The 141,223-nt window shown below is 37.7% G+C and overlaps 13 protein-coding genes and 1 long non-coding RNA gene across 28 annotated transcripts; 8 read left to right on the top strand and 6 right to left on the bottom strand.

Annotated features, from left to right (window-relative positions):
• Positions 1-493: 493 nt before the first annotated feature.
• On the bottom strand, positions 494-3,818 carry ARA12 (Subtilase family protein). Its single transcript, XM_089154722.1, has one exon. It carries the CDS (start codon positions 3,223-3,225, stop codon positions 889-891), a length of 2,337 nt encoding a protein of 778 aa, XP_089010848.1. The 5' UTR covers positions 3,226-3,818; the 3' UTR covers positions 494-888.
• Positions 3,819-12,534: 8,716 nt separating this feature from the next.
• Positions 12,535-19,878, bottom strand: CGLD27 (DUF1230 family protein (DUF1230)). Its single transcript, XM_089154723.1, has 7 exons — positions 19,532-19,878; positions 18,242-18,394; positions 16,409-16,486; positions 15,475-15,570; positions 14,245-14,280; positions 13,058-13,239; positions 12,535-12,972 (listed from the first exon to the last, which is right to left on the bottom strand). Exons 1-7 carry the CDS (start codon positions 19,757-19,759, stop codon positions 12,810-12,812), a joined length of 936 nt encoding a protein of 311 aa, XP_089010849.1. The 5' UTR covers positions 19,760-19,878; the 3' UTR covers positions 12,535-12,809.
• A 2,558-nt stretch (positions 19,879-22,436) lies between these two features.
• Positions 22,437-32,215, top strand: LOC149014635 (putative prolyl 4-hydroxylase 9). 3 transcript variants are annotated; one of them, XM_089154980.1, is made up of 9 exons: positions 22,437-23,182; positions 23,276-23,395; positions 24,928-25,085; positions 25,328-25,430; positions 26,923-27,018; positions 27,952-28,017; positions 28,166-28,282; positions 31,368-31,469; positions 31,637-32,215. In XM_089154980.1, the coding sequence occupies exons 1-8, from the start codon at positions 23,063-23,065 to the stop codon at positions 31,452-31,454; spliced, it is 867 nt and encodes a 288-aa protein (XP_089011106.1). In that variant the 5' UTR covers positions 22,437-23,062; the 3' UTR covers positions 31,455-31,469; positions 31,637-32,215. The 3 variants fall into 3 exon arrangements, with proteins under 3 accessions (XP_089011106.1, XP_089011105.1, XP_089011104.1); XM_089154979.1 differs by having other exon boundaries at positions 22,438-23,182; positions 31,629-32,215; XM_089154978.1 differs by having other exon boundaries at positions 22,438-23,182; positions 31,623-32,215.
• A 1,141-nt stretch (positions 32,216-33,356) lies between these two features.
• LOC149014634 (uncharacterized) lies at positions 33,357-38,955 on the bottom strand. Its single transcript, XM_089154977.1, has 6 exons — positions 38,831-38,955; positions 36,730-38,731; positions 36,133-36,238; positions 35,950-36,035; positions 35,786-35,852; positions 33,357-34,216 (listed from the first exon to the last, which is right to left on the bottom strand). The coding sequence occupies exons 2-6, from the start codon at positions 38,697-38,699 to the stop codon at positions 34,205-34,207; spliced, it is 2,241 nt and encodes a 746-aa protein (XP_089011103.1). The 5' UTR covers positions 38,700-38,731; positions 38,831-38,955; the 3' UTR covers positions 33,357-34,204.
• A 5,947-nt stretch (positions 38,956-44,902) lies between these two features.
• LOC149014633 (myosin-2 heavy chain-like protein) lies at positions 44,903-50,478 on the top strand. Of its 3 annotated transcripts, none has more exons than XM_089156865.1 (5): positions 44,903-45,281; positions 47,659-47,817; positions 47,931-48,103; positions 48,289-50,006; positions 50,122-50,478. In XM_089156865.1, exons 1-5 carry the CDS (start codon positions 45,165-45,167, stop codon positions 50,136-50,138), a joined length of 2,184 nt encoding a protein of 727 aa, XP_089012991.1. In that variant the 5' UTR covers positions 44,903-45,164; the 3' UTR covers positions 50,139-50,478. The 3 variants fall into 3 exon arrangements, with proteins under 3 accessions (XP_089012991.1, XP_089012992.1, XP_089012990.1); XM_089156866.1 differs by having other exon boundaries at positions 44,904-45,281; positions 48,289-50,015; XM_089156864.1 differs by having other exon boundaries at positions 44,904-45,281; positions 48,289-50,002; positions 50,122-50,477.
• Positions 50,479-54,036: 3,558 nt separating this feature from the next.
• LOC149014632 (uncharacterized protein At2g23090-like) lies at positions 54,037-57,947 on the top strand. The gene is made up of 3 exons (XM_089156430.1): positions 54,037-54,286; positions 54,415-54,455; positions 57,582-57,947. Exons 1-3 carry the CDS (start codon positions 54,214-54,216, stop codon positions 57,699-57,701), a joined length of 234 nt encoding a protein of 77 aa, XP_089012556.1. The 5' UTR covers positions 54,037-54,213; the 3' UTR covers positions 57,702-57,947.
• Positions 57,948-60,541: 2,594 nt separating this feature from the next.
• On the top strand, positions 60,542-64,788 carry LOC149014631 (leucine-rich repeat protein 2-like). Its single transcript, XM_089156429.1, has 7 exons — positions 60,542-60,793; positions 60,893-61,025; positions 61,142-61,213; positions 61,339-61,482; positions 61,622-61,693; positions 61,787-61,858; positions 64,467-64,788. The coding sequence occupies exons 1-7, from the start codon at positions 60,712-60,714 to the stop codon at positions 64,534-64,536; spliced, it is 645 nt and encodes a 214-aa protein (XP_089012555.1). The 5' UTR covers positions 60,542-60,711; the 3' UTR covers positions 64,537-64,788.
• A 122-nt stretch (positions 64,789-64,910) lies between these two features.
• On the bottom strand, positions 64,911-76,420 carry LOC149014630 (casein kinase II subunit alpha-2-like). Its single transcript, XM_089156427.1, has 10 exons — positions 75,902-76,420; positions 73,995-74,124; positions 73,207-73,401; positions 72,053-72,210; positions 71,285-71,375; positions 71,134-71,199; positions 69,441-69,523; positions 67,180-67,243; positions 67,024-67,092; positions 64,911-65,914 (listed from the first exon to the last, which is right to left on the bottom strand). Exons 1-10 carry the CDS (start codon positions 76,246-76,248, stop codon positions 65,855-65,857), a joined length of 1,263 nt encoding a protein of 420 aa, XP_089012553.1. The 5' UTR covers positions 76,249-76,420; the 3' UTR covers positions 64,911-65,854.
• Positions 76,421-76,849: 429 nt separating this feature from the next.
• Positions 76,850-97,780, bottom strand: TAF4 (TBP-associated factor 4). Of its 8 annotated transcripts, XM_089154678.1 has the most exons (16): positions 97,622-97,780; positions 97,029-97,058; positions 96,778-96,892; positions 96,558-96,663; positions 91,091-91,644; positions 90,894-90,989; positions 89,578-90,639; positions 86,057-86,187; positions 85,840-85,927; positions 85,576-85,711; positions 85,421-85,476; positions 85,292-85,348; positions 85,048-85,191; positions 80,082-80,147; positions 79,432-79,693; positions 76,850-78,882 (listed from the first exon to the last, which is right to left on the bottom strand). In XM_089154678.1, exons 3-16 carry the CDS (start codon positions 96,814-96,816, stop codon positions 78,704-78,706), a joined length of 2,976 nt encoding a protein of 991 aa, XP_089010804.1. In that variant the 5' UTR covers positions 96,817-96,892; positions 97,029-97,058; positions 97,622-97,780; the 3' UTR covers positions 76,850-78,703. The 8 variants fall into 8 exon arrangements, with proteins under 8 accessions (XP_089010804.1, XP_089010805.1, XP_089010799.1 ...); XM_089154679.1 differs by having other exon boundaries at positions 89,578-90,492; positions 90,523-90,639; positions 96,778-97,780; XM_089154673.1 differs by having other exon boundaries at positions 96,994-97,780.
• A 4,508-nt stretch (positions 97,781-102,288) lies between these two features.
• LOC149014628 (uncharacterized) lies at positions 102,289-109,671 on the top strand. The gene is made up of 4 exons (XM_089156440.1): positions 102,289-102,673; positions 106,144-106,372; positions 108,365-108,489; positions 108,857-109,671. Exons 1-4 carry the CDS (start codon positions 102,344-102,346, stop codon positions 108,938-108,940), a joined length of 768 nt encoding a protein of 255 aa, XP_089012566.1. The 5' UTR covers positions 102,289-102,343; the 3' UTR covers positions 108,941-109,671.
• Positions 109,672-110,573: 902 nt separating this feature from the next.
• LOC149014627 (BTB/POZ domain-containing protein SR1IP1-like) lies at positions 110,574-114,222 on the top strand. Its single transcript, XM_089156462.1, is given in 6 exon segments — positions 110,574-111,079; positions 111,215-111,284; positions 111,512-112,126; positions 112,202-112,585; positions 112,587-112,739; positions 113,191-114,222. Coding segments are annotated over 6 exon segments (1,785 nt in total). The 5' UTR covers positions 110,574-111,026; the 3' UTR covers positions 113,701-114,222.
• An 81-nt stretch (positions 114,223-114,303) lies between these two features.
• Positions 114,304-118,422, bottom strand: LOC149014626 (glycosyltransferase-like protein). Of its 4 annotated transcripts, none has more exons than XM_089156990.1 (4): positions 116,938-118,422; positions 116,518-116,662; positions 115,251-115,483; positions 114,304-115,164 (listed from the first exon to the last, which is right to left on the bottom strand). In XM_089156990.1, exons 3-4 carry the CDS (start codon positions 115,329-115,331, stop codon positions 114,604-114,606), a joined length of 642 nt encoding a protein of 213 aa, XP_089013116.1. In that variant the 5' UTR covers positions 115,332-115,483; positions 116,518-116,662; positions 116,938-118,422; the 3' UTR covers positions 114,304-114,603. The 4 variants fall into 4 exon arrangements, with proteins under 4 accessions (XP_089013116.1, XP_089013115.1, XP_089013117.1 ...); XM_089156989.1 differs by having other exon boundaries at positions 116,943-118,422; XM_089156991.1 differs by having other exon boundaries at positions 117,157-118,422.
• A 7,557-nt stretch (positions 118,423-125,979) lies between these two features.
• LOC149014625 (peroxidase 51-like) lies at positions 125,980-127,752 on the top strand. Its single transcript, XM_089156943.1, has 4 exons — positions 125,980-126,216; positions 126,305-126,505; positions 126,598-126,763; positions 127,073-127,752. Exons 1-4 carry the CDS (start codon positions 125,998-126,000, stop codon positions 127,480-127,482), a joined length of 996 nt encoding a protein of 331 aa, XP_089013069.1. The 5' UTR covers positions 125,980-125,997; the 3' UTR covers positions 127,483-127,752.
• Positions 127,753-130,641: 2,889 nt separating this feature from the next.
• LOC149014624 (uncharacterized) lies at positions 130,642-133,466 on the top strand. The gene is made up of 3 exons (XR_016173626.1): positions 130,642-130,858; positions 131,078-131,224; positions 133,037-133,466. It is a non-coding gene; the product is annotated as an uncharacterized LOC149014624 (long non-coding RNA).
• The last annotated feature ends 7,757 nt before the right edge of the window (positions 133,467-141,223 follow it).

The following is a 141,223-nucleotide window of genomic DNA, read 5'->3' as shown; positions in this document are numbered from 1 at the left end:
ATATTCCCCCCGATTGAAGTGGCGAGACGCCGGGCGGACCCAAGGGGGCGGTGGGAGGACGCGTTGCGTGGGCCAACTCAATCCTTCCGCCCTGTGGTCCGGCGCCGGCGCGCGCCGCCGCCGCCGTTTCTTTGGTTCTGGCTCGGTCCGGTGCGCGCTCGCGGTTCGGTTCGGTCCGTTGCCCCTTACTTCTAGTTACCCTAAACTCCTAAAGCAAATCATTCATTTGCATTACCAGAGCATAGAAAGACCTCTACCAAAGATTATGTGGCAACAGTTTAAAAAAAACCACTCTAGTTGTATGATCCAAAAACAGCCCAAAACTTGCCTAAATTTACAATGTTCCAGATCCTTAAAACCATGACTATCAATCAATTTCTGAAATTTAAGTTTTGACGCTTTGGTTTAATCTTGATGGAAGGGCAAGAAAAGCCAAAGCATCTAGAGTCAAAGTTCAAGTAGCAGGGAGCAAAAATTGACCAATCTGTCTTTGACAAGGCGATCCTAACTAAAGACTCTGCTGCTCTGTTCACCTCTTTAGGAACAAAAACACAAAGAACTGTGAAATCTACATGGGAGGACAGCAACTGTCGAATGTCCACCACTGAAAGAACCTCATTAAACTTCTTAAATTCAATTCCATAATTTACATTTTAAATGCCCCCTATTAATAAAGGCATTCGTTGCATCATCAATCCACTTAAAGCTCTAAACTTTTTTCTGGCTTTTCTTGTTTCCTTCTTCTAAGAGAACAAACATCAAACACTTAACAGGCCTTCCTTGTTGGCCGCATAACATATCCAAGCAGAGAAATAAATTAACAACAGGAATTTCAACCCTTTACTAATGGGAATTCACAAACGAGCTGAGAGAGTTCTCAGGTGTTGATCACGTCCAACTGAACGCGATAGGGCTTCCGACGATGTGCTTTCCGTCGGACCACTCGAGACGACCAAAGGTGTTCGTCCCTGAAGGCATAGAAGTTGCAGTGAACGTCACTGTGTACGCCTTCTTCTCATTTGCTGCACCGAAAACTATAGATTCAGGCTGCACCGATATCTTCACCGACTTCGTCTGGGAAGACAACGACACCTTGTATGTTCCAGGGCTGCCGACGTTCGTCAGCGTTCGTGTGTGCTTAATGACGGTGGTTGCACTGGCGGCGCTGCTACCGCCGCCGCCGTCAATGGCCGTCGGAAAAACGACGCTGAAAGAAGGGTAGTTGAGATCAGTGACGCTGTATTTCTTGCTCGAATCGCACGTGAAGTTTCGTTTCGCCACCAGCGAAATCTGTGAGTCGGTGTAGTTTAAAGCGCAGAGAAAACCAATGTAATCCTCGGCGGTGATGTCGTACACGAGACCCGGATCAAGGGCTGAAACAGGATCCACGTGTCCTGCTCCGTAATCGAACGGCGTTGCTGCACTTCCGGTAGCGAGATCTTCGATCTTTGTGCCGGTTTTGTAGCTAGAGTAAGCTGTCGTCATCAAAGCGGATCGGACCGCTGCGGGGCTCCAACCGGGTTTCGCCGCCATGAGTAATGCTGCCAAACCACTCACGTGTGGGCAAGACATCGATGTACCTGATATGATATTAAACTCCACGCGTCTCTTGTCGCCAGCTAAGCCTGTGGGTCCCACCGCACCCGTCCATCCCGCTAAGATGTTGACACCTGGAGCGATGACATCTGGTTTGAGTATCTCCGCCGTGACCGCGTTGGGTCCCCTCGAACTGAACGCTGCAACCACCGGTGACGGCTGAACCCCTACTTTTGTGCCAGCGAAAACAATCGCGGCCGTCGGATTAGCATCTGAGAAGAGATACTGCTTTATCGAATCGCCGGCCTTCTCACCCACAGTTGTCGCCGGCAAAAGATGCGCGTCGGCAACCAGTTCTTCTCCGTTCACAGCCGTGTTCGCCAGAATCATCCCTGCGCCGCCGGCTTGTTTTACGACGGCACCCTTTTGAACTCTAGCATTGACACCTCGATCGCAAAGAACAATCTTTCCGGCGACTTTGGACGGAATCAAAGAGCCACTCATGCATAAATTTCCATTGGAAGCGTTGGTGGCGTTGCCGGCGTAAATGAGCGGCAGCTGCGAATTGGGTAATGGGTTTCCACTGTAGAGTGAAACGCCGGAGTAGTTTTTACCGTTACCAAGTGTAACAGACGCAGGAAAATCACGGTCTAAAGTGCCGGCGCCGACGGTGGTTATCCAAGGAGCGACGTTGGACAAGCTATAAGGAGAAGGGCCAGAGTTTCCTGCAGAGCAAGACACAAGAATTCCTTTCTCCATAGCAGAGAAAGCTCCCATGGCTATACTGTCTCTGAAGTAATCAGAAATCCCACCACCCAGAGACATGGAGATCACATTCACTCCATCTTCCACTGCTCTATCCAAACCTGCTATGATATCTGTACTGAAACAACCACCAATCCAGCAAACCTTGTAAACAGAAACTCTGGCATGAGAAGCCATGCCCCTTGCAGCTCCTTCAGCATAACCGAAGAGGCTCGCACCTTCGACGACTGAGCCAGCGGCGGTGGTAGAGGTATGTGTGCCGTGGCCGTCGTCATCTCTCGGTGATTTCGATTCACTGCTCTCATCAATTGGACCCAGAGTGGCTTCATACCCTTTGGAGAAAAATCTTGCTCCGATCAATTTCCGGTTACAGCTAGAGGCGCTGAAGTTCTTACCCACCTCGCACTGCCCTTTCCAACTACTGGGTACAGGGCCGAGACCCTTATCGTCGAAGCTCTGGCTTTCAGGCCAGACACCTGTGTCAAGAACTCCGACAACGATTTCACTTGCAGAGGCAGATTCCGGCATTAACCCCTGGTTTTTATCGAGACCCAGAAACAGGGGAGTCCGAGTTGTGTGAAGTTCGTATCTCACCTGCGGTAAGACGGCGAGGGTTCCTTCTCTGCTTTCAAGTGATTTCGCCTCTTGTTCTGTAAGCCGAGCAGAGAAGCCATGGATGACGTTGTTGTATGTGTAGAGCATCTCTGCTTTCTCCGACACCGATTTCAGATTCGAATCGTACCATTCTGTGTGCTCATCGAAGCTCGCCGGCATTTTGGACTTCGCCATGTGGATGATGTAGGTCTTCTTCTCCACCTCCAACCCTCGTTTCTTCTCAAGCCTTGCACCCACAGCGACATTGCAGAGACCCAATACAAGAAAAATGAACTTCAGATTACAAAACCCAAACACCTTCTTCTCCATCTTCGAATTCCCTGAGATTGATTGAAAGACCAGAGAAGGAAACAAAGAAAAAGCAAATGCGAGCTTTATTAAATAAATAAACCGATAATAGACAGGGAATCAAAGTGAGGAACAGGGTTCCTTGAATGATTGCTTTCAAACAAAAAAGGAAAGACAAGTTGAAGGAGAGAGAGTGGCTTTGGTCACGTGTGTTCAACTTTTTTTTCAACTCAGAGTCTAGGCATTGAGATTCTCTGAACCTGTGAGTTTCTGAGTCTCTGTGCCAAGACTTTGAGCTTTGCACACAGCTTTCATCATCTACTTTAACTTATATAATAGCAGAGCAAGAAGAGTGGTGGATGGGGGGCCTAGGCGGCGCACAATCGTAGCAACCCTCTTTTTGGGTGTGGCCGGTGATGGTAATGGGTGGCCTTGGCAAGGGACAGGCATCAACCACAAAACTCCAAGCCAAGATGGTGGGTTTCAAAGAATCAAGATTGTGAAGGTAACTCCATGAACACTATATTTATGCTTCAACTGATTCTCTTTAAAGTACTGTTAGTCTGTAACTAGCTTTAATCATAGTTAGTAAATTTAGCAAATGGAAAAGAAAGTTCACGGTGCAAGTGTAGAGAGAGATTCATATGTATATCGTCACATCCAACTACTTAATGCTTTCATACATGAAATTGATCACCCAACCTTCATTATTGGTGACAAGTTGTTTTAGCATCAATCTCTCTTCTTCTACAAAAAATTTCTCAAAAATGTCTTTTCAAATTAATTAATTCTAGTTTTTTCACTTCAAACATGATTCTTGACAACAAAAGAAGGACTCGTTCTTCCATTCTTGAAAGACCTTTTTATCCATCTTCCTTACCCTAACACTATTTGATTAGGGAAGTTGAAAAAGCTTGGTTGGTAAGAATATGATGTTTAGGTTCTTACCCTCCAACCACCTCTTTCACTCTTTTTTTTTCCTACGAGTCTTTTTCTTTATTATTGCTGTGTTGAATACTTGAATGACACCAAATGATAGATTGTTATTGATAATTTATGTCTAATTTTTAGTAAAAATATTGATTGCAAACCTTTTAAAGGCTAATTAAATATCGCTCTTTAATTTATTGATTGGTTGTTGTAATAAGAGATTCAGTATAAGCAATCAATCGTTTAAGCAGCTTTGAAAGGAAATATGGTTGTCATCGAGAGAGAAGAGAAGGTCTGAAGAAAAAGGTTTTAAGAGATTGCCCATTCATATATGTTTGCACATTGTTTTTCTTAAAGTTGAGATTTCTTGAGAGAGAGCTTTGTTAATTTGTCAATGCCTTTGGAACACTGAGTTTTTATCTTAGATTATAAGGACCGATTTGAGAAGACGGTTGTTTCCCAGACAACCAATGTTGGATTTACCTTTCTTGAAGTGAAGTGTAGTTGTAACCGCAACTTAAGTTGGTAGAGAAAAACATATGAGAAAGAAAGCAACCAAGTGCAATTTTGTATTAGAAGTTAGGTCCATCAATTTGGACTCCAGAAAGGATGAAAACATGCAGGACCACCTATGTCTTGTAGGAATTACGATCTTCTCTCTCCGTCACTTAAAAGAGCAATTTGATTTTAGATTGTACACATATTATGAATCTAACCATGTAGGTTGAAAGATTTCCTCTTTACATGGGCGCAGGATTAACACTCAAAACTTTTTCACCATACTGAATCAACCAAAATGAACACCAACTGAATCAATCTCTAGTTCTTGAAACCCATATGATCATCATGAAATGTTTCATAATGAAAATATCAATCCAAAAGACTGTGAACTTTGCTACATCATTAACCCATGAAATAAATTGTAACTTTGAGAAGAATAGTAAGTAGAAATGATAAATTATAAAGAATATGCAGTAAGTAGGGCCATTAATTTGAATGAAGTTGACATGAATATCATGTTCACTTTGAAATCTTTCATCACTGTCATCATCAGATCATCTTCTTTAGAGATTAGGGCTGGCCCCAAGGTTGTTGGGCTAGTTGCAATCATTCAATTATGTGGAATTCTCTGAAGTGCCAAACAGATAAGCATTTTCATGTTTCACTCATTTGCTGTCATTTACTGTCAAAAAACCTATGATTTGGATCTAGGTTAAAAAGGCACTTCTGATGGTTACCAAAAAACAAGAAAAAACTAGAAGCAGTTATTTATAACTAAGAATGAATTAGATTTCAGCCTTCTCAATAATGTTGTTCATGTAATATATTGATATTGATTTGTCGTATATTTAATTGCATTGGAAAAGAACTTTTTGACTAATTTTACCTAAATCCATGCATATGGTTAGACATTTTTGCTCATAATAATATAATCAAACATGCATGAAAAATTTCATCTCCCACATAGAAGGGAATCTTTCAGAGTCACCCATCATTTTGTTGGTAAAACAAAGAAGGGGATTAATCACTTACAATAAAAGGGTAGGGTTTATCATTTGTAGGTTCAAACATTATAATTACATGATTGCATGTAGATATTTTAATTAAATGTTGCAAAACTTTCTTAAACATTTCTTGTAAATGAAGGCCCTTTTGATAACCCAAAGAAAAAACAGATTTTGGTGGTTTTTGCTTCAAGAAGCATAAAATTTGGTTGAAAACCAGTTGATAAAATTGTTTCATTTCACATGATTTTTGTAATATGGATTGAAATTTATGAAAATTTTTGCTTCGACAAATAATTTCGACGCATCTGTTTCTCGAAGCAAAATTGATTGTAGCTTATGTTTAAGTGAGACAGATTTAATTGGAGTATTTATGAAATTTGGCACTCTAAACGTAATAATGTTGAATTTCATGAATTTTATTACGGTTTTCAAATTTTGTACTTTCATAAAAAAAAAAAACAAGTTTTATCAAATGCTTAAAAAAATATTTTTACTTTTAAAAACATCAGAAATGTTTTTGGTGTTTTTCAAAGCAAAAACACTTATCAAACGGATCTGAAGTCATTTGTTTTGGTTATATAGAATGACCTTATTACCCTCCATGAAGTTATTCTATTGAATTAAATTACACTGTACAATTACCCAAAAAATAAATAAATTACACTGTACATTTTTATTTTTTTTTTGTCAAAATGAGGAGATCTTGAGTAAATTTCAGGTAAGCTATGGGCTTTTTTGACTATTAAAGTTCTAGAATCACCTTGATTTTGGGTGAAAGAGGACTTAGAATGTGTATAATTGGATTCTCTCTAACTAACCACAAAAATCCAATAACCCCATCGGGCCCACCCACATGTGGGCTTTTTGTTGGTGGGTGTGTGTGGAAAAACCTGAGGATATCGGTTTTTGCAGCTGACGAACTTGCTAAAACAGCGGCTATCTCACAAGACCGTTTCTTGTATCACTTCTTCTCCCTTTCTTATTTTGGATTTTGCTTTTTGACTCTCTAAAGTGTAAGATCTCGCGGGGATTTCAGTTACATATATAAAGTTTTTCTTTTCTACTCAAAAAAAAAAAAGTGTGGAAAAACCGAGAAAACTAACAAAACCCATTTTTCCTTATCGGGTTGGAGTAGGAACCAATCCACACCATAGTTGTATTGAAACCTTTCACCCTAAATCTTAAAATCTTTACCTGTTTGAAGAGTTTGACTTCAGTGCTGCGTAATAATGGTGGAACATTACACTGTAACAGTCTAAATCGAGATCTTAATCGAGATTTTGAGTTTCACTATCTGTTTCCAAAAGTATGAAAATACATTTTCTGAAAATGAACTGTCAAAATCTCGATCTCGACCATTCACTATACTAGCGAAGCAATTCCCCTGGTTGAGAGTCAAAAGTCGAAAACCCAAGAAACCGCCAAGTGTACACTATGACGTCACAAGCCATCACCCAAAAACTTATCCAAACGCAGTCACGCTTGAGTTTGTGCGTGTTATCCAAAGTCACCATTTCCCAAATTATTCGTTGATTGGTTGGTCGGAAAATGTGGAAGTGCGCGAAAAGGGACAGACAACAACAGTCTTCCATTATGCTATTTTATTTTTCTTCTGTTTTTTTCTCACCTGCCAAAGGAAAACTATACTTTTCCACCTCCATTTTCCTAACCAACTTGTAGCCAAGAATGGACAAGAAAACAATAAATTAGAAAAATTCACGCGGTGTGGAATGAGGACAAATTATCATTAAAATCTTGAAACCCTAACCTATAGATAAGTACAAAATTAATCATGTTGGGTCCCACAAATAAGATTCTTGATGAAATTTAACTTAAGATTCATGTAGATCCTACACGTTCACCTCTACATGGATCTAAATTTCCTTCCAACTGTAACCAACCAGATGTATAATAGAATTCATATCATTTTACTATGTAATATCTGTCATTGAAGACCAAAAGATTCTTGGGCATGTGAGGGAAAGTGAAATCTATGGACCACATTTGGTTGGGCTTCATTTTTTTTTTTATATACTCGTTTCCTTACAGCCAAACAAAAACACTTAGGTGGTGATATTCAATTATTGATAAGTTGGATTCATTTTTATGCATTTGATGGCCAACCCAAGTAGGTTTAGTATTCAAGCTTCCAACAAAGATGACCAATGAAACAATGATTGATGGGTTTGATTCGATAATCTAGATAAGAACCATGTTCTCTCTTGAATGGTAACTTGAATTATTAGTTTGCCAACTAGTGCATCAGTTAATATATAGTTCTTTGCAGTATAAAGAATAGTACTAATTGCAAACTATAAATCTTTTGCTATCATGAAAGAGGTACGTGTTCACTTTACGTTTATGTACCATACAACAGGAGTAGGGTTCACTTCTAATTCTAGCAGGAGTGGGCTCCATTCCTATTGTACAGTGCAGAAGTATGAAGGAAGCGCATACTTCTATCTTAGATGTATAAAAAATCTAGACTCCCAAGTGTTTTTTTTAGTTGCATGCATTGAATAAGTGTTCACATCTCTCTACAGCTGTTCTAGCTGTGCTAGATTATTTTCTTTCAATTTTAGTAAGAGGGTTTGAGGTTCTTTGGTTCTTTTAACAACTTGGGTTTCAATAATTAAGAAGCAAAAGCAAAGAAAGACAAGACTTGCCTTGCATGGCCATTCATCCAGTAGGTTGATGGGTTCATTTGTGACAGATAACTAACTTGGAGCTTTCAGAAGGTAGGCCTACAGCAATCTCTTTCAAAGTATCAATAATCCATTGTTAGAGAACTTCTATTGACACAATTGATGTTTGTTTTTCTTTAGCTTTCAGTCTCAGTTCTATATCGACTACATAACATTCAGAGCTCCTTTTCCAGTTCAAAGAAAAAACGAGTAGCAGCAACATGGGAATGATGTTCACACCATCTTCGATGGCTTTATCTATGCTAGCCGTGATATCTGAATCAAAACATCCTCCCAGCTAGTAAACTTGTTAGGATTAGAGCGATCAATCACACACGATTGAATAGAAAACAAGAAAGAAGGAGACACGGATTAAATCACTTCAATGTGAGGCTACGATCAGCATTAAGTTTTTCAATATATTCTTTTTGAAAACAACTACATACAATGTTTTGTTACAAAAGATTATATATAAGACTTAGAAACCCTAAGTCACATCTATTCATGGGCCTAGGACAGAACTGTAAAGAAACTCCGAGGCCCACAAAAACATAGGGCAGTGCCCCTACATCCTTGTTTGGGGCAGCCTCTTGAGTCCTTGCCCGCTCACTGCAGAGTGGGACCCCATGTCTGTCGGCAAAACAATGAGAAGCACAAACCAAACTCAACAAAACCTTACGAAGTTTTGAAAGGTTATAAAATCTTAAGTAGTGCGTTTGTTACATGATTCCACATATTTTAAATCTGATCTGGCAAAAAAAAATCCAATATTCAAAATTGATTGAAAACATTTATTTATTTAAATTTTTTTTTTTTTTAACATCCCTAAAATCGGATTCATTAATGATCTTTGTAGTGTTGTGGTGTGTTAAAGCCAATGTGTTTCATTCAATTATAGCAAGACACTGCAATAAATAAGTTGTGTTTGTATGTATTTTTGAGGAGAAAAGTGATGTCATAGATAAAAGATCTCTAGAGTAGATGGGGGGAAAAAATCCTTGTTGTATACAATAATGCACATAGATGCTGTGTCTGTATGTATTTTTTAGGAGAAAAGTGATGTCATAGATAAAGGATCTCTAAAATAGATAGGGAAAAAATCCTTGTTAGTACACATACAATGCACATAGATGCTAAACAATGGGATGAAATTTAAAGTATGATTTCAAATTTAAAAAGTCTAAAATAGACTTGTAATTTTTTTTGCTTTTTCAGCCTATTGTTTGGCATCTATGTGCACTACTCTGCACAGCAAATAATATTTTTTCAAATAGATGAGACATATTTATCTTTCCTTTTAAGTACACAAGTGGATTGGTTGAGTTTTTGAGTTTCAAACTTCCAACAAGAAAAATATATAAACAAAATGTTATAATTTTATAATTTAGTTTTGGAGGAAAATAAACAAATTCATACAAGACGAATGTAGTAAGTGAAACCAAATTGAAGATGAATTGAAATTGAATAAAAGAAAAGTTGGTTTGGTATGGATAGGTAATTTCATATCATATCTACGTGGGTTCTGATTCACAATACACTATTCGCTCTTTTTTTTTTTTTTTTTTTTTTAAAAGAAAGCAGTACAAAAAGACTAATTTATAACCAATGGGGGTTGGTCCAAGTGGAAAGCAGCTTGGTCCGCTTAAGCAAGGTTCCAATATCGAAACCTTGTGGATGAAAAAAAATCCCCCCTGGGAGACTCACCCACCACAGCTAGATGTGCGATCCGGGTCGAACACCGGATTAGTCAGGGCAAAGCCTTGAAAACCGGGGTTGGCAACCAAAAAAAAAGAAGACTAATTCATGTAAGAGATACAAAACTATAATGGTTGATATCCCTCCACCCAATATCTGAAACAATGCTTGGAGCATTCTTTGCCATATTGGTCATCCAATTTTGGAAAATTCTTCCGATTGGAATGGATGAATCTAGGCATATGTTTTTTCAGTTGCTTAAATAAGTGTAGGTCCTTTGTCAAGGCTTAAGTAGGATACACTACTTACTTTATACCAACCAATTAATACACAACCATAAATGAAGAAGAATACAAGAAAAACACATGAGAAATTTAATGTGGTTCGGTAAAATCATGCCTACGTCCAATATAGAAAAAGAAGTTTCACTATTTTAGAAAATTTTAAACCATTCTCATATCTATAAAGTATTACTCTTTGCTTGTTTTTTTGTTTTCTAGGTTATCCCACAGATACTACTTATAAAGAACATAAAATCTTAATTCCAATATAATTACAATTTTAATCAAGTATCATTAATTAACCCAAACCCTATTTCAATTAAAAATACAACCAAAACTATAATTACATGGACTCACAGAGTACAACACACCCAAATCCAACAATCTCCACCTTGGCTTAGACTAACCAATTAATACCGATATTTATGCATCAATTGATTTTCTTTAAACATTTATCAGAAGAAAAAAAAATTGATTTTATGTTTGAATAACAATTTTAACATGCGATCACATTTTTCATGTTATATGAAATGCTTTGAATAATCATTTTCTTTTTTGGGTGGGTGCGGTCGGGGTCATTGAGTGGGAGTTCGGATCATCTCCCCTAATGGAAAGTACTATGTGCTCCCTGTGCTCCCCGACAACTATTGACCAATTATAAGGGGCTTCATAGGATTAGGGTAATGATTTTTTTCTTCTAAATATTTATTATTTTTTATTTGTGGGCCCCACATAGTTTGTAGTTATAAAGCCGTCGGGGGAGGTGTTCCCGAGGAGATGATCCACACTCTAAGGTCTTAGAGGAATGGAATGATTGGGTTGGATCGTGGGTTCTATTAGCCCATGTAAAGGTAAATTGAGCTGGATCGAGATCAGCTCGTATGGACCAGTATTAGCCCAAAACTCAACCCACAATTAGTATTCAATTATTTGGGCTGGACCTTAAAGGCCCACTTCTGACATCTGTGTTTGGTTCACGATATGCTATGGCATTTCTTAAACTGTTTGAAATACACGTGGCAGATTTTTACGAGTTTTGTTTTCCACTTCGTTTGTGGCGGGAACGGAGAAGACAGATTCAAAATATTTACTTTTTGAAGTAAGAATGGCTTCTCGTGCTCAAGAAACCAGATCTGTTGGATTCTTTCAATTTCCCTGCAAATTCATAGCAGTCATCATAGATCGTTCTCTGCTTCCTGGTGAATTGTAGCAGACGATGATGGTTAAGTAGTATAGGCTCTCCTCGGAATCAAGGAAAAACATCAAGTATTCAAGTCCTCATTAGCTCCGACGATGAGCCAACGGCCAGATTTGTCAATTTTTGCGGCTCCCGAGGTATAGTTCTTATAGTTGCAGAAATCTTTTGTTTGGAAATATAGTTTCGTGAAATGGAGCTTTAATTTTAGATCGACTTTTTACCAATTTATTGCATGGTTGACGTATGAAGTGAGAAACATCCAGAGGATTTATGGAAACTGTTCCTATTAGGGAAATTCCAACAGCTCTGAAGATAAGCAAGGAGGTAAGGGCTGTGGGAACCCTTGTTTATTCTAATGAGAAAATTAAGAAAATTTTTCTTGTCCTTCACCTGCTGTGATGGTCGAATGGCGATTAATGGTGAGTCAGGGTGTCAATCCGAGGCTTGAGTCGCTTGACTGATTTAACACAAACAGCATATGCCAATTAGAACCCCGAATCCGACTGACTGATTAGTAATTTGGTTTCAGTGATCGACTATACAATCTCTCTCGTTACGGTCTTGGACCAGATAGTTTAAGGGCCTCATAGAGTTGACAGGTTGATACCCTTCACAATGAACAAAGAGGAAATGATGTCTACCACTGCTATCTAAACTTCCTAACTTACTGTTCCCGTTCTTTAGCTTAACGTATTCTTACAGTATGACTTGCCTTTCTTTTTCTCTTCCTTCCTGTTGCATTTATGGAAGCATCATCAACCATTATGCCTTTTCCATTTCTCTCCCCCCCCCCCCCCTACACTAAAATTGTTTCTGATAATGAATCCCCTAAACCTGAAGTCAGGACGCTTCAATTTCTAAGTTTACACTACTGTAATAACTCCAGTTACTTCTCTCTCACGTTTGTAACAGACTGAGAACATCTTCAAATTATTTTCCATTCTCTCCTTTATATTCCAGTTTTCAAATCAATGATGCTGCAACCTGTCCTGGAACTACAGGGAGAAGTGAAGGATGTGAGTTATCTTGATCAATCATACACTTTTTAGTAATGGGGGGGGGGGGGGGGAGCAATTAATTTTCTGGAAATATTATCCAATTGAAACAACGAGCCTTTATCGTTACATTGTTTCCTCTGTATAAGCGCTGTGCTTATGATTCTCAATCCATACATGGTTGCTCGACAGTAAAGATACTGATACTTGGAATCTTCATTTTTCTGAATCTAATGCATTGATTTCTCTTCTGGAGTGCAACATAAAGTGCAGTTGCCTCTCCAACAGTGAGGATGAGAAAGGCCTATTGGGAATTAGTTTACTAGGTCTTCCCATTTGCAATACTGTCCTCCAGCTAATGCACGGTAAAACCTGTCCCTGCAGTAAACTGGTCTTCCATCAGCAGCTTCGGCAGCTGCTGCAGCTAAATCATCATCACCTTTCACTTCCACCGGCAATCTTAGCAACTCATCCTTTCTACATTTTTGAAAATTTCAGGAAATAAAACAAGCAATTGATGAAGAGGTTGTTTCAAATATGGGCAAACAGAAGATGGCAGTACCTTATATTGGACTTGGTACTGGTTGTTGAAGTTTCAAAAGTTGACTGGTTTTCTTTTGCTGCAAAAGTGCTTCGAAAGAAATCTTCAACTGGTGTGGCAAAGATGAGTAGCAATGCAGCTGTAACAAGCAGTGCTCCTGTGCCAACTAAAGTTTGCTTCAGCAGCTTGATTACTGGCTTGACCTGGATGCATAAATTGTTATAACGGCTTCACTCTTATAAGCAAGATTACTGATTGGAGCTATTGGTTCTGTTTAATATCTTTTATGGGATTCTAAGGTGGAGAAAAATGCTTAAAGGGAAGTAATGGAAAGGTGTTGCTACACCACTTGAAAACAGATGGTACTTGATTGCTAAGTTTACACTCAGCTGAAAAAAGGAAGAAATATCCTAGTTTTCAGTCAAAGAGGGTTTAGATGGTGAAGGATGGGAAAGTATAAGAAGGGCAACAGAGAGTTGCATTGACAGTTCAAAATGATCTATAGATTCTTGGTGATTATATTGGTCGCAGGCAGATGCAACCAGTGCATGCCTAATTCATTAGTGTGATGAGGTTAGAGGAAGATTTCTGTTCAAGAACCCTAAAATGGCAGAGTTTTTGGAGGTAGGGCTGATGCAGGTGGTCATGCATAATTCATAAGTGTGGTGAGGGTGATGGGAAATTCTGTTCAAGAATGATCATTGCCAGGGTTTGGGGTGACCTAAAGCTTTGACTACAAATAATTTTCTTTTTGGTAACACTGCTTCCTTTTCTCCAGGAAAATGAAGTTTTATGATGCCACGTTTACTAAAACTAAAAAATAAATAGAGTCTTGGTCAAGGAATATCTCTCTATTCTCTTGTCTGATTACAGAAAGTTGTCACCAGTATTTAATGTTAGCAAGGCCACTGCTTATATGAGGGAGAAGTTGATTTAGGGGTAGGCAATTAGACATATTTAGTAAGAAGTTTGTAGCTTAATAAATTACTCTTGGACAGTAGAAGGTGATCAGACATTAGTTCTTAGAGATCTGAGGATAGAAACATGCAGGTTGTCCCTATAATGCTAAGACGTACCAAATTTAAAGCATGTTTTCTCCTCTGTGAATTAAGTTAGAATGTTATACCCACTTTGACTAATACTTGTGCTAAATGTTAATAAATATGCTTATTATTAAAATAGTTTTATTTGGATGAACTTTGGTGTACCTTATAGGAGCCAAGTAGACGATCACGAGCCAGGATCTATGATGAAAAAGAATGCCACACATTAGAAAGCCCAAAAAATTAAATAGCATTCATATCTAGATCTGTGTAAACAAGCATGCATATCTCAATCTATGAGAAAATCTGCTATCATTGCATTTGTTGTACCCACACATGTGATTTACTGATTGCAAATGTGGCTGATTTTTTGTCAATCTAGAAATTCATTTTCAGAAGGTTAAGAAAGAACCTTATCATCCACCCAGACTATAGTTGTCAATCTAGAAATTCATTTGTATGTTACTCCATCTTTAGACTTTTCTCTGTATTTTTCATTTTTAGAGGATCATCATATCTAGAAATTACCAATCATATATGTACAAAACTTACATTATTACGTTTGTATCTGCTATATATATTTTTGTATCATCATAGTGAGACACTAACTTTTACCATAATGGCATAATGTATGCTCCTTGGTACCCCTACCCACACTGAATTTATGAAACTTATCTTGGCTATTGTTCAAACTTGTAATGGTTTAGTGCCCATAGCAAGTCAATGGACCTTCTGCTAAATAACTCCGCCTTAGTCACATCACCTGCTTGGTTAAGACATCCTGGCAAAACTGGGATCAATAAACACAAGTGGGATAACACTAACCATGTGGTTTTCTCAGCACATCATATATGGTCCATTATTTGAAGATCCTCTTAATTTCTATGCGTTAACCCCATTATTTTCTAGTCAAATTCAAACATTGGTTTGTCAAATTAGTCTAATGATTTCATAGAATATTCTACCTCCACTAATTCTGGTTGTACCTCTGCAGGAAACTACGGACCTTCCCAGATTTTCCAGAATGGTACCCCAAGAATTGTGTCTCTGTGCTTGCCTGTAAACTAGATGACAGTAGACAGTCCAGAACCTGCCTTGCAGAAAGCAGGTAACTAGGCAATTTCACGTCTATAGGCGAAGTTTCTCAGCTTTCTTAGTGTAAATGTTGAATGGTATGCCCGGACAAGAGCTTTTTTCTTAAACATGTTGTGTTTATGTATGGTATAAATAGTCTTCAAGGGATGTCGAGAAGCTGGAACAATTCAATATCCTCATCCCCACCAAAAAAATGATAGAAAACTTTCTTTGAGTCATAGAATCGGCTGTGTAGAGGTCCACAAAAGCATATTAATGTAAAAGTTCCATGATTGCACTGCTTTTCTATATCTTTCTAACCTCTGGTGGCTTGACCCACATTTGCCCATCATACCATCCACTTTCTTCGTAAGGTATCACTGCTGATAGAAGCCTGTCCCCAACATAACTCCAACCCTGTAAGTAACAAGAGTGCAATGTATATAAGAAATTGAGATGACGAATTTAAAAAACAAATCATAAGATCACTAGGTCAAAAGATTAATTCTATTTAAAATATAAATAAAGTGCTCAAAACCATGAGGTGTAGAAGGGGACTAATTGATCTAGTCCAATTTGTGTTGCATTGCATGTGAAGGGGATTTTCTATGGAGGCCTTGAACATGTGTATTCGAATTATTAGGAAGCCTAGAATTTTATGTAATTGGATTTATTACTGATATGATATAAGACATAACACACTGAGAAGTTCTGTTGACAAGTGTAAATGTAGTTTGGTCAATACTCTGTAAACTTTGTTTTCAGCCTGTTTTTCTGATATAATCCCAAAATATTAGATACTCTACCTCCCCCCCCCCCCAAAAAAAAAAAAAAAAAAAAAAAAAAAGGGGGGGGGGGGATAACAAAATAAGATGCACCTCATCTTAAACATATCTGTCTGTTGAGAGCATGGTAGCTTGAATCAAATGATTCAATCAAGGCAAGCGCCAAGAGATGTGAAACTTAGATATTTTAGTGGCCATCACTACAATAATGAAATTTTGGTTTTGAAGGCAGTCAACCATGACCATATGTCCACCTCTTGGGAGCATATGTTCGAAGACATATTTCATTCTTTGCAATGTTTGGAAAATAAATAGCAGGGACAGACATGGAACTAATTGGTCAATGAATTATACATGAATCATATCTGTATGCTGTCAGTGGTCTTTGGATTTTCTCTGATTAATAAAATCTTACTTAAGGTCAGAAACAATTGCTAAAGGTTGTGATGGGATTTTGGGGAAGAAAATACCAAATATATCCTCAAGACGACTAGTGCAACCAGAAAAAGAGTGCCAGTTCCAGCAGCTAGCACAAATCTGAGTGGTTCCTGCAATGTTGGGGTAAAATTAGGAAATTTGTCATCTCAACTAGAAAATATGTGCATGAGAGAAACACGTTCCAACTGGAAAAAGATGCAGTGCCTTTGTGTACAAAACCTATTTTAGTAATGAGACTAGGGTGGTGATATTGCTGTTTTCTACCTCTGGTTTTTGACAGATAGGTCTCTGTGTTCTTCTTCACCTCATTGTCAATAGCCGTGGTTAGATAGATGACAGATGTGTGGCTGTATCTATGAAGAGAGAAGACAAGGAAGATCCTGCAACCATCCTTAATGTTGATGGAAGATTTTAGAGGATATCTCTAGTTTTATAAGGTTTATAATTGTTGAGGTAATATAGCACCAATGAGGTTTTGTCTCTGAGTCTACAGTACAAAGAACAATGAACTCAAGCTCAAAAGATTTGCATGGTGCTATTATTCCCCATTTCATATAGTGGTACAGTAGGTTGATCTAGAGAGTAGTTCACCATTCTCTTACACAAGCAGCAAAGTGCACTTTAAAATACAAGAAAGACGGGATAGAATCAAGAACTTATGATCTCGAGAAGTTACCAACTTTTCTCATAATTCTGGAAGTCTCAAAGTGAAGCAGACTAATGAACATGATAGTTCAAGAATTTTTTTTTTGGGGGGGGGGGGGAAGGGTTGCAGTTTACCATTTCTCCAGCATGAATTTTGGTCCAGCAATTCTTTTTATCTAGAAAGGTTAAAACAGTACCTTATTGTTTTCTAATTCTCCTCCTAATCCTAAATACTTATTTATATTTTGGGTGAAATCCTAAATTTTTAGTTTACTTTGATTAAAAAAAAAAAAAGAGAGAAAAGAAAAGATAGTAAGAAGGAAAACAAAGTGGTACTTCACTACACTATTCTCAATAATTTGATCACCTTAGGATGTACTCGACAGAAGGTGGACATTTGAAACCTTCAGAAGCTAGGGATTGTGTAATTTTTATGGGTTCTGTTTGCAAAGCTCTGCAGTATTTCCAGGGAAGTAAACTTAAGGTCCTTATGGAAGTCCCTAATATCTTAATGCAACTTTTTAGGTAGAGTCACCCTTCTTGCCTCTCCCCTGTTCAGGTCTCTCTAAAGAAATGTAACAATGGTGCAGGTCTTTACGGTTTTGGGCATTCAGTGGTGGTTTAGCATCCTCCCATACCAAAATACAAGTTACACTGGCAATGGCAACGCCTCAAAATTGAGAGGTCATAGTTCATCACTCCTTGAAACACACACCGAGCTTGACTGACCTTTGTTGGATTGTCCCTTTTATAAGTTAAACCTACTTATTTGTTGCCAGAGAACATGACAAACTAATCTTCTTCTTTGACCTTTCTCTTTAGAGCTTGGTGCTTTTAAGTCACTGGATACTGCAACCATAGACAATGATACTTTCAGCTTAAATCCTGTTTGAGCCTCTATTTTGGTTATCTAAAATTCATTTCAGATTTAATTGATTGTCAATGAAGAAATGCTGAACCATGTAATGTTGTAGTCTACTGAATGAACTAAAAAATGTTTATGAAACATTGAAACGTAGAAACTTTATTATTTGTTGGACCTGAAGACCTAGAGTGAGATCCCTCAATCTAAATTGGGTTATTTGTTTTACACTACTGTTTTTTCTGAAAGTATATCTCCATGGCAATTTCATTTTTGTGATCAGATGCAAGTACATGTGCCTTTGGATAGTTATTCATGTACCATCATCAATCTGTAAAAGTAGAACTCCATAACTTACCCTAGAAGGATTAAAACTCGCAGCGGCAATTGGAACTCCCAGAACTGTGAAAGCTACTAACCATATGCCTCCAAGACGTAGGAAAAAGGGCCCCGGGCTTAGTTCACCCCATGAATATAAGACCTCATCCTTCAGAGACGAATACTCATTTACCTGATACAAAATGAAAACAGTAAGGACGAACTCATTCACATATTACAAATTTAGAATTGGAACACATTCTTTTTCAGGGGAGAATGTGATTACTCCTTCCTGTCTGGGTGACATATCTAGCTTTTTGTCAGGAGGCAGCCTCAGAGGAACCTCTTTTTAAGGGCCCAATCTTTTGCCACATTAAGCAATGGGTATTCAATTGGTAAACAATAACTCATGAATTCGTAGTCATGTTACTTTTGAGTATCTTCCTACAAATAGATGAAAGCATTCCCTGAAAAGCTGAAGGCGTTGGATATTGTTAATAATGCTTGAGAGACAACTACTCTTTGGATGGAGTTGCACTTATATCACAACTATACTCTGAACAGCACGTACTGTGAAGATGTTACCAATAAGATGACCTTCCTGATGATAGTGAGGTGTTGAGGGAAACAATCCTTAAAAAATATACTGACCTTTCCTTGCACTTATCCACATCTTTTCAGATATAGTTTACTGTATGGGTGTTCATTTATATATCCAATTTCCGGCCAAGTTCATGTTCTCACCAACTTAGGAGTTGAGTTGCCTTAATTACTTCAAATGTTAATTTATCCATGATACTGGGAATATCAGATTGGAATCAGCTGATATGTTTTGACTTTAAACATTTATTATCTTTTCAAATAAATCTTTTGCCTACTGATCCTGTTGATGGTGATCCCACTGCTTTAATCCACATCTCTCTTGTGTGTGTGAGTTTGTGTGCTCTAGTCTCCCCTGCCACTATTGTTATTCAATTTAGTGATTTGACTTATCATGTATGCAGTTAGAAAACTAACACAGATTTCCACTTCTCTTCCATTCAGAAGCACGATTTCCACTTCTCTTCCATTCAGAAGCACTGCTAACTCCTTTCATATTATTGTAGTTCTTTGGATCAATCTTTTAGAATGAAAATCAGTTGCCTGAGTTTGCAACTCTATCAATTATCAATTCAGAAGCTGACTTAATTAGATCATGGGAAGTGAATATGCAAAGAAGAAATAGAATATGGGTAACTTGCCATCACCTGAATCCATGGAATAGGTAGGTCATAATCAAAGCTATAGTTACTGGTCTAAACCATAAGATGGAAAGGTATGACATACTTACAGGTCTCTGTTCAAAAGGTACTTCAATTTCCAACCCAGGATCCCAGTTTCTTCCTGCAAATCCTCTGCCACTCCCACCTGGTTCATCTTTCAAGGCCCTGGCAAAAATTGACCGTGATGGATTCTTGACTCGCTTGAGAGGCAGAACCCAGAAGCCACTGTTGCTTCCTGTCTTAATTGGTCTGCCATGGAAGATTATACAGTGAGAAGGAACATGTAATTTGAGCATTTCTGCCCTTTTGCAGGTGATGGCAAGTGTTTTCTAGACTGGTAGTTTGATGGTCCTTCATGAGAGGGTATTCATGAGTTATTGCCGGGATTTAAAGACCATCCATATTTTACGTGGAGGGAAACATAGAGATCAGAAAATTGTGTCTCAGTCTTTCTTATTCTGTTATTATCTGAATGGTTTTTCATTTATTTTTATTTTATGTGGTTTAGGACGGAGGAGTCTGGAGGTGCAGCTAGTGACACATGGCGACTGGTTACTTGCACGTTTCTTTGCGTGCTTGCCTCGTTTCATGAACAGTGGGCCAGGCAGGTAAGTACAGGGAAATGAATTTGCTTTCCGTAAAATCTTCGATTGCAATTTGGGTATTTGAATCCAGTGATTTCAAAACTTTGGATTCATAAATCAGATATTTATACCCATTGATGGAAAAATATTTACTAGATTCATGAAATTCAGGGATTTTATTTTTTCAACATTAATTAAGGGCCTGTTTAGTTACATGAATCTAGAGATTTCAAATCTCTGGATTCACAAATGGTAGATTTATACCTGTTTGGTTGTGTGAATCCCTGAATTCATGAAATCTAGAGTTTTATATTTTTATACTAAAAATGTAAATCTGTAAATTTATGGGTATGATGTAAAATCTAGAGATTTCAACTCTACTATAAAAATATTAAATATTTGAACCATGATTTCATAAATGTTTTTTTATGATAAATTTATAGATTTCATTCTAAAGATTCACGCTAACCAAACAGTTAATTTTATGAACCATGACTCCAAAAATTTGAAATTTATAAATTTAAAATTTCTAGATTTTTGAAATCTCCAGACTCAAGTAACCAAACAGGCCCTAAGCTATTTTTGGCTATTAGGTAAAATCCAAGGATTCCACCATAAGTATAAAACTGATGAATTTTGCAGATTTAGGTAGAGTAACCCAATATTTACTCTATGAACTTCGATAAATTTGAGGCTAATCAAACAGTTAATTTGTTTGAATCACTAACTTACAGATTTGAAATTCCATTTCATTTCAAATCCTGGATTTATATAACCAAGCATGCCTAAATCAATCAAAATATAAAATGTACGTTCAGTTGGATTTCGCAATTATGTATTGTATGGGTATAAGTCGTTAGCCATTAAATAAGAATCATCGATCCTCGTATGCTTCTCTTGTTTTTGTTCTTCAAGTAAGACTCTTATAAAATATATCAGATATTACATGACCATGAAGCCTTATTCAATAAGTAATTCCAAATAATAATATAAACTTAAAAACTTCAAACTTGAAGCCTTACATTGTGTAAGATTACTAGAACTTCATCTGAAACTTGATAATTGGAGAACAACTATTTATCTATGGAAAAATTTAATGAAGCCAATTTTTCCCTTTGTCCATAGAAGAAAACATTTTTATTATAATTAAAATGATGAAAGAAAAAATTTATTTACAAAGTAAATTCTCAATTTGAATAAAGTTTATATTTTTATATGATGGGGATATGATTTCATTGCTTGAAATCTCACCCTATACTAAAGATGTAAAGAGGGTAGGGAGAAGGTGTCGGGGGTGGACTCTAAGACTTCATTGGTCTTATTCTCCCTACATAGCAAGTTACTACCCTATTTTAGAAATACATCCACAATTATATAGTTTAGTTTAGTGAACAATGATGTGCTCTTCTTTTTTTTCTTTTTTTTCCCATATTGCACAATTATTCACTTCAACCTAAGAAAAAATGATAATTTTTTATGCACTTTTCTAGAAGAAAAAAAACCCTTGAAAATGACTCATATAATTGGCAAATTATTAATGTTTCCACATAGGAGGTCTAATTTGAAACCCATATATAAATTAAAAAGCTCCCCTGTAGTTGTAGTCAAGGTATGCGCAAGTTGGCTTGGCTAAATCTCAGATAAAAAAAATTGATAATATTAGAACACGGGCACTTTTCTCTTTATGGTTGACATGTCATTTTTTTCTTTCATTCTTTCTATCTTTTGTGACCATATAATGTCCTGTGCCCTCTTATGTGTTCGAGTTGTACTCTAAGAAGTTGCTGCAGGTGGCCTTCAAGAGGTAGAGGTGTGTTCAAATAATCAAACAATTGTTCGCTCCTTATGGTTTGATGACCGAAAGATTTAATTTGATGTTAAACAAGTGCTGAATGATGTTTGACATCTTAGAATGTTACTTGGTCACTGTACTTTTACTTTTATTCTAATGGTGTAAAATTGCTTCGCTAACACCCTAGGGCTTAGTCACTTTGTGTGTGTGCTTGGCCTCTATTAATGGTTGGATGTTAAAAAAATAATATTCAAAAAGCATACTAGAAAAACATTTTTCTTTAAAATACTGTTTGTTTACTGAAATAAAGGTGGGTGAGAAAAAATTTAAAAAACAAAATTTTTTATGAAATTTCTAAAGTAGGGTTTATTTGGTGACATGACATGTTTACTTTTCCATTCTATGCTTTTTCAAAATCTCATAAAATATGTGAAATTTTGTGAAAAAAATGTAAAATACAACAAGATATAACCCACATTTAATATTTTTTCACAAATTATTTAAATTTTTTTTCTTATGTATAGGACTCAAATGTTTTGTTTTTTTTTTTCCCTGCCACCCACCTTTACAAATAAACTCAGCTTTGAGGAAAACGTTTCAAATTCCAAATCATTCTTTAGGAGTGGTGGGTAAATATTTTTTTCTTTTTTTTGAGGTCAAGGTGGGTCAATCAGTTATACACGCACTAAGACAGCGGCTTTAGGCAGAGAATCCGCTGTCCCACCCATTTCTGGTTCCCTTTTCCACTTCCATGTTCGCGAGACTCGAGAGCCTCTGAGGCGTCGTGGTGCTGTGACAACGCCTACACCCTTCTCATGTAATCTGCCCAAAAGTTTCTTCTTTCTGTGTTTTGAGTCTGATTCTGCGCAAAAGTCGAGTATTGGCTTTTTTTGGAACGAAAACATCTTTGGTGAAAAATATTCCACTTGCTGCCAAATTTCTTTACTGTGACCAAAACACTACTTTTGTTGACTTGAAATCTCCAGAATTCCTGCCGAAAAGGTCCAAGATCATTTCCATTTACACCACCAAGAGAAATCAATCGCCGTTTCAGTCTTCTTTTACTGAATTTTCTGCTGGTTTTCTTGATTATCAACATTCTCTACAAGGACTACCGACGAAAGAAGAAAAGCAGTTGAGAATTGAGATTCTATTGAAACTAGCAATCGATCGATAATAGAGGCATAGGAGGAGCAGCATTATTTGTTCTGTGGGATTCAGAGATGAAAACCAAGAGTAAAGGAGTCTGGGGTCACAAAACGAAGATAGGGTTCCCGGTTGTTTTCCTTTCATGCATAGTTTTCTTCCTTGCTGGATTTTTTGGTTCCATGCTTTTTTCTCAGGTGATGTATTAGCTCTTTGCGGTTCTTCGTTAAATTCGTGTTCGTTTCATCGTTCGATCTGGCTTCTGCTGTTTTCTGATTGCTTATTTACAGGATATCTCTAGCGTCCGGACGAATCCGAGGTTACTTGGATCAATCGACGAGGAGACAGGGTACAATCCAATGCCGCAAGGAGAAACCGGAGAAAGTTCAATTGGTTCTATACCGTCGCAGGTACTCTGTCACTTTCCTTGATGTTTGAGCTTCGTATGCTGTTGTTTGCTAAGAGAACTGAATGTGAGTGGGATTCTTGCGTTGCAATATGGAAGTAACATTCACCCTGTGTCTTCTTCCTTCTTTTGTAAAATTTTATGGTATCTTTGGTTGAATTAGGTAAACCGGTAGTGAACTTTATCATTTTAGCGAATGCATTCCTAAAGCAGTATAAATTGAATTCTTTTAGCCATAGAAACAAAAGGGTGGGAGGGGGGGGGGGGGGGGGATGATTAGAGTACCGGTATTATGATATCATATTTACTCTTTTGCGTGGACATTGTTCCAAAAGTTTTGTGCATGGCTGTGCACCAAACCTTTTGGCTTACCTTTATTTGTATATTTCATGGTTGCATCTTTTGTGACACCAAGAAGAGCTTGAAGAGAGACACTTGTGGTCGGCTGGCGGCAACTTTGCTTTTGTTTATTGGCCTTTCTCAATTCAATGTTCTCTTGATGATGGTGAAATCTATGTACTGTTATGGCTGGCCTAGTTCCCTCATCTTGTAGCGAGGATATGTATACCTGATTTTCTATGTAATGAAAATTTCTTACCTGAAGAACTGAACACCCTAGTTGTCCATTCTGTATGGTAGTTATCTATTGGTTCTTAATTTCATACTGAGAACCTATTGAAGTATTTGTTCCGTATTACTCCTTTGACCCATTTGGTTATTCTGTTATTGTTTCTTGTGCTTCAAAATAAGCAGTAAGTTTTGAAAAAAGAAGAAGAAAAGAACAGTGAGTTCTGTGGGATGTTTTGTTGGTGGACTTTGGACTTTAATATTATGTCTAAGACCATGAAAATATATAAATATATAATTTAATAGAAAGAATGATTGGCTTCGAGAGAGGAAATGGAAAACATGGGAGGCTAAGATGCTAACTTGTGAGGCTGGAATAAGAAATGCAGATGAAAAGATTTGAATATGGGTTGGCGCTGTAGCATTCAAGAGGGAAAATGTCATAGCTAAGAGAGATACAGAAATATGATAACATCTGTGGATAAATCAGTTACATGAAAAGTGCTTCTTTTGATACATTTTTTTTCTGCTGGAAGAACGGGGTGCAAAAGGGATCAAAGGAGGGACCATCAGAGGCCAAAACTGGAGTCTGGTATATGATAGTAAAGAAAATTCAAAATCTTCCCTTCCCTTTGTGTTGCTGTTATGTTCTGTGTAGATGATTGTCATTTCATTACTTAGTCCTCTCTCTTTCATTTCTAATACAACAACAACAAAAACAAGTTTTTCCCAACTATATGGGGCTGGCTGTATGGATCCTTGCCTGCCAGTCAGCTCTACTTTATGCCATGCTAGATACAAGCTTAAGCTATATGTATCATTTCTCACCACTTCTCTTAAGGTTATTTTAGGTCTGCCCTTAGTTCTTGCATTTCCAATAATGTACAATTTTTTCTTTTTTTCTTTTTGATGAATGGTCCCAAAATCTTCTTTTCTTTTTAATAAATGTCCCTCGAATTCTGAGTGCAGGTTTTAAGCTGGAAACCTCGAGCACTATATTTTCCTAACTTTGCAACTGTGGAACAATGCCAAAGCATAATAAAAATGGCAAAATCTAAGCTTAAACCATCAACCTTAGCTTTGCGGAAAGGAGAAACTGCAGAGAACACCCAAGGAATTAGGACAAGGTAACTTCATTCTCCATCTCGGCCAACACATTTTGGCCAGCAGATTTCTTTCTTTCTTTTTTCCCTTAAAGTTAACTTTACTCAAGTCTCTTTGGCTCATTTAGGGAATCAAGCTTGAGTATTAGTTAATATTTTAATATAGTTCCTTAATCCGTGAATATGTTTAATACATTATTGACTTTTGAATCCTGTGAAATTAAGCACTGTTTGCTTCTTTTTCTCCATTCCCTTTGGGACACCAGTACGGGTACATTTCTCAGTGCATCAGATGACAGGAGTGGAGTCTTGGACATCATTGAGCAGAAGATTGCAAGGGTTACTATGATTCCAAAGAGCCATGGAGAGGTATGCTGTTAAAAGATAAAAGTAAGAAAATTGATTTTAGGTGCATCTTTTTGTTTTGTTTTACACCCTGCCACCTTCCTGGGGATGGAGCAGAAGTTTCTTTGATCAGGAGCAGAAGTTTCTTTGATCAGGATCAGAGTGGAAAGACCAAATAGAAAAATTGTCTTTGGAGACAACTCACCAAGGACTGCCTTTATGTTTTTACTTTGTATTAAGAGCATCAAGAAAGCCTATATTTATAATGAGGAGAAATTTTAATGTAATTTTTGAAGGTTAAGCTCATCTGAATCAGCTAGTCAATTTTTGGGTGTATTCTTCTATTATTTCACTAGTATATTCTTACAAACATTATAAATGTTGTTATCCCATGAAGGGAGCTACATTTTCCAGGTCACCTGTCTTAATATTCTTTTCCCTGGAAAATTTTCTTTTGTTTATGTATCATTTGCAAGTTCTAAACTTACAAGGTTACATTCTCAAGCATTGCAACTGCTAGAAATTCTAGATGTTTCAAATGGTTTCATTGATTCTTTTGCTGTGTCCTTTTCGAGCCTCTGAAAGTTGTTAGGAAGAGTAAGGCCTAACTTCCAGTCACATTCATTTAGTGACCCAGCCTGAGGGAATTAGAGCCATTGGATGGATAACTTAACCGTACCATTTTATATGCAGGTCTATTTTATCAATTAGATTGTGGTAATCTACTGGAAAGGATAAAATCACAGGTTTCGTGAGCATATATTGCTAAAGGGTGATCTTTAACATCAAATGGGGAATTTTCCGAGGTCTTTTGGAATTCTTACAGAATAAAGCTTCTGAAAACGTTGTAAAAGTCAAGAAGCAAGAACCCCAAGTTTTAAGCCATTGGTGTTGTTATCTGATTTACTGTATGTTTTCCATCTGTTGTTGACAAAAATAGTGACCATGGACAAGTCTGTCTGGAGAGGAGTGGGCAACCAATCACTTTAATTGTTAGAGGAGAGTTGATTATTTTAAGTAGAGAGTGGACCTTAGTGCAACAGTAAGGTTGCTCCAGGAAATTACCTCTCTGAGGTTAAGGTTGTATATATTATGAGCCCTTCCCAGACCCCTGTGTACACCCTTTTTTAGTTTATTATTTGAATTGTGGGTTCCTTGCTCTATTTGTTAAATCCCAAAAATAAGGATAGACTTCCTACAGTTCATTAAGTTTATAGGTTTTGTTTATGCTTAGGTTTCTTGAGTAGGCAATTCTGAACTGTTTAGGCATACTTGGTACATAAGAGTAAACTAGTTACCTCCTCTCTGTGTGATTCTTCTTTTGTTGACTTATTTTATGTCTTGGTTAATGATCAGTTCACGTGTTGCTAATTCTAGGACTATAATCTTTCATTTTCTTTTTGATTTCTGCTTTGTGGTATTTGAGGGTTTTTTTTTTTTTTTTGAATATTTAATCTTTTGTTTCATGGCAATTCTGAACTTACCTGAGTAATGTGGGGATATCATCATATTGCAGCCATTCAATGTCCTACGATACGAGATTGGGCAGAGGTATAATTCTCACTATGATTCGTTCCACCCAGATGAATATGGCCCACAAAAAAGCCAAAGGGTACATACTAATTGAATTATATGTCTCTTTTAGTTACTTCCAATTTTTTTTTCTGTGTAGAATACTTTATGCCTTACTAGTTTGAAACCATTCAATAAATTATGTCAATTTTGCTAATTCCTTACTCAGCTTGCATTTACATTTATATCTTGCCAAAAATCCTTGAATCTTGCATCTATTTTCTTAAATTGTTTTCCAAAATCTGTAGTGGTTGGCATAATGTTAAAATCATAATATGGTTATACATACCATTTCTCACTTGCCTGCTCCTGCTCCCTCCCAACCTTCACCCCCATGCAGTTGAACGGGCTATCCATAGTCCGAACTCAATTTTATTTTCACAAATTGTGAAGTAGATTGTTTTATTGGAATATGGAATGCAGAATTTCCAGTTACATATTGACTTGGCTTCTTACCAGAAAAAAGAAAAAAAAAAATTGACTTGGCTGACATTTTCCATTTTGGGAATTGAAGGAGGGCTAAGAGTACCTTGGTTGCACCTCACAGTGTCCTGTTCTGAGTTATTATCACTGCCTGTATGGTTGAAAGTGAAGGAGAGAACTCTAAAGTCTCCACTTAGTCATATTAATGTTATTTTTTAACTTCACGATTTCATTACATATTCTTGCACCCCAAAAAAAAAAACTTAAAGGAGTTTCTCAAAGGGCACAAAATAGGGCCTGATTTTTTTGGTCATTGGGAGATTCAAGTAGATGTCCTGTCTTAGGTTTCAATTTTAAGCTTCATGGAATGTTTGATTTGTTACTCAATTTCCAGGAAAAGAATATCATAATAACTGTTTATATAATCTCATAAAAAGTCTACTACTTGCTAATATTAACATACTATTTAAATTCGTTAGTTATAATTCTAGATATTATGAGAAGGATGAGACTGAATTAGTTATTTTTCTGAATTAAACTAATTTGGCAGGTTGCGTCCTTTCTGTTATATCTGTCTGATGTGAAAGAAGGAGGAGAAACCATGTTTCCCTTTGAGGTAGGATAATCTTTTTTATTTAAAGTATATTTGTATATCTTTTATAATTATATGGTAAAAATATGAAGTCTTTCCTTCAATTTTATATTTATACCCATTCTTGGTGTTAATATGGATGCTGATCTACCATCCCTACTTGAACCTGCAGAATGGTTTAATGGAAGTTGGCTATGACTACAAAAAGTGCATTGGTTTAAAGGTGAAGCCCCGCCAAGGGGATGGACTTCTATTTTACTCATTGTTTCCAAATGGTACCATTGATCCAGTAAGTGTTTCTCCTTATTAGCATTCCTGTAATGATCAGTATTATCTCTATTTGGGTAGAATCTGAAAGCCTCTTTTATTTACAATGTTTAGAAAACCAAGACTTGTGATTATGAAGACAAAGGAGAGGAGAAAGAGAGAATGATAGGGAGAGCTTATATAGGATAAAACATGAAGAAAAGTAGGCCAAAACATTGTTCATGTCACTGCTTTGAAAGTATGCACAGCCCCTCATTTTGTGGTGGTGATAATGTCTCTAGGAGATTCTGTGCGGCCCAAGACCAGATCATGTGACCACTCTTTTAGAAGGCAGTTTTGTCTCTGTGTGTGTGTTGTCTTTTTCTTTTTTTTTGGGGGGGGGGGGGAGATATAGGACTTTATTTAGTGCTTTTTTTTTTTTTGTTTTAGAAGGCTGGATTAAATATCTGTAGTAGTTTTTAAGTCAAGTTACTTGTAGGTCATTTTCCCCAGTTGAAAGGTAGTAGCTTCTATTCTTATTTTTTGAAAATTTCTGTTTCTTTTTAAGCTTCCATAAGCTATCATTAGCACACCAACCAACCAACCAACAACCCCCCCCCCCCCCAAAAAAAAAAAAAGTTGTACTAGATACAAAAATATTGGGAGATAGAATTTTGGCCATTTGCCTTCACTTTGGAAGATCCTCCTTTTAACGGTTGAGATTGCCGTAGCTGTGGGTGAGAGACCCAGGCTTAGCCATTTCCCTACCCTTTTTCTCTTCTGTCTCTTCATTTCTCCTCCTTACCCTGTTTGATGTATACTGCAGTTCTATTTTGGTGACTGCTACTACTGCAAATAACCAGTATGAAAATTGAGAGTACTGTCTGAAGACCAAGTAACCTTCTTCCAATCAAATCTCCAAGGCTGCCGCTACTGTTTCCCCATATCATTGAAGCTACTAATGCTCTGGATTGGTTCGCCTACTGCAACACCAGAGCTTATCATCTCCATCTCCATCAAAACCTCACTGGACGCAAATTTATTGCAGATCGTCATCTCCACAGGACCTACATTCAATTCTTGTTTTGAGCCTAAACTCCCTCTGTTTTGTAAGATCTCTGTAACCTTCTATTTTAGGATCCTCATCATGTCCCAGCCCAGCCATTAACAATTAGAATTGGCTGAATTTGGAGCATAAGTTCTCTTTATAACCATCTTCATTTGACCTGAGTCTTAAACCAAACTGTTAGCTGGTTTACCTGCTATCCTTTACCTTCTATTTTGGTGTAAACCTTCTAATTTTGATTTGTTTCTCTTATTGATTATCCACTGCTACTGTTATCAATCCCATATTAGAGAGTATGTGCTGAATTGCTAAAAATTTGGACCGTTTTGTCTTTCGTGGTGATGTACTTTTCCTCGTGGTGATGTACTTTTCCTACTGGGGATACAATACTGAATTACAGCTGACATGGAAATGAAATAAACTAAAAACCAAAACTTATCAAAGTATAGACACTCCCTTTATCATGATCACTACAAAAGAATCCTAAGCCTATGCCACCACAGTACTGCAGGGAACCAGGCAAAGAACAGTGAACCCTTTTAGGAGGTTGGAGTGAAATGTAATGCAACATTGCAATCTAATCCTGATTCACCACAAAGCTAAGAAGTACCATCCATTCTCCTTTCTTTTCTCTGTGTCTAAGAGCCCAGCCACCCAGTTTATGAGACCCTTTCTGGTTCCCTCAACTAATCTCATGAGAAGCAAGCCCTGCAGGATTTCCGTTAACCCGTATCCAGATTGCCAGCCCTTACCAGGTTGGCATTGCAAAGTTCAGACCATCACTATCAAAATAGAGCATTTCAGTTATTATAAATTATGAACTTGATTGGTTTGATATTCTCATATTGTACTCGCTAGGAAGTAGGGAGGAAAAAAAATGATTGATAAACTGAGAGCGATAGTAAATGATATTCAAATGGTAAAGTGTAGTTAATAGGCCTTCTCCTGCATTTGTCATTGACAAAATACAAACAGAGGCTGTGCGGAATCAGAATCAGGTTGTTGATCGTCACATTCTTCCAACCTGAATCTGTTATTCAACACGAGAATTGCACCAGTTTAGAATTTGAGTAGAAGGTTGATTCTTAGATTCTCATGGTGACTACCGAAGTCTGAAGAAGATGCCAGAGTCTGCAGTTTGTGGGTTTTTACTTCTTAGAGAAGGATTTAGAATCACAGAATTAAAGTCGTGTTCAAATATGCTATTAGGATATGAAAATAAAGAAAAACCAGAATTCAGATCTTTTTGAGTATTAAAAGAGAGCTTTGGCTAGAAGTAGAGAAGCTAAGGGTGGATTTCTTTTTTTTCTATATGGGGTTAGCCTGTAGGCTTATAGCAGTCTGGTAATATAGAAGCAAATGGAATATTTTTGACTTAGTGATTGCATTAGCCTCGATCTCATTTATATTGAGTTAAGCTAAAAGATCAAGACCCAAGGGCCATTCATGAACATGTTAGTATTATTGAGCATGATGGTTGTAGAAAATAGTAGTATCTCCATGTATTTATTAGGGGGTTGGTTTCTGATCCGTTGCAATATTCTGTAGGTTTAGAATGCGATGACTGTTAGGAGTTTTTAATTCTCAAGCATACTGATCAAAGGGGAGTAGTCAAGTTACTAGCTTAATGTGGTTCTCGAGTGTATCTCGCCTTTTATTTTTTAATTTTTTCCTAATATGTTTTATCTTTTCTTTCTTTCTTTCTTTCCTTTTCTTTCCTTTTTTTTTTTTTTTTTTTTTGGGGGGGGGGGGGTGTGCTCCTTTAGGTCTATTTGATCTTGTGGTTGTCTCTGCTTTCACTGTCTGCTGTCCTTAGTCATAAACTGATTTCAATTGGAGTTTTAATATGGACTGTGATGGGTTAAATATGAGTCAGACATTCAATGACAAAGAAAGTTGATGTCATAGCATACTTTCTTCTTTTTCAAGGGTTCATCTCTTTGTTCACTTGGTACATATTCTAAGCTAAAGATCTTAATTATGTTGAAGCAATCATAATATACAATGCTGCATTCTGTTTCTAGTTTCCTCATAGTTTGCGTTGGATTTACAATGCATGCAGACATCACTTCATGGTAGCTGTCCAGTAATTGAAGGGGAAAAATGGGTAGCAACGAAGTGGATCAGAAATCAAGAACAAGAAGAGTGAATGTCTGTACACTTGGTAGGCACTTCGATTCTTATACCTCTCCCCATTGTGTAGTTTGCTGACCTTTTATGGTTGTATCTGAAATTTAATGCTTAAATTAGTATTCGGCTGTATATTATTCATCATCTTATTTGTGAGAGGGGTCTTATGTTCCTTTTAAATGACAAGAATCAGTTTGCAAGGTGGATGAGGTTGAGTGATATGCAATGGATGCCAATGCTTGCGCACTTGAGGAGCCCTACATATGCAGAATAATCACTCGCTTTCAAACCAACGAGATGTTTTGTTAGATGATGGTTAATGTATCATATTGGATTCAATTTGAGTTAAGAGTGGAAAAAGATTGTTCTGAGAGTACATGCAATTAGAGTGAGCATTGAGGTCTGGCATGTCAGGGTCGCATTATAGAAAATTGCATCAAATGTGCCATTGTCACAAGAAGTGCCTGCTTTGTATGGATAAAGCCAGAATATCTATGTAGTGATTAGGTGTATTGTGCAGTTGACAATTTTTTAAATGGGGTACCCCCTAACCCCATTTTCATTTTGGTATAAAATTTAAACCTGGATGACAAGTTTCTTGTGTGGTGTGAAATCAGCCTAACTGGAATTTTTTTGGCTGTGCTGTTAAGGCCTTTCTGTCAACCACATCCAACCTGGAAATGGCCTGATTTACAATTTATGCCAGTTTCAGACTGATGCAGATCCAAGCACCAACGATGCCTAATTTTGTTAGGAAACAACCTAGGGTTTTTGCATGTATCGGTTGGACCAAGTTGCATGAGTTGGCTATGAAAGGTTCATAATATTTTTCGGGGAGGTTTTTTATGTTGTTTCGGTTGGGCAAGCCTATCGGTTGGTCTGGTTTGGTTTTAGTTGTAGGACACTTTAATTTATGATTATTAGAGTTATGTGAGGTTTCTCGGCCCCCACGAAAGGGAAAGTGAGAGTTACAAGTTAGTTCTAGAGGTTAGTATGTGTTGGTCTCAAGTTTGTTAGGAATTAAGTTGTGTTCTCAAATTGTAGAACAGCAGTTCTGGGATCTCTTCTTCCTCTAGAAGATTGATTGGTAGGAGTTCATTATCGATTACAGCAAGCCTAGGGACCCTTCCATGATCTGAAAACAGCTGCTGGGTTGTTTTCATAGCAGGAAATCACCATCTCTATTCTTTCCCGTTTGTCTCCTAATATTAGTCATGGCCTTCAGATCCAACATCCATATTATAGACAACCACTTCGTTTTACTCAGTTATGATAATAGTACTCTTGGAAAGGGCTAGAGAAGAGATACTTGAAATAGAGTGAAAGCTGCTAATAAAGGGGTATTTGTCTCAGAGAAAAAAAAATTTTGAGGGCTCAAACGATGGCTATTTGGAGAGGGCTATCTACGCTCTAGTGTGAGCTGAGCTACTTGGAGTGAAGAGCTGTCAAAGATTATCATTTCTGCTAATTTACCTAATCTCGAAAAGTGAATGTATAACTTCAGAGAGCAATAAACTATGTGAAAGAAAGACTAAGACGGATACATGCACAAGAAAAAGAAAGTCATAAATTCATAATAGGTAAAATGATAAAATAAAGGCGAAGATAGAAAATAGGGGTTGGATTTATTGACTTAGGATATTAAGTAGGGTTTTTTTCATTTGGCTTATTTAAGTTGGCTTCAAATTCTTGTTTGTCCACTTAACTGGCCAATAACTCTTGTTTGTCCACTTAACTGGCCAATATTTCAGTTTGACCAATCAGGTGAACTTGAAATATTACAAAAAGCCCAACGTTAGCCACTTAAGTCGGCAAATAAGAGTTTGGGTCCAACTTAACTGAGCAAAATTAAAAAAAAAAAAACTCTATTAACTGGTATTTTAGAGTTTCATCTAAATCAGAAGTCTCCTTCCATTTCAAATCAAATCTCTCCATAACAACAATAACAAAAAGCCCAATTAAATGGGTTCGGCCACATGAACTTCATTTATGTTTCATGTTGGTCTGTTTACCTAAATCAAACCTCTCCATCTTTTTGAAAAATTCTCTCTCCATGCTTAATTTCTCTGGACCCTCTTTCATCTGTGTCGTGTTTGGCAAAACAACAGAGAAGGATGCCATGCTAACAGGCAGGGTAGTAACCAACAGCACAAGTAATTGCCAATACGACCAGTTCAAAAGTCAAGTTCACACATCTCCATCTTAAAAAGTAGTGTAAGGAACAAGAATTATTTAATTGCAATAGACCAGGCCCCAGGCACCTATTCAAAATCTAACAGCGAATGCCATGGACTGGACTTTGTAAACAAATCACACTGCAGGAGGGCAATGTCATCTGTTCAATCCTGTAGTTGAACGCAATAGAAATTCAATAACTTAGATCATGAAACTTACCACGAAGAGAAGACAACAAAGATAGAGCACGAAATAGACGAAAATGGATATTACTTGCATGTTAATGTTTTCCACCAAACTAAGATCATACAAGCCAAATATACCCAGCTAGATATATATGCACAATATGAATTATCCCAACCCTTCGCTTCCAAAAAAAATAAAATACCACCACCACCCTATTAAAATCACTGTAATATTTTCGCCCCAAAAAATAAAAATAATAAGAAAGCATTTTAATATTATTTACGGCATCTGCGAGCTTTTGGTATGAACAGAGCATCAGCCTTCAATCCTGCAAACAATCATGAAACTCCCGTACTTCTATAATCGGGAATCGTCCTGTTTCCAGTCTGGAAAATCCATACGAATGTGTCATTGTTTAACCTGAAAAAATTATACAGATCAACAGGTCAAGGACAATACTAACAGTTTTGAAGATTTGGATTTAAATGAGTACCAGACAATATCAAAATGCCTTAATATATATTATATGTTCACAAAAAACTGTGTATATAGAAGATGAAGACTGGAGAAAATTTTTTGGGTAAGAAAAAGATAGGACTGGGAAATAACAGCTGACTAAAATAACATCCAAGCACGCAGCTTAACTTTATACATGAGAACAGCACAGGAAAAGATTGTCCATTTCCATCAAAACTGACGTATCTGGCCAAGCAGATTACATGTGGAAATGGCAGGCAACATTCCATACTGACCCAATACATATTGTCCATTCTATAGACATTCACATGGCACCTAGAGCAACTAATAATCAGGAAAACTAGGCTTGCTAAATGGTCATGGTTGTAGAAAGAGTGGTCTATCTCATCTCAATAGCTACAATAATGATACAAGTTGAACTGCAAAGTATAGAAAGAAATATGCAGAGAGTGCTGGATACATAAAAGCTAGCCAAGATAGACATAGTACCCTATGGAAATGAAAGACAGTATAGACATAAATTGGTAAGGTAACCAGCAATTGGAGTTTTGTTTGTAGTATTAAGCACAATAGAGTAAGTAATAACCACCTCAATGTTTGTTTACCAAAGGGGACATTCAGATTTAGAATGTTGGCAGGCTCAAAATCTTAGATAAAACAAATCTCTAGATCCCAAAAAATAATAATAAACATGAACTTTGATTTCAAATTTTCTTCAAAAAATAATGATTAGCTTGTTATATATTCTCAGGAGTCAAGACAATAACTAATTATGTCATGAATCTCCCAACAAAATGATGACTAACATATATATTGCAGAGATACACATTCAGAAAAACATTATCTCTACAATTAAATTAAATGTGGAATAGAAAACAAGAATAATACAGCTTAGATATGTGAGACACATGGTAAGCTTCTTCAATCAACTAGCAAGTATTACAAAGATATGAACAATGGACAGACACTTATAGCTTGTATCTAGTGTACCACAACACACCTAAGCAATTAGAAAATTAACAGTTGTAATTGAATGATTTATTGTTGACTCATAGATAAGCAAAACAATATGGCAAACTTCTTCAGGTTCCTAAATCTATAGTGGTTAACGATTCAAAAGCACAAAAGAAGACATTGTCTAAGCTTTATTGTAATATTGCCCAAATGTGCATACTAAATGAATCCATTAATCATTTTAATGGCATCCATGCAAAAATCAAATGGTTACATTATCTATCTCCCCTGTTATAAACTAAACTAAGGAATGGATAAAGAAGGATGATAAACTTTTCTTGTGAACAATTTCAAACCACATTTTCTTCAAAATTTTCCACATTGTTTTTTTGGGGAAAGCATCATCAACAGGTCAAAACTGTTTGACTTTCTTTTTTAAAACTTTGCAAAAAAATTACAGAAAAATATATGAAGACTCAGACAGTTCATGTTATTCTACCCATGAAAACAATTTCAACCAAAATAAACACAACCCGAAAAAAGGTCACAGGTATATACCATGTTCGATGAGTTGGGGTCCACAATGACATCTGCCTTCTCTACAGAAAGCTGATGCACTTCAGGCCTGTATTACATATTAATAAGACAACCAAATGATGAGTTTACAAGAGTTGCCAACATTGACTGGTGCAGATAGTGTCAACTAAAATTTAACAAATTACCTTTTGGTTTCCAAAATGTGTCCATGAAGTATGGATGTGCTTACATCTGGAGCTTCTGCTTCTACAGATTTGGAGTTACTGCCATCCTGCAACAAATTACACCAAGCATATGATCCAGCATTCTCAAAATGAAAATTACTGAAAAGAGAAATAGAACTGAATTTGCAGAAACAAAGTACTTACTCCAGAATTTTCACCCATCCACCCTGGAACGCTAACTGAAAGAAGAGAGATATATTGCTCCATAGCAGTCTCTGGATTCATGTTCCCCAACTGTTGCCAAGCATTCCTTGCAAATGCAACCAATGCCATCCATAATTCATATGGGATAGTATAACTAGAAATCACTATAACCTTAATTATGGTTGTTTTTAGGTGTTCCTACGAAACCCCATCTGGGTATTTTATAAACTTTTTGATAGGAAGTTATCTTAATGACATGATTTTTGCTGAATATATTACAATGGGTTAAGTAGTGGTCTCTCTCCTTCCTAATAGTATCTCTGTAAGAGAACAGGGGGTAATGAATAGAGATGTTTTAAATAACAGGAAAGTTAGTTAGCAAATTATAGATGCAATAAGGGATTCCGGTGTTCAAAACTCGAAACACTCAAAAACATTAGCAGTTTTTTAATGTTTGCATGTGCAAAGAAATCGAAAACCCGGCATTTGTGGAATCAAGAAAATAAATAAATAAATAAAATTATCAAAAAACGAAGCAGTACCTAGAACTTAGAAAACAACTATGAAGAAAGAAAAAGCTGAGGAAAAGTTTAGTACCACTTTGCGCGAGCAGAAACCTTTAATGCCATCGGTTGAGACACATGGCAAGGTCCTTCTATGGCGACCTTGTGAAGCGCATACAATTGCATCCTCACATCACTACCAACTTTCGACAGGCAATCTCTATTTTCCGGAGATTCAACAAAAGCTGCAGCAGGAGCAAAAAGATTGGCCACTTCACTTTTTTCGATACCCTCCCAATCATCCTCACTTTGATTTTCGGAAACCCCAATATCTTCAATCTCGGCAGGCATTTTTATCTCCTCCTTCACCTCCTCTTCAATGTTCTCGATCAACTTATCTTCACCAGTAGCCTTGACTCCTTCCAAAGCTTCCTCCTTTACCGCAATCTCATCATTCTTAAGCCTGACAGTCTCGCCAAAATCACCATTGGCTTCTTTCACCTCCTCCTCTTCAAGAGCCTCGCCAAAATCACCATTGGCTTCTTTCACCTCCTCCTCTTCAAGAGCCTCGCCAAAATCACCATTGGTTTCTTTCACCTCCTCCTCTTCAAGAGCCTTGACTCCTTCCAAAGCTTCCTCCTTTACCGCAATCTCGTCATTCTCGCTAAGCCTGACAGTCTCGCCAAAATCACCGTTGGCTTCTTTCACCTCCTTCTCTTCAAGAGCCTTGACTCCTTCCAAAGCTTCCTCCTTTACCGCAATCTCATCATTCTCGCTAAGCCTAACAGTTTCGCCAAAATCACCATTGGCTTCTTTCACCTCCTTCTCCTCTTTAAGCTTACCGCAAAGCTCTTCAAGCTTAGCGCAAAACTCGCTAAACGTGACAATATCAGATTGAATTTCATCCAACTCCGCAGGTTCAGCAACAAATTCAAATCTTCCTTCAGATTTCAATCTCATTTTCTCCACCATTAAGATATCTTCACCAGTAGCCTTGACTCCTTCCAAAGCTTCCTTCTTTATCACAATCTCATCATTCTCGCTAAGCCTGACAGTTTCGCCAAAATCACCATTGGCTCCTTTCACCTCCTCCTCTTCAAGCGCCTTGACTCCTTCCAAAGCTTCCTCCTTCATAAGCCTGATAGTTTCGGCAAAATCACCATTGGCTTTCTCAAACCCAAGCTCCTCCTCCTCTTCTTCTTCAAGCTCCTCCTCCTCCTCTTCTTCTTCAAGCTCCTCCTCCTCCTCTTCTTCTTCAAGCTCCTCCTCCTCCTCTTCTTCTTCAACCTCCTCCTCCTCCTCTTCTTCAAGCTCCTCATCCTCCTCCTCTTCTTCAAGCTCCTCATCCTCCTCCTCTTCTTCAAGCTCCTCATCCTCCTCTTCTTCTTCAAGCTCCTCATCCTCCTCTTCTTCTTCAAGCTCCTCCTCACCCGTAGCCGCAGGTTCAGCAACAAATTCTCCATCAATCTCAGATCTCAGATTCTCCATCAATCTCAGATTCTCCACCATTTTCATAAACGACATTGGCTCGTTGGCATCTAGATCATCATTATCTTCCTTCACCTCCTCCTCGTCAAGCTTAGCGCAAAACTGGCTAAACGTGACAATCTCAGATTGAATTTTATCAGATTGAATTTTATCCCACTCCGCAGGTTCAGTAAAAATTTCAAATCTTCCTTCAGATTTCAATCTCAGATTCTCCACCATGAAGATATCATCTTCACCAGTATCCTTGATTACTTCCAAAGCTTCCTTTATCACAGTCTCATCACTCTCGTTAAACCTAACCCGTCTGAAAACTTCATCCACCCGTTCCAGGTTTCCTCTAACCAAATCAGATTGAATTTGATAGACCTTCACAGGTTCACAAACAAATTCAACTTCTTGGTCTTCAGATTCCAATCTCATATTCTTCCTCTCTCTTTTTTTCCTTTGGTACATCTTCCCTTGCTTCCCCTTAACATCATCAACCTCATCCGACACCATTGAAAGAAGCTCAGAGACGAAATATGCAAATAACATCGAAAGCAAAACTGTTAGACCGAGTTCCAGTAACAACTCCATCGCTTCTGCTTACTTCTCTTAAGTTCCAAGAACTAAAAAGGAATGAAAACAAAAACAGCAAAAGTTAAGAACTCTTAAACTAAAAAGGAATGAAAATGAAAACAAAAACAGCAAAAGTTAAGTGATCTCACCGTTTAATGGTTTAATGATGATGAACAAGAACTATTAATGAATCAGAGAGAGAAAGAGAGAAACAGAGAGAAAGAATAAAAGAGAGAGTATTTTGCAGAGCTGAGCAAAGCATATTCCGCTTTTCGGCTTTCTCCTCTTCTATTTATGCGAAAGTGGGTCCCTACTAGACTTGCTGGCTCCGATAAGACACTTCTCCTGCCGATATTTTCGCACTTTTGGATCTCCTCAACGATATTTTCGATCGACTCACCCGGAATATCGCGACTTATTTTACCGGTTCACCGACGAGGTTCACTTCAACCCAACTGATAATCGTCTCAAACTAGACACGTTGCCTTGATTGATGCCTTTTCAACGGCCCCGATGACGTACAAGGGTTTTTATATATTTAAAAGAGTTTAATTTTATATTATATATAATGAGTTTGATTCATATTGTATCTCTTACACGGTCACAATAGGGTAGGATAAGGATAAATCAAATTTGAATTTTTAAGTATTTCGATTTTTTGATGAGTTTTTGCTTACCTCAAATTGCGTATGGTATTTATTTATAAAAATAAATTTTGAAATTTTGTACAAGAGTTTGATTCATGGTGCATCACTTACACACGGATACAATAGGATAAGAATTGATCAATTCCAAGTTAAATTTTGAAAATCCAAATGGATGAATTTAGGGGTGTCAGAAGATTTGGAATAGGTCACGGAGTCCGGATCATCTTCCCTGATAGTTTAAACACGGTTATTGACCACAAATTACAGGGGACCCATAGGAATAGAATGATGAGTTCTTTTTTGTAAAATATTTTATTATTTTTTACTTGTGGGTCCCATATAGTTTGTGATTATAAAGCCAACCGGGGAGCACAGAATGTTCTCCATCGGGAGATGATACATGAAGTCTAGAGATTTCAAATATCTCTGAATTCATCCTAAAAAACTATTTGATTGACGTGATTTTTGTGAATGTGCAAATGTATAGTTTTTTTGAAATATCTGGATTTCACCCTTTACCTGAATCTCAAACGTTTAGAGTGTACGTTTTAAGTGGGTGAAAGCAAAGCTATCTATTGAATCACTCACGGGGGTTCGGAGAGGACTCTTCAACACTTACCCATAAATTACAGATTTACGTTTTTAGTGTAAAAAAGTGAATCTCGGATTTCATGTAAACAAACAGGCCCTTATCCAATCTTGGGGTTTCTCTAAACCCGCCTTGATTATTTTTTATAGGATCGAGTTGGTTTTGATTTACCTTGAACTTAACCCTAACTTTTATCACTTCTCATCTAATTGAATTTGAATTCCAAGTATTTGAATTAGGGTTAAACAACACTCGTTTTTCAATCAACAAAAAGAAGAAAAAAATTCTTGTTTTTCGATGAGTTTTGCTTACACTCAAACTGTATCTAGTAAATATTTATAAAATTGAATTTTGAATTTTCTACAAGAGTTTGATTTACAATGTATCACTCACACGAATACAATAAGATAAACATTGACTAAGTCCAAATTAAATTTGAGAATTTGGATATGACTTTTATAAATCCGAGTTTGAGTTTTGATAACTCGAAATATAACATAGATTATAGATATGGTTGGACTCAATTAGGAGTTTATTAAGATCTAAGGAAATGTTTTCCTACTTCCTGACATGTTTAAGGGTGTCATTTTGGTACCAAAACCGAAATTTGGCATGGTGTAAAGGATAAGTCCCGAAAATTGACTTGAAATCCGAGTTGGTTTGATAACTCGAATTATAACATAGATTGATATGGTTGGACCATTAGGAGTTTATTAAGATCTAAGGAATGTTTCCTACTTCCCGCTGTTTAAGGGTGTCATTTTGGTACCAAAACCGAATTTGGCATGGTGTAAAGGATAAGTCCCTGAATTCAAATTCAAATCCAAATCCACTTTAACTAACTCTGTCCTCAATCTACAATCGATCAAGAAGAATTTGAATTATAGTTAAAGTATCAACAAGTTGAAGAGTTTGATTGTAAATAAGTTGTAATTCAAATAAGTTGATGGTATATATTTACCACTCACTAATTTGAGTGTGGAAGAATTCTCTCTCAAACGAAAGCATCAATTTTCACAATTTTCAAGACCAGATCCACCATTGGAAAAAAAAAATTTGCAATTTTTCATAAATCACAAGAAAGTAAGGATAATTTAGGAATTTAAAATTATGTTACCATAATTTAACAAAATTTTCTAGTGGAGTATACTAATGAACAAATTTAAAAGACATTTTGAAAAAATCATTGCCAATTTAACATAGTTTTAAGGTGTCTTTATACCGAAAATAACCCGTCAGCAAAGATTATGTGTATAATTTTCAACTACTCTACTAACATACGACTAAATAAAGTCTTAAATGTCATATGGATAAATTATAAAAAAAATCTCTAGAAAAAAACAGGATTCATATGATTTTTTTTTCTTTTTTGGATAAATAGATTCGTATGATTCTAAGAATGTTACCTAACACGATCCTTGCACTCATGTAGATGGTGCAAGATTCTATAGGAATATCATTATGGATGAAATTTTAACTTTGAGAGAGATGGAACGATAATTAATTATAATTTTTGTGACGTATGTCACGTATCTAGGTAGTGTTGTATTCCATATTTTCTATTTAAAATTTTCTATTTATATTATATATTATTTTCATGTTTTTTTATTATCTAATTTCTTCCTCATAGCATAGAAAGATAGAAAGAAAAAAAATTATTAACACGTTTATGTATTTTAGGGTTTAGTGTGTTCTTATAATACACGACCTTTGAAGAATGAAAATATGCGTGGTCCATGTAATTAAAGGTAGAAAGAGTGAAAGACAACGATTGGAAGTAGAGTAATTAATTAGCCAACAACTTATATTAATTGAGTTTTAATTTATTGTTAGTTATTATTTTTTTGAGTTAGGGATTTTCTTTTATTTTTAATTTAACATATATTAATTAAAGATAAGAGTCGGCTACCTACATAGAAATTATAAAAAATTGTTTATGGTTGAAAGACGAAAACCAATAAAAAATAGCAATAAAGAATTCTAGTTTGGACCTAATGCATTTTTTTTAATGGCAATGAGAAATATGTGGGGGTGATGCTTAGGACCTTTATGCTTTTAAGTGGGCTCATCACCTTATGCTCTTTTTTTCTCTTTTTCTTTTTCTTTTGAATAAATAAGTGATTTATTGCAAAGTGAAAGAAGAGCTCAAACCTTCATTTACAATAAGATTATGAAGCCATGGAGTGGATAATGGCCGAACCGTTTTACTCGCTAGCAACAATATCATTTCTAGCTTTCCAAAGACACCAGTATATAAAGAAATCCATAGAAATAAGTTCTTTTGCTCTAATCTTATCAATCTTAAATAACTATTCAAGCTCCAAAATCCAATGGCTATTGTAGCTTAAGGTCTTTGTGGAATAGAGAAAGCAATTGGGCTATACATACAAAAGTATTGTTGAAAGCGTACTTTAGAAGTGGCCGAGTAAAACTTTAATAACCACTCAGAGAAACATAGCCACTCCGACTGCACGATACCGTGAGTGCCTTCTGGGCAAAGAAATATGCCATATGGTTTGATTTCTTAAGAATATACAAGTGGAATTTGAATTTCTAATTCTTCCTTTCGAACCCACACCCAGTATAAATTCTTCCTTCGTGAGATTACATCCACTTGGGGGGTTGATCTTGAACCTGATTTTGTTGGGACCCACCTATCCTCTCAGGTTAAGACTTGATATCCGACACCTCTACACTTCATTATACTCCTCCACGCGCAAGCGGATTGGTTCCATATAGAGGCCTCCAAGAAAGAGGTGTTTGGGAAGTATATTGCTTTAAGAAACTTCGCTAAGAGAGATTGGATTTGACCATAATCTCCAAGCAACCTTAGAAGGGCCTTATTATCAAGCAAGGGATCTTTCATTTCTAGACAAGCTTTGTGCTTTGATTGACAGCTCCTAGTCCATGAAATCCAATGTATGTTCTTTTTCATTTCCTCCTTCCCACAATAAAAGTATGCTTTTGTGTCCCTTATTTGATGATGTTTTATTACTGACTTAAAATGAGAGGCGGATTTTAATTTGCCACAACGGCTACTGCTTGCACCAAGTCACTCAGATCATGACACGTGTAAGAAAATATATCTAATGGTTGTAAAACCAAATATAGAAATTTAAGTGAAAGTGCAAATTTTTTATTTTTCCAAATTTACAAAACGACTCCACATATTTTTCCAAATTTACATAACGACTCTCTCGCAGTTGTTCTACCCATCCAGAGACACTTGTTTCTTGAGCTCATGCTTTCTCTTCAGCTACCAAAAAACAAGGTAGCTGAAGTGAAAGCATGAGCTCAACAGACCTATAAATTTTGAAGGTAAAAAAAAAAAAAAGAACGCTTGAGATATTAAGGTTCAAGTTAACCCACAAACAAATTTGGAAAAAGAATAAATTAGAAAATTTTCTTCTAACTAGAAATGAAGGAAAACTTTATGTGCTGGTTCTTACCCTAAAACCTACAATATTAAGGTACAAAACTTCGACTAAGGTATGGGAGAATCGTCAGCAGCAAATCACTAAGATCGAGAAATGGGAGATTCACAAGGTTGCCAAGTACAAAAACCAATCTCTAAGGTGTGTTAAAGAAATCGGACGAAACTTATCGTAATGCTTTGATTTAGGGTAAGAAATTGTTGGGATTAGCCAATTAGGGTAAGATATCGTAGTGGCCAGCAATGTTTAACCTCTAACTAACATATAAGAAAATTGTCAGCAAAATCAAGGGTTTCAAAATAGGGCTTGTGAATTTGGGGAATAAAGCTGAGTCAAGGGTTTTGTTTCATAAATTTGCAAAATATAAAACCCTTCAATATAAAATTAAAAAATCATTTTTACAAACACAACCTTGTCATTTTAATCCAGACCATATGATTTCCATCTATACATGAGAGGATGTGTAGTTTGACATGGAGCATGCTACTAACTTGATCATCACTACCCAACTTACATAAAGAGCAACTGTTGTTTCCAACAAACTAATATTCAGTCTATTTCTGACAAGGAAATAGATCATCATTTCTTTGTAGATGTGTGACATGTGTTTCAACATCACATCAAATGGTTGAGGTTTCTTTACAAGTTACATCATTTAAAAAAAATTAATCACAACTCTTTAATGTGACTTATAAATGGATTCCAACCATTTAATGTGATGCTGAGACACATTTCACACATCTATAAGGAAATTGATAATTCATTTTTGGCCAGGAATGGACTGGATAAATTTCCAAGCAAATATTTAGGCCTACTAGCTGACTTAAGGAGATCGAATTTATCTCTTTTTCGAGATATTAAGATAAAGTGGGGTTGCTAGGTGCAAGGTTGAAAGCAGAAATTTTATCCCGTCCATTCCCTTGTAAATATATGACATGTGTCATAACATCACATCAAATGATTGAAATACATTTATAAGTCACATCAATAGAATTGTGATTAAATTTTTAAAAAAATGATATGACTTATAAATAGACTTTAATCTTTTGATGTAATATTAGGACACATGTCACATATCTACAAGAAATGGACAAAATATTAGTCCCTGAATATATTTGTGTGTAAATTTATAGTGGTCCGGTTAATAATGTCACCGGTTCCTGGATACAACGGATTCTTAACTTTTTCTTATATTTTTTTTTTGTACAAAAGGGCTTTATTAAACTGGGGGATGGGGATATTAATATGCCTCAGCGAGAGTCGAACCTGGGTCCGCTTCACTAAGAAATGTTGATTTCAACCACTACAACAGCTTTGCGTTGGTCCGAATCCTAATTATTGGAACGTGATAAAAGGCTTACACTCCGACCGGTTCAAGTTACATTTTCCAACCCGGTTCCGAGTTAGAGGGGCTACTTTGTCAGTTGTACGGCCTACCATAGTGGCAGGCTTTTAGTTGATGCGCCAAATCAACATTAGCGAGACACGTGATGTACCGTGAAACGATGCTCCTAAATGCATCGGATATCTCTCTCCACTATCGGAACGTTGGAGCAAGGAATCGCCTTGTAACGGATAGTTTCTCTTTGAAAATTCTTACAGTGATAATCTAGTGTATCTTTACAAATCTTTTCCATTTGTTCTTGTAACGCCCAGAACTCATTCAACTTTCCAAATTTGTATAGAACGACGCAATTTGCGCACAAGTGTTAAGCAGCATAGTCAAATCGTCCTTCTCACAGAGCTGTTGCATTTGGACCTGTTTTCTGAATCTTTTATCTTCTTCTTGTACCAGAATCTGATAAGTTCCGCCATGGATTTAGGGTCTCTTCCTCTGTTGGGAAAGCAAAGCGACGGAGTTCCTGTTGATCCAGAGAGGAAAGCCGAAAATGTGGAAGACTCTGCAACTATAACTACGAAGCTTGGAAAGGTACGGATTGATTACAAACCAGATTAGGGTTTTAGGGTTTCTGTCAATCTACTTTTTATTACCTTAGAAAAGAATATCTAAAGATGCATTGTTGTACGTGTTTAGTACAAATTCCAAGTGTTTCCATCAGTTGCTCTCAATTTAACCGTTTACCTTACTTTTGTCAATGAAATCAGTTTCAGTGATGTTATCAAGACTTAGGACTCAGAATCAGCAATTTTGTGTCTTTCAATCTTTGTTGCCGTTTGTGTCTTCAAATACTGCTTCTTATTCTTTGAATAATATCTCATAAATGTGTGCTCTATCACAAAAACTTTCCCTAAGATAAAATCCTCTTTAATGAATTAATGTAGGTTATCAGGTTCAGATTTTAAAAAGTTGGAGTTCCGACTTTTTTTCACTGTCTCCACTCTCAACAGCTAAGATTCTTCTTTTTTTTTTTTTTTAAAACATCTTAGAAATGGAATTCAGATTTTTTGCTTGGTAGAACTTTTGAGTGTTGCTAAATAAATTTTCATCACAGACCAAGGGGAAAGCTAATTGTGTGGTTTCATTCTAAATAAAAGGAATAACATGGACATGTGATACTTGAACGAACAAGAAATTACACTATAGAACTTAAAGAGTCCGAACTTACAAGTGAAGTCAGCAGGAGTTGATAGCCAAAGATTTTTACAGTCCTCAAATTTTGTTTATTTTCCTTGTTTTCAACCCCTTTATGATGTATTAGTTTGCATGTGGATGCTTGTGCGAGGCACTTTATACCTCATCCCTGGAGCAAATTTATCATATTTGAGTCAAGACTCTGACTGCACCTGTTATTTGGTCATTCCTAAATAATCAGCAGATTGGCCTATACTAATTAAGAGACCTTTATATCCCAAGCTGGAACTTCGGGATCTTGAGAAAATAGCCTTTTACAAAGGTATGTACAAGACTACTTTTTAGGATTCAGCAGTTCGAAAGGTTTAATAGGTTGTCCAGATCTGTTCACTGTTCAGTTCCATTTTCTAATAATTTGAATGGATGATGTTGAATATTTACTGTATAAAAATTACTATGAAACGGAGCACAAGCAATACTAAGGGTTAATAAATGGGCAGGTTAAGTCAGTCTTGCTGGCCTAGCTACATTATCACACTTGAAAGGCGAAACCATACAAAACATATGATGGTTCTTTTTTTTCTATCTAGTATAACTTATGATATAGCAAAACTTCAAATTTTTGTAGTCAATGTCCATGAACTCTGCTTGTCCTAATTGCTTAAACAAGTGTATTAATTAAGCCCATATAAATAGACATATCTGAACAAGGTGGTATTCTCTTTCAGTTTGATTGTAAATTTTAATTGTAGTTCTAAGCATTGCATTTGTTCTTGAGAAATTTGAAGGTTACAATTCCTAAGTTCAGCCAGGTCTGAGATGCTTTCACTTTTATGGGTGTAGGAATATCAAAACTGAGTCCTATTTAGAAGTGTCAGACATGCTTAGGTGGAATTCCATGTAGAAATTACATGTGATTTGTGTCCCTGGTGGTTAGAAGATATGACCCTTTTGCATTTAACTGACTTTGAAAAGGTGCAGACTTTGGAAAGCACAGCCAAAGATAAAATGCATCCTGCTGTGTTTACCACTTTTTACCCAGTACTGCTGGAATGCAACAGCTCCAGAAGTTTTCATTTGATGAAATCTATGCCATGGACAAGACAGATCCATCTTTATACTTGTTATTAGAAATCGCACAAGAGAATAGCCACTTCTAAGACAGCTAGCCCCAGATCAATAATAGCCTTCTCATTTTCTTGAACAAAGAGTCATTTCATTGTTCAAGAATGAAAACTTATTGGAACTGTCCACAGGTTCATCCTTGGGAAACATAACACTTCCCAGATCTGAAAAAAATAGGATGAATTGAAATGAGATTTTGTGAATATATCTACCATTTCATCTTCTTCTGATTGGCTTGAAGGGACAAAGAAATATCTTGCCTTCTACAATTCCAGATCCTTGGTGGACCTCTTGATAGAATAGGTCTGTCATGCTACAGCTGATGGAAATCATCGTTGGATTTGAAGCTTAAGGATCTGTGTGGCTTTCACTGGTGAAGGGAATGGACAAGCATCTTGACATTGCAGGATAATATATGCAAGCATTATGCAATAGGGACTGGAGGAAACCTCTGGATTGAATGGTTCTTGATTCTAATATATGTTCTGAGCTCTTCTCTGGTTGCATAGTTTGCTTTGTGGTATGTCCAATGATGTGCAGAAATGAAATACAAACTGCTGCTGGAAATGCAACTTTCTTTTGGGTTGAACAAATTTTTTTCTTCTGCTTCTTACTGAGATCCTGCCTTAACTTTTTCCCTTTATTGCAGAGTAGAGCGTCAAAAGAGATTGGCCATTCAACTCTAAATGCTGTCAACAAATCTACAACACAGATTAAGAAGCCTTCACACCGTAAAAGTTCTCCTCTCAACTGGTTTCCTCGGAAAAAGACAGACTCTTACTTAGAGAGGAAAATAAAGCTTCTGCAGGTATTTGATTGTCCCTTAAAATAATATCCTTCCTAGAAGTAAGCATCTTCATTTATTTGATCAACAGGTATGAGAAGTAGTCAATAAACATCAAATGGAGTTTCTTTTTGCAGAAAGTAGATGGCATGAGTTTGACTCTTGATGAAACTCTGGGTGATTCAAATCCTCACTATTGTAGAATTCTGAGAGAAAAAATAGCAGCTAGAGAGGCTGCACAGAAGGCTGTGGAAGCTCGTAAAGCTGCACTGGTTGAAGCTTCTTGGTGTAGAATACTTGGAGCTGCCAGGTTTCATTATTGCTCAATCTGATTAGAGTTTTGGTTATTTTCCTCTCTTTTAAACACCTCTCCCCCAACAGCCTCACACAAAAAATAATAATAATAATAATAATAATAATAATAATACATAGAAAATAGAAAGAAGCCAAAATCCACCAATGTCTTGTGAGCATCTTGTTGTTCTCCTTTCTCAGGATTGAAAGCAAAGAAGCACAAGTCCTCTTGCTGAAAGCAGAGAAGAATGTAGCTGAAGCTTTTGAGGTAGCAACAGCAATGGGAGTGATCATGTATGACAGACAAGATTGCCCTCGAAAGCCATGTGAAATAGATACATCCTCGGTGAATGGACGAGGATCTACTACCCATGCGGTTACAGCATCTTTGGAAACTGCATTTGAGGTAGATAAAGAAGTTGCAGCAGCAGTCAGGACTGCATTCATCCGTCTAGCCCATTTCCGTTCTTCCTTGAATAAAGATGAATTCAAGGATCTTCTCCGAAAAATCAGTCAGAATCCAGATACAAATGAAACAAATCAAGAGTTACCAGACTTATCCTTAGAATGTGAATCAGAAAGTGGATATGAACGAGACCCTGAATCTAATAAAGAAAATCTTATTTCACAGGGCATGCCAGATGCTTTGAGGGAAAAAAAGAGCAACATCCAGCAGCTAGCCCAAAATACCAATATGGTGAAACTAGTTGATATGATGTTTGACAGGCTCAAGTGCCTGCGTGAGGATGAGCTTGCTTCTCTTGCTACCATAGTTGCAACTTGTGGGTTAAATGCTGTTCTGATGGAAGAGGAAAATAACAAACATGATCCCGATTATGTTGCTGACCTGGGGACTATTTCTTCCACCAGAAATCTGCCTTCCTATGGATCAGGGAGACAAAATATGGAATACTTCATGGATGGGCAGACGAGAAGCAAACAACTTGGAACAGAACTCCCAAGTTTGGATAACTTTTTGGTGAAGCACATGTCCAGACTCGAAAGAGAGGTACAAGAAGCAAAGCAGAGAAAGTCTGCTGAAGCCAAGGAAGCAGAGGACAGACTAGATAATGTGGTCAGCAATGTACGTTCAGCTGAAGCTGTCCCAGACTTGGGAAGTATTCTAGTTAAGCATTCATCAAAGCTACAGAAGGAGATTGAAGAGGCGAAAAGAAATTCAAGAAAAGCATCTGAAGAGGAGTACAGAGCATTCTTAAGTAACCAAGAGGGGCTGATGAACCATCAAAGGAAAAAAGATGTACCAGATGTCCCAGGCTTAGATAAGTTCCTGGTGAAGCACGTCTCAAAACTTGAAAAAGAGGTTCAAGAAGCCAGGAAAACAAGAACTAACCATCTAACAGAAGGGAGAAAATTGGGTAAAGAAAATGTGGATTCAAACAATGAAGTTGATGGTGGGAAGTTGGCTGTGGCCAATCCCACAGAGTGCTTACCATTGGAAAAGGAGAAAATGGATGCAGCTGAAGCATTAGATGAAGGAGTCGATGGGTTGGTAAGTGAAAAGGCACAATTAGGAAACGATTATGAGACCCAGAAAAAAAGAGGAAGAATCAATATTGCAGATTGTGAGGGCTTAGATAAGATACTTATAAAACATGTCCCTAGACTTGAGAGAGAAAAAACTGGACCCGGTACAAAAGTAGAAGTAATGAAAGGAAGGAGGAGATATCCAAATATTGAGAAAAATGAAGCTGGACTGGAACAAATCTTAGTGAAACACCAGTCAAGACTTGAAAAGGAGAAGTTGGCTGCTGCCCAGCAATCTGGTGGAGGAGATCAGGAAAGAGGCTTTGCATCTCTCCGAGAAGCTAGGGCAAGGGATTTGCAAGAAGCATGGGGAGGCTTGAGCTTGGGGAACTCCTTGCGTCCTCACTTGTCGAGACTTCAACGTGACAAGGCAAGTTAGTAATGTCAGTGCTTACTTTTTGCCAGTTTAGTTGCTTGCTTACTGTTTTGTTGCGCTTTCACTTATTTTATTTCATGCCATTAAGCTGTAGTGTCTGTTGTTTACCTCAGGCTGCTTGGAGAGCTGAAGAGGAGCAGTCACAGATTAGGGGGGAACACTGAAAATCCCTTTCTCTGCTGTATCTGTTTTGGTTCTGCTATAACCAAACATCCGGCCTTTAAAGCTTTCAATTTTTTTGCTGTAAGTTGTGGATCAACATACCTTTTGTAAGCTCTGAATACATGAACTTTCGTCTCACCCCCCCCCCCAAAAAAAAAAAAAAAATCCTGGTCTTGAACATTGTTGAAATTCTTGTAATCCTCCAAATCATAAAGCTTTTTTTCCCCCTGAAATTGTTGATCAGGTACCCATGGTAAGAAGCTGAATACATGAGATTGAACATTACTGAAATTCCAAATCGTAAAGCTTTTTTACCCCTAAAATTGTTCATCTTCTTTTTTTTTTTTTTTTGGTGAACCAAATTTCATTCCAAAGGACAGGAAGAAAACAAGGAGTCAAGATTTACACAAATCTAACAACCAAGAGGTGGAAAGTGCCTTCCCAACTAGAGAATGAGCAACAAAGTTACATTCCCTTGGAATAATGGAGAAATTACAAGACAAAAAATAAGAGGAAAGGTGATAAATATTCCTCAAATCAAAAGGGGATGAAACTTCAGATTTTAGAATTTTGATTAACTCTTGGCAATCACTTTCTACTAATATGTAATCTATCCCCTCCAATGCTGCAACTAGAAATCCTTCTCGAATACCAAGAGCCTCTCCAACCATTGGTGAGGTGAAAGAAGAATGGATTGAAACAGCAGCAACTGAGCCTCTTGAGTGATTCCTTAGTATGATGCCTAAGCCTCCCTTGCTATCCTTCAAAACCGGCATCTAAATTTAATTTAACAACCCCCTAGGAGGAGGTTCCCATGAAAGTTGTGGAGCATTTAAAGCAGCAGCATTGGGAATCGATCGATCCAAAACATGAACAATAGAATTGTGTTCCAATGACTCTCTCAAGGCCTGAATTAAAATATCATTTGGGGAAATAGTACTTCCTTCAAAGATGAGTTTATTGCTAGCCTGCAAAAGACCCCAACAGATGAAGGCTGCAAGGCTTGATATTGATTGTGATGCTTATTTATCTCTAAAATTGTTGATCAAGTACCATGAAAAGCTGAATACATGAGCTTGGCATTGCTTTATTTATTTACTTTTGCACTCTAATGACAATATAGGTTAAGAATTTGATCGAAATCCATGGAATTTGGCCTCCTTTAAATTGAAATTCATGGAATTTCTTTGGATATTCATGTCTTCGATAGTTTTATTTCTTTTAGTCAGTAAAGAAGAAGAAGAAGAAGAAAATGAAGCATACTGGTCTACTCTACTGCGCATTCTGCATTTGCTGTAACAGTATATAATTATGCTTTTATTAATTTCCGGGAAGAAAACGAAAAGAGGAAAGTTTACACGGACCGCTCTGTGAGGTAATATCTAATCTCATTTTTATCCACCAAACTTTTAAATTTTATTTTTTTTGGTAATTAAAGGGGATGCAATAGTTGTGCTCTTAAACCCCCTGTCAGGCAATGTTTGGATTTTTAAGTTCGATCTATGCAAATATTAGCTCTGTGAACTATCAGCGCAAGCATTAGCCTCATAGTATTCCCATGCCCAAACCGAAGAGCACACCACCGGAAAATTAGATGTTTGGTTGTGGAATGAAATCTGTGGATTCATCCTAAAAAACTATTTGATGCGTGTTTTGTGAATGTGCAAAGTATGTTTTTGTCTGGATTTCACCCCCCCTAAATCTCGTTCCTTTGTGGGTGTCTCGTCTGATCTCGGTTTGCACCCGGGTATTCTCGCTGTCCGGTTTCATCTCGCTGTTCCTAATATAATATACAAACTTTTAAAATTACATATATCACTTTTATTAGTTTCCAAAAAATTACGTACTAATTATTAATTCTTTGGAAAAATGTTAAAATTGCAAAACGCCCTCCAGAGAGTTTTTTTAGCAAAAAGAGTGGATGTTACATCCCTCCCTATTTAATGTTTGAACTTTCCACTGTTAATCCGAAGATGATTTCATGCCTAGGTCAAAGAGTACACAACCATTCAATACGAGAAGCAATCGAACCCAAAAAACAACAACTAGCAATCCGTATGAAAATGAAATTGAAACCACTAGATCACCATCCCCGATTGTTTCTTGGAGATGTTACTCCCTAAGCAATTGCAACTCATCTTTGGGAATCCAAATCAACAACGCATGTAACTAACTAATCTAGACAAATTAATTAATTGCGTTCTGAATTGGATTTTTGTACTATTTTCACACAAAAAAAATAATAATAAACAACCTTCTTTTATGATTTGGTGCAAGATTTAAAATATCGGTATCGAGTATTGTATTGGTCAGGTGATTTTAAGAGACGTATCGTCCTGCATCGAGTATTGTATCGCTCTGGCTAATGTATTTTAGTGTAATTCAATAGATGGACATATTGAGATGTATCGTATCGGTTGGATCAAATATCGATACTTATCAGCTAGCATCGTAAGTATCGTTGGATACTTTGAACCTTGATTTAATGGCAGGTTGGTTCAAAACTCCAAACAGGTCCATAGTTATCCAAATATTCCAAATAAAAAAAAAGGGCAAAACTTTCACGGAAAGTCAAACTAAGTAGTCTAGTTATTACCATGGGCGCATATAGAAAACAGAGATGGGCCCACCACTTGCTTTCAATGAATGTAGCCCAACACCCAACCACCACCACCAGCCCAGCTAGTGAGGCCCAACGCTACTTGTGCTGTTATGCATTTATGCCTGGTATCGTCTTTTTTCAACTAGAAACCCTTTTTACACTTTAAGAAAACACATTCCCTTTTACACTTTTCCCAAACGAAGAAAAGAGAATCACTTCTTCCAATTTCCATGGCCCTAGTGATCCATGGTGAATGAACAAATCTGTGGGTGAAGGAAAACCAATGTTTTTGCTGCCCATTCTAAGCCGTCGGATCAAATCTGTGATCGTGCCCTAATTGGTTATCTTTTTCAGTGGAATTCATGGGAATAATGGAATATTATTGAAAAAATTATGTGATTAGTTACTTGAAGTTTCTTTTTAAGAACTTGAACAATACTATTTAAAATCAATTTTAGATTTATAAGGCTATTCAAAACAATAATTTTTTTTCGCTTTCAGTATCTTTACATTTATGATTAATCATATCATCACATTAGATAACTATTATCTTCTTTTTGCGAAACCCAATCCAACCTAAGGGACCCCAATTGTACCTAATGCGGTGGTATAGTTATAAACATAGGGATAAAATTGTTAAAAAAATATATATGAAAATAATTGTTTTAGTTAGTTTTGTAAATTTTTTTTTATAATAGCTAATTTTGTTAATTGAAATATTGTACAATTGTTTTCGTAAAGAAAACTTAAAAATAAATAATCAGGTAACATACTAATTAAGAGTTGTTTTAGAAATAAAAATAACACTTACTAGTAAAGAGGTTGTGGATTTGTCAATACAGGGTTGGTAGAGTGGTAAGAACCATATTTGTCAATGGAGAAATCATGGGTTTGATTTATGCGGACGATAAAGTTCCGTTGTGGATGTAATCTAGGTGCACGCAAGTTGGCCTAGATGAACCTCGTATAAAAAAAAAATTTTAATTTATAATATAAAAACGCTTTTGCACCCAAGAAAAAAAATCATGTAATACTCCACATCTCTCTGTAGCTAAAGCTTAAACAACCCCGATTTCGTCTGATCAGAGGCGTGGGGGCAATGTTGTAATTTAAAGATACCCATTGTAGGTGTGATTCCTATTGTACTTCAGGAGGTGTACCGAATTTGGTACTCCCGAGAAGCACAAGGGAGAAGAAGCTTCTGAGCAGCTCTTAAGCGGGCCCCACGGTTTCTCTTCCACACTATAAACTGGTTTCATGCGTTCGCATTGTCTTCACCGTCAGGTCGGGTTCGGAGCTTCATCTCTTTCGCAGCCTCTCTTTCAGTCTTTTTCTCATTCTCTCTATCCATCAATCTATAGTTGTTCTCCTTCTCTTCCTTCTCTTCTAGAAGGTAGAAACTAGGGTTTTATTTTTGTTTCTTTTCTCTTTTTGTTCACAAATGGGAGGAGGCAACGGCCAGAAAGCCAAGATGGCTAGAGAGAAGAACGTAGAGAAGAATAAACCTTCTAAGGGTTAGTTCCTTTCCTCTTTTTTTTTTTTTTGGAGTTTATTTCCGGTTTTTCTTTCCTCAATTATGCTTTTCTCGCTTCGTAGATCGCTAATTCTTTTGGTTACTTCGCCTTCTTATCTTGCTATACAGGTAGCCAACTGGAAGCCAACAAAAAAGCGATGTCGATCCAGGTGATTTTCTCAATCTTGATTCCGTTTGGTATATCTTTATTATTTGGTTGGAGCTTCTGTATGTTTTTCGGCAGCCTCTTTCTCCGAAATTTTATGGTAAAAGGAAAACTGGAAGAACAGTTAGGGTTTGGAAGGATGAATATGGGTTTGATTTCCTTCATAATGTTTGTATCTTTACAGTAACTTTTTTGTACATGTTTGGGAGCTCAGCTGGCTTGAATGATATCTTTTCTTAAGACTATTTGGATAGAATGTGAGCCAGTTATGCTTATTCACTAGCAGTGGTCTCTGTGTTTTCTGCTTAAAGCATGAAATTTTATCGCATCCTGTCTGCAGTTCGTATTTTTCTATTCTTTCTTTCTCGTGCTTCTTGGTATAACTACTGTTTTATGGAATTTCTCAACTTCTGGGCCTTTACGTTTTCATTCCTTCTCCATTATTTATCTTCCTTACTGTTGTGGATCATCTGTATTTTTTTTGTATTTTAAGAAAGAAGACGATAAAATTGATGAAGATGTCAGATTGGTTCAGCAAGATTTGAACTGTTGAATACTAGCAATGATAATTGGGTTTGAATATTAAGCATAAGAGAGTTGTGGCATAAAACTTGCTGAGGTTCTGGGTTCATAGGTTGTGAGCAGGTTTTAAATGCAGAATTAATTCAAGATTAAGCAGTGACTATTTAGTGGTTGGGTGTATAAAGCAATCTAGCTTGTCTGTGAGCAAACCAGTTTATGTAAGTTCTCCCAATATTAGTGGTCACATCATATTAAAGCAAGTCAGTTTGAAGATTTGTATCTCCAAATAAGAACAGTATATAATATTTACCTACGCAATTGTCTTTAGTAATGAAGTGTTGATGAGGGAAGAATGCTAAGATGGTAGTATTATGGAAGAATGCAAGTTAGAGTTTCTAAATTAGCTGGATTGGGACAGATCATATTGGATGGATTAATTTGAATATGGAGTAGAAATCAGCTGTTTGCATTAGTGTTTGAAAAATTCTCATAGCAAAGAGTTGCTTTTATTAAAGCTAGGAGGTACATTTAGAAGGTGGTTCAAAGAATGGCCAAACTTTATGGATCTGAATGTTGGCTATTGATGTAGGAGAACCTTGGGCTGACTGAAATCCATTTAGGAACCTGGATCGAGATCCGGGTCCAGAGAAAGATTTTAGTCCAGTAGATACTTGGGAATTTTATTGGAATAATAACATAAGCATATCCTTAATTAAACATGAGTAGTTTTGCCAATTATTGTTCCAAGAATGACTGTTTCCTTTTCTAAGGTCTTCTATGGAATAGAATGAGTTTGTTGGATAGCCTCTCCTTCATATGATTTCTTTTCTCTTCCCACAAATTCTGATTTTTTCCAAGCTTCCCTTGTCTCCTCCACATTATCTACGATAGCCCAGCATTTAAAATTAGTAATATGAGATGATATTGGTACAATGTTAGTGAGGGATGAAAGTTTAGACTCCTAATCAGAAATTAATATACTTAGGCTGGGCACCATTCATTCAACTTATGTCTTCACTACACCTAGAAGAGTAAATATAGTGTTCCTTGCTACATTCTACACTAGGATGAATCCAATCATTAGTTAGTCTGGTTAGAATAAATTCAACAAGAGTTGTCGAAATTTTTTTCTTGTCTGTTTTACAAGGTTTTGGAGGTGTATTTCTGTTCCAGAGTTCATGTCTTCATTTCAATTTCTCAAAAGAATTATTTGGTGGCATTCAAATTGGGTGCTTGGAAATGATCTGAAAACCTAAAATGCAAGCCATCAAATATATCAATTTTGACTGTCTATGATAATTGGATAGAGATATGTAATAAGATAATGCAATCAGACCTGGACTTGGTCATATTAAATCCCTATACAGTCCATTTACAGCCAAAGCCATGAAGGAAAATTTGTAAGATACACTTTAGCCCTCTTAACCTTCAAAATTTTCATACTAGGCAGTACTGTTCATGTATTTCCATCTGGCACCTTGTCTTTAGAATCTGTATTTGAATTTTTTTATAGTTTCCTGATTAAAACATTCTATGGCTGGTCATAAGTAAGCGTTAAATATGCTTTCCCTAGACGCATCTTGCACTAAATTTGCAGGAGATGGCTGGTTTTGATTGTGTGTTGAAGCAAGGACTTTGTTTTGTAATTCTGTTATTTACCATCTGCAGAATGAAAACATATAAATTTAGCCATCATAAGGGAAATTTTGTAAGATAAAGTTTAGCCCTCTCAACTTAGTTTATTTGGGTTCAAAATTCTCATACTAGGTGATACTATTCATGTAGTTCCATCCAGCACCTTGTCTTTAGAATTTTCATTGGAAAGTTTTCCAAATTTCCTCACGAAAACATCCTATAGGTGGTCATTAGCAAGCATAAGATATGCTTTCCCTATTATTCCTTACAATAAATATGCATGTTGTACTAAATTTCATGGAAATGGCTGGTTGTTGATTAGGTATTGAAATGAGGACTTTGTTTTGCAATTCTGTTATTTAATGTCCACAGATTGAAATCATATAAATCTAACTGTTATAAAGGTTTAGCCTGTGTGTTTCTTCATCTACTATTAGCCTTGCCCCTGACAAAAATTCGGACTGTTGATGTGCATCTTCATATATGTTGCTGTTCTAGAGTTATAATTTGTACTGGGGCTATGGAAATCAATGACAATGAATCTGGTAACTGCTTCCAAGTGGAAGGCTTGCATGCTTCCATTGTATGGTTGAGGTCCTTTGTTTCTATCCAATTTTCTGCCGCTGTTGAATACTTTCACAAGTGAGTTTTGATGTTTTGGGCACAGTTGCAGGCGGGACCTGAAAGTTTTAACCCTGTAAAGCTTGTCTATAGACAATTGAAATGCATAAAATTTAGTGGGTGTGATTTTTGTTAACCTCTTGATGCATTACAACGTCATGTTGACCCAACAGACCTTGCTGGTTGCGAGAATATATTATTCTGTCACAGTTGTGTAGAATATAATTTTTGGGACATGTTCTGAGTTTTGTTCCTCGTGTGAAAAAGAATTGCTTATAATACGGAATACAAGAAAGATTTAGTTATTAACTTAAAAATTATAAAAATGCTGCTGGTTTTGTGGTGATTGCAGTGCAAGGTATGCATGCAGACTTTCATCTGTACCACGTCTGAGGTGAAGTGCAGAGAACACGCAGAAGCGAAGCATCCCAAATCTGATGTCTCCGCATGCTTTCCACATCTTAAGAAATGAGTGTTTGTGGAGATTGGGAAGAAGAAGTGTAGGATTATGTTAGGTTGTCCTGGTTTGGTTCCATCTGAATCCCTTGAAAACTGGTGCATTGTCTACCAAAAACTGTATGTGAAATATGTTAATGACCATGGGTTGCAACTATTTTTCTCTATGATATTCCTTTGAATACTATGGTGCTCCCTATAAATTTAATTAAATGAAAGTTGCATTGGGGTGGAATGTGGTTCTCTCATATGGTGGAAACTCACTTTTCTTTTTATTTTTATTTTTGGTAAGAACACTTTTTTCATTCATCCTTCTCTTTAACTATTTCAGACTTCTGCATGAACCCGGAAAACTCCTCTTCATACTTATTCGTTGGTGTTGATTACCTTTCCATTGATTAGGATTTGCTGGATCCATAAAGTTAGGGTTCTGTTGATATCTTGTGTGCTAGAAGTTTTCATTTATGATTTGATGGTAGCTTTTCACCCCCATTTACATCTATTGTGTCATGGGATTCATGTAGCCATGCCTCTCCTGGTTTGGGGGTTGGGCAAGATTTGATGACAGGCTAAAATTCCCCAGATTGACATTTCCCAAATCAATCTCTTGTGCAAGAATAGATTCACTTTTGAAATCTCCATGTCTTTACTTCTGATAATAGAATAATTCGATTGATCCAGCAAAAATTTTCTTAGTCTTCCTCAAATGGAAGATTGTCTACTCTCCATTTGCGAGCAAGTCATCCATGGTGGCTTTAAACCCTGGGCAATTTATGGAAGAGAAAAAGATACAGAATAATGCAAAATTGCTTAATTAAATAGATTACCATGTCAGCATGTCGGGCATCTGAATCTGATTTGTTTACATCTTGTAATTCAGCTGTTCATCCTTTGAAACAATTGCAATGGCTTGTCAGTCATTTCAAATTTTGTAAAATGAGGTGAAAAATCATGTCAAACAATTTCCTAATAAGAAATCATTCTACAATTATAAATCTTGGGTGAAGGAAACAAAAATCATACTGAAACAGATTTTAAAGTTTTTAACTTGTCTTTCGTTTCTACAAGCTAATGTTTTAAAGTAAAACATAATGAACCACCCACCTAGTTGGTGAGGAATAAATTTGGATGGTAAATCGCAGTAGATATTGGTTATTATAGCTCATCAATTTGCCTCCTGATCTGAGCCACCTACTTAAATTGGTCTATACATTAATGGTGCCAAAACTGAAATACGTGAAAAATTTTGTTGACACCATAAAGGTCAGTGGGAGGAGTGACTTGTGACTTTTTTTTTTTGTTGGTATGGGAGTGATTTGTGACTTGTGAGAAATGAATGTATTTTATTGTTTATTTTTCTGGATAGAAACAATGAATTCATTGCAGACTGAGGTGTTGTGAGCATTCTTCTCCTCCTTATATTGTAGGTAGAATTGACATCTCAACTACCCACTTGCAAGTTGAGCTGCTAAGCTTACAATTAAAGCTTTATTCGAATGAGAGTGGGTGCCATACTCTGCTCTAATTTACTTTTGCATGCTCTTTGGCCCCTACAATGATCAAGGGCAAAGGCCCCTACAATGATCAAGGGCAACTCTGCCTCGTGTAACTTTAAGGGGTTTTGACTTATATGTAACTCTAAGTGGTTTATTCGGTTGGTGCAGACCATCATCTTTTAGTGAAGAGGTCACGGCTCTCCCTAGTAACATAGATAATAATCCCCCCCATGAACTTCTATTCGGAGAAAACAATCCCTGTGACCTTAGGGTGTCGTGACTCTTGTTGGTTGCCTCGTCTCTCAGACTAGGTGTGCTTTTATATTATTTTCCCCCTCCCTTCCTTTGGCCTCGTTTGGGTTTTTAGCCACCTGCTGGTTACTCGCTTATGTCACACTCTGGTTATCCATTTATCCATCGGTTCCATATTACTAATACTAGATAAAAATATTTATGGAATAATAGAATCTGAAGATGCAAGATGGAAGAGTGATATTTATAAATATTTTACCCGGGGCGATGCGGTAGAGGAAGCAGCGGTCTGGTGTGGGGGGGTTTTTGTTCAGGGTTATTCTTGTCTTCTTTTAAAAAATTAACTTACTTACATTAACACTTAGTTGTGATTTTCTAAGGATCGACAATGTCACGAGTCTAGATTCTAGATCAGTGCTCTTCTGACACTTTTTGACCATAAATTCAAGGGGTTCCACAAAGTGACACACTCTAGATCACACTTCTAAATTTTCTTTATAATTTTTATCCTGTGGATTCTCCTATATTTGTAATCAGAAAGCGTCGAATGAGCACAAACTGCTCCTTCAACTAGGAGAAGATCAAGATTCCAATGTCCACTGATATATTTTCTTCGGTAAGGAGTCGATGATAAATGGGAAAATTACTTGATTAGCTAGTTTTAAGTTTTTGTTTACAAAAGTAGCCAAAATAATGATTTTTCATCCATTTGGACATTTTACCTTAAAATTAATCATACTAATATGGGGGTAAAAATATCCAAAGGGAATGAAAAATTAGTGATTTTCTCCTTTTGAACAAAATAATGATTTTCTCTTCTTAATGTGTTTAGTTTTAGGGGTTAAAAATGTCAAAGGAATAAAAATTTATTATTTTGGCTAGTTTTGTAAATCTGAACTTAATTTTAGTTAATTTTGTTAAGTAAATCATTAAGTGGTTATTTTTATAAAGAAAAATCTAAAAGTGGTTAATCATTAATTTAAAGATAAATTTGAGTGTCATGTTGAAAATTCGCCTAAAATAAAAAAATTCCTAGTAGTTTGCTGGATTCCTCCAATCAACGGCCCAAGCCTCACGGCCACGGCAGTCAGAAGAAGTCAGCAGTCAGCAGTCAGCGAGAGAGGGATCCATTCCGAAGACTTTTTTTTTCTGCTCTTTCTCTCTCGTCTTCTCCTCCTCTTCTTCGCCCTCTTTGCTTGAACTTGAAACTCAGCAGCCATAAATCTCCTCTTTCTCTTCTTTCTTTTCTTTTCCTCAAGCTTCCTCTCTATCTCTCAAATGGCTCTTCGTTTTCTTCTCTCCTTAGTTTCCTTTATCCTCGCTCTAGCAGTTTCTCCAACTCTATCTACCAACTCTGAAGGTTTACCTCATTTCCTGACTTTCCACTTTTCTTAGGGTTTCTTTGCTTTTGTTGTTATCTGTTCTTGTTTTCTGACCTTCTTCTGTTTTTTTATTTCAGGAAATGCTCTCCATGCCTTGAGAGCAAGACTCTCTGATCCCACTAATGTTCTGCGAAGCTGGGACCCTACCCTTGTTAATCCATGTACCTGGTTTCATGTCTCCTGTGACTCCAACAACCATGTCATCAGATTGTAACATCACTTACCGATTCTTTGTCTGCCTAATACTTGATCCCCCAGTGGAGAAGGGGGTCAAAAAAAAAAAATCTTTCTTTTCTGGGTATTTGATTCTTACTTTCTATGTGCAGGGATCTCGGCAATTCTAATATATCTGGTAGTTTGGGGCCGGAGCTCGGAGATCTTCAGCATCTGCAATACTTGTATTTCCCTGCTTCTTCTTCTTCTTCCTCTCCTTTCCCTCTTCCCCTCTCTAGATTTGACGATAATTTTGAATATCCTTTATAGAAGTTGTTTGCCTCAAAATAAAATTTCTCGCCTCTTGCAGGGAACTATATATGAATAATATAGGAGGGAAAATTCCCAAGGAACTGGGTAATTTGAAGAACCTTATTAGCATGGATTTCTACAACAATAACTTCGAAGGAGAGATTCCCAAGTCTTTGGCTAAGTTGAAGTCTCTTAGATTCCTGTAAGTTCCTTTTCTGTAACTGGCCGGATGCTGTTGGTGGCGAAATTTCCTTTTTTGTTCTTAGATTTATTTAAATGGATTAGTTTATTAATAAGCTTATTGTTTTGATGTTCTCCCTTATTTGAACCTGATGTTGCAGTCGTTTTTACAACAACAAGCTGACAGGATCAATCCCAAGAGAGCTTACTACCCTTTCCAACCTAAAAGTATTGTAAGTGATTTCATGGGAAAAGGGGACTTAAATTGTTTTCCTTTCAATTCCAACCACAACTTATTTTCTTGCAATTGTCAACCCCTCTTGCAGTGATGTTTCTAACAATGATCTATGCGGCACTATTCCAATTGATGGCCCTTTTGGTAGTTATCCTATGGAAAGGTACTTTTATTCTTTTCATCTGTTTCCCTTCTGAAATCTTCTAGTTCCTCTTATTGTCTAGGTAGTTCTTTCATGATGATCGCTTTATGGATTGGGCAAGGCAGAATGACGTTTTGGGCATCTGAAGAAAACAACAGCTGAATTCCATTCTTACTTGCTATTTACCTGCTTTCTGGCCTTATTAGACCTAAAATCTCAAATATAGGTGTCATTTCACGCTTGAGCAGGAATTTCCCTGCTCTTCAAGTAAATCCGAAAGTTTAAGATCCATCAATTTAGTGTTAGGATGATGTTGTGCTCTTGTTCACAGGGCAGACTGTTGTCCAATTTTCATCAACCACTGTTTATCCTAAATATAAAAAGCAAGTCTGGTATACACAAGAATCTACAGGCCTCAGCCGTGGAGAGGTTGCATAACTTACTAGTATGCCCTGCAAGTTGATAAGACCGATGTCAGTGACCATTAAATGAGGTCACATTCTGTGATTTAGTTGCTTTTCTCTGAGTTACCTATTTGGATGCTGGATATGTATATGGTCATACTTACATGGCTATGGAATACTTGGGATTCATGAGTTTGTTACCATTGTTTAGCTTTAGGAACTTTGGTTTTGTACATCTTTTAAAGGTAGGCCTTGGTGCAGCAGTAAGGTAGCTGTATCATGATTAAGCAGTCACATGTCTCAACTCTAGAAATGGCCTCTCTGCAACGGTAAAGGGTTAGGCTATTATGACCCTCTCAGACCCTGCAGTAGCAAAAGCCTTGTGCGTTGGGCATGCCCTTTAGGTTCTGTGCACTCTAAATGAATTCAATATTAACTAAAACTTCCAAAATTCTACTGGTTGGATGTATAGTAATGCCCTGGCGTTATTTTCCTCCCACCATTCCATTGCAGGTCTTTAGTACAGCATGTACCGAGTTTGTAGTTGTCATGTTGCTTTGTTCACAACTGAACTAGTTTGGTATATGTTTATGGTTTGTGTGTTAAATTAGGAAATGCATCTAGATCAAGTATAGCTTTTTGTATTTTGCCCATGTATCTGAACCTAGTTTGTGGTCCATATTTTGAGGAACTAACAGAGGTCAAGGTTACACACATCTCATTCCTAGATGTGTATTGGCTCTGAACCTGTACCCATCTGTTGGTTGCAGTTATCTTTGCTTGTGTACTGTTGATCCTAGAAATATTTTGTCCTCCATTGAGATGAACCAAAATTGTTGTTTATCACATTATACATTTCCTTTGGCAAAAAATTTGCATTTGACCAGTGATGTGTGTACTCTTGAATTAAATGAAAAAAGAAAAAAGAGAAAAAAAAAAAAAAAGGAAAATGAAGAACAGAAAAAAAGGCCTAGGAAAATTGTATAGGATTGTCATACAGCCAGCTATGATGCATCCTGCAAAATGTGGAGCTGTTAAGAAACATTATATAAATAAACCTAGTGTGGTAGAAATGAGGATGTTAAGATGGATGAATGACAAAACTAGGAAAGATAAGGTAAGGATTGATCATATTAGAGCTAATATGAGCATAACTCCGATAAATGATAAGCTATGAGAAAGTAGATTGAGGTGACATGAACACGTATACAAAGTCCTTTAAATGTTCTTGTGTGAAGAAGTGATTTAATTTTAGATCAAAGTACTTAGAAGAACTTGGAACAAACTTAAGATAACTTAAGGAGAAGTGGTGAGAAAGGATGTGCATAATTTAGGCATTGTATCTAGTATGGCTTCAAATAAATTTGTCTAAAAGGTAAAGATCCATGTAGCCTACCCCGTTTAGTCAAGAAAAGGATTTTTGTGGTTGTAATTCTTCTCTAGTTGTTTTTTCAACAGACATAATTGGTGGTAGAAGTCATCTACTTAGGTCCTCTCAACTGCAAGTCGTTGAATGACGATTTAGGCTAATTAAAATTTGTGGTATATTTAGTTTACTAGGATGGATAAGATAAAGAATGATTATATTAGAGTTGGTTTGGGAGTTGTTCCCATAAGTGATAAGCTTCGAGAAAAGGTGGCACGGCCACGTTCAACGGAGATCTATAAATGCCCCTGTATGGAGAAGTAATATAATCCAGATTGAAGGAACTAGAAGAGCTAGGGGTAGACCTAAGATAACCAAGAGAAGTGGTGAGAAATGATATGCATAGCTTAGGCCTAGTATCTAGCATGGCCTCAAACAGAACTGATTGGAAAGCTAGAATCCATGTAGCCGACCCCATTTAGTTGGGACAAGGCTTATTATTGTTGTTGTTAGTTTACTATGCATAATTTTCTCACAATTTTGTACTAACCTGTGTTTGTCAACCAAAACATAGGTTGAAATGCATTTTTGGCTCCATTCGTGCTATTTTGCTAGCATTCACATCCAAGTATATATCAGAATCCTTACATGGAACAGGGTGCAAGTAATGGAGGGGAGCGGGAACTATGTTTTCTTTTGATTTGCATTTTCTTTCAGTTTGTCTTTTACTCTTGTAGAAATTAGTTCGCAAAGAATCATTTGGGGGATTTTCAGACCCAAAAATGAAGAACTGAACAGAATTTTCAATAATCAATATGGCCATTTAAGGACTAACTGATCTGTATTTTCCTTCCTCCAGCTTCCTAAACAACCCCAGGCTCAATGGACCGGAGCTTCAAGGACTGGTTTCTTATGATTTTGGGTGCTGAAAGTTCCTGCTATCCCAGCATCTACATGACAAAGTCTACATTAAACGAATTATAGGCAGTAAGCCTTGGTTTGATTATATCTGAAGCAAATAGAAGATAATTTATAGCTCAAGGAAAGAAAAATAAAGAACAGATCTGCTGTATTCAGTACCATTCTGGTTGCTGCAAAATGTTGTACCAACAATTATGTTTACAGATGTGTTGTTCATCAGTTTCTGGTAGCTGGATCTTCTGGCTACACAATTGGCATCTTCACCTGGATTTCTTACATATTTTTTCATTTGTGTGTGTGTGTGAGAGAGAGAGAGGGGGCCCCGGGAGGGGAAGTGGTAACATACAAAAGTCATAATGAGAAGCAATCACCAAAGCAGGATTTTGGACCATTGTTGCTCCGTATATATTTATGGGACATGTGGATTCCCACTATGCTAGAAGGCTGACTATGGTTTCTCAAACCGAGACATCTCTCTCTCTCTCTCTCTGCCCCCTCCTTTGAGCCGAATCGAAATTTTTTTAAGGGAAGACATGGCTGAATTGAAAATAAGAAAACGCACTAGGCCAGATGCAGCTATCCTGCTGAGAATTGTGATTATTGCACTCTTCTGTTGGCCTCTTTGGTGGATCAGTTGATCAGCTTTGGTTTTTTCACTACGCATGCTGTTCACATTAGAAAGATAAAAGCAATTTGGGTCTGCAGTTGTTGGGTTGGAACTAATGTTAAATGATCATGAAAGGAGAAATTTAACCTGTACCGTCGGAAAATTAACAACTATTAGCTTACATTATGAATCTAGTCTAAAATTCAGACTGAGGCTTTATGAGAAGAACAACTAAGAGATGATATCGGACCAAGAGAGGGGTGGGTGGGGAGCTAACTCGTTAAAAAACCAGTCATTTTCCACGGTTACTTCATTGAAAGACATGCATATCACAGGCAATCACCACTCATTCCTCAGGGAAACACAAGCCGGAGCAAGAGATTCTGAGTTCAGACATGCAAGCTTTCCCAGGCAGGCTGGAGATCTCAGCAAGTAGGAACTCTTGTGCTAGCAAAGAGAAAAAGAATACTATGAAATATGCAAAAATCATAAGCAGAAACACAAAATGTAACCCTCTATATCAACAGAGAGACGGATTGAGATCACACAACAAATTCATGACAACTGCAATGAACTGAACAGAAGCAAGTCAGTCATTGGGTTGGAGAATGTAAATAAAAGCATGCTACATCTCAATACAGCGCACTGTCAAATATTTGTCTCTTATTCAGTTTACCCACATATGGAGGGGGATCAAGGTACCCATATGTGGAAGGTGATTACTGTGTCCTCATCCTGCTATTTTCTGCAGCTCTCACTTGAAGGAAATATGGATGGGCCTGGAACAAACATAAAATTGTATTAAAATGGCTTCAAAAGCAAATATAACAAGGGGGAATCTAGAATACTAAATATCTTACCGTGAAGATAACAGTCAATATTTTGGTTGTGAACAAAGTGATCATATAGTGGCATTAAATCCTATAACATGGCTCAAGCCAATTTGCCCTTACAATTCTGATAATCAACCAACAATAAACTAGAAAAGGGGGAGGAAAAAAAAAAAGAGGAAAAAGGAGATATTGGGGGAGGAGTCTCTATGATTCAAGCAGAGGAAAATATCAAATGATGGCGAGAAACCAAAGCTAGTTCAACAGTAGGCAGGACACCTCAACTAAACCCCAACTTCCAATCCATTACTCAAAATATTTTAGTGATCCAAAGCTCAACATAGCTACCAAGGAAGAAACAAAGAAAGAACGAACTCTTTTATCACTACAAGAAGAACAAGATTATTGTTGCTTATTGGAGTAGTTTGGGAAATCCAGCCTTTCTCGAGTCTACCACTAGCTCTAGGTATTGAGAGGGATGATTCCCTCACCTATTCCTTGTACGACTCCCTGTTTCAGTGTTTTTTAATTAGTTTAGTTTCCTATGCTATTTTATACTAGTTTCATAATCAGTCTAGGTTTGTTTTCTATTTGTATTTCTTTTCCTACTAAGAGTAGGACTTACTCATTGGGGCCTATGGATAAATCAACATTGTCTGAGTAGTTTTCTCTTCAAGTCTACAACAATTACTTTAGTATTAATCACTTTCTGTAGTCATTGAAGTTTCTTGGACGGAAAAATCCACAACTTCAAAAAATTTTAGGCGAGGCAACAGTCTGTCCAGAGTCTCCACCCCCCCCCCCCTCTTTTTTTCCCCCTTTTCCCAACCCACAATTATGAATATCACAATCCTAAAATAGAAGCCAAACTCATTTCGCCAGGCCACCAGGTACCCATGCAATTAGAAAAGACATTAAAGTGTAGAAAGCAAACAGTAGAGAAGAAGCAGCCCTGGGAGGATCAGAAGGAAAAGCAGGATCATTTGCATGTTAAAATGTTCCTCAGGAATGCATTAATATCAATATAAACAAGTAGCACAGTGAAGCTGGGATTTTACCATTGCTTCCCTTGCAGTGAGCCTATCCTGATGATCATAGCGGAGGAGCTTATCGAGAAAATCAATCGCCTGCATGTCACACATATAAAAGCTAACTAAAAGAATTGCCAAAATCAAATAAAAGCAGAATACTTTCAGTAAATACAAAATACCTACCTCAGGTGAAACTAGATGCTGATTATCTGCATTAATAAACTTGGACCAGGGCTTCCTGCTGTGCCTGACAGAAGATAAAGGAATAGGATGATGCACGGATAAGCATTATTCCTCCCTAAACATTCAGCAGAACACAACCCATTTCACAAAACTACACCTAGGGAATAAAATGGAGAGTTAAGAATCCACATTCAATCTATCTCATACCTTGTTCAGCTATTCATCCAGTTATATCTGATACCAAAAGAAATCTCAATATTTAATAGTAATTAAACAAATTGCACTCACAATGTGCAACATATCCTAAGGTGCTTTATATTTTTCATGCAGAATTTTGTAATAAAAATAATACTTATCACCACTACCACTTATACTGGCAAAGGGTTTGAAACTTTGAATACACTGTACGCCATATTTCAAATCCATTCCATCAAATCCTTAATAACTGTGATGTGGCAGACAGCATTGAAGCCTAAATTTAGTGCACACATGACAAAATTTCAGGCCAATCTACACCCCATGCTACATCACAGACTTTAGAAAAGTTTGAAAAGTCATAGGACGTGAAACATTAATTAAAAAAAGCACCATTGAAATCTGAGGAAAACCCAATCTGGTTGAAATAGGAAACCAAATTTGACGGGTTATAAGAGATGGGGTCCTGAATATTTACAACAGTCAATCATCAGTCCATGCGGCAAATGGCATTAAGGCTTTCAGGACCAAAGGTGATGGAACCTTTTTGCCTATATACATATTATGAAAATATGGGCATTATCAGATTAAATTTCAGATAACCAAATCCTAAGTAGTTTGGAGTCAGAAACTAAGGTAAAAAATCCATCAAAATATTAAATAGGTTAAATGGCACCAAAGAAAGCTAAAGTTTCGTCAAATTGTACTTAGGTACCCAACATTTCATATATTGTGTCCAAGGATACCTAAATGGCATTATATTTAACAGATTGCTCATTTATTTTCCTATTTCCTTTTGTACCCTTGCTAATATTTCTTCTTCTTTTTTTTTAATTAAGATCTTCTTCTTCTTATTCCTCTGAAACTCATGCTGCAACACAACCCAATCTCACCCACCCCTACCACTGCCAGCCAGTTACCACCATGCCTCACACTCCCCCATCTCCCATCCTCCAGTTCCTTCCCAACCTCTCATCCCCATGCTTCCCTGCCACACTTCCTGCAGCAATCTCAGGCCCACTGTGACCCCAAAACTGATGGCTTCTGATCCACTGAAACAGTTTATATCAAAGAACATTATCGTTTGGGATAGTACACCCCAAATGGGCTCTTCTCAAGAACATAATAAGAAAAAAAGAAATTGGGGAGCACCAATAGTTCGTGATCTCTCAAAACTTACACTTTCATCTTTAAGAAAGCAAATTTTCATTAAAAAGATAATCAGATATTAAATCATTTACAAGGGAAGTTGGCTTAGAATTAATCAAATAGAGAGGACTAGTGGTGATCTCTTGGTTGCCTGAAGGTGTTGAAGAATTGTACATGAAGGGAAGCAAAGGAAGAAAAAGAGAAAAGTTAACGGTGTTGAGTTCATTGCGACGAAGCCCATGATAGCTTCTTATTCAAAGGGGATGAAAATGATCCTTTGTCTATCCTTCTATCTGCTTCTTTTTTTCTCTCCTGCGGCTTCGCTTCCTGTATTTTCTCTCCTTCAGATATACAGGGGTTAGGGTTGCGTGCAATTAGGACAGGCTGGAGCACGGGCCAAGGGCGGCGGCCAACGGGCACTAGGATTATAGGAGGTGAGGGGAGGGGTTGGTGATGTGGGTTCTGCAAGAGTTTCATACTAGAAAATAAAAAAATATTTACAATGACAAATGTCATGCTAGTCTTTCATACTGAGAAAATGATAAATTACATACAAGGTTTAAACAGGAAAAATGAAGAAAATGATTAATTGGTTAATAATCATCCAGTTTATGGATCCCAAGCACAACACGTGAAGCATTTGGTACCAAGATTACAATTATCAAAATGCTGGCAAAATGGGTGCCATTTATCATATTAAATGTAACTTGGCAAATGAACATATTTTTATCAGATCTAAATTTGGATGCTGGTGCATTTGATCCAAATTTGCTCCCATTGCAGACCTTGTTACATCACATCTAGCCTGGTGTAGTCTAGAGAAGATAATCACAAACCTAACACTCCAATTAAACTACGTCCTCAGACTAATCACGAAGTGGTTTTTAAACAAACAATTGCATAAAATAGATCACTACCTTCCAACAAGAGCATCAAGCTGGGGATCAAGCTCTAATCGGTATTTGTTCAGATATGCATTAAGCTCATCAGTCCCAAGTACCTGAAAAGCAATTTCACCAGAAACCAAATAGAGTCTGGTAAGCAAAACATTTTTAAGAATCATTAACTAATTTAATCCATACAATTCCCATATGCATAAACCAAGACCCAAGCACAAAAATTATTAAACCATTAAACTTACCCAAAAACTCAACAACCAAGAAGGAAAAAGATAGCCTACTCAGACTAGAATAAGATATTCCTAACCCAGCAATAAAAGAAAAATAGACTTCTAGAAGACCACACAATTAATCCCATAGTGTTACTTCCTACCATATTTCAGGCCCCTTTAAGTGGCCTCTTATACCCATATAGAAGAAAACCCCCTAGACCAAAGGCCCACCATCTGTAACTCAACACAAGGCCTATTTCCACTAAATAAGCTCACTTCTCCAATTTTTCTGCATTAATATCTAACAGGCCCATGTTGATGGTCACACCAGGATTAGGATAAGATTCAAAGCAGATTTCTCACTAGGAAACACATTGAGTATTACCATAATAATTCCTTAAGTTTCAGTTGTGTTTGGCAAGATACAAGCATTATGAAAGAGACCTTGCTTAAAATTTGGAAGTAAAAGCATGGCACTGACAAATACCAGACAGACTGCTCAACAAAATGTCTGTCTTGTCCTTTCGTACCTAAAGGTAACCTAAAGGTAGGTATTCACCAACCATAACAGTATACAGATCAGGCATCGTGGATTAAAGACATCTACAAAGCTTACCAAACTACATCTAATTCAACAAGAATCCTATAACAAGTAATAGAGGCTCCGACACACACAACTATTAGACTGTAAGACAGGGTTCCCATATTGAAGTTTAGAAGATCTAACACAAGATGATGAGACCAAATGACGAACATTTCGTTTTCATCCAATATAAAATAATTCTAAACCCATTTAAGACCTTAGTTGTTATGTTGTGACCCAAATTCTTGTACCCGACTTTGAAGATGGTCCTGCACTAACATATTTTGGTAGGCGACCCGGATGACCTGTTTTTCGAGATCTGTGATGGAAGTGAAGGGCTTAGGCCGATATGGCCCGAATTATGATGGAGGGCTAGGGCGACCTGAATGACCCGATGAATCAACCCGTTTACCCAATTGGAGTCCATATATACCTTATTTGGGATTTTTAGTTAGGGTTTTGGGTGAGAGTTCTTGTAACACCTTTCTCGGTGACTGGTGGTGAGATCTCCACTATTTCTTTCTTTCACATAGTGAAAGGTTCTTCCTCTTCGCCAGTGGACATAGCACACCGCATTGGTGTATGAACCACGTTAAATCTCTGGTTTATTCGTTTTCCTTCTGTTTCAAATTGTGATTTCGTGGTGTTCATCTTAACATTAGCTCATCTAAATCTTTAGTATTACACAAAGAAAAGAAGAAGAAAAAAATACACATGATGAAACTTCTATAAACGAAAAGTTGAAGCAGACCACCAGAAAATGGAATACTCTAGATGAGTATGTATTCAACTGTAGTGAACAAATGACAGTATATCTAAATATAACCATTCACCAAGTGGCTGACAAATGAGAAAATTGCTTCTTAATGCACAAGCCATAAACAAAACATTTGCCATACAGTACAATGAACATTACCTTGGCAATTTTGACAAGCTGGTCATGGTTGTCATGGCCATAAAAGAATGGTTCCTTGCGGAATATCTGCAAAAGGCATCAACGAATTATTGAAAGGAAGTGCCTACCTAAGACTAGATAGCTTCATAGCATCAACATGGAAATTACTCACCATTCCCGCAAACATGCAACCAAGACTCCACAAGTCCAAGGAATAATCATAGTCTTGCAAATCAACAAGGAGCTCAGGCCCCTTAAAGTATCTGCATAACAGGGGGTGGACATGGTTAGCTTTCTGCAGGTATAAATATGAGATGTGCAAGCTTGAGATCAAGCAAAAGCCACTCTCCAAGAGTTCCATTAGGAAAACCACAATGACCCAGACAGCACAATGAGATGTATCATTTGGGACTGTACAACTAGGGTACCTCATGCAGATAAGTCAGCAAAAGCGGGGTTAATTTAGCGGAAATAAGCTTTCAGTAGGGTTCTTAAAATGTTGGGACATTGGCCCAATGAATTTTCTTTCTTATTGGTTACTTCAAGGGGCCTGAAACTTTAGCAGAACAGCCATTTCAACATATTATTGGCAATGTTAGACTGATCTACAGATCAACCAGATGGCACAGAAAGCATGTCCACTAAGTTCGAGTTCCAAGTAATATTGCCATATAGAGTAAGCTGACAGAGCCAAGCTGCCTTCTAAGACAGCCGGTGCCAGTTTCCTGTCCCTTGCTCTTTCAAATAAATTCATGTACTTGAACCAACACTGTTTTAACTCTCTGCACAATGAACAGTGCTTTTTGGGCATTAAAAAGCTGAGGAGTTAGGATGGACATGAAACTCAACAGTTGACAATACCTATAGTTCAACTTTCCAATTGGATTCTCCTTTCATTTTTCTCTTTTTGAAATATGAAAATGAAATATGAAGGTTTAACCTTGAGGCTACACGAACATTATATTCCTTTCCAGGATGGTAGAATTCAGCAAGACCCCAATCTATCAGGCGAAGTTTTCTCAGTTCATGGTCTATCATAACATTGTGGGGCTTGACATCTCTATGCATGATACCTTGTGAATGACAGAAATCTAATGCCTGCATCGAAAGAGAGGAGAGGATGAGTCAAGTAAGCAATGCTACATCCAGTACGCATCAACTTGCTGCACTACGCAACAGAAAATAGCATTAGTTTTACAAAACTACATCTAATACAAATGCAAATAGATAGTCCCCACAGGAAGCCATTTCTGTTGCCAAAGTTGGAATGTCACACTTTCTAATATCTCCAAAGGACCATCTTTAAAACATCTACAAGAGATTAAAGATCATAGAAGGGCATTGCGACTGAGATTATACCATTGAGGACCAGGTAAATAGTACCAAACAGCAATGTCTATAACCGTAGGGGAAAATGCCAGAGCCCAATCCCACCAATAGAGCCAAGATAAACCTAGGTGTGCATGTGACAGCATATGTAGCAATTTGAACCTTGCTATATGGAGGAATGGTCCGGATCAATACTGTTTGGATTCCTGGACCAATTTTAGTTATCTATCCAAATGTAAGATGCAACCTCTTAGAAATTTGGTGTGCACCCTCTTCCTTGATCTGGATTTTGGAGCTTAATTTAGCCCAAACCAATTAAATATTTTGGGCCCAACGAAAATGCCACATTGGACGGCTAGAAACTCTCAAAATCACACTACCATGTTCCCACTGTGGATAAAGAGGGACAGAAGAAATGCCCCTAATCTATGCTCATCACTGCTCCACTCAATCCCCTCCCCCAAAATAAATAAATAAATAACAATTTGTTGGAGAGCAGTTTCCATTAAAAACTAATAATGGCAATAGGTGAAGGAACTCATTGCTTCATCAAGGCTAGGACAACTCCACAAAGGGATATAATGATTGGACCTGTCTTCAAGAAGAATAAATTGCAACTTTTAAGCAGATTCCAACCCATTCAGCTTATACTCAAAACAAGCAAGAGATAGCATGACACAGAATAAGCACAATACCATGAGTAGTTAGCACAAACAGTCAACTAATAAGATGTATCCGCAATAAGTTGAGGGAAGAGGGAAAAACCTTGAGAAGCTCATATATGTAGTACCGTATGTCATAATCCGTCAATGTAGGGTACAATACTTTGAAATCTGTGCTGTTCACATATTCAAATATTAAGCTAGGAGTTTTTGAATGCTGGTCTCTGACAACATCAAGCAGCTTCACAACATTAGTGCCTCCACAAAGGTTTTGTAGTATTTTTATCTCCCTTTTTATCTGCAAAGAACCAACACTGTAGTCATGGCAGAGTAATATAAGCGAGAAAATATAAGCCAGGTATAGATTCTATAGAATCCATGTTCTACCACACAGCCCATTTCTCCAAATATTCTCTTTCCCTTCTCCCTCAATCTCTATCTTTCTGTACTCTTTAGCAAACACTGGTTAAAGATTATGGGATTGTTTACTTCATATCAGAGATGCTGTAACTAGTATTAGGGAGACTGGTTAACACTTTACCCAAATCTAAAAACAAGTTAAGGAAGACTGTTCTCTGTATGACAGCATGGGGGCAAGGGCCAATAATACTGCAAGCAGATCATGGGGGTGGAAGTTCCACCTTTCATGGGGACATGGAGGCCATTTTCAAACCCCCCCCCCCCCCACTGTGTCTAGTCGTGGATGTTACACTCATCCACAGATAACTTTTTCCCAAAATTTAATTTACCCCATATATAGTAAAGTTCAAATCTTAGTTTAGTTTATTTCATTTCCCTTGACTTCAAAAAAGAAAAAGCCCAATTGAAAGAAGAAAATAGCAGAGTTCCTGAGAAGCAAGCAGTACACCAATTGTAAAATAAAAGACTCACCTTCTTTTTCTTCACAGGCTTGAGAATCTTGATGATGCACCGCTCATTGCTGGTGGTGTTTATACCTTCAAAAACCTCACTGTATTTTCCTCTTCCAACTTTCCGAACAACCTCATAATCATCCTGGTCACTGTGGGGTGGGGGTGATGGGGAGAACCATTTCAACATTAGTTATATCTTACACACTAATGGCTGATTTACAAACACTAACAAGTGCAATTGCTACAAAAACAAACATGAAAGGGTTTAATCTAAATTAAAAGCTATGTAGGTGATAAAAATTACCAAAGCTAGCCACGAACAAAAAAGAACGTAAATATATGATTGTCCATAAGTTGGAGGTAGGAACCAGAAAATTGTTCTGAAGCCATATCTGATACATGTTTCTCATTTAAGAAGATTATAACCCCATTGAATTGGTCCACTGTAGGAATTTTACCAGGCCAAAATCAGTGTGTTCAAATGATATAAGTGGTTCTTAAGCTTTTGTAAACATTTACTCACTACCCAAGTAAGTAAAGTAACAGTACAAGGCAACTATAATCTGATCATGCTGATTTTACCAAGATAATATGTTCAGTGGGATTTCGAACCTGGTGCATGGAACAAGAATATTCAAAACTTGTGATGCATCAGTTGAATCCTCACAAAAAATTAAATTTCTTGTTTCTACTTAAGAAGTGGTAAACATCCACAAATGGAGGAAAGAATAAAAGATTTTCTGGGTCCAAGTTAATCCTAACAGAAAGAGCCAAGATTTGAACACTTGAACCCAACATATGGTATAAGACCACACTAGGTTGGCATACCTAAAATGATACGAATAGAATGAAAAATTACTTAATTCTGTACTTTATTCACCCCAAATACCATTAAAGCCAAACCCATATGAGAATGAGTACCTAGTGCTTTTTGGATCCATAATGTTGAAGTTATGTCAGAGGGCTCAAGCAAGCGCAAGTACATGTCATCCAAAACCATGCATGCATTTCAGCGGTAACATCACCTACTCACCCCGACTGCTTTATTAGGAAGAACTCATTAATCTTAATTAAGGTTGATGGTTTTCTTCTTTCTTTTTTTTTGCTGGTATAAAAGGTTGATGGGTTTGAAGTGAGTGATTAGAATGTATGGCATAAGATACACATCTTTTATTTGTTCTGTTCCAGCAGGTACTTTGGAAGGACAGGCACAGCTAGTTTCTGAATGGTTCTCACAGGTTCTTAACTTCCTCATCGAAGCAATTGTCATAATTATGGCAGTATTGAGTTAAAATACTCAGTGCTTTGAATATAAGGTCGCAGGTTACGTGGATGAGGCTTCTTTTAACCTTTAAGCACGGCTGGGAGAAATATGATATATATTCCTATTTGGAACAGAATAAAGACAAATTATGATACTACTACTGAGAACCACATGAAGGTAAATTTTCACACTCCCGGAGTGCCAGTCCAGAACAGTTGAGAAAGTATGTACGGTCAAGGATAACAATAAGGGGAACTTAATCAGGGCAACCATGCTTATGACCAATGCAAGCTCCAACGGCCATACCCAGTACACATGAAGTGACTCATCAACAGATCAACGGAGTGCAATTATACCAAAATTTCGTGCGAACAGAAACGTCTCACCACTTCAGTCTGATGCTTCATTAATGGAATCCGTATCCATCCCTAGCTGAATCTGAATATATCGCGAAACAGCGAAAAAGTGAAAACCCCAATTTCCTTAGATAAAGGATGCCCATCAAGTATAATCCTAATTACTAAACAGTTCGACATTCTAACCGAAAGGTATCCTCCCTAAAACTTGACAGACATGAGAAACTAAAAAAAGAAAATTCAAGAGAACTCCTTGATTACCGTTGGAACACAAAACCAAATCAGAGAGGAGTTAGGGATTCTTACCCCCACTGAACGGTGAGAGATTCGTAATCCCAATACTCTTTGGGGCGGAGAACATTAACGTCGGAGTAAACACGAGCCTTAGACATCGCGCGACGGCGACAATCTCTGTTGAAAACGGAGGTATTGGTCCTAAGACCAGAGCTTCGATTACTGTAAGTAGTTTTGGTTGCCGTCTTGCCAAGGACGTTACTGTTGTAGTTGTTGTCGCAGCTAAAAACAGTGGAAGAAGAGGTGGAGCGTTGCAAATTAGGAGGCTGAGCTACCGGCGCCGCTTGAAATGCCAGCAGAAGTCCGACTAACAACAACCGGAAGCGGAGAAGAGAATCTCGAGTGCAAGTTTCATGCATCAGCGACCCCACATCCCGAAAAAGCTGTTTTTATACTCCAAAATCCAAATATCTCGATCTGGATTCGGATTCTCTTCTCTTCTCTTCTCTTCCTTTCCTTGCGTTCTCTTTCCTCTCCGCTCCCTCAATTGTTGAACCTGATGAAGAGAGAGAGAGTTGCCGAAAGTAGCCAATCCTTGTCCTCTAGTTGCAAAAAATTGCTTGATTTTTCTCTCCCATTGGCTACGGGCCCATGAGAGGATGAAATCCAAGACCAGTCCAAACTCCAATCTGGCCCACCAGGGGATGATGTCCATTACACGACATGTGATGCTTTTTATACCAATTGTGGTGATTGTGACCGGATGATTGGTCCGGCCAGCCTCATCTGGTCAAACTGGTCTGATATCAATAGAGCATAGGTTTGGTTGGTCAAGACCGTTGATTCGGAATCTAATTTTCTTACCTATTAGGGTAGCTATATGTGCTTCCCTCACGTTTGCCCACCATATAATAAAGCACGTATTTATTTGACAAAATAAATCAAAGGTCAGACCTTATTGGGTCTCACATGGGCCTTATTCTTATTATAGGTAGATAAGCGTCGAGCACATACATTTCCCTACTACGGAGGTGGTTCGGACTAATTGATTTGTAATATTTTCAGATTTTTCTAGAAAGGATAATTTTGTTGGGTACAAAAGCGCTTTTATATATAGAAAAATTGGGGATGGATATAACTTCCACTGAAAAATTAGGTTCTTAAACTGAAAATGCATCATGAAGCTAACAGTGTAGGGTTGAAAAATCGCTTCTTCATGCGGGTAGAAGATTCAAACTGGATAAATGAATTGATAGAACCTACAGTAGATATATTATGGAAGTCTTTGCACAAATATGGAAATCCCAAACATTCTGGTGGCAGTACAACGAGAAAACGCTGGCATTTGTGTGCCAAAAATTGAGAACCCAATCCCTATCATGACGCAGTCAATAGTTCAATTCAGATACTCTATTGGGTATGCAATGGGGTCTTAAATGCGATTGACCTTTCAGCGCCTTGGTTTATAACTTTCTTAGCTTTGATGTGTGACCACCTCTGATTATGAGTGATAAAAAGCAATTATACAGTCAAAATGTTAACAGGAGACAAGGACAGACCTGTTGATACAAAATCGCTCAGAGAGGACTTATTTTGGTTGCATTACTTGCATACACAAATAATTAGGCCTTTTGACCATCAAAATACATGAGAAGCCACAAATTATTTTGATGTCTCCTCACAATCTTATGACACTATATAAACATCTTTTCAGCCAAAGTCAAAATCCATCCATAAAATTGCAGTATACTAAATTCCCATGAACTCATTCATCATGAAAATTACCAATGATTATGTGAGTCAGAAGAACCCCCCCCAGGATCAATTTGAAAGAACACCAATTCTTAACAAAAGTCATTACTCCATGTGATTCTTGATTCTAATGCAAATCATTTAACTAGAGTAAACAAATGATCAATAAAAAGTATGGTTTATGATTCAAATTGAAATCCATGAAATCACATAACCAAACGGACTATCAAGGAAAGGAAATCCCAATTCTGAAGTTGAACTAGCACAGTTCACATCACCTGTAAAAGACACAGGAAACTCACATTTGTTTTCTTTTCAATTCCCATTTTCAGATTACTATGACCCAATGAGGTTTGAACACAAAGCCTCTAAATTATGAGGTGCTGTATTTGCAACTGAATTACCCCTTAGGTTTCAACATATCCTCTTTAACGGCAATGAACTTCTACCCCTCTCATCTATTGAAAACCTCTTATGGAATATTCAATTGCAAAAGAAATAATCATCAATTCTTTTACAATCCTAATGATACACCCAACTTATAATACGAAAACAGGGAGAGAAACATTCCATGAGAAGATCACCTTGGCTGCCTCCGTAATCAGGAAAGAGGGCAACCCTAAGTTCTTATAGTGAACAGAGCTCTCTCCCTTTCACCAGGGAAAGAGGGGGAAAAAACAGTTCTTCTCCCAAGAATTGTTACATACAGCATACAATGCCCTGCACAAATAAAGGTTCAATGAAAGAACAATCAATAGCCTAAGGCTGTACCTTGGATCTCCCATATTCACGATGTTGGTCTGGACAAAATGCTAACACAGTGAAAGCTAAGCTTAAAATAAAGGTCGGCACAAGCAGAATCCAGGGAGCAATTTTCCTGCACGACTTTACCACAACAATTTATGCTGAAAGGCTGTTTCGATTCCCTGACCTCAAGCTACAACTTTGGTTCACTGACCATTGCACCAACATCCACCCCTTATAAAAAGAAGGCTAAGCTTACAGAGAATTAAATTAAAACCACTAACCACTTGCCTGCATCTGGAATTCTGTTACTGCTTGTTTTACCATTCGATCCCCTAAAATATGATTACTGCCTGTTCTACCATTTGCCCCCACATTTCACCTTCGATCATTTGGCACAGCATCAGCATGAGTTCTCTCATAAAAACGATACATCAAAGTTGACTTTGACATCTGGGGCTCCCTCTCCAGGACAGCAATTACATCCTTGGGAGAAACAGTCCGTGTAACCCTTGACTGTGTGACAAGAGAGTTTCTGCCGAATTTCCTTACAGGCCCTACCAGAAACCAATAAATAAATCACAATTTTATAATTGAGTTATCAGTCACAAGCAGAGAGTTCTATCTAGGACATTTCCCCTACGTATAACAGGTCAGATATTTGTTCTCTTTACATTGCATGTTTCGCAGACCAATTAAATAGTTCAACTGATCTGTATCTCCACAGCAACACACTGGAAGAGTGTATTAGACTACTACTGCACTAATGGGTCGAATTATGGCACAAGAAGTCCTTGTAAAATATAGAAAGCACTCTCTGCCTTTATAGGGTGCATTAATTAAATGGTTTCTTAGAGCTCCTATTTAAGAGAATCTATTTCCATAATCTTTAAAATCCACAACTAAAGACTCTTACCAGACCTTTAACTGAATTAGGAATGCTCATTAGAGCAATGACCTCACACTTGCAAATAGATGGCAGTCAGCATAAAAGCTGTGTACCTCATGCTCACTTTCACCTTTAAAACTTGACAAATCCCTAAAATCTTCTTTCCATCTAATGCTCTCTCTCTCTAGAGTAATTTGACCAATGTAATCATACTTACCAGATGCTGCAGAAGCAGAAAGGCCTCTGTTTTCTATATCTTGATTGTCTGTGGTGGTTCTTCCCATCATTGACAGGGCCTTCCGGCTCAGCTCTCTACCAGGTTGAGAACCAGATGCTCCATCTCCTCCTCCTTCACGCTTCTGTCGGGCTTGCTCAGCCATGAGTTGCCATTTTGAAAGCATATCATCCCCTCCAACTGCTGCTCGGGCAGCAACATTTGCTGCAGTTGTTCTCATTTTATCATCTTCCTCTTTGTTTGCCTGCAGAAGGTGAAATGGCATGAAAACCTCCTTAGCATGTGACATTATATAGGATAACACACAGGTCCTTCAGACATTCATGCAATGAAATAAGTACATGGCGCCCCAGTGTATGTGTATCTGCCTAACCATTGAATTGCAGAATCAATTTTTGAGCGTATTAAAAATTTTATGGGCCATGCTTATAAACTAGTTCCAATAGTAATTTTATTCAGCCACAAACATTGGAGACCAGTAGAGTGTTTCAGTGTCCACTCACTTCCATGCTCAACAAGCCAAGATTGATGAGTTGGTGAGCCAGTGTACAGGATGCCTATGAAAATGGATGGGCCATAGGATGCCATGCTTATCCTCTCATTTTAAGAAAAGAAAATGGTCCTATCGATACCTTAAGTGTCTTTGTACGAGCTTCATCTTTGTCTTTGTCACCATCAGCACCAGTATTTCCCTCTGCCTACATACAAAAACAGAGTGAGAATATATACCAGCTTCACAAACATTTCTAACACCTTTACAAGCCAGAAAACAATCAGGCAGGAGTTAATAACAAGATTACTTATTAAGGATGCCCTAGAAGCAAAACGAGAATGAGAATATATGACACCTTCACAAACGTTCGTAGCAAGTTCACAATTCAGAAACCATCAGGTAGAAAATGCATAACAAGATCTTTTGATGATAAAAAATAACTGAAAAGTTGCAGCACATAGAAGTGCGTGCAAGACTAATACTTGAAACTGTTATTTAAGGTTGGTTTCTTTCTGTTCAATTTTTTGTTTCACAGGGGTTTGGGGGTGGAATGAAGTGGGGTGTCGGAAAGTAAGAATCATCATTACTTATAATTCACTTTGACATGGTTCCACATTTCTCCCCACATACAAAGAACCTATTAATTCTCACTGCGAAGGTTGATCAAGCAGAAAAAAGAATCTTCCATCTCCAGAATATGGCAAGGGAGCTGCCGGAGTAACTATGTCTTCTCCGGAGCTGCCTTCCCCCCCCCCCCCCTCTCCCATCCACCCCCCCACTTCTCCGCCCTCCTCTGCCCCCCTGCTTCCCACTCCTAAACCTTGGAACACTCTGTTCACTAAGACTACCCTCCCTATTGGCAATCTCAACCTCTCTTTCAACCCACCTTCATCCATCAATAACCAAACCCCTCTCGCACACTGCCCCTCTGCTTCTATTGCACCTAGTATTAACCGATGGAAATCGGCCATCATCGGCCAATTTCTTGGCCCTGTCCCCCCTCTTAAAATCGTTCAGTCCTCTCTTACCAAACAATGAAATGCAAGTGGGCTTATGGATACCAACCTGATTGAAGCTGGTATTTTTCTTTTCAATTTTTCGTCGCCAAACTGTCATTCTCGAGCTCTGAAGGGATCACCATGGTTTGTTGGAAAGTCTTAGATCTTCATCAAGCCTTGGTCCCCCTCCTCTCCGCTTCGTAGAATCGATTTCAACTCCCTTCCCCTATGGATTAACCTCCCTGGACTGCCGCTCGAATTCTAGGAATTCAGACTACCTCAGCCGTACCGGATCTGCTTTGGGGAAGCCCTTGCATACTAATGCCAAAACCATTAGAATGGAAAGACTCTCTTACGCTCGCATTTGCATGGACTTCCCTGCCGCCAAACCTCTCCCTGCGACTGTTTCCATCGCTAACGACAATGGCTTGAAGTATGATCAAACCATCGTTTATGACTGGGTGCCTCTGCGATGCGATCGATGCTCTTCTTTCGGTCACAAAGATGTATCCTGCTCATCTATTGTCTCGACTCCAACCATCTTGGACCCTCTAAAGCGTATCTCAGAGCCTCAAAATTTTTCTGCAACTCTGCCTCACGCGGACTCTTCGGTAGAGAAGATGGCCTTGATCCCTCAAGCTCCTTTGAAGCCGATCGATGTCCTTGAAAAAATTACCGCTGACATGAATCAGTCTGATTCTTCCACGGCGGCCGCCATTTCAAGAATTGGAGTCTCAAATCCCTCTCCGATGGTTATTGATCAAGTTCTTGAAGACTCTGTAGCTGTTGTCCTAGATGCTATTGATGAAGCTGTTGATCAAGATCAAGAAAGATCTATTGCTACCACTGCTGATGAAGGCTCTGCAGAAGCTGTCGGTGCCACTGTTTCTTGTAAAATTTCGCCCTCTGATGATGGTGCTCGATCACCGCCGGTAGCCCACACTTACTGGAGAAGAAATCGGACAACGACCTCTCCTTGCACATCGATCCAGATCGTGTCTCCTTCCGAGAATTTTTGTCAGCCCGCTGCAGTCGATGCTTCTGCGATCACTGACGAAGCCTGGACTGCAGCGCCTTCCTCTCCTTCTGAAATTTTTCTCTCCTTTAACCTTCCCATTCAGAAGTCGCCGATGTCCTCTCTTGACCCTCGAGATCTCCCCTCCCTCTTTAGCGAAAGTTTTGCCTCTAATATCTCATAGTTCCCTTCACTGCCTTTCCATTTTCCCTCTTTGATTAACGACTCTCTTTGCCCTCCCTTCAACCCTTCATCCTCTTCTCTCAACCCTATCCTTGATAAAAATATCCTTCCTATTTTACCCCCTCCTACTTGTTCCACCGTGGGCCCTTCTCCCCTTGGGCCCAACCTTACTGGCCCAAGCCCCTCTTCTCACTCTTTGCCCCATGGTCCTATTCTAATAATCCCTTCGGCCCATTCTTCCAATCCCCTCACTTACTCTCTCTCTCTCACGCCTCATCCTCGGACAACCCTGCCTTATCTTCAGCCATAAATTTGAACCCCTCTGAGAGCACTATTGTGTCTCCTACCCCCCTCCAATTGCCCGATCTTGACAGTGCAAGATGTAGAAGAAGTAACCGTCCTTCTAAAGGGCACAACCCTTACGGTGACGACTTCGTGATTGAGCGCAAGGTTTCAAAGAAAAAGAAGAAAAAATCCGCAAAATAGTGTTCTTTTGGTCTCTGTCTAGCCCTTGTCTTTTGGCTATGTTGTAGTTGCTATGTCTTTTCACTTTAGCTTCGCCATTTCTTGCCCCGTTGTATGTTCGATTTTTCGTCTTTAATGGATTTATTTATTCATCCAAAAAAAATTCTCACTGCATCATTAGCATTGCTAGTAATGCTTCAACTGGACTCCAATGGCCTTTCACGTTTTCAGTTGTCTAGGGTCGATGCAGCACATTGTAGGAATCTTTTATTGGAAAAACCGTCAGGTGGGTTATGTATGCTTGGGCCTTTGGTTTCATGTTTTTTTTCTGCGTAATAGACCAACTTAGAAAAGCCATACCTATCACACAAGGCTCCTGCATTTAGAAGGGTCTCATGAGGATCAAATGACCAGAGGCTGTTTTCAAGACATGAACTCATGACCAAGCATTAAGAAAGTGAGCATCTGACCACCACTACGCCAAGCAAGACCTAGTAGCAAGACCCAATTAATGTATTGGGTTATACTTTCCAGGGTAGAGTTGACTACTTGCTGCAATTTTTCAAATTTTTTTACCTCTTCATCCATTTGTAAAATCTACTGTTTATTAAGAGGCCATTCCACCCATCTCCTTCATTCGACCCACCCATTCACTCCATTTACCTCCTGTATTTCTTATGCCACTTGCTTTCTATTTTTTTTGTCTGCCATCACAATCATCATTTCAACCATCAAAAGTTGCTGAGGTTTTCCGCACTTGTTCTCTATTACACAAGTACTGTTCAATCAGAACGTGAATCAATTCTACTGGTTGGAATGCTATCTTTTTACCAAGTTGCTCATTCTTAGCAACTCATTTGCTTCTATTTTGGTTTTCTGCCTCAGTTTCCTACAAAATTATATGAACTTGAACAAATTTGGGACTGTTACTCTCTGGTTTACAGTATTAGGTTATTATTCCTAGGAAAAAGGGCCAATTTGGTCCTGGATCTGCATCAGACTAACATAGGAACCTTTGAGAGTTGCAGGAAAAAAAAATATTGTAACTTGTAAGGAGAGAGATGTGAGACATAAAGCCTTCCTCAAAGCTATTCTAATCTGGCAGTGGACAAAGGCATCTTGCCATAGCACGGACATCTTTGGTGAATGTGGTTTTTGGTTGTTTCTTCTTTCTGTTTCTATTATTTCTTGCTTAGTGGTTACACATTGGTTTCACAAAAACCCCAGTTGCAAGTTCCTGAATATAAAGAAATGGGAATGGTCGAAGAAAAATGCTCCCTACTCAAAAGGAGAGTAGGAGACAAAACACAAGTCTCAGCATCCGTATGTATCAGCACAACTAATATCTTGAAGGTCCAGTGATTTAGCCTACTCCTCCGCAAAATCATGATGCAGATAAGTTGCTGAGGGGGCTTATTTAATTGGAATTATGCCTTAGGTTACTAGGGTGTTAAATGATTAAATCTTTAATCCCATACCATGGATATTCTCTGTATGGGTCATTTCAACAGGCCCAAAATATGGGTAGAACATACAAAAACTAGATTTACTTCATTAGTACAGTTACACTCTTGGTTTGCATATATGTCGTTCATTTATTCAGTTTCATAGTCAATTTATGTTTACTCAAGGATTGGATTGAGCTTTACTTTTTTAACCTTTTGAGACTTTTAAAATATCCTAAGTTTGCAAGCAGATATTGACATGTAGAGCAATTTGATTAATGAGATTTGGGGGTTCAATTTTTTTTTTTTTTTGGTTGAGGGGGGGGGGGGGGGGGACAAACAAACAAACAAACAAAGCTTTGTGCTTTGCTCTGTGAGAGAGCATGAAGAGATGCCCATTGTATAAGCCCATGGGTGAACTGGAAAGACAACGCTAGCTTCTTCTTCCCTTCTTTATTGTCCAAAAATTTCCCACAAATCTGAGTACCAATCGAAGTGTTCGCTGTTGTTTGACTTGAAGTTAGCAATCCTCTTGTGAACTTGCTATCACTGTTGACACGTCTACAATAGAGAAAGGGCAGAAGGAAAGTTGATGTACACATGGATATATAGTGTAGTGTGGGAAGTAACTTTTTTTTATTGGTTATGACTTTTGTAAAAATGATTCATTATAAACACTTTTCTTGGTTATCAAGTATTGATCAAATAAAATCAGATACACTAAATATAAAAAAAAAAAAAAATTGAGATAAATTCAGTCTTTTAGCAACCTTATAGTAAACAACTCCTCCCCCCCTTTAAAAAAAAGCACCCATTGACAACCTACTAACAATAATACCTCCATAGAAGGTAGCAAAAATGGAAAGAGTAATAATGACTGGTTACTGGAAGATTACCAAGGCTAGTTAGTATATGTATTCTCACATATAAAGAATCATAAGTTGGTGAATAAACAAAAGGGGTAATGCACTTCATTAGATTAAGAGTGTCATTACTCACTTCATTAAGTTTACGTTGCTTTTCGGCTTCTTCAGCCTGTTTTTTCTCCCACTCCTCTTTGGCCTTTCGGTTCATCATTAAAATTTGCAGCCGAACATCAGAGGTATTGATAGTATGATGTCTCTGCTTTTCAACATCAACCCTCTACAAAATTTTCATTCAAAATTAGGAAGAGAGAGTAAAAATAGAAATGAAATAAACAATCACTTTAACTTGGGAGGAAGATGAATACAAAAATACTAGCCTGTTTTGATAGTCTGATTATATTACTTATCAAACCGCGCAATCTCTCCTCTACACACTGCAGATTCAGCTACATAAGAATACAGCTAAGCATATACCAAAATGGACAATCTGTATGTTAGCATCTCACCAGTGACAGGCAACGCTCCACGTCATTACTTACACTCTTTATGCCACTTTTGGACACTGTCACCAGCACCAAATTCAGTCACAAAAGAGTCCTATGACTGCAGAATATAAGTTTGAAAATATCACAAAATAGTAGGAAGGACGAGAAGTTTTAACTGATTTGAGATAACTTTTTCTGGAGGGGTATTTTCTGCAGTATCAGTCTTTCTTCTTCTTCTTGAACAACCCTCCGAGTAGCTTCTGAAGCCCGACTGTCCTCTTTAGGTGCAGACAATAGCTGCTCTTCCTCTTCCTGCTCCCAAAGGATATAACCCACAACATTGTGGTAAAAAAATTTAAACTTTCAGAAAGCCAACTTTCTAGCTGATAATTTCTCAACCAACAAAGAGTTGATGATCGACACACAAACAGAAATCATACCCTCAAATTAACTCCACTGACAGCTGTAACATCGTTGAGTTGTTCGATGCTTTGGTCCAGAAAAGCCCCAGATACCTTTTGTTTTTTACTGTTTGGTATCACATGAAATATTTACACAGACTGACGTAAATAGAAGCTTGAACTCTAAATGAGGATTGAGAACAAGGTCACCTGGAAAGTTGGCATTATTAAGTACAAAGAAGAATTAAAATTTTACCTTGACAAAGGGGATGGAGTGCCAGCTACTTCAACCGGTCTCTTTTGGCCGCTAGAAGGTTTCTTTGGAGGTGTCTTCGAATTAGTTCCAGCCCCAACTGTGGTGGTTGCAGATGGGACTTGAGGTCGCATCTGGTATTAAATAGGAATCGAAAAGGAAGAAGATATTATGTCACAAGACTGAGGTCAATACTCATAGTGAAGATGCAAACTAAATGCAGAGTCACATTGCATATGAAATTCGCACCATGATCAAAACCACAAAGAAAGTGAGCTGTACATAGGATGTTCTAACAACCAATGTATAACTGGACCAACTTTACTTGCCCGAGTATTTTCCTCCTACAATCTGTGTTACCTATAGGAATACAATAGTCCTACAGTCCAACTTTGAATAGAATAACTATTGATCTACCATCTGGGGATATAACTAAGGCTCTCTCTGGTATTGTTTTTTCATTTTTTACTTTTTACCTGTTCTCCTAAAATCAGTACTAAAAATCATTGCAGGTCAGAATACAAAGAACATTTGGTAACCAAGCAGGTAAAATAGATTTTATACTATAAAATACGTTTCACATATCTTTCTGAAAAATGATTCTTATAGGAATTGAAACTTGTATTGAAAGACAATATATGTGTGTGTGCGTGCATGTGTGTGTATACACACACCATGATCATATTAGAGTTCGTTTAGAAGTTGCTCCCATAAGTGATAAGCTTCGAGAAAGTCGTTTGAGGTGGCACAACCACATTCAACGGAGACCTATAAATGCCCATGTACGGAGAAGTGATATAATCTAGATTGAAGGAACTAGAAAAGCTAGGGGCAGACCTAAGATAACCTTAAGAAAAGCGGTGAGACAGGATATGCATAGCTTAGACCCTGTATCTAGCATGGCCTAAAACAGAACTGATTGGAAGGCAAGAATCCATGTAGTCGACCCCATTTAGTTGGGACAAGGCTTATTGCTGTTGTTGAATGGTAGGTCATTCATCGTCTTTTATACTAAGTTAATGCCAAACAACACATAAAACACTAAAGGATCTCTCAATTACTATGCAGGTATCATCTTTGAAATAGAAAAATGTTTCTTCAAAACTTCAAATGATCTATCAATAACCTAATGCCGAACAACACAGAGACACTACATGATCTCTCAATAACTATAAAGGTATCATCTTTAAAACAGGAAAATGTTTCTTCAAAACTTCAAATGATCTCTCATTAACTGTTCTAAGATATTTTATTTACTATGCGAGGAGTTTACCCTTACATAAGCATTCCAATGCTCAATCCCACTTTTCTTGCCTTTACATAAGCATTCCAATTTTATCTTGCATTTTCCCTCGTTCCACTTTTCAAGTCCTTGACCTTTATTTCCAAATTCTTAAGAAAAAAGGCTGATGATAGGCCAATGTCTACGGAATCTCGGATGCATAAACAAGGAATTGGGAGATGCTTTTACCACAAAAGAATTAGGGGATGATTTCTGAATGATATATGTGCAGATCGGCACAGAGGAGAAGAGCTGTTATGGCCTTTTCTAATGGCACCTGCAACATTTATCAAGAGGAGAGAGAAGCACAAGGAAAAGCAAACGGAAAGAGGGGATCAACGGGAGACAGAATATATATATATATATAAGGAAAGAAAGATTAGAATCTGCTAACAAGAGATCAAAAGAGGGGGGGAGTGACTGCAAAGACGATAGCGAAGGGAGAGAACTAGAGAGAAGAGCGAGAAAATTGAGGAGAGAGGATGAAAATCCAACTCGAATTTTAGAAACAAAATAACTCCTTTTGCTATCCCATATATTTGGAGGCTGTTTACAGTCTTTAACTAAAAGAAATAACTAGAATCCTCATCAATCTAAACTTCCTAAACTTGTACACAGAAAAGGCTAGCTGATCTTCTGCAGTGCAATTATTTCTACCTCTCTTCATATTCTTATGTTAAAGTTGAGCGATCTACAACCACCTCCTAGTTCCATTACTGAAAAGAAAACACCCCTCCAATTGCAAAGTACGATGCATCTGTGTGCACCTCAAAGGGCTTGCCATAGTCTAGCAAGGCAAGCACCGGTTCCTCCATTACCACCTTCATAAGGTCTTCAAAGGCTTGTTGGCACCATTCTTTGACTTTTAAAACAGCTCTGAGGACCTGGTTACAACTCTTTTAATACAGCTTAAGTGGGCCAGCAAAATTCTTATCTAACAGCAATAAATAAGTCCCTTACGCCCTAAGGTAGCCATCTCTTTGACAGGATGTGCTAGGGTAGATCTCCCTAGTCCTACAGAAACCATCCCTTTTGGCAGGAGTCCATCCTTCCCATTTTGATACCTGGCGGAGGTTGTCATCCATTCCCAAGACGGAGTAGTGAGATGCATAAACAGGTTGCACATAGACAGCACAGCTATCATCCATCTCTAAGAAAAGGACAGAATCAGAAGCAAAATACGACAAAACTCAAAACAGTATTAGAAGGAATGATGAAGATCTAGGGCTTCTGATGCTCTTAGGAATCACTGCAGACTTCAAGATTTGCAGGGAAAAATTCATGAACTTCCTTTCAAATATATTTAATGATGGGTGACTGGGCAAAGGCGAGCTGAAATGAACCACTGAAGTCTTCTAAAGAAAAAATTGCAAACGAATACAAAGTTACCGTTTTAACCTCACTTATACAACATTAAAAACCACATGTCCAATTGAAAAACAACTGAAATTGGTTTTCCTAGAAAATTTGAAAACAGCTTAATACCTGTTTTTGGATTTTGTATATTTTCAACCTTCTGTAAATAGAAATAGGTTGCATAAATTATACCAAACACTACCAAAAATATTTATTTGGGTAAAAATAAAAAACGAAAACTAAACCAAAGACTGCCTAAGAGAAAAAAAAAATCATAATGCTAGAATGTCTATATTTTTTCTACCCATCATGTTTAGTTCTAAAGCCCAATACAGCAATTCCATGGCAACATGCTAAGGTGAAAACAACTCCATTTAGGTTCTCTCAATGGACGAACATGTATGAATAGGAAATACATGCCATAAGAACTGGTAAGCTTTACATGAGAAGTTTGAAAATCATGACTTCATAAGCTTAGTCAACCATTTTATACCTGAATAGTTTCTACTTCACCTAAGTTTAAATGCTCTTTAACAGTCTTCTGTGATGAAACCCATAACAAAATCTTTGCTTTCAGATTACAATATTGCATATTCTAAGATTTACTAAATTTTAAGGTTTAACTTATTAAGCATCTAGAACAAGATAATGAAGATACAACACAAGCTATTAACCAGAAAGTTGATTCGTTCTTATCTCCCATTGTGTTAAATAAAGTGATCAAGATCTTTATTTTGATTCCAGGATGAAAGCTTGAGATTTCAGACATGTCTAGTCAATAGATTCCACAATGTTTCAAAAGAAAATAAAGGGGAAACAATGATTATCTCAAGAATCACACATCATATAAGAACAGAAAATTTGTGGTTACAAAAGCAACACATACCTGTAAATTAGCATCCATTGGTGTTGTTAGGGAACCAGAAGCTACTGTATTTGTCGATGTTGAGAAAGGAATTCGAGCTCCCTGTTTTTCAGTGGTCTCCTCTTGGTCAACTTGTATAGAACCTAAAGAAGACGAACCTTGGGAAGCTGGCAACTGAGGCATTTGCTGCTGCTCGGCTGTCTGATCGACTAATTCCTGCTTCACATAGGCCATTGATGACAAAGCACCACCTTTTTGCTCTTCACTCACAGATGATTGCCACTGACCAGGATTTTGCTGCATTGTAGAATGGCTTGTCGAGTGAGTTCCACCTGGTAATAATCTCTTGGGTTCAGTAAGAGAGTTTTGCATCTCATATTTAGACATCATCATCATGTTCATGGGCTGGGTTGCTCCTCCTAACTGATTTGAAACCATGCCTTGATGAAGTGGAACTTGCCTCATTTGAGAATCTTGAGTTTGTGATTTAAGAGAAGTTGTGGCACCACTAACACCAGGCCCAGAATATGCATGAGGGTGATAGCTACCCACCATGGTCCCATACATTGGGAAAGATGTGTGTGGAAGGGACAATTGTGGCTGCTGCTTGTTAATCCCTTGAATTTGAATGGCGGAGGGTCCCTTCTCTTGCTTGACCAAGCTCATGCTGGTAGAAGACGTTTGACTCAAATGCATTCCTGATGAATCTGATGGGTGTTCTGTCTCCCTAGACTTTTGAGAACTGTTTTCTGTGGTTGGAATACTTGAATCGTTTTTTCCTTGAGTTGTAGAAGTTGGAACCTGCGACAGGTCAGTGGAAGACTTCTGTCCCTTCTGATGAAGTTGAGCAAATGATTGTGGATCACTGAACTGTTGTGCATTTGTCATTTTAGGTTGTAGGAGTTGCTCTGGCAGCTGCTGTGGCTGCTGCTGCTGTGGCTGCTGCTGCTGTGGCTGCTGCTGCTGCGGCAGATGCTGTTGCTGTGGAGGCTGATTCTGATGCTGCAAAGAAGCTTGTGACTGTAACTGAAATTGGTTGGATCCTTTCTGTGAGTTACGGGCAGACTGAGCTTTAGCTAGTTCCTGAAATTCCATGCATGGTAGTTACAGAAAAGGTAAACCCAGTGCCAAAGGCTTTTGCACAAGAAAAATCCAAAAGAGAGGGGGGGGGCTTTTCCTATGCAACCTTACCCCAGCAATTTATGCTGAAAGGCTGTTTCAATGCCTTGACCTCAGGCTACAACTGTGGTCCACTGACCATGCGCCAAGGGCCACCCCTTATTAAAAGAAAAAGGCCAAGCTTGCAGAAAATTAAATTAGAACCATTTACCACTTGCCTGCATCTGGACTTTCGCCACTGCTTGTTTTACCATTTGATCCCCTACAATATTCCTCAGGTGCCGAACAAAGTCCTCTTTGTTGATTTCATTTTTCTAGAAACAAAGTGGTGGTGAACATTCTGGATAAGATAATAATACCAAATCATACGAAACGAGCAACGAAATAATTGATCAAATCTAGACCAAATACTGACCCTCAATTTACCAAAAAGTGTATTAAGCTGCATGGCTCTGTCTTTATCAAGGTGAGGCATTATGTTTGGGAGCAACAAAGCAAATGGTACTTGTTTACTACCACGAAAATTTTGGTTACTTGCCACATCTGCAGAAAGTGAAACTTGACTGCTCATCTTTTGTACTTTTGGGTATTGATTTTGGCTGTCTACCACTGGAATTCTCTCCTTTTCTGGTAAGTGATCAGGACGTTGTTCAGAAAGTTGGGCTCCATTTTTCTGAGACATCTGGAGGGAGTTTTGTTCCACCTGATGCTGTTGTGGATCATCGCTTGATTGTTTCTGTTGCACAGGGAGATCACTGTGTTCCTGTGAGCTATGAATTTGCTGCTGCTGGTTCTCAGCACCTGATCCAGACTGCATCAGCACTGTTTCAGTTGAATGCTGGACTTGTGACTGCATACTGTTTGGTTCTTCTTGATGAGTTTGGGAGGTGACATTTTCTTCTTGATTGGAGTTATGCCATTGGGGAACCAGTTGACTGGGTGCAGGATCACCAGCAAGAGACAAGGTTGCTGCATTATCAGGTTATATATACCATGAAAAATGCACCAGAAACACATTATTCTTGTGAAAAAATCTATATTACAATCATATTAGAATGACATCACTTGTGTAGGATTTCTGACTTATATATTGGCGAGATGACAGAATAAGTTTGATTGCAGACCTTGGTTAACATTGTCCAAAACAATCCAATCTTGTTAAGATGACAAACGTAAACTGGAATAACATCTTCCAACAAAGGACAACGAAAAAATAAAAAATTTGCTTGTGATAAATCATAAATCTACAATTCTATCTCAGTGCTCCAAATCAAGATCGTGTAGAGATTCCACTTTCTTAATGCAAATATTTTGACCATGTCACTTTCAATAGATCTTCAATCAACCAAAAGCAAAGACAGTATTGCATCTTTCTCAACAACCTACCTATCATGGTTGAGATATCTATTTCACAGGTCAAACTCCCTGATGCAAAATTGGAATGAAAGAGGCAGTGGATGATAGGTTCCCATAATGCATTATGCATTGGAAGTCCAAAAAACTTGCATCAAGCTAATTAAACTGAAAGTTCCTTTTTTTTGTTTCAGAATGCATATAACATTTTAAGAATTTAAACTACAAGATATATGACCAAAATGTCCACAAATAATCTAACAAGTTGCATTAGCCATGAGATCTGTAACTTTGTACTCTACTGAACTAACATCACCAAAATGCAGTCGTTTACCTAGTATTAGGTGTACTGCTGGCCCAGTTGAGTTGTATACATACTAGGCCTTGGAATTTAATGTAATAGGCCACTTATGCTGACCTACGGTATGTTAACAAATTGCACTGGCAATTAGCAACTCAGTTTCTTAGCTTAGTTTATTTTTTAGTCGCTTAGGTTTAGTTCAATTGAACTGGTTCTGAGTAGCTTAAATTAAGTTGCTAATTTGATTGATGCAGGTGCACTGCACGGACCAACTCAAACCCGTTTGAGAAACCAGACGGAGAAGATCCAATTTTAGGGTTTCTGTTTATTTCTACTTTGGATTAACATGCAATCTTTTAGTTTGATAGCTTCAGTAGGAGGTAGCAATTGGTGTGTATTCCCAAAGTTGGAGTCGGTTTCCTCTTCATCTTGGATTTTTTTTTTTTGGGTGGTAGAAGCAACCGTATTAGAACTCAGACTGAATAGAATTGACTATTGAAAGCTGAAATTGATAGGTTGCTGAATAAACTAATTGTGCGAGTATCCACCACCCTGAAAGCTGAAATTGATAGGTTGCTGAATAAACTAATTGTGCGAGTATCCACCACCCCCCCCCCCCAAAAAAAAAAAACCACAAAAAGAAATAAAATAAAATAAAATAATTCCTTAATGATTTCCCTTCTCTCCAACTGCAACTCTGATATTCTCTTTTTCCAAGTGGTCCCCACCAATTTTGTATCAGAGCCAAAGGATCAATCACTTCCCTAAAAATCTCTCTTACTTATCCCTTTATCCTTCTTCCAAGAAAAATTCTTTTATGCAACCGCTGTCTACCATAACACCAGTACCCATCTCCCTCCCATCTGCTACCACACCGCTACCCCTCTCCCTTTCTTTTGATTGTAAGCCACAGTTGTCTACTCCACTAGGCATTCATCTTTAAAGTCACAACCTCTCCTTGATGACGCCAATTCTCCACTTCTCTACATGATTTCAGCTGCTGGTTTACCGACAGAAGAAAATATCAACTCATTCTACTCTTTCCCAGGACATCGTAGCAATAAGTTGTCTTAACTCTAATTTCAAAGGACAAATCCTAGATTCTCTTACCCTCTAGAGAGCCCTCAACCTTAGCGTCCAATCCTTCTTTCTTTTTGTGTGTTTTTTCTTTTTTTTGGGGTGGGGGGTGTAAAGGTGTTGTGTATTAAACTAGGAACAAAAAATAGAGATTACATGCGTAACATACGTTGGTGACGCTTCCCATTGGCATCCTTGTGAACAAGTCAAGCCAGATCCGGAGGAAGGTTACAAAGACATAAGTGGGGCTCCCTAGGAGAAATCAAGACACCTGGTAAAAAGTCAAACAAAAATTAGACTCTCTTACATGATGCGTGAACAAAAAATGGTATAGCCTCTGTTTGATGTCCAATGTATCATCCACAATACCCCTTGCTGCCCAAGGGATTGTATTGCTTTCGACTCTATACGAAGGACATTATTGTCGTCGCTGCAACCCACCGAAGCAAAAGACGACATGGCCTTTAGAGTTTCTTCTAATTGCACCTTGGCCACCACGATTACCCCGAACTAATCCATCGCAGTTAATAACAATCCAATTAATAGCAATCCCAGGCTTTTCTTATCAACCTTCACAACCCAATGAACCTTAACTGCATCCTTGGCTAGAATGCTTCGAAGGACCTAGAGCACTTTTTCTTCACCTGCTCTTTTTCCCACCCACTTTGGGGAAAAGCCATTGCCTCCATTTGGACCCATTCAAGACACCCCTTTGGTTTTACTCGAGATTGGTCATGGATTTTGAGAAAATTTTCGGGCTCATCTATCTGTGACCGAGTTGGTAAGCTGGTCTTCAGTGCCACTATCCACCACCAGTGGTGGGAATGCAACCTTAGGAGATGGACCTCCAAATCTCAATTCCTCGACATGATTTGGAATGTAATCTACTTTGACGTATCTACTAGGCTCCAATTTATCCTCCATCCCCCTGTTGTAAATACCCCAAAGGACAAGCTCATTGTTGTCTCTCGGGTCTTGGTTCCTCTTTCCAGCCACCTTCTTGAAGGCTAGTTCCCCCCCCCCCCTTGTACATTCTTCTCGCCGTGTTATTTAGTTATTTATTCATCCCAAAAAAAAAACTCTAATTTCAAATCTTACCCCACCCTCTTCATCTGTCCTTTCTTTAGCTTTCTAATTGCATTTAACTTATTTGTTTTAGTTACTTCCCATATAGCTCTTTCCCCCCTTTATCCCTTTTAAGCTCCTGTTTTGTTTTATACCAAGTTTACCCCTTCACACCACAATGTCACACTGGCCTTTTTTCTATTCTCTGCAGCTTGCAGTCCAATAAATGATAAGTCTGCCATTATTATCATAAACCCACTACATCTTTACCAATACATGTTACCTCCTTTCGATTAGACATGGATTTCAAAAATTACAAATAGAGCTCTTTAAAAAGAAGACAATGATTCAGGTGCTTGCCGATAATAATAACCATTTGATGTAGTCCCATCTCATAATAGGTCCAACTAGGAGCTAATATGCAGGGCCCTGCTATAACTTGTAAGTCAGGTACATCAAGAAAGGGTATTAGGATTTATTAGGGTTAGATTTGGTAGAACCTAGTTTGATGGTAGGATTAGGTTACGTTGTTGTAGGGAAGTCTATAACTGAAGGTTTTGATGTCTCGTTGATGGTAGCTTATTGCTGAAATTGGAATATCAGCAAATTAAGAATTGATTTCCGGGTTTCAGGAAAGAAGAAGATGAGGAAATCTAAGGTTTCTAATGGTCAGAATGGGATCAAGTTCTCCTAGGGCTGTGAGTGTTGCACAAACCAAAAATGGAATTATTCTAATGGTTGGTTTGTTCAGGGTAGGTTTAAGTGCTTGTGGATAGTTTCTAGAAATAGAGGAAAAGCTACAGTTTAAGGCTTAGAAGATTAGAAGAGAACTAGGGTTGAGGATGATTCAACTTGCTCTTGTTGAAGATCTTCTTGAACAGCATATTGAATGGTTGAACATGTTCTTGGAAGGAAGAACAGAAGAGAAATAAGAAACCATGTTTGGGATGTCAATCATATATGCATTGCTCAGCAACAAGAAAAGTGTAAATAAAATAATTCATCCCAAAAAACAAATAAAATAATTATAGACTTTACACCAATCATTCTTAATTGATGGTATTAAGTATCCTAATCTATTTCAAACACTCACTTAACTACTAATCCTGCGTACTAGCATTACACCATACACCCCCCCCTCCCCTCTTCTGTGTTAATAAATTAAGGCCATTACATCCGTAAGCCCCAAAATGCCCAATGTTTATAGAAGCCAATCATGGGCAAGAATAAAGTCAATAGAAGCCCCCAATCAACCTAATTGGACAATCTTAACTGCATCACTGCTTCTATGATATGGTGTCAAGTATGACGGGATATTCCTTCTCCAAAATTGGATCAGAATTGACAACGAACTCGACATTCAAGATAAAGTGAATGATCCAATTAAGTTTGCAGTTAAAGAATTGATTGACAACCGCATTTTAGTTGTGAAATCCTACTATCAAATTCCATCCAAGAGAAGCCTTCTTTTTCAAAGAACATCAGAAGATCAGGATGGTTGATCATGAAATGCACTGGATCACCATCCCCATTGAAGCCAATGTTTGTGGATGTCTATAGAATGGTGCTGATTCTCTCATTTTACATAACTCGCGGGCCTGTTTTTCTCTACACCAACGGGATTGATGCAGGTTTACTACCTTGCACCAACACAAACCTGTTTCAGAAATCCAGACAAAAATGTATATGCTTATCTTTAGAGTATCATGTCTGATAGGAAGCTTTTATCGACGTAAATTACCCAAAAAAGGAATGATTAACATGTTGGTTGATCAGTGAGCTTGAGTGTTCCAAGTTATTAAATCTATTCATCTGACAAACAACAATATATGCTGGGTCCAATCCTGTGCTTTATATATAAGTTAGAGTTCCATTGTGGCTTAAAATGCTCCACGCCCAACAATCCTAGTTTCACATATAGTAAACTTATCAGACCTTTAGGTGTTTTTTCCCTTATGGATTGCAAGAACACTTTTGTTCATCATCATAACAATTAATTGCTCAAATCACCTATTTTTATTATTTTTTACATACACGAAGACAGTTGTGACTGACGGAGATAGATTAGTGGTGACAGTGAAGGTACCATTTTCTGGTTCTGATGGCTGAGAAGTGGAGGCATCCCCTTCTATGTCTCTATTCAAGGCAGCAGTGAACGCCTCTACATCTGCACCAGAATGCATAGTTTCATCCTGCAAATAACAAATTTTGAACAACAATTAACGATGAACTATACAACATAAGTAAATAACTTCAAAAAAAAAGAGCAAACAACGAAGGGAAATTGAGCCAGAGAGATCAATAACCTCGTCATCATCGAGAAGCTTCATGATGGAGGGATCCATTTTAGTCCTTTCCACAATAACTACGTCAAGCTAGTTGGTGCCAACGTTTTGAATATAAAAATTATGACTTCCGCCTCTGAGATAGAGTAGGGGAGCATCCAAGTTAGGTTTCAAAAGAAAACCTAGTTTGATCAGAGAAGCGCAACAAAGTGTAATCGTTCAGAAAACCAGATATACATATTCCTGACGTAGGTGGTTTAATTCTCACATACATCAACTGAGGTAAAAATCATGCTTTGGCGCTGCAGGACGAGAAGAACAAATTGCCAAAGGTGAGAAGAGTAAGTATGCGTTTGATAACGTTTCTATGCTAGAAGCACTGTTTTCTGCAAAAAAATATTTTTCTGTGTTCTTGTGTTTGTAAGGCTTCTGTCCAATCTCATACTTCAATGCACTACTCATGATTCCCGAAAAACACTTGTTACTTTTGTTGCTGCCACTATGCAAAATAACCGAATCAATACCTTGTCAATTTAGATATTGAATGAGATTTTTCAAACAAAAATATACAAAATTCCAAAAAATCGAGTTTGCCAAAACCTAGTTCTTCGTTCTGGAGACAAAACAGATCCCCATTTTCCACCTTCAGAAGAAGAACGAGTTTTTCAGATCACTAGACTCACTACTGCTATTGAGTCACCCCTCCTTCCAAGGTCAGATTGGAAAACAGAAAGATGTATTCACGCTTCAACAGCCTTTACTCTATTGGGATGATCAAACACGATATTGAGACGAAGGTGGTCCAATCTCAGAAAGAGGTAGTGAGAGAACAAATACGAGTGACGAGAAAGATTAACGAAACTACCTTGTGGATGAATTGAGTTGCAGAGAGGAAAAAGACGACCTCAGCTTCCGTTGGATTTCAGAGTTGCAGAGTCGCTTAAATCCCTCGTGTAACGTGAGAAGACATAAGGTGGGTTGGGGACTTGGGGTTCTATTGTCGGGGCACACTTTTGGTTGAAGTTGTTTCTGAAACAGGAAAACAACTCTGAAGTGTTTGCAAATTAAATGCAATTTAACTATTTTTTGTTCTCACAGCACATGAAAACAATAAAAACAATTCTTGAGAGAGTTATCAAACGCACCCTCCCCTCCCGAGTTACGTTTAGTGACCCCAGTTAAAAATAAAATTACTTGATTAGCTAGCATTAGATTTTATTTTACCAAATTAACCCCACATTGTTCTGATTAACAAATATATACAATTAAAAGTTTTGGTTTACAAAACTAACCAAAACGGTGCCAGGACTGTTTTACCCTTCTGTTTCTCTTATATCAGGATGTTTGTTCTTCTTCACCCTTCTATCACCACAACACACTTCGTTTGCTCATAATCCTGCTGCTCATCATCCTGCGAGACACCTTTCTATGCGTCCTTGCTGCTGCTTCTTTCTTCTACTTCTATTTATTTTCTCAGATAGTCTTCTTTGCAAATCGAACCTACTTCAATTCATGTTCAATTTGAAATTTTTCTGCAAGACTCTCGAGGGATTAAACTTCTCTCTGCTTCAATAGAGTCACTGTTTTACCCTAACTTTTAGCTCCAATTGTAAAGTAATGAAATAAAATGATCTATGTTGATTTATTATTGAAGCATACACTTTATAGTGTTTACAAGGCAAGACATACACGTGTCTATATCCTACACATGTGGTTAACTATATATGCACTCAAAATCTTGACCAAGATTGGTGAGCAAGATGAAGACCTTTCGTTGATCAGGAACAGACTTACCAATGCTCGCTAATTGATCACATACAGACTTAAACTGTAGCAAGAACTCAGAAAGAGAAGCACCATCCTTTCTCTTGAGAAAATGAAGCCTAGACAAGAGCTCAAACTCACGAGCCTCAGACTTCGGAGAGAAAGCTTCACTCAAAATGTGCCACAAATCCACAGCAGTTTTAACCCCAATTGCTAACCCAAGAACACCATCTGAAAGTGTCCCCGTAATCCAGGCTTTAACAAGCCTATCAATTCGAACCCAAGCAGAGTAAACAGGGTTCACAAACTCCTCAACCGTAGCAGATGAAACAAACTTTTCTGGAACAGGATGTTCAGGAGTTATAAATTCAAGCAAATCCTAACTCTCAACCAGAGAGAGAACTTGCGTTTCCCAGAGAAGAGAAGAAAATTCTCTGAGGTCAATCGAAGCGAAACAAAATTAGAAACGTTGAGAGTGGAGGGGTACGGATAAATGGAAGAAGATGCCATGAGAAATCCTCCAAGAAACACCCAAGAACAGAGTTGCAAAGACAGAAGTGCATAAATCTTCTAGGATAACTCAAGAACAGAGTCGTATAGAAAGAAAACGGCAGAAATCTGTTCAAGAAACCTTACAAACGAAAACAAAAAAACCAGAAACATAGACCGATCTGCAGAAATCCTGCAAGAAACTTCAAGAACAAAGTTGAAAACAGAAGCAAACCCAGGAAGAAGGATCAATCAGCAGAAAAAATCTGAGAAATCGGATCTACAAAGCTGCTCATCGTTGGATGGGAGAAATCAGATCTGGAAAGGCTGATACCATGTAAAGTAATGAAATAAAATGATCTATGTTGATTTATTATTGAAGCATACACTTTATAGTGTTTACAAGGCAAGACATACACGTGTCTATATCCTACACATGTGGTTAACTATATATGCATAACACCAATATCACTAATCTTTCTCTTACTCAGGAACTGCATCCCTTAGTTGAAAATGATCCCGCAGGCAGTTGAATCGCCAAAAGACAAAAATACCCATTAGTGAATTCATTTTTCCACACAACACATGACACACCGGTTCAACTTCAATGCTGTACTGCTTCGCATTAACTATATTGCCAACTGTCGAGATCAAAATCTAAATTTTGATTGAGATTTTGATTTCAACCGTTGGCAACAGGTACTGCCATTTTATGTGCAGCATTCAAGTAATACACACTAATACTCTTTTGTTTTGCATCTTATTTGTCTTTTTGGGTGAATGTTCCTCAATAGTACCTCTCTAACCTTGACTCAACTCTGACTTCGAATTGTAAGAGGCCAAGTCGAGTCCAAAACCGTCCTAGTCATCCTTAATTAGAGGGTGAACGGGTTTGTCCTGACCGTGGCCTGTCCTCTTCTCTAGTAATAATAACAACATACAATCTTGTCTCAATTGAATGAAGTCCAGTACATGAATTCTTACAACAATCATCTTTGGTTGAGGTCATACTAAATATAAGACTTATGTTATGCATATGTTTTTTAACACTTTATTAAACTTGATTGATACAAAAATTAAAGTAAATAAAACAACATTTAAATTATTATTATCATCATCGAGTAAAACTATAAAGTGCATAATTAGATTAAATTAAAAGAGTAAGATTAAGCATGATAAAACCTTTTTTTCTTTTATTTATTTATTTTTTTTTGGGGGTGGGGGGTTTGAATTTGATAAAAAATGTTATTGATACATGGAATGATAAAAACTTTCACAACAGTACAATATAAATTTAGTTTTAATTTTTTTTAAGAAAAAGTAAATTCACTTTAAAATTGAAATTTAACAAGTACAAAAACAAGAAGCATAGTGGTTGCTCCAAGTACTAGAATGACAAAAACAAGAAGCATAGTGGACTCTGAACACCTTTATTTGTTCTTTTTGGAGAAAAGCCTTCCTTTACATATGGCATTGCTCTCCGTGATTATTTGATATCAAATTAGGGCCCATTAGGCACATAACACGAGTGTGTTAAGTCGGGACACATTGAAGAAAACAAGTTGGACCAAGTTCTGACACCTTCCAAACAAATCAGTCAAACCAAAGTAGCTCAGGAAAACCAGCCCCTAACTTGTATGATGATCTTGTAGCCCAAGAAAACCAGGCTCCAACCTTGTATGATGTACCAAGATCAGGCAGTGCACTGTCTGGGTCAAATCAGCAAGTGAATGCAGTTAAGGAAAACAACCTATCCGCAAGTGGTGAGATACCTATGGCAAACAGCCTAGATAGGGGTGTCAACGGTGCGGTTTCGGGCTAAAAAACACCTAGCCCAAACACGGTCCATTAACAAAATAACGGTTTTGGGCCGGATTTGGTTTGGTGCGGTTTAGGTTCGGGCTAACGGTTTAGATTTGGGTTGACTAACTGTTTATTGTGTGCAAGAAAAAAAAACAAGAAAAAACAATTCAACATCCTACAACAAAAGTGAAAATTATATGGAAAGCAAAGTTGCTATTGGCAATTTCCATTAAAAAGAACCCACCCATTATATAGAAATCAATAACCTAGATATTAAGTAGTAAAATGACCATTTGATTTTTGAATTCATGCTTAATTTTTTTAATGGTCTATACCAACTACCTAATGGTAATATAATGATTCAAATACTATTTAATTTAAAAATTACAAAATGGATTATAATGAATTGCGGTTCGGTTTCGGGCTCCACAACCCTCAGCCCAATTACGATCCATTAAGATTTGGTTTGGACGGTGCGGTTCTATTTTAATGGTTCGGGCTATAAATTAACACCCCTAGGCCTAGATATAACTGACCTAGCTACTTGCCTACTTGAATGGGGCACATCCTTGAAATGAAGAAGGCACATTTGATTAAGGGTGTAAATGGATAATCGAAATCCGCTTCTGAATTCGCATCTACATCCATTTAGGGGTATCAGAATCCGTCCGATTATTAATAGGATGCGGATATGAAATACCCCTTTCTTACCGATTATTATCCTTCCAATAAAATTATCCGATTAAGTTACTTATTTATATTTATTATTCTTATTTTCTAGATTTTCTACTAAAATAGTTACCAAAATTGCTAAATTCTTAAATTTCAAATCTAGCCCTCACAAATAAAATAGTAAAGATGTAAACAGTCATTCGATAACTTGTATTCAATCTGTATTTATGCCAATTTAGAAGAATCTACTTAAGAAAATAACTATCTGATTATCATCCGAATCCGACAAAATTCGCCAAAAACTGATAGGATATTATCCGAATTCGTTCGAATATAATAAGATGCGGATATGCTAATCCAAATTCAGTCCATTTACACCCTTACATTTGATGGCTTAAATATGGAGACCAGTGAAAATGACAGGACAACCACCGAAATGAACAAGACATATAACAGTTCGAATTGGAAAGGTTAGCCTATTTTAAAAGCCTAACTCTTAATTGCTTAGTAGATACAAACAATTCACTCTTGAATTCGGTTCCAGTTCTGCATTTTTGGATCCGGTCTGAACCGGACGCATTCATTGTTGAAGTAAAAGCTTTTAGAGAAATTGTAGCACCACGTGTCATGAAATTACAGGGACACCTATACTTGGCCGGTGTGCATGTAAGAAACCCGAGCAGCAGATGTCAAAGTTGGAAACATTTTGCCACTTCAACGAGTACATTAAAAAAAAAAAAAAAAAAAAATCGGAATATAAAAGAGCGCATCGACTCTGTTGTTTCCCCTTCTCTTCTTCTTCCTCATTGAACATTCTCCACGTTTACAGGAAGGCCCAATACACCAAAAGTAGAAACAAATGAGCAGCAGGAGAGTCGTGAGACATGGCGGCAAAGCCTGCCTCCGTCTGCTACTCGAGAAACGCTCAGTTCTTGATTTCTATATTTTAACTGAACCTGTACCAACTGTGGCAAAGCAACAATCGAGAGCTTTCGCCCGATCGCCTGTTCTCTTCAGGAAGTTCAAAGAATCTGGAATTAGTTCGCCTCTCTGTGCTTCCTCATTCTCGTCTTCTTCCTCGAAGATGGGCTTCGTGAACTGGTACTTGGACATGCTTCAACGTCGTCCTGTCCTCACCAAAAGCATTACCTCTGGTCTTATCTATACGGCTGCCGACTTGACCTCTCAGGTAAACCCTAGTTTTTGTTCTCATTAATTGTCTTTCATTTAAGTCTGGTAGAAAGATTCTTTCGCAGTTGAGTGGTGATTTTGATTTGATTTGTTCATTGCGCGAGCGGGACTTCTTGGGTGAGAAAAATATAAAATGCAATAGAAATCAAGACAGAAGAACAAATGAAAACTGTGGAACTTCGATTTTAAAAGATAAGAATTATGGAGGCGCGCACTTTGAATCTTGGAAATTCTATTATTAGCCGACACTTCTTTCGTTTCTGCTCCTAACATTCAGTATAGTCCAGTGCTTCTTGCCTCAGTTTCTTCTTCTAAGATGTGAGTGGCGAGCCTAAATAGTTGGTTTCCTGAAGAAGAGTCCTATTGCCAGTGTAACCAACTCCTAGTATAGGAGAAACGAAGGGAGGGGGGGGGGAATGAGACAAAATGAAATGGGAATCTCATGTAATTGGGCAGAATTGGCACGACTGTAGTTAATGGAGCGTGTTATTGTCGTCATCATCATCACAGTCATCTGTGTTTGTTGTTTATGTCACGCAATTATTGAGAACTTCTTTACCATACCGGATTTGTTCATTTTCAAGAGGAAGAAATCTGGTTTAATGTATCTTTTAAGAGGGGATATGACCAGAGTTTCCAAGACCTGTTCTTGATCACTGAAACAGCATAACTTTGTGTGATTACTCGGGCTTTCATTAATGGCAGGCGTAAATGAATATTCCAAAGAGCATCACTATATGTGTTCTGTTTTTTTTGTCGTATGGTTTATGTTCTCAGGTCAAACCTCTTTTTATGGTATCACATACAGAGCAGAGAATGCATTCTAGCTTCTGATATCTTTTCAGTTGCATGGAGTTCAGTTGAGTTTTTAATTACAAAAGTGGCCTTGAATTCCACCTGGCAATCAAGTATATATGTTTTTCCAAGTAGATGTTAGGTTGCATGAAGTTTTTGTCTCTTATGGTATGGATGCTATTCTATTCAATTTCATCAAAGCTTTCTTGGTGAGATGTGGGACTGATATTTTGTTTATAACCACAATAGCATGTGCTATCTTGCGAAATCTTTGATTCTAACTTAATGATATATATGGGCTGTTGTTGTCCCTTATTGGAATTGGACTATCAAATTTAATATAGAAAGTTTACTTTACACAACAAATCCATGTCAGACTAAAACATGTTTGTTCATTTTCTTGTGTTGAACCTTTCGAAGTTCCTTATTTTTTCTAAGAGGTATCTTTCTGTTGGCCAGAGCTGGTTTGAGCTTGCTCATTGAAATTTGGAAAATGTTCTTGATTCTCTTGACGCCAAAATCATCCCACTTACTGCAACCATTACTTCCTGTAGTGGATCTATTGATAAGCTGTTAAGGGTAAACTAGTTAATCCAAGGTGTTGTTTAAGCAAGAAAACATGCACTGATAATTTGTGTACCAGCAGAAGACAACATTCATTTGGTATAAAAATGCAAGATCTTATTATTTCTAATTTATTTCCAGTTGGGTTAAACTTCCTGCTTATCTCATGCCTGTAAGGAAACCTCTTGTTCCTTGATGCTTACAACTTTCATCTGTCAAGACTCTAATTTGCTTATGTTATGCATTAGGTTTTGAGGTTTGAAGTCTGAATGAATTTGGTAACGGAGCCTACTTAAATCTATCTGTACAGGCACACATGTACTAAAGTTTTGTAGTCTTCCAAAAAGGGGGGGGGGAGGGGTCCGTCCATATATACTATGGTTCCAAACAGATATTTGTTTAGTTGGAAGGTGTAGCAATTAAATTCAGAATATAGAATTAATCTCAACCTGTTAAATCTTGAATGAAGTAACAATATAGTAGAAGACCTTGATACAAGAACACTTCATTGGGCTGAGCCATGCCAGAAGGCACTCTCTTTAAGGCCGTAGTCATACTCCTTATGGTGTAATGTGAAGCTACTTCCTTAGTGAAACAACCCCCTTGGCCTTCTAGTAGTTATTGCACTCAATCAACCAACAGATGGTGAGACCATAAGCAAAAGGCAAAACTGGGGGTGGGGAGAGAGAAAGCAAACACTAGATAACCCCATAAACCACTCAATACTCAATTAAAAAAAGAGCTTGGTGGCGATAGAGGTGTCCAAATTTACCAGATCTTTTTGTTTTGTCCATTTACTTGGGACACATTCCTTGAATATTTATTAATTTTTTATCTGTTTTCTTCTGTATCCTTATTTCTTTCTTAGGTCTTTGGGATGTTTGTCTACCATCTCCTTCTAGTGCTCAAAATATGCAGTCTTGACAAATGCCAATGTTCAAAATTGATTTCTAGATGAGTTCTGGTAAGCAAATTTTGAATAGGTGGAATTTCTGTCAGTCCCCTTGACTTGGGTAAAATTTGAAAAAGCAAATTTTCTGTCTATCCCCTGGACTTTAAGTTCCCATTTGAAACAACTTTTACTAATTTCTTCCATTGAAACAAACTTTCACCTCTCCATTGCCCATGGCTTCGATAAAAAGCCCAGATTAACTAAGGGCCGGCGGCCGGGCAATACTCAACTTCATTTGTGGGATATTGTTTGGTTGGGGCCCACTTTTCGCGGTTTTGGGCGGCTTTGACTCGGTCCCCTCCCCCTTCGTGGGGTGACTCTTCGTCTTTCCCGGGTTGCTGTCCTTGTTGTTGAAACAACCATTAAAACTACATCCTAAGTACATATTGAGATGATCAAACTGTGTAGGCTATATTTAATGTTATGGTATTTATTTTTCCTATATTTTATCGTAACTCCAAAATGGGAACCTCAAATCATATGGGAAATATTCATCTAAATTTCTCAACCAATTAGTGGATTAATTAAGGCATCAAATTATTCTAGTAGGTACTTGGGGTAAATTAAATATTTTATTTTGGTAGAAAGGGTAAGTTAATATGCAGATAGAAGCTTTAATCTAATATTTGGTTAAAACTGCATCACATGCATCAAATATCATACCTTGTTAGATTGGGGATGGCCATGTGGACATCGGAATGCAATATATATACATTAAATGGTTACTCTTAGAATTAATTAATTATATGAAGTGGGAAGATAGTGAAAATGCACCACTGAGGGATAATCTTGGCATTTAAAAAAATTAGGTGCGGAAGGAAAGGTAAGGATTGTTCAATTGAAGGGTATTTGAAGAAGTGTTTTATTGGGGATCTTCAAACATATAGATGAAATATTAGAAATTTTCCTTGTGCTTGGCCTAAGTGGTCAATAACTCAACTAAGCCAGCCTTATTCAAGCTGCCAAGCTGGGTGCACTTGACCCAGTCATTAAATCATGAAAAATAAGAGTAGGTTACAATTTGTTCATAAAAATTGTTGGACTGTGCCTAATTTTATTGTTATTCTCTTCTACCCTTTTAATGTGTTTGCTTCTGTTCAATAATTTCTTTTCCATTTTATGTCATTGAGTGCTGACGGTTTAAAAAAACTCATCAGAAAATTACTCAGGAAGCTTCAGAATCTTTTGATCCAATAAGGACTTTACGCATGGCTGCTTATGGGATGATAGTTGTAGGACCTTCACTTCATTTCTGGTTCAACTTTGTGTCCAAAGTCCTACCAAGGCGCGATATGGTCACTACCTTTAAGAAAATCTTCCTGGGGCAGGCTGTCTTTGGACCTTGCATGTCTGCTTTTTTTTTCTCCGTGAACGCAGCTCTACAAGGTATACAGAATAATTAATCATTCTTTACTAAGAAAAATGCTTCAAATATTGTGTCCATGCAATGTTGTTGATTGTATGTTTTGACTGTTTTACAATAATTTTCATGTGCTTTGCCTAATTTTTTTTTTATCCTGATGGGTTCATTTACACAAGGAGGGGGTGAGTTTTCTTAAAACATATTTATTCTGTATTTGTCCAAGATTCTTTACTTGAGAAGAGTTTTGATAGTTTTGATAGATGGCAGATCAATTAGTTTACCAATAATTGTGTTGGATTGGTATATTACAATGGAGAGAGACTTAGTATTTTTTTCCTAGCATCTGTACCTGTAATGTAATGAGATGTCCAAAAGATCCTTCTAACTCATTCTTTTCTTTTAATCGTACTAGATTTCAGGAGTCCAGTTTTGTTGAGATCACCAAACTGATAGACTATGGTTCTTCTACAATTTCAGCTGAGATCTCTATTTTCCCTTTTATCTTGATAAACCCTGGTTGATATATTACGATGGAGGGAGATACGTATCTTTTAATCGTACTAAATTTCTGGAAATCCAGTACGATTAAAAGATAAGCCCGTTGTTGGAGATAGATTGAATAGAAGGGAATGCTGAGTTGTGGATCGAGTAGGCTGTGTCCTGCTTGCCAATATTCATCTCCCCCCCCCCCCCTCTTTCCTCTCTCTCTCACACACACAATCCCCAAGCCCTCCACCAATTCGGTATTAGATCTGAATCCCTTCCTGTCAATGTCTCTGATTCAATCATTCTCCTTTTCAATCCTTACTGTCATCTGGTAACAACAGAAACCCCCTCCATCTCATCTCCCTAGCCTTCCCTTTCCCTTCTTCCCGCTGTGACAGACATTTAAAAGCTAAAAAAGAAGTTCCTCTCTTCCTTATTCCTTCAACTACACATATTTCCCTCTGTTACTTAACTCATTTCAAAGGTACTGGAATTAAAGGGGAATGCCTGTTTCTCCCCAATAATGTATATTCAGGAAACTTTGAAGGAAAATATTGATAACGGGGATCAAATATGAATATGAATGGGAGGGTTTTTCTGCGTGGTTGTGCTTGAAGAGTGAAATTCGCATGATGCCCTTTTAGCTTTGTGAAACTCAGGTGGGCCAGAAGTTTTGTGGACAGACCTGAAGATACCCTGTTCACATGTCTAGCTTCAGTTGAACCAGAGTTGTTTTTTTGGTAAGAGGTTGAAACAGAGCTTGCCATATGGTAAAACATACTATTAGAAAGTTCAGGATTACCAAAAGTATGCATCATATGCATGGACTTATATGGGAATGCAAATGATCGATTCTTTTGAGTCTGAAATTTAAGTCTGAAATTTAAATATTGGCAATCTAAGTCCATTTTCCCGACATTCAATGGTCAGTCTGTCACGTTACTCTTTCATCTGAATAAGAGTGACAAGGCAAAGTTTCTTCTTTTTCGATCGCTGTTCAAGAAAAGTTTTGTGAGTGGTGTGTGTGTGTGTATATAATGTTTTCAGGCAGAAGTATGGGTTTGAGGTGAGCTTGTTTTGTAGTTGGAAGTTCAGACTTTAGAACCTTCCCGAGATTTTGAGACAAATGATGTGAATGATCCATTGAACTATTAAGTGTAGGAATACAACTGTTACCTCTTCTTTTTCTTATGGGTGTTGCCTATGGTTTTATCCTTGAACATCTTCATAAACATTGATTTTTTCAGAAAAGATTGGTCAGACTACATGCATACATGAAGGTGATTTTTTGCAAGTTGACAAGCCTTATTCATAGGAAGTGACTTTTCCTTAATTTTTGTTGGGTGTTGATCACTTTTTGACATGCTGATCAAAATAGGCCATCGATAGTTTTAAGAAGGATACCTCTTAAATAATATGTGTTGGAGGCCTGCACTCATGCTTCGTCGGTTGTGTGGCATAACTAAAATTAATGTTTGATAAATTGGATATAACTATTACTAAGTCTTTGCCATTTCTACCGAGTGCAGGTGAAACTGCTGATGAAATTATTGCCAGATTGAAGCGAGACCTGCTTCCTACAATGAAAAGTGGTGCCGTGTACTGGCCTGTTTGTGATTTTATTACTTTCAAATTCATTCCCGTTTACCTACAGGTATTTTTGGAAATCCTTTTGTTTGCATGTTAACTTGAGCTAAGAACAATGAAGAAATGACTTATCAACTGAATAGGTTTCTAAGAAAATTCTTCTGTCCTTCAGTTTGACTCTGTGGACCTTGCTTCTTTCTTGTATCACTGTTAGATATAGGTTTCTGGACGAAGGGATTTTAATGATAGTAGAGTTCCTTAATGCTCAAACACGTTTAGGTGACATCTATTTTGAGATCTAATTCATGTCATGCTAGTGCATCATGTGTTGTTGCATCTACTGACACATAATACTTATCATGGTATGATATTATCATATCTATGCTTTTGAAAATTGTGTTTTTGAGCTTTGTTGTTTCCCTTCATTTTTGCAGCCGTTGATAAGCAACTCATTTGCATTTCTGTGGACCATATACATGACATACATGGCAAGCTTAGGGACAGTAAAGGCGGAGTAGCATGCGAGCAATGTTCCTTTCATTTTTTTTGCATGAGCAATCATGTGATCCAGAGCACCGTAGAATTGACTAGATATCTTATCTGCTGATGCCACCGTAGAAGTTGAAAGTTTTCCAGAGACTGCAGGGCTTCCTGAATGGCAGAAGGCATGTCTGACTGCGATTATCACTTAAGAGAGCTGATAAGGCCAAGCATGAGCATTACTCCCAGATAACGATTCAGAACAACAGCTAGAACATTTTCACAGGATTCATAAAATTGTTATTTTTTGGGTTTTTCACAAAAGGGGTAACATGTTGGTTCTGAGGGGCAGTTATTCTTTATACCTTTTTTTGAAATGCTTAGACACGTCTTTGGTATTATACAACAGTTAGAACAAGAATTGTTATTTATTTATTTATTTTCCGGTAAAAAGAACAGGAATTGTTACTTGCTGCTAAATAGGGTTGCCATTTCAAATAGTTGTACAGTTCTATGCTGGAGATTCCTAGTTCTTTAGGCTGAATTTTCTTTAGGAAATTATTGCTTCCATGTCTTGATAGATTCTGATTTTCCTACATAGGTGTAGGAATGAGACTGACAAAGTCTAATTTATTGCAGCTCCAGTAAAACCGTAAAACAGAGTTGCATTTCAGGAATGAATAGCTAATGCATTTTAGTTTACAATTGATCGCGTGGAGTTTTAGGTGTGGCTGAGGGTCTGAGACATATATGTATGTATGGCCTCAGAGATCACTAGTTCCAGATCTTGCAACATCCGAGGACAAATTCCTGATATGTTTGCCAAAGATATTCCCAATTGATCCCCCCCAGCAGGCGAAATTATAAAGTAGCCAAGACGGTCAAAGTCATCACTCGGTAGGCTTTTTTTTTATTATTTTTTAAATTTTTTTGGGGGGGGAGGGGGGGGGCGGCGGGGCGCGCGGCCACCACAACCAAAAAAAAAAAAAAGAAATTATAAAGTATTCGCATTGTGTATCTCCCAATTCATTTATTTCCTTTTTCTTATTTGGTTAAAATTTTGGGTATCCGTTGATTTTCAAGATGCTTATGTGTTAGATTTGCCGTTAAAAGTTCCATATGCCAACCTAACTTCTTCAGGAGGCGTTGGGCATTGCCAACAAACCAATTCTTTGATGGTATCATAGGTTATTTTTTGCTCACCAAATCATACATTAGGGTCATTGAAACTGTTTTTGCTCGCCGTAATAAATTGGGTGGAGGGATGAGCAAATCACAACCGTCCAAAATAAAATAAGTAATGAAGCCAGTTGATGATCCTTCTGAGGATACGTTTATAATTCTATAAGCACGTCATATGTAATATCCCTATCCCTGTATATACAAAGCGCCTTTGTACCAAAAAAAATAAAATTCTATAAGCACTATTCATTCAGAGTTTGGTTCCTTTACTAGTCAGAATACTTATGGTGGAAAAATATGAAAGGATTACAAACCTTTATTCAGACGATTAGAAGATATAGATTCATTCATATTATCCAAATGTTGGAACTCTTTTTACCAAGAAAAAACAAAAAAAATTGATTCTTTCAATTATCTGCCAAAGGGCCACACTATCCATTAGTGGAGAGAGAGAGTGTGTGTCCATGGCCGTCAGCATGACTAAGTCCTTATCTTTCATGTATAGGTGTTCTATGCGAACCATAGAATACCTGGAGTTACAATTACCTCTAAATCTCTAGATATAGGAATCAGGGGAAGGAGCCAGGATGAGGCCTTGAGGGTTTGTGGTGGTGTGGATAGGAATATTTCCTGTTCCATGAGAACATCTGCAGTTAGCTACCACTCCTGGAAAGATGGATTGGTAGTTATTAATTGCTTTTCTATTGCCCATAATTCTTTCTCCTGTAGAAGTAGGACCTTGGAACCAAACAAAAATGGTGTGGAGCCTGTAATATGCTTGCTTTCACTCATGCAAATTTCTTTTAGTATGGGTTGCATAGCTTCAATCTCAGTGCTCCATGAAAAAACAGAAAATACAAGAACAAGAGTTGTTCTTTGTTGTTGCTACCATCCTATGCAAGTCTGCATCTCAGTAGGAAGCTGCACCGACTACTGTTAAACATGTCTGTGAATATGAAAGATCTCTCCGATGCTATGAAAAGAACTAGTGAATGGTCTCTCTTTGTTTCTTTATTGATGTTTGAAAATCATATTCTCTTTCGAAACAAAGAGTGTTCAACATTACGGTAGAAGAATCAGATCTTAACGTGTAATTTTGGATGATTTTATTTTTCTTTTTGATTCAACAGGATTTTCTCCCGAGACATACCTAGTGATGTCACAGTTCATGCAGGTGGAGTATCTTTCACACTGCACAAGGTACTTCTAACACACTTCATTTTCCTCTATATATCAAGTATTCCATAGCTTCAGCATGCAAAGAAAGAAGAAATCATAAGTCATATTAGTCAGAAGATAGCTTTCCATGATTAAGTATCACTTAGTTGAACCCAGTGATAGTAAAAGCCATCCTCTTTTCTTGGATTGTGAATTTACATCATGATTTTTTAATCCAATCTGATGATACCTGGTAACTTCAATTGCAGTTCCCGCTGGTCTCAAAGTGTGGATACATAAGGAAAACAGTATCAGAAGCTAGTGAGTCCAATGCATCTCTCATTGAAATCCCTAATGTTCCAGGTGGGGCAGAAGCTTTTGAACTAGCAGCAAAATTCTGCTATGGAATAAATTTCGAGTTAAGTATAGAGAACATTGCGATGCTGAGATGTGTGGCAGAGTACCTTGAGATGTCAGAGAACTACGCTATAGGGAACCTAATACGTAAAACAGAGGATTACTTAAATGAAGTGGCATTAAAGAGCCTTGCAGGGGCTATTTCTGTTTTACACAAGTCTGAAAACCTTCTTCCTATGGCAGAGAAGGTAGAATTGGTCAGCCGATGCATAGATGCTTTGGCTTATATGGCCTGCAAAGATAGCGAATTCAGTCTGCCTGGAAGGGTTGAAAATAGACATTGGAGCATTAACTCTTCATCTGTTACTCACCCTAGACCAATTGAGGATTGGTGGGCTGAAGACCTAACTGTTCTCAGGATCGATATCTTTCAACGTGCTCTTACGGCAATGTTAGCTAGAGGCTTTCCAAAGTATGCACTTGGTCCAGTACTCATGCTTTATGCACAGAAATCTCTCCGAGGTTTGGTGAGAAATCACTCTTTAACACTTGAAATGCTTCTTTTGATGTGTCTAGTTATCTAACTTAAAAGCTTGATGCAGGAAATATTTGGAAAGGGCAAAAAAAGAATTGGGCCAAAGCAGGAACATGAGAAGAGGGTTGTTCTGGAGACAATTGTAAGTTTATTGCCTAGGGGGAAGAATGTAATGTCTGTTAGCTTTCTCTCCATGCTGTTACGTGCAGCAATATATCTCAAGACAACAGTTGCTTGCAAGCTAGACTTAGAAAAGAGGATTGGATTGCAGCTTGGTCAGACAGTGCTGGATGATCTCCTGATACCATCCCTCTCCTTCACTGGAGATACATTGTTTGATGTAGACACAGTGCAGCGGATCATGATGAATTACTTAGAATCTGAAATGGATGGCATCCACTCATGTTATAATGTGGATGATGACTACACATCTTCTGCCAGTGACATGGAGTCGTGTAGCAAAGTTAATGGAGGGCTATCTTGCTGAAATAGCGTCAGATTCCAACTTATCTGTTTTGAGGTTTGTCAGTCTTGCTGAGTTGATTCCAGAACAGGCAAGGATAACAGAAGATGGCATGTATAGAGCCATAGATATCTATTTGAAGGTTCAATCTCTTGTGTCAAATTTCCCCATTTTTTGTGCACATCTTATATATTCACTATTTATATAGGCTTTTAAGTCCTAGTTATTGGGAGGATCCATGCTTCTAGAATAAGTGTAATGCAAGTCAGTTTTTGCCATTTAATACATATATCTTCGTAAAATTACCTAATGTATTACTGTTCCCCATTGAGTCCTGCAACTTATCTTTTCCTTCACAGTTGCTTGTTTTCTCCCAGTTATCTTCTTGGAGGATAGTTCCTTCCCAGGACTCCCTAGGCATTGCCATAGCTTCAATATAAGTTTTAGTTATGCTACTCATGTCAGTAGTTCTGGAATATATGTTTTTGGTGTGACATTATTCCTAAGAATATGAATTGCCTTTTGTTGGAACAAATGTAAGAAGAATTCTGTGAGGAAGCTTTTCTTATAAGCTTTTATTGTCAAATATGCAGGCTCATCCTACTTTAAGTGAAATGGAGAGGAAGAAAGTCTGCAGCTTGATGGACTGCCAGAAGCTATCACGGGAGGCCTGTGCTCATGCGGCTCAGAATGATCGGCTCCCTGTTCAGATTGTGGTTCAAGTTCTGTACTATGAGCAACAACGCCTTCGAGATGTCATGAATGGCAGTGGCTTGGGTGGAGAATCTCCTGCCCTTCCCCGAAAGTTAAATTTGTATGTCACAGATTACCAGCAAGCACCAGATGAACTCTCAACCTTAAGACAAGAAAATAAGGACCTGAAAACAGAGTTGGTGAGGATGCAAGTGCGGTTAAAAGAAGTTGAGAAATCAGCCACAAACAATCAACCGACGGGCATTCCATCTTCTGATAAACTACCACTGCCTCGAAGGTCATTTATTGACTCAATATCAAGAAAACTTGGTCGTCTTTATCCTTTTAAACCTCCTGATTCCAAATGTCGGACAAAGCCAAGCAGAGATAGACGACACTCCATTTCCTAAGACATGCATCTACTTCTGTGCCTTATATATCAAGTACACTATCACTCACTCTCTTTCAAGGCTTAATGGATTAGTGGCCTTCTGCTTGGTCAGTCAAGCAAATATTTTGTAGATTTATCACTGCTTTTCTTCAAACTGTAAGAAATTTCAATCTGATGACAAAGGAGAAAACTTGTTACTTGGAGTGCTTTCTCCATATGTATTTGACACTAGGAACTTCTGATATCTGTGGTCTTGTGCTACTACAAACCCTAAATGTTAACAGCAGCAAATTCTGTTTCATAATACCACAAGGGTTCCCTGTACTTCTGATTTGTGTTCTTATACTCAGATGATTATGCTGTATTTTGGTAAGCATAACATCCACATTACCTTTGACTTGTATGAAATTAATAGAGGCAAGCAATCTCCGAATTCAACTTAAACAAATTATGAATCAGGTTAATGTTACTTCAACTTTTAAATTCTATATTATCTGCTGAGAAACAAGAGGATGCACAAGTCTGGCTGCTTGAGAGATTTTTTCTTTTTTTTTTTGGTTTGGGGGGGGGGGGGGGAGAAGTGATTAAATGACTGGTTTATAAAATAAGGAGGTAAGGAAAGATGAATGAGTCAAAACGATGATGTTTCTCTTTAGATACAAGATACATGTAGCCTTTTAGAAACATATCTTGAAGTACAGAAATGTTCTCAGTCGAGTCTGTTCAGCATCCTATGGGCCTCAACTAATGCTACTCCCACAGAACTGAATCTGAATATGGTTCTAAGTTAAGCTCACTAAAACACTACCCCTGTTTAAGACTCCTTAATGACTACATGAAGAACTAAACAGAAATTTTCATGCATAGAGAACTCACAATCAGTTGATTAAAACAAGTCAAACCTATTGACAACAACAAAGTTTTAAGCCATATTCATACTGTAAACATGGAAAAGCCAAGGTGGTTGGGTTAGTTTCTCCTGTCTCAATTGTTCTTCAACACTGTAAGTGCTCTTTCTTCCCGGGTGCATCTCAGGTACTTGGATAAGTCCCCATTCATTGGCTGTTAACTCTTCCCTTGTGTCCAATGTTTTATACGTAGGTGTACTTGTTCTTTTCATATGGCTGGATTCAGTAGAAGAAGAAGAAAAACTTGGTCCAGAATCTGAAGTTAGAGGTCTCTCATCCTTCTTCTTTCGATTGTAACTGGAGGGGCCTAATGTCAGTTCAATATTGCTCTCATCCTCAACCTCTTGCACTCTGTCTCCACCTTCCTTTGCACTATATTCTTCAGCAGGTTGTTCCAGGTCAAGTTTCCTTGGCTTCTGTAACTTATGCCATTCTTTGTAGCTACTACTTGCCTGACTCAAACTAATCTCATTTTCTACATTCCATCTATTTGTGCCACGTCCATTGGACTCATTTCTCTTCAAGTTGTTCATTAACATCTTCTGAATCTGATACAAACGATGAAGCTCATTTACCTGCATGATCATTTCCAGATCTTAGAACACTGACTAGTGAGTGGAACACAGAATGGAAAGAAGGCCTAATGTTCAGAATACTGTACCTGCTCTTTGAATGTTTCTTCATGCTTTAGCATTGCCAACCTCATGGATTCCTTATCATATGGTTTCAAAATCCTATCCATCCGAATGCTAAATTTTTTCCTCTTTTATGGTGGTGCCTTTTGCAAGAAGAATCAGAATAATTCCAATCCGTTTATGTCCTGTGTGCAATACTTCTTATATGCATGTCAAATGTCTCTTTGGTGTGACCATACATCTCCATTTACTTCTATGCCTGCATCATGATGGTTAAGAATTCCAGTTTAATACCAATTTGCAGACATAAAATTGTTGATCAATGGTAAGACTACAAAACAACAAAGCAGTATATTTGACAAGCTAGGCAAGAAAATAACATGTTAAGTCAAAGTGGACATGAATACTAGGGTGAGACTCCTGAAGACTACAACAACTCGATAACCAATGTAAACTTAATAGTAATTTTCAACATTAACAGGTTACACCTCCTTAACCAAAGACAACCCTGACAGAAATCTAGTGTTTTCTGATGTTAAATTCAGTATTTTGCTGTACAGTGTCCATTGTGTCATATCTTGTATCTACATCTCAGGTTTCCCTAAAATTGAAATTTAATTGGAAAATTTCTAATAAAAAACAAAATATATCTCCACCACCCTCTGTTTCTGGCTTTGTAGCCCTTCTATTCTACAATATTACACTATTTTTCGGTGGTCTTTAGATATTTTACCACTATGTTCCTGCTGAATTAGTACAATATTGGAAAATCTAAACCCCAAGAAACATGTTAGAGCTCAAATTTTGTACAAGCATTTCATATTTCTCTATGTAGTTATTACAGATTAGAGTTCACAACAGGAGACCTTAAAGACCTTGTTTTCTTGTTTTCCATTCTTTTAATATAATTATTCATTCATCCAAAAAAAAAAACAGGAGATGCCGGCAAGCTTCAGCGGTTTCATGAGATGGCGAAAATTTAAAAACACGGAACTGGATAGTCTACTGAATGAATCCAAACATGGGCAAGCATGTAACCGTAGAACATGCGTGATGATGGGTGTAAATCAGATTCCAAAACTTCCTCAGAGATCAAAACAGTTTCTATATTCTTAAGAACTAGGACACTCAGAAGAAGCCTCTGAGATCTGTATGGCAGCCACAGAAAGATGTAAACATGTTTGTAAACAACCAAAATATGCAAGTAACAAACAACAAACTACCTGCTCCTGATCTCAACGAGAATTAAGTCAAATATCAAAGGTGCGAAAGAAGTAGTTTGTCTCCACTCACCTGTTGATGTTTCATGAGCTACCAAGATCAACAAGAAGTGTCAACTGTTTCAAGGGAAATGGATGCAACGAGTCCTCTTGACTTGAACCAACTTACCAACTACAAGTCACTGCCTTGCCTTCGCTAAAACAACTCCTCTTCTGGCCTAACAGATCACATTCCCAATTAAGTATATACTGCTAACACTTGAATAAAATAAAATCTGAAGAAGAATTTAAGATTCTCTCTTTCACAGAGAGGGGCCAAACTATTATTATATTTTTGGTATGAGGCATGCCAAACAAATCTCAGTGCTTCTACCAATGAGATACAAGATATGTGATAGAGATGCTTCGGACAGCTCCAGCAGATGAACAATATTAAATGGAATACAATAATTAAGTCCTAATATATATAAGATATTGTTCAGAATCGCAGGACCTTACACTGCTCTAGACAATCATCAAAGGGACAGCTTAGCCTGCTTAGATGTATCACATGCTCCCAAAGAGTTATATAACCATTAACAGTTGTCCTCTAATATAGTATGCGTTACCCACTTAGTATGAAAGAGATGAACAAATGAACCTTTCACAGAATTGAGAGGTCAAGGTTCTCCCTCATGGATGTTTATTCAATCATTTTGTGGGCAATCCTTACCGTCCCATCTGTCAGGAGACCAATTGAATGCGCCACAGATAGATGTCAGCCTTATACCCCTCCACCTTCATCATCTCCCCTCTATTCTCTAAGCTTCACAGTTTCTGAATCATCCTTCCCGATTCTTCCAATATCTGAGCAAGAAAGTCACATCTGTTTTCTTTGATTCCTCCCAAAAAGAATGACACTGTTTTTACTGTGAAGCAACTCCTAGGCTTTGTTCCAGAAACCCAAATCAAATCAGCAAGAAATAATTTAACTCCATATCCAGAAAGCTGGAAGTCATGGAAAGTCATCACCATTGATGACGGGCTCTAAATATCGTCTTTGATACACAAATCTGCTGACCACTGCAACTACAAGCAACCCATTTCGTGCCCAGCACCAAAATCCAGAAAGAAGGAAACAATCTATTCAAAATGATGCCGTCCATGTATTAGCCTATCAGGTAATGACCTCCATTAGGCAATCGACGTTGCCTGGTTTGAGTTAACCAGGGTGAGCTGATGAAACCATACAGTTAATACGTGTTAAACGTTCATATGAGCTAAATAAAAATAATTAATGGAGAACAGAGAGAAGTGATTGGATTTGTCCTTGCATGTTGTAGCTGTACCGACAGACTGGAAGGCCATCAGAAACCATAAAGATCAAACAAGGAGGGTTCTGAGGAAAGATGGATTGGGTTTAATGTTTTTAAAAGAATTATTAAATGGGTACGAATCAAAAATTTTAAAAACAGGAAATGGACAAAGAAAGAGAAAAGAGTGTGGAATATGAAATCCATGTCTACTTGTAGTTATCAAGAAGGAATCACATGGATGTTGGGCATTTGGGTTCACAGGGACTCTCAGAGTGGATAACACGCCGGCTCTCTCTCTCTCCCTCTTTCTGGTTCAGAACAGGAAGAGACGAAGGAGCCGACAGAGAAGCACGCGTTGCCTGGAGAAGGAGGTGCAGATGTATGGTGTGGTTGGTCCTCAGGTCTCTCTCTCTGCCCAAACAAAAGGAGCTTCATAAACAATGGCAGAGCCATATATGGGTTCTCTCTCTGCTACTTCATTGCTTGGCCCACCTCAAAAGAAACGACGCACGCACTTTCTCTACTCCATTAATTTGTTTACTATAAACAATTCCTTTAATCTTATCTATAACTCTTATTATCCGTTAAAGATATGATATCCTCCAATTCCTTTAATCTAACATATTCCTCTGGTTCCAGATCTGCAATTCCCATCTCCTCTAACCCACTTGTTGATTTGGATGGCTAGGAAGGTTTAAGATGGAATCAAAAATCAAAGACTTTCATAACTTTGTAAAATTTTTTGAGTTGTTGAATGGGCAAGGATTGGAGTCACCTGCTTCCTATCTGATTTCTTGGACCAACATGCCATTGTTTCTGGTTTTAAGTTCTGCAACTTAATTTAATCATGGGTTCCACGAAAAAAAATTTAAGCTTTAATGACACATTTATTCAACTGGAAGTGGGTGGGGTATTGCTCCTTGAATTCAGGTGGTTCGGACATCTCTTTAAGAGGAAAACCAATCAAAAGGTCACGCAAGAGCATTTGAAGGTGACCATCTCTGATTCAAGTCTATCTGGGTTCCAGTGACCACTCACCAAGAATTGGATTGGTCTATTGGAGCTGACCATCTCTGCAAACTTTGATTCCTTCTTTTCATGTTGAGATATCTTCTAGTGCTAGTTTTCTATGGATCCACTTGTTTACAAATAAAGCAAGTCAACACAGCTAAAAGTGAACCAAAATCAAGATTTTCTTTCACATCTTTACTCTAAACTGATCTCACTTTCCATGAAACCCTGTGACACAATCTAATATAACCATTAAATCTCTGAATTCCTGGTGCTTGGAGTCATATTATACCTCAAGTAATCTCGTATCAGATCCTGTAATAGGCTATTAAAAGTTTTAAAACAGTAGCTTATGAATGAAGGACTTCATGAATTCCATCCATTTCCAATTATCAAGGCAAATTAAGACCAAAACCTTTGTTTATCTAATGGATGTTTGATTGTTAATAAGATAATAATTACTAATAAGGATTAATTAATGGATCAGATAACATATTTTCCCAAATTAAGAACAGCAGACGGTGGAATATAATAAGAAACTCTCCATTATCAGCCCCTGTAGATAATGGAAGAGTGAGTGTGAGTGATGGGAGAAAGGGAAACTACATGGAAAAAGTCACAAACACTTGGTGTGCAAGTGCAACTATGCGTCCCACCATCACATCATACCATGTTCCAGAACCCAAGAATCAATTGTCCAACCTAGGGTTTTAAAGAACAGAATCGGGCTTGGTTGGCTCGGATCTCAGTTTCTACAGATTGGAATCGGTCTGGACAACAAAGTTCCTAGGGTTTAGGCCACTGAAGGCGGCGATTTATGAATAACTGACATCGTAATCGGCTGAACTGAATCTCAATTCTTCCTGATTCAAATCGATCAACCCAGAAAGGGTTTATAGGATTTATGATTACAACTTCGATTCTTACTCATTCAAATCGACCATTTCAAAAAGGGTTTCTAGGGTTTGGATTTCAACTTTCAATCAGAACTGAAGTAGCCGAAACCTTTCAAATTCAACTCTAATCTTAGAAATATAGTATAAATCAATTCATCTCTGATCTGAAACTTCAACGATTCAAAAAAAAAATTAACCAATAACCAAAATATCGAATAGAATAAAACTCAAGATCAATCAAGACCGATTCCAACCGATTCGATTCTAATTTTGTGACGATGCTTCAACCTTACCTTCCACTTGTTTGATGTAATCAAAAGATTAGGATGAAATGTGTGGTCCTAAGTGAGCCGGCCAAGGCCCAAGAGATTTGTTCTCTGGGACCCACAAAAGTACGTAATTAGCATTTTTTATATTATGTATATTTATATTCTTTTTTCTTTATTTTTTGGTAAAATGTATATTTATATTCTTAATTAAACTTTAATGGATGATTTAAAATTTTAATTAAAGGTGTGGGACCCACTAACCTTGTCATAAGACCATTAGAAAAAATACATAAAAGATAAGATGATGATGATGATGTCAAAAGAGCCCAATCTCAACACATCGTACTGAATAGAGTTTGTTTTAAACATCTCTTCTCTTCTCTCAAGGATCATCACCCACTAAGTTTGGACTTTTGGATTGGTGAAAAATACTAAAAGCCAAACAAAACCCTTTTCTTAAATTTGAAGTGATTACATTTAAATACTTTAATTCAAAAGGGTTCAAATCACAAGCTCCACTTCTTCCAGGTTCCACTACTGTTTGTCTGATTTGGATTTCTATATTAAAATGCTTAGGTCAGCTAACCATTGTTTATGTTTAGAATGTTAATTAATTTAACTACTTAGGGTTAGTAATCATATACCTCTTAACTTGGGTTAGTATCATTAAATTAATTGATATTAGTTTCTTCAACTACTCACGTGTCAATTGGATAGTCTACCTGACCTAATCATACAAGAGCCCAGGTTCTCTATTCTAACGAGTAGAAGTCTGTACTCTCATCACACATTTCTGCTATACATTAAGACAGGGTCTCCCTCTGAACCTCTGATTTTGAAAACATAAATCATAAATGGACTTCCTTCCTAAAACGTGATGAATCATATGAGATTGTGAGGGAACAGAGACCTTTACTTTGATGGATAAAAAGATCTGAACTCATGGTAAGATATCATTTCCTCTCATTTTATATGTTGCATAAAAAACTAGAAAATTCAATTAAAATTGAAGATATTATAGTCAAAAAGAAAATAAGGATCTTTTATATGTTCTTAAACCATTATGGATTTGGGATAAAAAAAAAATTAAATATGAAATGAAATACCCACTATTAGATTTTATTTTATTTTTATAACAAAAATTGGATTTTTCGAGTTTAATTATATGGATGTTTTGATTGAGAATTTGGTAGAGTTGGCAAAGACTAATTCCTCATAATATGTCGTCAAGAGTTGAAATCTTCTTAGAATCAAAGGAACACTTCACTATATATTTAAGTTATATATAAAGCTACCTTTAAACTAAAAAAGTCTCAAAACTTTAAGCCTTTTAAGTCAGGACCACAGAAATTGACAATTTTGGTAAAGAATTGACAGTTTAGTTTAAGGAGATAGTAATCTAAGCCCAGTTTGACTACCCATCCAAGTTGGGCCTAAATTGATAAATGGGCTGCTATTATTAGGTAAAAGCCCAAGTGAATATTTTCGGGCTGATTAATAAATGGGCTGCTAGCCATCAAAGCTCACTTTGGTTCACATCAGTTTCTTTGCTTTTAACAAGTGAATAAATATTATATATATATATATAGAAGACATTTTTTTGGTATAGATTAGGTATAAAATACGCTATTATTAAATATAGTATGAAATTTATGTAGCTTATATAATCACATGAGGTCATGAGCACAAAAGTTTCTTTTTTATTCTAAGAAATTTTGCATTCCTTCCCTCTACTTTTCCTTTAACCAAATAAAGCCACAAAGGAATGAATGGGTCCATGTTATGGAGGATCTTGCAAACATGGATATAACTTGGGCTGGGCTGAAGCACCGGTGGCCTGATCAATCTAGTTCTGAAACCAGCCCAAGCCCATTAGATCTCTTTGCCACCTGACGTTTACATACATATAAATCACTGTATTTTGATAGGCACATTTTTGAAATTGAAAGAAAATACACCGTGATTTAATGGTTTTCAGTGACAAATTAAACAAATGTTTCCAATGAAAATCTAATTTTTGGTGTCTATTTTTGTAAACATAAAGTGGAGTGTTAATGCTTTAAAGCCTCCATTTTGGGGTGCCGTTGTAATTTGCTCTAATTTTTATGTTATGTACATGAAATTTTTTGAGTGAAAAATTGGACTAATATGTTTAATGAAAATCAAAATTTGAGATGTCTGTGTTTTTCAAACATAAAATGGGGTGTCACCGTGTCAGTGCTTTAAGGCCTCCATTTTGGGGTGCCAGTGTAATTTGCTCAAAAAATTATGAGATGTAATAGATATTTTATATGAGGTCAAGAGTTGAAATTTCTTTGGGATTAGAGGTGAAGTCTCTTCGATATTTAGTTATAAAGTTACACCTTAAGATGTAGTTGAGATATGTGTAAACTTGAAAACTTGGAGGCCAAGCTGGGCCTTTTCAAGTAACTTATATGATGGTGTTGAATTATAATTACCAAGAATTTGTTTTTTTCCTTTTTTTCTTGGGGGGGGTAATTTTTAAGGTTTAATTCTAATCAAATGAATTTTGCATTTGCCTCCCATGTGGTATCTAAACAAATCAATTAAGGACAATTGTCACTTTATGACCAAAATGCATTTACATCCTTTCCGATTTATTTTTTCACACCTATCTAAATCTTGAACTACCAATAATTTGGTATTAGATTAAGTTTCTAACTAAATATGCTACTAATTGAATAAAATAAATTGAAAAAATTATAAAGAGATTTTGACCATAAAATGACATATATACTCAACTTGTTTTTTTTTTTTTTTGGTAACAAATAAACGGGGTTTAGCAACCCTAAAAAGGAAAACTACTCAAGCATGCAAATCTTATTTGCTTGTAGGATCTCCTCCAATTCTTGGGGTGGATCCAGAAAGAATCGCGAAGGTTCCTCTAAAGAAGTCAGTCTTTTCGTGATCCAGTCAAGTGTAGTTGGACTCTCGGTACGCATGTTGGAATCTAATTCCTTCATAGCTTCCCACTTTTTCCTTTATTGCATACACCACTCTTGCTATTTTCTCTTGTATTTTTGCATTAGGTTTTAACAGATCAATAGCTTTGAGAGAATCTGATTCCACATATAAAGGCATGAAATTCTTTTCACGTACAACGTTAATTCCTTCATAGATCGCCTGCAACAAATGGAGACTAAAATAGTACATTCAGATATTCTTTTCCAATGCCTTTCCATGGATTTCTTTATATGTAACAGTTCAAAAGGGAATGAAAATTTAATAGTTTAATTTGAAGATGCATAAATATTGGCTTAAATATCATATATGTAACACTTTATTTTTTTAATGTATCATTAATCTAGATGTTTCTCTACTCATCCAACTCCAGTAAATGTCTGTCACATCAATATTTTCCAATATTTTATCTTATAATCAGATAGGTTAAAAAACCTTAAAAAAAAAAAAACTTAAAATATCTTATCTTGGGTTCCTTAGGCGGGTTGGTAATAAAAATATAGGTGGGAACCATGTTTAATAGATATACTTTGAAAATCTTACATAAAAGTTTTATGATCTAAAGAATCAACAATTGATCATTATAAAAAAATGAGTAGAATTTTTAATGGAGAAATAATGTTTTATTTTCTGTCAGATTGATACGATCTGAAAAGACAGACTAAAGGAGAAATATAAATCTTTATAAAGAAGAGGAATAGTTATATGTCATATATTTTTCTTATTCTTCAAAGGAAAAAAGAGAGATAGGTACATAAAGTGCTAGTGTATAGCATACCACTTGTATCCTCGACTCTTCGCTTTCCTTTTTTATTTTTATTTATTTATTATATATTTTATAAATTTATAATTAATAAATAATACACTTATATGTATGATTGTTACGAGGGAATATTAGACCAGTATTATTAAATGAAGGACCACAGTCAGTCACCATCTTCGAATAAAGGTGGAATAGAAAACATTGCTCGAGATCACATGAGCCTCCTAGTGTGGACATTCTCAAAACCCGTTCTTGGCCTTTCTGTTCTTATTGGAGAAGCATCGGCAACGAGAGCACATATGATGGAGGCTGAGTTAGGGTATTGTTTGTGTCATACTATACGAAATTGGTGGACTTAGTCTCTAGTCCAACCATTCCTCGACCAAGATGTCCAACCCATCATTGAGGACCTTCACCTTAGGGTGCTAATGTCTAGGGGGGTTGAATGGATGGTGTCTTTTTTATTGTAAAGAATCCAATGTGTTTGCGGATTCCTTAGCTAGGTGGACTCTATTTATGGCAATAAGACAGTGCAACCCTGTGCCTCTCCTTGGCTTTTGAACCTTTGTTTTCAAGATGCCTTGTGCAACTCTTGCTCTGTTCTTGAATGAATTTGTTTTCTGCCCCATTTTTTTTTCTTCTGCCTGTCATTATTGTTATTCGTAACATTTACATGTGACTTTCTCCAAGGACTGTTTATTGTGCTAAATGTTAAAAAAATATTAGACAAAAGTCTAGATCGAAGGACCCACCTTTGAGTATTGATAAGGTGGGGCCTCCTCTTAAATATATATAGTGAAAGAACATGCGAAAACTATAATCAACTATCCTTATATCTCATTAGCCAGTTCTCATCTTGTGATGGCTCTTTCTAGCACTTGATGTTTCTGAACTAGTGGTAAATTATTTATTATCAAACAAAAATACAAAAAATTAGGTGATACTCTTTTGAGTTTATCCCTTAAATTAATAAAGATGTAGCAATTTTGACCGTTGGCTAATGGCTATATCCTAAAAACACAGACAATAATCCATCACCACATCCCCCTACCAAAAATAATAAAAGAACTGTTTTAAATAAGATATTCAGTTTATTTATTATAGTTAAAAGGCCAGTTTCTTCACTTATATTTAATCACTTTGACTATTGAGACTCAAGAATATTTTCTTGTCTATAATTAGAAGACTTTTTTCGCATTCAATGACGTAATTAGATTAAAAAATTAATCAATTTGATTTCTTTTTTTCTTTCAATATATTCGAAATTTCAAATCCCAAGATCAAAATCTTTTGTTTATATATAGAATTTTGGGGGAGAATGTTTCTTAATCAAATGTACCAGTAAGATGTGGGAGAAGAGTATATTTGTATTAGTGTGTGAGAAAGAAATGGTGCTTATGCCTTCTATCCTAGTTGATTTTATAAGAAAACAAGTAAAATATTCTTGAAAAATTTACCATGACTTGTCAAGATTGCTTACAGCAAAAAGTGAGAGATTATACTATTTTTTAAAAGTTTCATTAGTCTCACACCTTAAAGTGTTACCATTTGTTCTTCCATTTGTTCTTCGCTTTTTAAATTACCCATCATATTATTTATTGTAAGTATACTTATTTCAATTACAATTACAACATTACAGGACAAAATATAAAATATACTCAAATTAGTGGAGATCCTCTCGATCTAGCCTGTCCTGTTATCTTTTCACAGCTATATAAAGTAGAAGAATTCATGTTCAGTCGCTCACAGGTTAGTCTGTGTCAGACAGAAAAATATGAGTCTTACACTCACATGAGTGAGAGTGGATAGATAGAGACATACTGGAAAGAGAGGATTTGGACACTAATCAAACCCAACAATTATATGTTTGAAAAATGAAACCAACGTAAGAAACAGTCAATGTGCAACTGCGCCACCAAACCAGCAGCTGCCGTGTGTTGACGGTTCTTTGTTATCTCTCTCACGCATATATGCAAACACGTGTTAGAACAAAGATCACAGCTTGGAAATTAGTAAAGTTAAAGTGTTTTTTTAAGGATTAAGAATGAGAAGTAAAACCTGTAGAGTAGTTAGGGACTTGGAAAAGATGAGAAGGCTGAAGCCATCGTCGATGTCTCTTTCTAAGTTCATGCATGCTAACCTAAGGGGCCTCCAATTATTTTATCTACTTTCATGGCTGTCAAAAAGATTCGAGCCAGCTGGCTCAGACAAATTCATCTCTGCTTTCTACATATATTCCCCTTCGTCTTGCGCAAATCCCAAAAAACCCAAAGCTCCAACTTCACTCTCTTCCTTGCTTAATTGCTTCTTCCATTGGTGTTCACTTTGACACTAGAGATGGGTCTCAAGGTGTTCGACATAATGCTTGTGTGGCTTATGGTGGTTAACCTCTGCTACTTCCCTAGTAAAACATTAGCACTTCAACAAAACTATTACGCCAAAACCTGCCCCAATGTGGAAAGCATCGTTAGAGGCGCGGTCACTCAGAAGTTTAAAGAGACTTTCGTAACAGTCCCTGGAACCCTCCGTCTCTTCTTCCATGATTGCTTTGTTCAGGTGAGTAAGAACAACAAAGTCTCTCAGATGGGTTTTCCATTGGAAGGGTTAATTCTTTTCTAGCTAATACCTCTTTTTCATACCATAGGGATGTGATGCATCGATTATCATTGCTTCTACGTCAACAAACACAGCAGAGAAAGACCATCCCATTAATCTTTCCCTTGCTGGAGATGGTTTTGACACCGTAGTAAAGGCCAAAGCTGCAGTGGATAAAGTATCTGGCTGTACTAATAAGGTTTCCTGTGCTGATATCCTTGCCATGGCAGCTCGAGATGTCATTGCTCTGGTATCTAATTCCTTCATGTCCTTCTCTTCCTCCTCAAACTGAAAACCCAGAAAGGAAAAACTTGTGTTGTTTAACAACTAATCAAAATGCAGGCTGGAGGGCCATCTTATGCGGTTGAGCTGGGAAGATTAGATGGTTTGAGCTCTACCTCTTCCAGTGTCAGCGGAAAATTGCCTCTTGCAAGTTTCAATGTGAACCAGCTCAATTCCTTGTTCTCTTCTCATGGCCTCTCCCAAGAAGACATGATCGCTCTCTCAGGTAATTAATTTACTAAATTGGGTTGGAAAAAAAAATAAATCTTGAAATTAATTCATACCCAGTTAAACATCTAAGCATTATAGCAAGATGGCACTTTCCCAAGAAGACATGATCACTCTCTCAGGTAATTAATTTACTAAATTGTGTTGGAAAAAAAAAAAAAAAAAAATTAACTCTGATGGCAATGGTTAGGTACATAAAATTCATACCCTGTTACAGCAAGAAAGTGGTCCAAATTCAAATAAAATTATCAATATAGGATCAGATTCTCATGTTTGACTAATGTCCATTTCTTACGTTTTCTTGCAGGGGCGCACACGGTTGGATTTTCTCACTGTAATCAGTTCGCAAATCGCATATATAATTACTCAACAAACAAGCAGGTGGACCCAACGATCAAGCAGACGTATGTGGAGGAGCTAAAATCAATGTGTCCGAAGAATGTTGACGCAAGAATAGCCATTAATATGGACCCAATCACTCCCAGGAAGTTCGATAATGTATACTTTCAGAACCTTCAACAAGGGAAAGGACTCTTCACTTCAGATCAGATACTCTTCACAGATAGCAGGTCTAAGTCTGCTGTTAACTTCTTCGCTTCAAACTCTGCTGCCTTTGAGAAAGCTTTTGTTTCTGGCATGACAAAGCTTGGTAGAGTAGGAGTCAAGACTGGTTCTCAGGGCAATATTCGTCGTGATTGTGCTGTATTCAACTCATAGATTTAGTTCCTTCTCTCTTTTCTTCTCAAACTGTTGATTCGAAGAATAATGAGAAGAAAGATTTAATTGTTTATCTTTTCCTTTTCACTCGCTTTCGTTGTGGATCGATTCGTTAAATGTTTGGTCAAGAAAGATAACAAATTTTCAGTAGAGGTACGTGGAAAGTAGATTTGATGGTAGAGGGTTGAAGACAGAGGATGTGATGGAAAAGTAAGCAAAATAAAAATGGAAATGCAGGACCTTAGGAACTGATAAAAAGGTTATTCCATCTCTATGCTTATACCATCAATGGCTCCTGTTTGGGTAGAGAAGGAGACAAAGAAAGCTAGCACGTTTTCTTGACCTTATAAAGAAGGCTTCTCCCCACAATGGTAGAACACTCTAGTTGTTATCACTTTCATTTTCCGGTAATAATGGTTGTAGCTATCAAGAGGCATGCCGTATGAATCAAGGGTTGAACTTTAGTGCTCTGCATTAAATGCGTAGTACTGTGTTGCTTACGGTTGAGATCAAACGAGATTTCAATCTCAATAACTCGTTTCGGTTTTCCCCACTTGCGAAATGAACGGTTGACAACAGGTGATGTGCAAGGTGCAACATTCAAGTTCACTCCATATATCAATGGTGTACAATCATCTTCCCCTTCCCTCCGGCTAAGAAGCTAAACTTGTGTCGTGATCCTCTACCTTGATGGGTAGAATATGTGTTCTCTTCATAGTTTTCCACCACATATTAGGGATCCTACCTTTGATTCATCTTGTTAGGATTCAGAGGCACGGTAGGCGCCCTCCCTCTCTCCTAGTGTGTGGTGGAAAAGTGTAAGGGGAGCACAAACCTCTATCCATAAGGATAGGGTACCCTAATTCCATTCAGAGGTGAACCGCCCTCTTAATATGAGTCTGTATTATCTTCCCGTCATAGTAGAAGTATATGTTTCCTGGCGCTTTTCCACATAATAAGGGTGGGACCCACTTTTGATTTATATTGACAATATTCAAAGGTGTGCTCCACCTGTATTGTGTAGTGGTGAAGAGTCCGAAGAGCACATACCTCTCATGATGAGGAGGTGATCCTTACTCTCTTCATATGTAGTGAAGAAATGTGAAAAGAAGAAAGACCTTCATCTTGATGGATTAAAAACCCAACTTGCCAAACTCTTACTAGATAGCGTATAGCCTGAGCATTGGACCACCTTCCAGCTAAATTTGATCACACATGAGCATTCACAGACCTTCAGTTTAATTCTAAGGGAAGCTAACAGACGAAAAGAAAAGCCAACATCATTTAATTGTAACCTAATGGTCCTACTCCTGTTTACATTGTGGCCCTTGATTTGACTTCTTGAAATGAGCCTTCTGATGAGGATTGAAGCAACTGATATGCTCTGAAATCCAGAAAGAAACGTTCTTTACCACACACAAGAATATCCGACCCAGATTCCAGACTCAGATAGTCATTAATGGAAGAGACCTTTGCCCTCTTCGATTTGCCAGTTGGTTCAACAAGTTATGTTCTAGTGCAAAGTGTAAACGAATCAACTTGCCTGTAAAAGAAAAAATCAAATAAAAAAATACCTTCACATGATAGCTTTCACCAAAATGATGGCATTTCCTTGCTTAGCCATGAAGCTTTGAACTTTTGAGCTTTGCAGGTTGGATTCATAACTTTTTAAGCTAAAATTAAATTAACATATAATGCATGCATGAGCTACGTACGAGACTATTTTGATATTCTTAATTGGGTAGTAAGGTAAGGGGTGGGAAATTTTTTGAAAAAGTAAAATTTTTTATAAAATTATAAAACGTGGCTTGATTGGTTAACTCGGTGAAAAAGTTAGCAAACAAGTTGAGGTGGCATGTTAACTTTTCCACCCCATCTATTTTCAAAATCTCAACAAAATAAATAAAATTTTGTGAAAATGTGTGAAAAACATCATATGAGACCCATTTTTTAAGCTTTTCCACAAAATTCTTTCTTTTCTTGAGTCCGAATCCTCTTCCATGACATGGACCACAGAGTGCTCCCTTAATGGATGTTGACCACAAATTATCAGGGAGCCTATAGGGTATTGGTGATGGGAACTATTTTCTTAATTTTTTTTTACTTGTGGGCCCCATATACTTTTGGTTATAAAGACGTTGGGGGAGCACAGATGTTAGGGGTTGGTCCACAGTCCACACTCTCATTTCTTTTCCTATTTTCTCACCCCATTACATATGGGGTAAACATGTTTATTTTGTCCACCTCATCTTTGCAAACAAAAGGTGCCTAAATGTTTATGTATTTCTCTTCCACGGTAAATGTTCTCCTTGAGTGGAATCCTCTACCCTTTGAGGATAAATATTGACTTTTTTTGATGACCCCCTCTACCATATATGCTAGAAAAAAATCCACATCTAAGCAATAACAAGGTCACTCCCTAATATAGAGTCCAAATCGTGGGTAAAATATTGTACCCCCCCTTAGACCCATTCACCATACATTTAGAAAAATGATCTACCTCTAAGTACTAACAAAGTGAATCTGAGGTAGACTCCCTCTTAAATATAGTGGAGTTTGAGAGGATCATAGTTTTCCATCCTCGTGAGTAAAAGATCTCAACACCTTAATGATATAAGTGGAGGGTTATGGTACTAGACACATTCTCCTTCATCGTATAATGATGAGGACCAAGCACCGTCTTTCGGTTCATTAATTTGTCATTAATGTTTGATCACCTTATAAGAAATGTTTTGACTATAATTTTTTTTCTTCTAATTCTACTAGATTAAGTCACATGGCTATAAACTATTAGTACTTGCGGCATGTTTTACAGTATCTCACAATACGATATGATATTAACCAATGCATATCCATATTGGATAAAATTGATAAGATACATTTAGATTCATTTCTCATTTTCTCAAAAGGACCAAAATATATTGACCTATATGATTCAATACTCAGTACGTGACTGTACATATTTTAAAACCACTTGATTGATATGATATTCGATATAGATACTCTAAACCTGTTTACAGTGTAACAACCTTCTATATAGAGACTGTAAGAAAAACAAATTCTAAAATTTAAACTTTAGTTTTTCCATGCCATGTCTCCATTCGCTTATGGTCCTCAATCCTTTGTGACTGATTCAATCCGTTAACTGAAAGTTGCAACAGCAATAAGAACACGTGGCATCTATTAAGAATGTGATTGGACAAAGAGTGGCCGTTAGTAGACTCGCGAATCAGTTCAAATTAACTAGATCAAAAAGCGCGGGAGAGTAGAGAAGAGCGTGGCGGAGAAGACAAACGAGAGTTTCTATTTTCTGGAAATGAAGATGCGAAGGTAGGGGGTTGGAGAAAATGGAAGGACAACCATTGCCGAATACCGAGTTAGTTACTGCTAACCCTAGAGTTTCGGTGTTTTTTTTCTTTCTCTTTATTTGTTATTTTCGTTGCATTGTTTTCTTAATGAGCCTTCGAAGGGGGAGAGAGAGGGAGCAAGGTTCCATGAAAGGAATCTCCTGTGATCACTTGTTCTCTCTCCCTCAGCACAACTCTCTTCCTTACTAAACTTCAGACTCTTTCTACGTTGCCTCTTTTTTGATCAGAACATAGAAGGTGGGTCTCTTACTCGTAGCTGAAAAAGGTTCAGAAGAGGATTATGGAGTGGTCGAATAAGGCGGTGTTTCCCTTACAGAAAGCGTTGCAGCGAATCTGGAGAAACGTCGCCTTTCGCCTTGGTATTCGTAACAGAGGTAATGTTATGCCCTCCAAGCTTATTCCCTCTTTCATTTGATTTCGGATTGCAATTTCTAATTTCCAATTCTTAAAAGATACATGCCAAAGAAGATATAAAGGATTTCTCACTGATATAGAACTACAAATAGAAGAATATGGGAAGAGATTGGCACTTGTGTGCTAGTAGATGCTGAAGCTGAAATTACAGGTAAGGAACTAAGTGTTCTGGGAAAAATATCTACACAAATGGGAGAATTATGAAAAAGGAAATGGTAACCCAGATCATACTGGATGCTTGTAGAGGGAGGATTTTGGAAGGTTTGATAGAAGATGAAGATAATATAAGAAAGATGAAAAAATAATTTCAGAAGTTATCAAATTAAACAACAAATTAAAAAAGATAACAATTCAAAAAAGTAACTGCAAATTGTTGGAAAAGAAACTAGAAGGAATACAAAAGCATATATATATATAGATTCTGGAATTGATGCATTATATTGTCTCAAGTAAATCCTCGAAGGGTGATTGTCATTAAGGAAATTCTGTAGATTGCTGCACCAGAAGTGGGTACCATTACAAGTAAGGAAAGTGAAGCTAAGGAATTTTCCGAACTATGAGGGATACCGTCGTTCGGTCAATGAGGGTTGATCCTAGAGAGTGAAGATATGGATAGAGAGCAGGATTATTGAATAAGGTTTGTAGGAGAAGTTCGAGAGGCTATGTTTGCTGGCCTGAATTTGATGAAATTTAGAAGGGAGGATCTATAGAGTACTTCTTTGCACACAATTGCAACCAGGATTTCTTTGTCTGGGTAGGTGCTGACTGTCAGCTTTTAGAGGAAAGGTTGATGGTTTTAGGCATAAATAGAGACAATTGTTGGGATCAGGTTCGTTGAATTAGTGTTAGAACATTGGAACCTTGAATGTATGGGTATCAAAGAATTGGAGGGAGTTTTGGCAAAATGTGAAATGTAGAAGTATCAATTTAAGGTCAAAACATAAAAGAGAAAGAAATCTAAGATCAAGCTTCTATCTTAATTTTAAATAAACAGAGAGAGTGCACATTCTGTACTCACTCGGGAACAACTCTTGACTGCACTATGCCAAAAATAATATGGATCAAAACTTTGCTCAGAATAATGTCATGAGGTTGACTTGTTACCTCCAGAATCTGTAAGCAAATATCCCCCCAAACATAGAATAAGAAACAACAGAATAGTGCAGTTGCATGTTTGGAATTATGACAAGGTGGAAATTTGCTCAGATCTTGAGCTTCTTAACACTATTCTCTTTCTCATTTCCACCACTAGAAGGAAGTATTGATCATCAATACATTACACCCCCCCCCCCCCCCCACCAAAAAATTAAAAAAAAAAAGGAAAAAAAAAGAGAGAAAAATCCCCCAAAATGAGTGAAACAGAACTGAGATCAAACAGACCTCTGTTTTGCTCGGGTTCAGCTTACTTTTCCCCTCCTCGGTGGCGAAACATTAGAAGATGGACTTCCAAATCTCGCTCTATTGACTTGATTTGGAGTGCCATCCTTTGATGTATCATCTAGGTGATGTCCATCCCCCATCCCCGGTGTTTGACTCTCCCGAATAGGCTTTTGTGCTGGCTCGCTCACCTTTTCCACCCCGGTATGGTTCTGTTAGTCTCGGGGTCTCGTTCTTGCTCTTGGCTCCTTGCTCCTTGTGCTTGTAGCCAGTTGTTTTTTAAGATAATTAGTTATTCATCCAAAAAAAACTTTCATTTTATTATGATTTGTTCATGTCCCTGATTTGTTCATGTCCCTAATTTGTTCTTTTGCATGGGATCAAAAATGACGCAGAGCTTTTGAAACTCCGCCATGCTGTAAAGAAATGTGAGTCTAAAGATGTGCGTGTGATGTGGGACATTCTTAAAAGTACAGATACAATGCCTGCTGTTCAAAGTCCAGCCAAGAAACATAAGAGAACTGTTTCAAGGTTCTTCACGTGGGCCAAAAATGCACCTCGATTCTGCCACACCTTCTGATTCAAAAGCTCCTGACCATCTTGCTGATTTTCTATGAAATGCCATGACAGGGTTTCCCAGCACAAAGGATAGAAAGAGTCAGATGTGAGATAACCCTTATACTTGAGTTGTCGCTTGTAGATTTCATCCCACCCCCACCTCCTACTGATCAATCTAATAACTATTGTTGACCTTTTCTGTTGAGTGTGTTGTTCTTAATGAATGATAAATCAACATACATAGATTTCTTTTTAATATGTTTCTCTTCACTTTCTTTCCATCTAACTACTTCTATGCACATTAATATATTTACGTAAATCTAATGAACCCAACATTTTCATTTGAGAAGTTGCTCATGGTGCATTGGACTACGTACCTCTCAAAGCAAGTATGTCAAGACCTTTACCTGCGGGAAGATAAATACATAAATAAATAAATAAATAGAAGACACTGACCGTGAAATACCTTTAGGTATGCCTTAACAGAAATGATATAAGATGGTTTTAGTAGAGCATGGACCCAATGTGCTAGTACAAGACACTTGCTGCTTTATACCCGTGCGGACCTGTCTTGGAAGAAATAATGGACGAAGTTTCCTCTGCTTCATTTGCCTTTTCTTGCAGTGGATTTTGTTAAAAGCATTCTGCACAATAAGAATCATTTATCCCTGCAAGACACACCAATTACACTATTCTAACCATCTGAATCAAAATTTTGAATCTATCCGAACAAAACAGGTTACTATGTAAAGTGGAAACAGATTACTAATACCTTTTCAGCTGATGGCTCATGCACCTGGGCAGGATGACAATTGGGCTGGTCTTAGTCAAGCCTCGTGGAGCCTAACGGTCTGGTCTTGAGCTTTCTTAGTCTTTGGTCACAATCAAGCTTAACTGGGGCCGATTGGCAATTGAATTTTTGTACCGTTAACTGAATGGAAGAAAAAGAAAAGGAACTTTCGCAACCTTCTCATAGTTCAAAATGCAGCTTTCCTCTTATTTATTTATTTATGCTTTTGTGACCTCAAGAGTTCCAAATGCAGCTGATCCCTAGTGCCTCAGACTTTTTTGCAGATACCTCACTCAAATGGTCATCTTCCACTCGGTGGCTGCAAGATCTCTGTGATCATGAAACAACTGCTTCTGCTCACTCTCCCTTTCAGAAATCCCCCCCTCCCCCAACAAAAAAAATAAGAAAAAAGTAAAAAGAGAGGACACAAATGCAGCTTTCCAATACATAATGCTTGCTATCAAAGTTAGGATCATCATCTGGTTCACCAATAGCAGCAAAGCATCAGCATTAAGAGGTTATGACAAAATGACTACAGATTTAATGGGTGTCCAACTGGAAGTGCTTAATATGTATAATTAATTCAAGTCTGACTTCCCATTTTCCATAATATTTCATCAATAAGTGATGAATCAAATTCAGCCAAGCCATGTCACTTGGTGTAAGAGAGAGAAAAAAAACACTGACTTCCATCTACTAATACATCCAAACTAAAACCCAGTTTGGAATAGGGTTTCTACAGAAAACACATAATCAGAAGCATTGACTAATCGAAGAACATGGGAAGACAAGAGTCGAAAAACAGAAAAAAAAAAAATAATGGAAGAAGTACATAAAAGAAAGATTGGAAAAGAAGGATTGAAGATATCCATAGGCCTATGCATCATGTAGGATGTCCTACTCTGTATTTGGTTTACTGGGGATGCTTGTATCTTGTTTATAAACATGGAAGCTCAGAGTAGAGGGATGGGGAAGAGAGCAAGAGAAAGACAATGATCCTCCTTTCTAGATGTTCATCTCTGAATGATGGAAATACTTACCTCCTAAACCCACAAGGAATTCATTGTTTTCATGGACAGACAATTTCGTCGCCATCAAGTGTACGTGTTATTTCAATGAGTCCAATAGGCCAAGCAACCACTTTGAATGTTTGACAGAGAGGGTGATAGTGAAGGTTGGGGAACGTGAACTCTGAAAATTTATCAACTCATAGGTGAAAAGAATGAATCAAACCTACAACGGTTTTGGAGAGTCAGTGTCATGGAGGTCCCCATAAAAGATATAAAGGACCTCAAAATTAATGTTTCTGACAACCCACCACCAGGAGACAGCATCACCCAGACAAAGAAGATGAAGGGATGAACCATTGCATCCTCTCATTTGCAACTCATATTGAGCAAGGGTGTTCATTTTACATTTTCCCCTCTCATGATTTGGAAACTGAAACTTGATTAATTATTTAATTTCCCATGGGGGTAAATTGGGAAATCTACCTACCCTATTAGTTGGGCCATATTGGGATTACTGTTTTCAGGTTGGTCAGTCAGATGCCCAACAGTGTAAACACCAAAAACAGAACGACTCAGGGTAGTGACTTCAACCCAAGAGACACAGGTGCCCAATAGGCATGTAAGTAGTAGGGTTTCGTTTTTGACATATTGAGATCCTTTGGTGTCAAATAAGGTAGAGGGTCATCTTAGCAAGTTGCTGTAGTTAAGCACAAGAATAAGGTGCAATAAAATGGCATTGTATATTGAAAAGCAACAATGTCATCTATAGCATAAGTGCATAACAATGTAATGTAAACTCTGAGGTGTAAACATACTCTACTCTGAAAGGCTTGGAAAACCTTTTCCCCCTTGAATAACATTTAAGCTTACTTCCATTATGAAATTATGGTACAACACAAATTTGCTCAGTGAGTAAATCTTATAATTCTGCAAGAGTGTGGGTCTTGGTGCAATGGCAAGGTTATTCCACTTGACCAGGTGGTGATGGTTTTAAGTCTTGAAACTGGATCTTAGCGAAACACGAGTTAACAGCTGTGGATATTATGACCCTCCCAGACCCTGAAGCAGCAGAAGCCCCATGTCCTGGATATGCCCCATTTATGTTCAGAAAATGCACAACACAAGAACGCTTCAGTGATTAGATCACTTTCAGATTATTTTTGGAAAAAAAGGGTCTTCTCAACTAAACATCATAGCCGATAGCAGGTCATAAGACAAAGATCAACAAATAAACCACAGGTTCCCTCTACTTTAAAATTCATTGTAGGCATCATGCTTCTTCATGTGCTCCTAATTTGGCTATATACAGCAGTCATGAAACTCATGACTGTGACCTCCATGCCTCGTGAAAAGGACACTACTAGATCAAGGTGAATATTTTGTGGGGATCTGGGTAGATCTCAGAATTGTTCATCAGGAGAGTAGCCATTTATGTGTTAAAAAGTGATGCCCATTCTTCCCACAGTGGGGATTGGGAGAACATCATACAGGACTACAGGAGTAAAACCTCATCTCTATGATCTCATTCAGAAACAGTAACCTTGAATTACATATGTTGTTAAATGTTAAGAATCAAGGGTTTTCTCCTCAAAACTGAAGCTGTTGTATGTGAAGATCAATTTTTTCAGTTTTGCAACTTATAGGAGAAAGTAAAGATTCACAACAATGATTGTTCAGAACTCAGAAATTGAATGAGATCTTTGTTTATTAACAACTATCCTACAGGAGCCAGAAAAGAAATAAAAGTTGGAAATGGGATAGCAGGGCAAAGAGGACTTAAATAACAGAGTAAACTATTAGATCTACCGCAGGTACAGTCATAAGCATGCACATGAGGAAAATTCAGATCTGACAAACCACTCTCTCAGAAATAGAAAAAGTGTCATCAGAAGCTACTAATGCTTATGAGGGAAATGCATATCTGGCAAACCACTCTGTCAGGAATGGTAGTCTCAGAAGCACATTAGTAGCTTGGGTTTTTTCTTTTAACTGGAAGTTAAAAGAAAACCATGGAAGCACATCAGCTGATTGGAGAAAAACCAAACCCACAATTCCGGTGGAATCAGTTTCAGATTTACATGATTCTGATGATCAAATGGTGGTTATAAAATATTTCATTTCTGCTCCACACCAGCAGGAAATATATGAACCAACATAAGCATGTAAACAACTAGAGGCTGGAACTTACCCAACCATGTCTCTTCTGAACAAAGCACACAAGTTATGCTGTTGTCGTTGATCAGATCAACGAACCATTAAGTAGATTTGCTTGAGCCTCCTCCTCATGGAAGCCAAGAGAAGATACCAGGGTACAAAAATAGGGAACCATAAATCATTATCTTGGTAACAATCCCACGCTTTCTTTCCTAACTCGGGCCTCTCTGATCACTCTCCCTATCTCATCCATCTCTTCCCCCCTATCTCCTTTGGTCCTAAGCAATTCAAATTCTTTGACATGTGGTCTTCGAACCCCTCTTTCATCCCCACTGTTAAAAAAGCTTGGTCAAAGCCTGTCCACTGTCACTCCCTCCCTCTCATTGCTTTTGCTCGTAAGCTCCGTAACACCAAGGAAGCTCTCCAATCCTGGAACTCCTCCTCCTTTGGTAACATCTCCTCTAGGGTCTCCTCTTGTCGCTCAGACCTTTAGCAAACCCAATCTCTCCTCCAAAGTGACCCTTCAAACCCCTCTCTTGCTAATCACGAAAAATCTCTATCCTCTCTTCTCTCCCTCGAAGAAAGCTTCCTCTGCTAAAAAGCTAGAATCAAGTGGCTTGACCTCGGTGATTCTAACACAGCCTACTTTCACAGATCTCTCAAAGCTCACAACAACTCCAATGCCATCCCTACCCTCCTCATTAGTAATGGTTCTTGGATCTCTGATCCCCCTAGTATCAAGGCTGAGGTCATCTCCTTTTTCACTAATCCTCTCTCCCCTTCTACCCTCCCCCCTGTTCTCCTCTCCCCCCCAACCTATTCAATAAATTCATTGATCCTTCTTCTTTTCCCTCTCTTTGTGCTATCCCTTCCTATGATGAGATCCTTTTAGCCATCCGTTCCCATAAGTTCAGTAGTGCCCCTGGCCTAGATGACTTTAGTATGGGTTTCTTCCTTGTCTCCTGGGACTTCCTTGAGCATGATCTTGTTCATGCTATCTGTAGTTTCTTTTTTAATCCTTCCCAACTCTCCTCCATTAATCAAACCTTCATCTGTCTCTTTCCAAAGAAGCAAGGAGCTTCCTCTCTCTCTGATTTCCGTCCTATCTCCCTCTGCAACCTTCTTTACAATTTCATCTCCAAAGTCCTAGCGAATATGCTAAAAAATGTCATGCCTTCCCTTGTGAGCCCGAATCAATCTGCATTCATCTCGGGTCGTAGTATTGCAGACAATATCTTTCTTTGTGCGAAAATTGTTCGTGGATTTGATAGATCCTCTCATTCTCCGGCCGCTCTTCTCAAGGTTGACCTCCATAAAGCTTTTGATTCCATTTGCTGGGACTTTATCAGCAATGTCCTTCACTCCATGGGTTTCCCTCCTCCCTTCATCCACTGGATTGAGACCTGTATCTCCACCCCTCGATTCTCCATCATCACTAATGGATCCCCAATTGGTTTCTTCTCTTCTCGTGTTGGCATTCGCCAAGGTTGCCCTATATCCCCTTATCTCTTCTCCTTGGCTTTGGAGGCCCTCTCTCGCCTTCTCCAGTCCAGCACAGACCAGCTCCTCATTTCTCCCATCCCCAAATGTAAATCCCTAAATCTCACCCACCTCGCTTTCGCTGATGATCTTATGATTTTCTCCAAAGCTAATCATCGGTCCATTTCCTTCATCCTCTCGGCTCTCTCACTCTTTGAATCTCTCTCCGGGCTCTGGGTCAATATTGATAAATCCAACATTTTCCTCTCGGAAATCTTTGATCAGGTGAAAGCTTCTCTCCTTCAGCTCTCGGGATTCAAGCCTGGCTCCTTCCCTGTCACCTATCTCGGTTTTCCCCTCATTCCTGGTACGCTCACTCGCCATCATTGCCTCTTTATGCTTGACCACATCTGAAAGAAGCTTCAACTTTGGAAAGGCAAGCTTCTCTCCTTTGCAGGTAGAGTGGTGCTCATTTGCTCCATACTTCAATCCTCCTACCTCTACTGGTGTGGAATCTTTTACATCTTGAAATCCATTGTCCATGCCATGGAGTCTTTATTCTATGCCTTCCTCTGGAAAGGGTGTGAAGCTTCCCGATTCATCCACCCTGTTTGTTGGTTGACCATTTGTCGCCCAATCTCTAAAGGTGGCCTTGGTATTCGTCGAATATCTAATGTTAACTTGGCTTGCCTTCTTAAGCTTATTTGGAAGATTGCCTCAAAGCAAGACTCCATTTGGGTTTCTTGGGTTTATTCCTTCCTTCTCCGTTTAGATTCCCTCTGGACTGTCCCCGTGCCCCCCAATCCCTCTTGGATCTGGAGGAAAATCCTTTTGCTTCGTCCCTGTGCTCTCTCCGCTATCTCTATTTCTGTCTCCATTGGCTTTTCCACCTCCTTTTGGCTAGACCCGTGGCATCTGATGGGCATTCTCTATTTCCTCTTTGGCCCCCGTGCTATCTATGATTCCCGAATCCCCAAAACCACCCCCTTGTCCACATTCATTTCCAATGGCTCTTGGGCCCCTGCTCCCCTCTCCTCTCCCACACAAGTTTGGGACTCCCTTCCCACCATTTCTGGCTGCCCTAGTGACCTACCATCTGGTTTCCATCCCCCACCAAAGCCTTTTCCACCTCCTCTGCATGGAACCTTCTCTGTTCCCATAACCCTAATCCCCCCTAGCCTCCCTTGGTTTGGTTTTAAAAACACATCCCCTGGCACTCCCTTACCCTTTGGAGGGCCCTTCACCTTGCCCTCCCCACCCAATCCTTCCTCATTGGCCGCCATATCCTTGTTAACCCAAGCTATGTCCTTTGCTAGAATGGTACGGAGGACCTTGATCACCTTTTCTTTTCTTGCCCTTTTTCCAGATCTATCTAGGAAAAAGCCCTTACCTACATTTGACCCCGTTCGAGGCGATCTTTTGGCTTTGCTAGTGAGTGGTCTTGGATCTTGAGAAACTTCCCTGGCTCTTCTATTTGCAATCGGGTTGGTAAGCTCGTGTTTAGTGCCACTGTCCATCATCTTTAGTGGAAGCGTAATCTCTAGAAATGGACTTCCAAATCTCGCTCGAAAGATATGATTTGGAATGCCATCTATTTTTGATGTTTCTTCTAGACTTGTTGCTACTCCACATCCCCTGATTCATAATACCTCAAGGAACAGACTTATTGTTGTCTCTTGGGGCCTTAACCTTTCTTTCCGGTCTTCTTCCTAAATACCGTTCTTGTTTGTTCTGTTCTCTTTAATTTATTATTTATTCATCCAAAAAAAAGATCTGAAAGAATTTTATCTAAATGAATATGTAATAACCATAAAAGACAGTTGAAATAAATGAGTCCAGGTATCAATCGACTTCTCAGGTATGAATCGACAATGATATGATCTGGTAAAAAGATTCAACTTTTCCCTGCACCAGCCAGTTAACTGATGAAACAAAACAGAAACAACACCACTACACATCTAAAACACTAGGGAAACTCCTTCTCAGACCCCTTGCCCTCCCTGCCATTACAAACCAAATTTCTTTGGGCCTCTCCAAGAAATTTTGGTTAGATCCGTGGCATCCGATGGGTATTCTCCTCTCTCTTCTTTCCCCTCGCACTATCTATGCCACCCGCATCCCCAAGTCTTCCCTTTTATCAGAATTCATCGCCAACGGTTCCTAGACCTCTGCCCCCACCCTAGCCTCACACAAGTTTGGAATTCCCTCCCCCCCCCCATCATACCCTCCGCCCATGATACTTTAGTTTGGCTCCCCTTACCCTCTGAATCCTTCACCTAGGCTTCTGCTTGGAATTTGGTTCGATCCCCCTCCCCTTCCCCCACTTGGCCCCCCTTGTCTGGTTCACAGGTCACATCCCCCGGCATGCCCTCACCCTTTGGAGAGCCCTAAACCATGCTCTCCCAACCTAGGCATTCCTCATCTCCCACCATATTCCTGCGAACCCCAATTGTATCCTTTGTTGGATTGGTACTGAGGACATTGAGCATAATTTTTCTCCTGCCCCTTCTCCAACTCCTCTGGAGAAAAGCCCTTGCTTTCATTTGGCCCCGCTCCTGCCGCTCATTTGGGTTTGATCATGACTGGTCTTG

Source organism: Hakea prostrata, chromosome 5 (genome assembly GCF_041222555.1).
Source record: "Hakea prostrata isolate BN-2017 chromosome 5, UWA_Hpros_2, whole genome shotgun sequence".
In the NCBI taxonomy this organism is placed as follows: Eukaryota; Viridiplantae; Streptophyta; class Magnoliopsida; order Proteales; family Proteaceae; genus Hakea; species Hakea prostrata.
The sequence above is the reverse complement of the archived record's forward strand: the minus strand, read 5'-3'. Positions and strand labels throughout refer to the sequence as shown.

Coding starts and splice junctions, on each gene's coding strand:
- LOC149014631 (XM_089156429.1), top strand. CDS start 60,712: ATGGCTCTTCGTTTTCTTCTCTCCTTAGTTTCCTTTATCCTCGCTCTA. Junction 61,214..61,338: donor CTTCAGCATCTGCAATACTT/GTATTTCCCTGC, acceptor CGCCTCTTGCAG/GGAACTATATATGAATAATA. Junction 61,483..61,621: donor TTGAAGTCTCTTAGATTCCT/GTAAGTTCCTTT, acceptor CTGATGTTGCAG/TCGTTTTTACAACAACAAGC.
- LOC149014628 (XM_089156440.1), top strand. CDS start 102,344: ATGAGCAGCAGGAGAGTCGTGAGACATGGCGGCAAAGCCTGCCTCCGT. Junction 102,674..106,143: donor CTGCCGACTTGACCTCTCAG/GTAAACCCTAGT, acceptor AAAACTCATCAG/AAAATTACTCAGGAAGCTTC. Junction 106,373..108,364: donor CGTGAACGCAGCTCTACAAG/GTATACAGAATA, acceptor TACCGAGTGCAG/GTGAAACTGCTGATGAAATT.
- TAF4 (XM_089154673.1), bottom strand. CDS start 96,816: ATGGATCCCTCCATCATGAAGCTTCTCGATGATGACGAG. Junction 96,664..96,777: donor AGCTTCTCGATGATGACGAG/GTTATTGATCTC, acceptor TGTTATTTGCAG/GATGAAACTATGCATTCTGG. Junction 90,640..90,893: donor TGGCGAAAGTCCAGATGCAG/GCAAGTGGTAAA, acceptor ATGGAATTTCAG/GAACTAGCTAAAGCTCAGTC.
- CGLD27 (XM_089154723.1), bottom strand. CDS start 19,759: ATGCTCAAATTACATGTTCCTTCTCACTGTATAATCTTCCATGGCAGA. Junction 15,571..16,408: donor TCGTCTTGAGGATATATTTG/GTATTTTCTTCC, acceptor TGTTACTTACAG/GGTTGGAGTTATGTTGGGGA. Junction 14,281..15,474: donor TGTGGGTCAAGCCACCAGAG/GTTAGAAAGATA, acceptor TTTTCATCATAG/ATCCTGGCTCGTGATCGTCT.
- LOC149014626 (XM_089156988.1), bottom strand. CDS start 115,331: ATGGATAGGATTTTGAAACCATATGATAAGGAATCCATGAGGTTGGCA. Junction 115,165..115,250: donor AAGAAACATTCAAAGAGCAG/GTACAGTATTCT, acceptor ATGATCATGCAG/GTAAATGAGCTTCATCGTTT.
- LOC149014634 (XM_089154977.1), bottom strand. CDS start 38,699: ATGGAGTTGTTACTGGAACTCGGTCTAACAGTTTTGCTTTCGATGTTA. Junction 36,239..36,729: donor GTTTCTGCTCGCGCAAAGTG/GTACTAAACTTT, acceptor TGCATTTGCAAG/GAATGCTTGGCAACAGTTGG. Junction 36,036..36,132: donor GGATGGGTGAAAATTCTGGA/GTAAGTACTTTG, acceptor AATTTGTTGCAG/GATGGCAGTAACTCCAAATC.
- LOC149014625 (XM_089156943.1), top strand. CDS start 125,998: ATGGGTCTCAAGGTGTTCGACATAATGCTTGTGTGGCTTATGGTGGTT. Junction 126,506..126,597: donor CTCGAGATGTCATTGCTCTG/GTATCTAATTCC, acceptor ATCAAAATGCAG/GCTGGAGGGCCATCTTATGC. Junction 126,764..127,072: donor AGACATGATCGCTCTCTCAG/GTAATTAATTTA, acceptor GTTTTCTTGCAG/GGGCGCACACGGTTGGATTT.
- LOC149014635 (XM_089154980.1), top strand. CDS start 23,063: ATGAAAACCAAGAGTAAAGGAGTCTGGGGTCACAAAACGAAGATAGGG. Junction 27,019..27,951: donor GCCCACAAAAAAGCCAAAGG/GTACATACTAAT, acceptor CTAATTTGGCAG/GTTGCGTCCTTTCTGTTATA. Junction 28,018..28,165: donor AAACCATGTTTCCCTTTGAG/GTAGGATAATCT, acceptor TTGAACCTGCAG/AATGGTTTAATGGAAGTTGG.
- ARA12 (XM_089154722.1), bottom strand. CDS start 3,225: ATGGAGAAGAAGGTGTTTGGGTTTTGTAATCTGAAGTTCATTTTTCTT.
- LOC149014632 (XM_089156430.1), top strand. CDS start 54,214: ATGGGAGGAGGCAACGGCCAGAAAGCCAAGATGGCTAGAGAGAAGAAC. Junction 54,287..54,414: donor GAAGAATAAACCTTCTAAGG/GTTAGTTCCTTT, acceptor CTTGCTATACAG/GTAGCCAACTGGAAGCCAAC. Junction 54,456..57,581: donor AAAAAGCGATGTCGATCCAG/GTGATTTTCTCA, acceptor TGGTGATTGCAG/TGCAAGGTATGCATGCAGAC.
- LOC149014630 (XM_089156427.1), bottom strand. CDS start 76,248: ATGCATGAAACTTGCACTCGAGATTCTCTTCTCCGCTTCCGGTTGTTG. Junction 71,376..72,052: donor AATGTTCGTGTAGCCTCAAG/GTTAAACCTTCA, acceptor CCTGTTATGCAG/ATACTTTAAGGGGCCTGAGC. Junction 71,200..71,284: donor GTTGCATGTTTGCGGGAATG/GTGAGTAATTTC, acceptor TGCCTTTTGCAG/ATATTCCGCAAGGAACCATT.
- LOC149014633 (XM_089156864.1), top strand. CDS start 45,165: ATGGATTTAGGGTCTCTTCCTCTGTTGGGAAAGCAAAGCGACGGAGTT. Junction 47,818..47,930: donor GGAAAATAAAGCTTCTGCAG/GTATTTGATTGT, acceptor TTCTTTTTGCAG/AAAGTAGATGGCATGAGTTT. Junction 48,104..48,288: donor AGAATACTTGGAGCTGCCAG/GTTTCATTATTG, acceptor CTCCTTTCTCAG/GATTGAAAGCAAAGAAGCAC.